Source organism: Tachyglossus aculeatus, chromosome X2, assembly GCF_015852505.1.
Source record: "Tachyglossus aculeatus isolate mTacAcu1 chromosome X2, mTacAcu1.pri, whole genome shotgun sequence".
Lineage (NCBI taxonomy): Eukaryota > Metazoa > Chordata > Mammalia > Monotremata > Tachyglossidae > Tachyglossus > Tachyglossus aculeatus.
The window spans coordinates 11,253,421-11,369,755 of record NC_052100.1 but is presented as its reverse complement, the minus strand read 5'-3'; the positions used below and the strand labels follow the sequence as shown (position 1 = coordinate 11,369,755).

Genomic DNA, 116,335 nt, shown 5'->3' with positions numbered 1-116,335 from the left:
TGGGGATTAAGACTGTGAGCCCCCTGTGGGGCATCCTGATCACCTTGTATCCCCCCCAGCGCTCAGAACAGTGCTTCGCACATAGTAAGCGCTTAACAAATGCCATTATTATTATTATTATTATGAAGGTAACTGAGGTGCAGAGAAGGGAGGTGACTTCACACAGCAGACAAGTGGCGGAGCTGGAATTAGAACCCCGGCCCTTCTGACTCCCTAGGCCTGGGTTCTATCCACTGGGCCATGCCGCTTCTCGCTTGCTCCAGGGCCTTTGGCTTTCACTCCGAGGTCATTTACGGAGTCTGGTGCAGTGTCGGAATAGTGAAACGTGGTGATAGAAGCCCTGGTGGAGGCAGGCTCGGTGCTACAAAAAACGAAAAGCAGATGTTAAAGCTGAAAACTGTCCATTGGCCACCCTAGGGGAGGGTCTAGAAGAAACATCTGGCGGTGCCTGGGCCTCCATCTCATCGCTCCCTCAGGGGACTCTTTGCTCTTGCCCTCTGTCCCGTGTGGCGCTCCCTCCCCCCTCGTATCCGACAGACCATCACTTCCCATCTTCAAGGCTCTAGTCCAATCGCCCCTCCTCCGGGAAGCCTTCCCTAAGGAAGCCGCGTGGCCTGGCGGACAGAGCCCGGGCCTGGGGGTCCGAAGGACCCGGGTTCTCCTCCCGGCCCCACTGCTCGTCCGCTGTGTGACCTTGGGCAACTCACTTGGCTTCTCCGGGCCTCGGTTCCCTCATCTGTAAAATGGGGAGTCCCATGTGGGGCAGGGACCGTGGCCAACCCGATGCACTGAGTCCTCTCACCACCCCTGCAGCACTCACGGGCTGGAAAATGGGGATGAAGACTCTGAGCCCCACGTGGGCCAACCTGATCACCTTGTATCCCCCCAGCGCTTAGAACAGTGCTTCACACATAGTAAGCGCTTAACAAATACCATCATCATCATTATTATTATTATCCCGTTGCCGATCCCAAGCGCTTGCTCAGCACACAGCGAGCGCTCGCTAGAAACGATCGAATGAAGGAACCCTGGCACTGGGGTCTCGCCTTGTGTGTCCCGCTCGGAGGGGCAGGATTGTGACCCCCCTCCGCTCCTCTGCCGCTAATCTCCTCACTGTCCCTCGTTCTCGCCTGTCCCGCCATCGACCCCCGGCCCACGTCATCCCCCGGGGCCTGGAATGCCCTCCCTCTGCCCATCCGTGGAGCTAGCTCTCTTCCTCCCTTCAAGGCCCTACTGAGAGCTCACCTCCTCCAGGAGGCCTTCCCAGACTGAGCCCCTTCCTTCCTCTCCCCCTCGTCCCCCTCTCCATCCCCCCCATCTTACCTCCTTTCCTTCCCCACAGCACCTGTATATATGTATATATGTTTGTACATATTTATTACTCTATTTATTTATTTTACTTGTACATATCTATTCTATGATTGATTGATTGAACAGTCACTCCCCCCAATGACCATTCCTGTATATATGTTTGTACATATCATCATCAATCGTATTTATTGAGCGCTTACTGTGTGCAGAGCACTGTACTAAGCGCTTGGGAAATACAAACTGGCAACACATAGAGACAGCCCCTACCCAACAGCGGGCTCACAGTCTAAAAGGGGGAGACAGAGAACAAAACCAAACATACCAACAAAACAAAATAAATAGAATAGATATGTACAAGTAAAATAATAAATAGAGTAATAAATATGTACAAACATATATACATATATACAGGTGCTGTGGGGAAGGGAAGGAGGTAAGATGGGGGGACGAGGGGGAGAGGAAGGAAGGGACTCAGTCTGGGAAGGCCTCCTGGAGGAGGTGAGCTCTCAGCAGGGCCATACATATATACATATACGTACACATATACATATATACATAAATAATACATATTTATTACTCTATTTATTTATTTTACTTGTCCATATCTATTCAATTTATTTGATTTTGTTAGTATGTTTGGTTTTGTTCTCTGTCTCCCCCTTTTAGAGTGTGAGCCCACTGTTAGGTAGGGACTGTCTCTATGTGTTGCCAACTTGGACTTCCCAAGCGCTTAGTCCAGTGCTCCGCACACAGTAAGCGCTCAATAAATACGATCAATGATGATGATGATTGTCCGGCCCCGGGCAGTCGGTCACAATGCTCCCGCCCGCAAGCGGCGCGCAGTCAACGGCCCCGCAACGAGGATGAGGAAAGGCTGAGGGGGGCCGCGGCGTCCCTTCCCGCCAGCAGGGGGCGCGGTGGGGCGGGGCGCCGCGGGGCCGTTAGGTGGCGCTGCGTTCGACCTCGGCCTCCGGGCGGAGCTGAAGCCTGGCGGCGGCGGCGGCGATTGGAGCCGGATCTAAGATGGCAGCGGCGGCGGCGGCGGCGGCGGCAGCAGCAGCGGCGGCGGCGGCGGCGGGGGGCTCGGGGCCGGCCGGCGGCGGCGCGGCGGCGGCCGTGTCCGTCTTCCCCGGCGCCCGGCTGCTCACCATCGGGGACGCCAACGGCGAGATCCAGAGGCACGCGGAGCAGCAGGCGCTGCGCCTCGAGGTCCGCACCGGCCAGGACGCCGCCTGCATCGCCCTCTACAGCCGTGAGTGCCGGGGACCCAGCCAGGGCCACGCCGAGCCGAGCCGAGCCGGGCCGGACAATAGGAGGGGACCCGACAGGCGGCCGGGCCCGGGGGGAAGATGGGGGCAAAAGAGGGGGAGCGGCCAAACAGGCTCGGGGTCGGGGGGACGGACTGCGAGCGGCTCTCACGAGGAGGCGAAACGTGCTACATGGGGGTGGAAAACGGAGATGGTTTGCGAGGAGGCCTACACCTCAAGGTGATTGGAGTTGAGGCAGAAAAGGGACTACTGTTTATACGGCCCGGGGGGGGGGGGGAGCGGTAGTAGACGGCCTTTCCGAGGTCACCGCACGAATATCGGAAATATTCGCCTTTCTAAAACCGGCCAACGCCGGGGCTCGGTTTGGAAGGGCGGCCGACTCTGCTGCGTGCTCACGGGTCCTTCCCTTTCGTTTTGGGAGTGTGAGTGGCTCCTTGCATCTTCGACTGCTCGAGGAGAATTTGGGGCTTGCATCAGGAGACTCTGATTGAGGCCCCCCGGGAACATTCGCTTTACCGCCCCCCCCCCCTCCAAGTTCATCATCATCAGTCGTATTTATTGAGCGCTTACTGGGTGCAGAGCTCCGGACTAAGCGCTTGGGAAGTCCAAGTTGGCAACATATAGAGACAGTCCCTACCCAACAGTGGGCTCACAGTCTAAAAGGGGGAGGTGGGGGAAAAATCGCAAAGGTTATTTTCAAATCCCCACATCTCTCTTTAGGTCCCTCATCCACTTTCCCCTTTTATTTTCCAGCCCTTTTATTAATTCCATCTGCACACAGATCTCTCTCCAACTTTTGTTCCTGTCTTTTTCTGTCGGTCCATTTTCCAAGGTTTTTTTTTTTTACTTTTGTTCCCGTCTTTTTCTTTCGGCCCATTTTCCAAGGTTTTTTTTTTCTTTTTAATCACTTCTGCCCCGAAACGCTAACGATGCCCTTAATGATCTGTGTTCTTTGTGATCCACTAACGCTTTTTAAAGACAGATTGTCGAGGCTTAAATTTTGAGGGCCGCTTCTGTCACCCAAGTTTCCTCCTCTATTCATCGCTTTCATTTGCTGCTTCACTTGAAAAGTTGTGCAGTTTCTCGGCTGTGTTAGGGGAGTGAATAGTGGTACCCGAGAGAGGACTTGAAAACGGGGAATTTGTGTTTGTGTGTGTGTGTGTGTGTGTGGTGTGTGGATGGAATTGGAGGACAGAGAGTGAGGGGAGTGGGAAGGGCCTCCTACTCCTCAGACTCAAGGTGAGGTTGAGAAGCATAATGTACACTTAAAAAGTTTTCTGATGGACAGGAATTGCTATAAATGACTGCTCTTAAATGTCTTAGTGATGCACATGTACCACTCTGGGTTGGCTAGAGCACAAGCTGCTTGGCTTTGGATGATTTCTCGCCTAGAACTCAAAATAACAACAATAATAATAAACCCCACCCCCACCCCATCCCATTAAATGCTAGAGCCATCTGAAGAAAATCACAGATACGCTGCTTCCCCATTTCCCTATGGTGGTTTGCTTTGGTACAAGTCAAGCACCACAGAGCCCTTTCTCAAAGTTGTTCTGGGTAGTCATCTGCCTTTGGGAGTGGACCCTGCTTTATTAGTCTTCGTGTATTATAGTTCCAAACCATGTCCAGTAGGATTTAGACATCTCACACCCTCATCATCAGTGGTATTTGTTGCGTGCCTACTGAGAGCAGAGCACTATATTAAGTGCTTGAGACAGTGTAACAGAAGCCAGACACGTGTTCTCTCCCCTCGAGGAGCTCACAACCTAATGGGGGAGATAGATACACCGAAATGATTTACCAACAGTAGGAGGAAGAATAATTGCAATTGTAGGATTTTAGACTGTGAGCCCACTATTGGGTAGGGACTGTCTCTATATGTTGCCAACTTGTACTTCCCAAGCGCTTAGTACAGTGCTCTGCACACAGTAAGCGCTCAATAAATACGGTTGTTGATGATGATGATGATTTGAGCGCTTTACTATGTGCCAGACACTGTACCAAGCGCTGGAGTAGATACAAGATCACCAGGCCCCCACACGGGGCTCCCAGCCTTAAGAAAGAAGGGGGACGGACAGGCATCGAATCCTCATTTTGCAGATGAGGGAACTGAGGCACCGAGAAGTGAAGTGACTTGCCCAAGGTCACACGGCAGACAAGTGGCGGAGCCGGGATTGCGGCCCAGGTCCTCCGTCTCCCAGGCCCTCGCTCCTTACACTAAGGCCACGCTGACAGTAGTACAAATATGTCAGGGTGAATTTAACTGAATAAATAATTGCATATACAATGCCCTACCTATGTGCATAAATGCTGTCGTGTTGCTGCTACTCCCCTGTTGTGAACGGATCGGGGAAGGTTTCTTGGAGGCGGTGGGGTTTTAGAAGGGGTTTGAAGATGGGGACAGCTGTGGTCCGGCAGATTAGGGGCGAGCGGTGAGAGCAGAGGGTCAGAGGCCAGAGAGTCCAGGCAGGTGTCATTGGGAGGAGTGAAGAGTGGGAGCCGGGGAGAAGTGGGTGAAGACACTTCTTCGGGTCGGGGGAGAACCAGTGGAGGGCCTTGAAGCCAATTGGAAGGAGGCTGATGTGGAGGGAAATGGGGAGCGGGCAGTTCCCCATGCAAAGCTACCCCTACGGGCCGCCCAGCAGCTGTAATTTGGGAGAATAAACCTCCTTCTTGCCTTTAAAGCAGGGGTCAGCCACCTTCTGGTGCTGAAGGCCAAACACAATGAAACCTCAGAGCAGTTGGTGTGCAAAAAGCCAGTCGTACGATTTAAGCACATTAATGTAGCTTAGCTGTGAGAATTTACGAGTTTTAACCCCCCACCTCTGCCTCGTCTCCCCCAGCTCGAGGTCCAAAGTGGGTTCCAAGAAGAGCCAGATATGGCTCCCGAGCCATGAGCTGTGGACCCCCACTTTCAAGTTTCCCAGCTAAAAAGAATTATGGACAAAAGGCACTCAGAGCAGGGAGGTTGATACTTAAGCACGGTGATGGCTGGCAAAAAAGGGAGCTCTCTGACTTGGTGAATGCTGCACATGGCCTTTATTAGACCCTATTTTGTGGAGGGAGGGACTTTCTACTGGGACACCTGAATTAATCTCTTTTGTATAATGGCCTCTCTTTTTTTTTTCATGTTGTGCCGAAGCCAGGCAGGGATTTTTTTTTTTCCTGATTGAAGCTGCTGTGGAAATATGCATGCCAGAGTTGCTATCTGCAATTTAGACAGGTTCATGCGAGACAAATGGTTGCTATGGTTAAAGGCAGGAGTCCCCTTGGTGGAGGGGAGGAAGTGACTTAGAATCTCTTAAATATGATCGACTGGAAATATTTGTGCTAACTTGGGTAAGGAATAATGAAGATCTCCATTTCATTCTGGAATTTCATCCAGTGTTTCCCCTGTGCTCTTGTTGACGAGAGAAATCTTGGAAAATGAGTAACGCAGGCAAAAGTAATGTGAGAGTCATGCCCTTACCTCGATTCTTTAATAACTTGGGAGGTGTTTTTGGGGGCGGTCTTGATTTTCGCTCATCATCTGGGTATTGACTCCGTCTTCCTGGCTTGGCTGAAGGATCTGCCGTTCTGTTCTTACCACACTAATGTAGTTTAGAAATGCAATTTTCCTGGTGCCTGGGATTCCTGTCACCTACCAAACTTCAGTAAAAGCTTAAACAGGGGCACCGGGGGCCTTTCTCATGTATTTTGTATAGGAGAAAGACAAGGGTGTTCAAAGCCTGTTGCTTTTGTTACCCAGCAATAGCAACAATGAAAACTGATCTGATTCTGGCCTTTTGAAATTGCAGCCGGACTTCCCCAGTAAATCAGCCAAGTGAAGTTTGCCATAATCAGGTCAGTCTTGCTTTGCAGAAGCTGAGGCTCTCTTGACTGGGAAAACTTTCCCCCAGTACATTTACTTTCCATGCTTTAAAAAAAAATGTCTGCATTAGCCTTGGAGTTGTTTGGAATTGTAATTAGGACGGTCACTGGGCTCTCCTCACTCTGAGAATGTTAGCCTCATTGAGTTGTGGAAAGAGGATTGGGATGGTGGGGGTTTTTTGTGTTTCTTTTTTTTTTAAAGGAGAGGTCAAGCAAAGGGAAACTTCCTTAATGTTCTGTTCTTGTAAGTGTTTGGGAGTGGGGGCGAGGGGGCTTTCTACTGTGAGGGGCTTTTTTTTGCCAATTTAAAGTTTTCTTCCATATAATCTAATCCTAACCCTCCCCTATTTAGGTACCAGCTATTCACTGGTATATGCGTCCGTACGATTGTGGACCTCATACTGTGCTTTTGTTTTACAGTTTCTTAAGCCTGAAACATTCCTGCCACAGATTACTGGGTAACTTTCTTTTCTCGCCCAGATTCACCAGTTTGGCCGATTTCTGGAACATTTCAAAAGTACTCTTCAGTGCCCTTTGCTAACAGGTGACCTGAAATGGCACCGCCTTTGGCAGTGCCATAACACATTGCCAAGGAGTCAGGGTCTGGAAATCCCAGAAAAAAACCTTTGTTTTCATTTAAAAAATCATCAGCCTGCTGTAAGGTTTTTGTAACAGAGAGACCGGTTTTGTTACTTGAATCGGCCTCATTAAGGATACAGGAATATTTGAGTCTCATTCTCTTAGATGTTATTTATTTGCAGTGGTATTTCCTTGGCAAATCAAAGGATCTCAAGTTACCACACCGAAAAGAAGGTAACACTTTTATCCACATTTTATAGGTGGGGAAAATTGAGGTCCAGCAGAAGTGACTTGAGAAGAAATTCAGCAAGGCAGACCCATTAATTTGCCCACGATAGAGATTCTTTTGAACTCATTTTTCCACCAGGCAATCGATCGATGGGCCGCTCATTTTTCCACCAGTCAATCGATCGATTGTCCCTTGAGTGCTTTCAGTGGGCCAAGCACTGTACTGAGTGCCTAGCATTGTACTAAGCACTCACCTTAGCTGTTACTTTCAACACTTTCTCTAGTGGTTGGTATTTGCTAAGTGCTTACTATGTAATAATAAATAATAATAATAATAATAATAATGGCATTTGTTAAGTGCTCACTATGTGCCAAGCACTGTTCTAAGCTCTGTGGGGGGTATAAGGTAATCAGGTTGTCCCACGTGGGGCTCACAGTCTTAATTCCCATTTTACAGATGAGGTAACAAGCACAGAGAAGTTAAGCGGCTTGCCCAAAGTCACACAGCTGACAATTGGCGGAGCTGGGATTAGAACCCATGACTTCTGACTCCCAAGCCCGTGCTCTTTCCACTGAGGTACGCTAAGCGCTGGGTTAGAAACAAAATAATCAGTTCCCACATGGGGCTCACAGTCTAAGTAGGAGGGAGAACCCCAATTTTACAGATCCCCATTTTACAGGTGAGGGAATTGAGGCAGAGAAGTGGAGTGACTGTGCCAAGGTCACATGGCAGACGAGTGGCAGAGCGGGGATTAGAATCCAGGTCCTCTGACTCCCGGGTCCGAGCTCTTTCCACTAGGCCATTTTGCTGATGCGAGAAAGGGAAAAGAAAGAGAGACTGTAATCTCCTTATAGCATAAAGGATAACAAATGAAAAGCAAATACCTCAAACCATTTGCCAACTTTAATCAAAACAAAGAATATCCACTTGCTCCCCTTTTTCTAGAAGAAATTGGGAATTCTGAATACGTTCTCTCTCCCAAAAATCGAAATTAGTTACCACAGAGAAAAGAACTGAAAACCGGTAAGAAGGGGATTTATAGATAGGTGAAAACCACCATAGAAATAGATTAGCTGATTTGTCGGCCTAATACGAGGGTTGCGTGCCTTCAAAATCCTGTGTTAAGGAAAACCTGCATTGTAGTTTTCACCCTCTCCGAACCCGCACCCATTTGTATAAACCGTTGCCCCCAACACCGTGTCACGCTGTATCTAAACCGTTCCCTAATTCCCTAACAAACAGCTGTCTAGCCAAAATGTATAATGATTGCAGAAGTTGTGGCAGAGCTGAGTGTAATTGAAAGCTTGGATATCTGAACAACAACGGGTTTGGTTATATCGGACATGCATGTATCCCATTTTATTATTTTTTAATGATCTGAGCTAACATGGTATCATAATAATAATAACTGTATTTATTAAGCGCTTACTGTGTACCAAGTACTGTACTAAGTGCTGGGGTAGGTACAAGATAATCAGGTCCCGCATGGGACTCACAGTCTCAGTTAGGAGGAAGAGCAGGTAATGAATCCTCATTTTTACAGTGGAGGAGACTGAAGCTCAGAGAGGTGAAGTGACTTGCCCAGGGTCACCCAGCAGACAAGTGGCGGAGCTGGGATTAGAGTCCAGGTCCTCTGACAGTGGGGCCCAGACTCCTTCCACTTGGCCATGCTGCTTCCCAAAGTATTGATCAACATAGTTCTCAACAAACTGATCATAAAACTATTGATCAGTTTGGCAACCGTTGCTCAAATAGTATATAACACATTCTCTCTCTCTCTCTTTAAATATAGTCTTATTCAAAGACAATACTTCTGATGATCAAGTTCCTCTAAGAGTGCCTGTGTGACTGAACAGGTCAGTGGAGGACCACAGCCCCAAGCACACCGTATGCACGAATACCTGTCCTTTGAGATGCTGTCATGTTGGGTGTTTTCACTAGTGTAACTTGGTGGATTGTGATATATTAGTGTCGTGAGTACTTTCCTACCATATTTAGGCCGAATATCACGTCAGCCTTTCTGATGGACTCATGGACGGACAGAAGCAGGTCGGCCTAGCGGTTAGAGGCACGGGCCTGGGATCTAATCCTGACTCTGCCACCCGTCTGCTGGGTGACCTTGGGCAAGTCACTGCACTTCTCTGTGCATCAGTTACCGCCTCTGTAAAATGGGAATTAAGACTGTGAGCCCCATGCGGGACCGGGACTGTGTCCAACCTGGCAACCTTGTATCTGCTCCAGTGCTGAGTAGAATGCCTGGCACATAGTAAGCACTTAACAAATACTATAAAAAAATTGGCAGCGAATGTCCAGGATATATGCTGTGCCAACCACCGCCCCCCCATCTTCCACCAAGCAGAACTCCTAACCATTGGCTTTAAAGCACTCATTCAGCTCTCTTATCCAGCTCTCCTACCTATCCACTCTCTCACTGAACCCCAGTTTGCACTTTTCCTCTCTAGCTAACCTACTCACCTTGTCTCATTCTCATCTTGCCTACCATCCACTTCTTGCCCATTCCCTCCTTCCTGCCATGAATTCCCTCTCCCTTCACATCTCACAGGCCATAACTCTCCCCATCTTCAAAGCCTTTCTGAAGAGACATCTCTTCCCCGATTAATTTCAAATCTCCCCACTTTATATTCCCCCAACTGCCATTTTCAGCATTTCCTGTGCCACCTAAGGACTGGGGTACTCACAACCCCTCCCATAGCGCATAGGTCTTGTCTTATGCTGTCAAGTCATCTCTGACCCGTAGTGAATCCATGGACACATATTCATTCATTCAATCGTATTTATTGAGCACTTACTGTGTGCAAAGCACTGTACTAAGCACTTGGAAGAGTACAGTATAACAGACACTTTCCCTACCCACACTGAGCTCACAGTCTAGAAGGGGAGACCGACATTAATGTGCATACATAAATAAATTGTAGATATATGCATATGTGCTGTGGGGATGGGAGGGAGGATGAATGAAGGGAGCAAGTCAGGGTGACGCAGAAGGGAGTGGGAGAAGAGGAGAGGAGGGCTTAGTCAGGGAAGGCTTCTTGGACAGGATGTGCTTTCAATAAAGCTTTGAAGTGGGGGAGAGCAATTATCTGTCTGATTCATTCAGTCGTATTTATTGAGCACTTACTGTGTGCAGAGCAGTGTACTAAGCGCTTGGGAAGTACAAGTTGGCAGCATATAGAGACGGTCCCTACCCGACAGCGGGCTCACAGTCTAGAAGGGGGAGACAGACAACAAAACAAAGCATATTAACAAAATGAAATAAATAGAATAAATATGTACAAGTAAAATAAATAGAGTAATAAATATGTACAAACATATATACAGGATATATATATGTCTGATATGAGGAGGGAGGGCGAGACCAGGCCAGAGGTAGGATGTGGGCAAGAGGTTGGCAGCAAAACAGATGAGTCTGAGGTACAGTTAGCATTGGAGGAATGAAGTGTGCCTGCTGCTTTGTAGTAGGAGAGTAGGGATGTGAGGTGGGGGGGCAAGGTGATTAGTGCTTTAAAGTCAATGGTGAGGAGTTTCTATTTGATGCGGAGGTAGATGGACAACCACTGGAGTTTCTTGAGGAGTGAGGAAACATGGTCTGAATGTTTTTGAAAAAAATGATCCAGGCAGCAGAATGGAGTATGGACTGGAGTGGGGAGAGACAGGAAGCAGGGAGGTCAGCAAGGAGGCTGATAAAATAATCAAGGCGGGATAGAATAAGTGCTTGCATTAATGTAGTAGCAGTTTGGATAGAGAGGAAGGGGCGGATTTTGGCGATGTTGTGGAGGTAGAACTGACAGGATTTAGTGATGGCTTGAATATGTGGGTTGAACAAGGAAGAGGAGTCAAGGATAATGCCAAGGTTATGGGCTTGTAAAACAGGAAGGGTGGTGGTGGTGCCGTCAACAGTGATGGGAAAGTGAGCTGGGGGACAGGGTTTGGGTGGGAAGATAAGAGGTTCAGTTTTAGCCCTATTACGTTTGAGGTGACCGGAGAACATCCAAGTAGAGAAGTCTTGAAGGCAGGAGGAAATGCGTGACTGCAGAGAGGGAGAGACATCAGGGCTGGAGATGTAGATTTGCGTGTCATCAGCATAGAGGTGATAGTTGGAGCCATGTGAGCGAATGAGTTTTCCAAGGGAATGGGTGTAGATGGAGAAAAGAAGGGGACCTAGAACTGAACCTTGAGGGACTCCCACAGTTAGGGGATGGGAGAGACAGAGGAGGAGCCCACGAAAGAGACTGAGAATGAGCGGCCAGAGAGGTAGGAGGAGAACCAGGAGAGGACAGTGTCAGTGAAGTCGAGGTTGGTTAACATTTCCAGGAGAAGGGAGCGGTTGACAGTGCCGAAGGCAGCCGAGTGGTCGAGGGGGATTAGGCCTTTGGATTCGGTAGAACGGAGATCATTTTTGACCTTTGAGATGGTGGTTTCTGTGGAGTGAAGGGGACGGAAGCCAGATTGGAGGGAGTCAAGGAGAGAATTGGAGAAGAGGAACTCGAGGCAGCGGGTTTAGACAGCTCGCTCAAAGATTTTGGAGAGAAAATGGTAGGAGGAAATGGGGTGATAACTGGAGGGAGCCATGGGATTAAGAGAAAGGGAGGGTTTTTTTAGGATTGGGAGATATGGGCATGTTTAAAAGCAGTAGGGAAGAAGCCATTGGAGAGCGAACAGTTGAAGATGGCAGTTAGGGAGGGAAGGAGGGAGGGGGCAAGTGCTTTGGTGAGGTGCGAAGGAGATGGTTTCAGATGCACAGATATGGGGTGGAGCTGGTGGGAGATTTTGAGAGAAGGCAGGAGATTTCCTCTAGAGATAGTGCTGGGAAAGATGGGAGAGTTGAAGAAGGGGCAGGAGAGGGGAGGGCCTGTAGAGGAGCAGGGGAGATTTTTGGGAGGTCACGCCTGGTACTGTCAATTTTGTTGATGAAGCATGTGGCCAGGTCACTGGGGGCAAGGGATGGGAGAGGCGGGAGGACAGGGGGGCCTGAGGAGGGAGTTAAATGTCTGGAACAATTGGCAAGGGCGATGGGCATGGGTGTTAATAAGGGTGGAGAAGTAGTTTTGCCAGGCAGCGGAGAGGGCAGAGTTGAAGCATATAAGGATAAATGTGAAATGGACAAAATCAGTCTATTTAGATTTCGGCCAGCAACGCACTGTGGCTCGTACACATCTCTCTCAGAATGCCCCACTCTCCTTTCGCAATCATTCTGGTAGTGTATCCGTAGAGTTTTCTTGGTAAAAATATGGAAGTGGTTTACCATTGCCTTCTTCCACACAGTAAACTTGAGTTTCCGCCCTCTACTCTCTCCCATGCCGCTGCTGTCCCAACACAGGTGAGTTTTCACGTGTAGCAGATTGCCTTCCACTGGTTAGCCACTGCCCAAGGTAGGAATGGAATGGGTATGCCTCTGCTTGACTCTCCTTCCCGTAGCCAGACCGGTAGAGTATTCGCCCTTTCCTCTCCATCCAAACCGCTACCATGTTAATACAGTCACTCATCCTATCCTGAGTGGATTACTGCATCAGCCTCCTTTCGGATCTCCCCAACTCCTGTCTCTCCCCACTTCGGTCCATACTTCACTCCGCTGCCCAGGTCATCTTTCTGCAGAAACGTTCAGGGCATGTCATCCCCCTCCTCAGAAATCTCCAGTGGTTGCCTATCAATCTCCATATTGAACAAAAACTCTTCACTATTGGCTTTAAAGCTCTCCTTCACCTTGCCCCTTCCTATCTCACCTCCCTTCTCTCCTTCTACAGCCCAGTCTGCACACTCCGCTACTCTGGTGCTAACCTTCTCACAGTGCCTCAGTCTCGCCTGTCATGCTGTCGATCCCTGGCCCACATCATCATCATCAATCGTATTTATTGAGCACTTACTGTGTGCAGAGCACTGTACTAAGCACTTGGGAAGTACAAGTTGGCAACATATAGAGACAGTCCCTACCCAACAGTGGGCTCACAGTCTAAAAGGGGGAGACAGAGAACAAAACCAAACATACCAACAAAATAAAATAAATAGAATAGATATGTACAAGTAAAATAAATAAATAAATAGAGTAATATTTATCCTCCCTCCTCAAATCCGCCAAACAATCACTCTTCTTCCCCCCCTCCTTCAAAGCCCTACTGAAGGCGCACCTATTCCAAGAGGTCTTTCCAGACTGAGCCCCCTTTTCCTCAGCTCCCCCTCTCTTCCGCGTCACCTCAACTCACTCGATGTTGAGTTGAACTCACAGCGAAGCAGCGTGGCTCAGTGGAAAGAGCCCAGGCTTGGGAGTCAGAGGTCATGGGTTCTAATCCCAGCTCCACCACTTGTCAGCTGTGTGACGTTGGGCAAGTCACTTAACTTCTCTGTGCCTCAGTTACCACATCTGTAAAATGGGGATTAAGACTGTGAGCCCTACGTGGGACAACTTGATCACCTTGTATCCCCCGCAGCGCTTAGAAAAGTGCTTTGCATGTAGTAAGCGCTTAACAAATACCACTATTATTGTTATTACCTCAACTCACTCCCTTTTCTCCCCCAGTCCCCGCCCCACAGCACTTCTGTATATATGTATATATCTATAATTCTATTTATATTGATTACTGTATACTTGTTTTGGTGTCTGTCTCCCCTCCCGGCCCTCCCCTGCCCCAAGACTGCAAGCCCGTTGTGGGAAGGGATTGTCTCTTGCTGTATTGTACTTTCCAAGTACTTAATACAGTCCTCTGCACGCAGTAAGCGCTCAATAAATACGAATGAATGAATAGAGGACTGGAAACTCTCCAGGTGTGATCCTGAGAGGGGAGCACATAAACTGCTACCACCTTAACAATAATGACGGTAATTAATGCAATTACTCATCCTATCCCACCTAGATTTCTGCATCAGCCTCCTTGCTGACCCTCCCAACCTCCTGCCTCTCCCGACTCCAGTCCATTCTTCGCTCCGCTGCCTGGATCATCTTTCTACAGAAACGTTCAGGACATGTCACCCCCCTCCTCAAAAATCTCCAGTGGTTGCCTGTCCACCTCCATATCAAACAAAAACTCCTCACCACTGGCTTTAAAGCACTCCATCACCTCGCTTCTCTCTTTCTACAACCCAGCCCCTACACTTCGCTCCTCTGTTGCTAACCTTCTCACTGTGCCTCCATCTTGCCTGTCTCAATCAATCAATCAATCGTATTTATTGAGCGCTTACTGTGTGCAGAGCACTGTACTAAGCGCTTGGGAAGTATAAGTTGGCAACATATAGAGACAGTCCCTACCCAACAGTGGGCTCACAGTCTAAAAGGGGGAGACAGAGAACAAAACCAAACATACTAACAAAATAAAATAAATAGATATGTACAAGTAAAATAAATAAATAAATAGAATAATAAATATGTACAAACATATATACAGGTGCTGTGGGGAAGGGAAGGAGGTAAGATGGGGGCCCCCTTGCCCACATCCTACCCCTGGCCCTCCCTCCTTCTCAAATCCACCAGACAATTACTCTCCCCCTCCTTCAAAGCCTTACTGAGGGCATATCTCCTCCAAGAGGCCTTCCCAGACTAAGCCCCACTTTTCCCCATCTCCCACTCCCTTCCACATCACCCTGACTTGCTCCCTTTGCTCTCCCCCCACCCACCTGCCCCACAGCATTTATGTATATATCTGTAATTTTATTTATTTATATTGATGTCTGTCTCCCTCTAGACTGTGAGCTTGTTATGGGCAGGGATTGTCACATTTTATTGCTATATTTTACTTTCCCAAGTGCTTAGTACAGTGCTCTGCGCACAGTAAGGGCTTAATACGATTGAATGAATGAATGAAAGGTACATACACTCGAACTAATAAATATTACTTTATTAGTAATAATAAATTTATTATTCATTATTACTAATAAATAATAAATTTATTGCTATATTAATTTACTATATTAATTTATATAAAGTAATAAATTTATTGCTTTATTAGTAATGAAGTAATATTTATTCTCTAATAATATTCTCTTTCCCTTGTTAGATTTTAAGATCCTTGAGGGCAGGGATCATAGCTTACTAATTCTGTTGTCCTCTCCCAAGTGCTTAGTACAGTGCTCAACACTTGGGAGGCACTTGATGAATGCTATCTCTTTGTTGGGTGCACGGCTCCTTAGTGATTGCAAGAGGAGGGCTACCCTTTGTTCAGAGTGCTTTTGAGTAGTTGAGTAGTTTGACGTCTCAGTAGATATGGCTTTTGTTCTCTAAGTACAGTTAAATGAGGTACACCCTGAGAGAGACACACTAGCTAATCCTCCCTCTGTCAGCAGACAAGCAGAGTGCTTCTCCACCTTTGGAGAACTAGTAATGGGAGTACTGGGAAGGTTAACATTCCTGTGGCCCATTGTCCCATCCTACCTTTGTCTCAGATAAATAGCAGACTTCTGATTACTTTCGGGGACTTGTCAAGTGACAAGATTTGTAGTAAATGGAATAGTGTGGGGGCTGCTAAAGTCCCTCAGAGATAGTGAGTGACAACTAGAAGAGCTGTGGCCCTTGGGATCATAAATTGGAATTCTTTTATTCGTTTCTCCCTACCTCTAGATTGGGGGCCGCAAGTAGGGCCGTGATTGCGTCTGAGGTGATTTTCTTTTATCTGTGGAGGGGATGGGGGTGGCTCTGCCCAGTACTTAGTCCAGTGCTTGGCACATAAGAACTTAGTAAATATTATCCTCCATATATCAGTCAATCAATCAGTGGTATTTATTGAGGGCTTACCGTGTGCAGAGCAGTGTACTGAGCGCTGTAATTTTATTTATTTGTACTGACATCTGTGTCCAGTCTACTCGCCCCCCCCCACCAGACTGTGAGCTCTTTGTGAGCAAGGATGGTCACTCTTTATTGTTGTATTGTACTTTCCCAAGCACTTAGTACAGTGCTCTGCACACAGTAAGTGCTTAATAAATACGATTGAATGAATGAATTAATGAACTGCCTCAGTGGAAAGACCACGGGCTTTGGAGTCAGGGGTCATGGGTTCAAATCCCGGCCCCGCTAATTGTCAGCTGTGTGGGCAAGTCACTTCGCTTCTCTGTGCCTCAGTTCCCTCATCTGTAAAATGGGGATTAAGACTGTGAGCCCCCTGTGGGGCATCCTGATCACCTTGTAACCTCCCCAGCGCTTAGAACAGTGCTTTGCACATAGCAAGTGCTTAATAAATGCCATTATAATAATAATAATAATTATTATTATTACAATTGTTCTCCCCCACTTCCAAGCCTTACTGAAGGCACATCTCCAAGAAGCTGTGGGGCTGAGGATGGGGGTGAAGAACAAGAGGTACAGATCCGAGTACATAGGCGACACAGAGGGGAGGGTGGGTAAGGGGAAATGAGGGCTTAGTCAGGGAAGGCCTCTTGGAGGAGATGTGATGTTAGGAAGGGCTTTGAAGCTGGGGAGAGCTTTGGGCTGTCAGGTGTGAGGGTGTAGGGAATTCCAGGCCAGGGGGAGCATGTGGGCAAGGGGTCGGCAGTGGGATAGGTGAGATTGAGTTCCAGGAAGTAGGTTGGCGAGTTGGAAATATGCTGGGTGGATTGTAGTAGGAGATCAGCGAGGTAAGGTGGGAGGGAGAGCTAAGTAATTAAATGCCTTAAAGTTGATGGTAAGGAGCTTCTGTTGGATGCAGAGGTAGATGAGCAACCACTGGAGGTTTTTGAGGAACTGGGGAGATGTGGTCTGAATGCCGAAAATGATTCGGGCAGCAGAGTGAAGTACGGATTGGAAAATGGAGAGGGGAGAGGCAGGAGGCTGGGAGGTCCATGGGAAGGCTGGTGCAGTAACCAAGGCAGAATATAAGTGTTTGGATCGTCATCATCAGTGGTATTTATTGAGTGCAGAGCTCTGTACTAACCCACAATGGGCTTAAAGCCAGGTGCCTCTCCCCACTGTAGTCCATACTTCACTCTGCTGCCCAGGTCATTTTTCTACAAAAACGTTCATTACGTAATAATAATAAAAACTCCAGTGGTTGCCCATGCACCTCCTCAACAAAACCCCTCACCGTTGGCTTTAAAGCACTCCATCACCTTGCCCTCTCCTACCTCACCTCGAAACATTCCCTGCTCACAAAGAGCTTTTACAGACTGGAGGCAGAGATAGACATTAATAGAAATAAATGTATTAGGGATATGCGCATAAGTGCTATGGGCCTGAGGGAGGAATGAATAAAGGGAGCAGATTGGGATTGTGCAGAAGGGAGTGGTAGAAGAGGAAATGGGGGCTAGTCAGGGAAGGCCTCTTGGAGGAGATGTGCCTTCAATAAGGCTTTGAAGGTGGGGAAAGAAATTGTCTGTTGGGTTTGAAGAAGGAGACTACATACAGTATAACAGAGTTGGAAGACATATTCTCTGGCCACAATGAGCTTGCAGTCTAGAGGGGGAGACAGACATTAATATAAATAAATATTACATTTCAAGACATAGTAACCTGTAGTGGTGTGGGGTGCTGGAACCACTGCTGCTCCTCCTTTTAGTGAGGATGTTGGATTATTCTTTGGCAAGTAACCATGCCAGCCCCAAAATGATCCCTCCAGATGCAGCCACGGCCATTGGTCATAAGACAAACTGTCATCCTCTCTAAAAGTTGTTGTCTTGAAATGGAATTGTGGCCACATCTGAGAACCACTAAATTATCTTCATGGGTCCTAAATATTTCTAATAATAAAGCTACTCTCCTACTGAAACGCAGCTCGCACACTTCACTCCTGTAATGCTAATCTTCTCTCTGTGCCTCAGACTCATCTTACCGCTGGTCCCTTGCCCATGTCCTGCCTCTGGCCTGGAATGCCCTCTCTCAAATCTGGCATACAATTGCTCTCCCCCCCCTTCAAAACCTTACTGAAGGCACATCTCCTCCAGGAGGCCTTCCCTGACTAAGCCCCCCTTTCATCTTCTCCCACTCCCTTCTCCACCCCCCACAACTTGCTCCCTTTGTTCTCCCCCCTCCCAGCCCCACTGCACTTATGTACATATCTGTAATTTATTTATATTAATGTCTGCCCCCCCCCCCCCCCACCACCAAGGCTGTAAGCTCATTGTGGCCAGGCAGGGAATGTGTCTGTTTATTGTTGTACTTCCTAAGCGCTTAGTAAAGTGCTCTGCACACAGTAAGCGCTCAATAAATATGCTCGGGAAGCAGCGTGGCTCAATGGAAAGAGCCTGGGCTTTGGAGTCAGAGGTCAGGGGTTCAAATCCCAGCTCCGCCAATTGTCAGTTGTGTGACTTTGGGCAAGTCACTTAACTTCTCTGTGCTTCAGTTACCTCATCTGTAAAATGGGGATTAAGACTGTGAGCCCCCCGTGGGACAACCTGATCACCTTGTTACCTCCCCAGCACTTAAAACAGTGCTTTGCACATAGTAAGTGCTTAATAAATGCCATCATTATTATCATTGATAAATATGATTGAAATGAATGAATGAGGGGGGTCAGCATGATAGCAATCTGGATGGAGAGGAAAGGGTGGATTCTAGATAGTCTAGAGATGTTGTGAAGGTATGGATTGGAAATACAGCAGCAGTGAAAGAATGGGCAAGAGTTTCTAACTTTTTTATGAATTGTTTTATGGTTTCTAAGAAGGGACAAGGCTCTGCCTCTCCCATTAGTGCCTCAAGCTGCTCCCGGGAGTGTTCAGATCCAAGCTTTGTCCAGTTACAGCTCCTTGGCACAGTGTGCATGGCTTAAGGTCAAGGGGATCCATCGCCTTGGATTTCTCTCCTAGAGTATGGAAGCTATACATTTGTTCCCAATAGAGACATTCTTGTAAATGAGTAAAGATTGGGTTAGGGTAAGAGCCCTTCACCTCTCTTAGATGGAAAAAGGTTCTTTTATTCTGTGTTTTATTGGCTGACTCTTGAAAAAGTTTCATTGCCTACAGCATCTGGCAAGTGATATAACCAGGCTGTTTTTCTTTAAGATTGTTGGCAGATTTTTTTCCAGCTAATTTTGTTCCTGTATCTGGTATTCATTTTAGATGGATTTGTTACATGTGGAATATTCGAGAGGTTTTTATGTTTGGAAATCCACCGATTGTATTTCTACAATTCTACTACAAAGCAGCATGACCTTGTTGGATAGAGCACGGACCTGGGTTCTAATCCCAGCCCCGCCACTTGTCTGCTGTGTGACCTTGGGCAAGTCACTTCACTTCTCTGGGCCTCAGTTCCCTCATCTGTAGAATGGGGATTGAGACTGTGAGCCCCACGTGGGACAGGGACTGTGTCCGACTTGATTTTGTGTCCACCCCAGCGCTTAGTACAGTTCCTGGCACATAGTAAGCACTTGCAAATACCGTTACCATTCTCATTATTACCTTGGATCTACCCCAGCGCTTAGTACAGAGCCTGGCACGTGATAAGCGCTTAACAAATTCCATTAAAAAAAGGAAAGAACAATCACCTTACTATGCCATAAGGGGAAGTACAAAAAAAGGTATTCTCCCTGCCCCTCCAGTTGACAAAAGTGCAAAGGGAGAGAAAACAACAGAAGTCAATTTAAATGATGAACTTAACTGTGGAGGGTCAGGAAAGTGGAGCCAACTAAGGGGGAAGGGGTAGTAAGGGGACTTAAATCCAGTGGGTTTCAAGCTGCCGTGTTCTTGTAGAGCTGGTGAGTTGGTTTGAAGATTGTGAGCCTCGTGTGGGACCTAATAATAATTGGACAAGCGGAGCGCGTGAGCTGGGAAGCAGTGGGAGGTGGAAGCAGTTCAGCATGAGGAAGCCATGGTGGACAGCCTGAAAGCCTCCAGTGAAGCTCATTTCTACCGATTCTATTGTATTGTCTTCTCCCAAGGACTTAGTGCAGTGCTCTGCACGCCATAAGCAGTCAATAAAAGGCAGTTGGTAAGTGAGTCAATGGACTTGAGGAGAGGAATAATGTGATCAAATTGATACTTGAGAAAGATGATTGTTTTTCCCCTTGTGGCATGAGCTGGGAGAGGTGAGAGAGGCAGGCAAGGAAGGAGGCAGTTAGTTTCATTCCAGACTTCCCGTGTCACACCAAACCAGTACTGAAGCCTCTTTGTACGTTAGACCCGTATCCTGTAAAACGGAGGTGCTCTAACCTCCCTTAGGAAACGTGAGGCTTTATGAATGTTTGTTAAGTATTCTTCATTTTCTTGGCTAATATTGGCTATACAAGTGCTGAGTAATTCGCCCAGCGCAGCTATCTCCTGTGGAAAACGAGAGGATTATGTAGTAGTTGCCGGCGTTTTCAAGAGCTAGGAAATCTGGCCATTCAGGTGGTTGCAACCGGCAGCCTAGTTTCGAACATTTCTGCGTCGTGGATGGGTCGAATTGAATGCAATTTCCATCCTTTACCGGGTTCCTATAGGAAAAACCTCTTCCAGTTTCATTACTCATTCCAATGTGATGTCAAGCAGAACTTAATCTAATAGGCTGCATCTGGAGTCACTGCTGACCAACAATAAGCACTTTATGAAACCAGGACTAGCCCAGCTGGAGCAGCAAAGAGGTCAGAATCGGGTCCCTTTGCACTGTTGTTTTTAACCAATGGGCAGCCACATAATTAGAACATTGTGTTGGATGTTGCCTGCTGGAGCTGTTCATCAGAATCGTTTGGTAGATGGCTAGGAGGGCCCGTCTGAAGGTTGGGTGATGGGGACAAAGAAGAGAGGGAGTCCAGTGAATAAATGGCCTTCATGTGAAGGCATCTGCCGCTAACCTCCTCCCTTTACCGTGTCCTCGCCTGTCCCGCCGTCGACCCCCGGCCCACATCCTCCCCCTGGCCTGGAATGCCCTCCCTCCACACATCTGCCAAGCTAGCTCTCTTCCTCTCTTCAAAGCCCTACTGAGAGCTCACCTCCTCCAGGAGGCCTTCCCAGACTGAGCCCCCTTTTTTCTCTCCTCTTCCCCATCCCCCCTGCCCTACCTCCTTCCCCTCCCCACAGCACCTGTATATATGTTTGTACAGATTTATTACTCTAGTTTACTTGTACATATTTACCATTCTATTTATTTTGTTTTTGATGTGCATTTAGCTTTAATTCTATTTGTTCTGACGACTTGACACCTGTTCCCATGTTGTGTTTTGTTGTCTGTCTCCCCCTTCTAGACTGTGAGCCCGTTGTTGGGTAAGGACCGTCTATATGTTGCCAACTTGAACTTCCCAAGTGCTTAGTACGGTGCCCTGCACACAGTAAGCGCTCAGTAAATGCAACTGCCTGACTGACTGAATGAATCGTGTTTCTCAACTGAACCTCTGGGCAGCAACTGCTTCCTTTCCGGGGCTAGGGTGTTGAAGTTATTTAGAAAATCCCCAATTTTGTCTTGGATCCTTCTGCCCTACTGGTCTCGAGAAGCTTGCCCCTTTCCTTCCCAGTGGTGCTGGAACCCAGACTCTGAGGAGTTTTAATTTTGTGGCGCAAAATGGGCATTTGTGCAAGGCCCTCAACAAATACTGCTACTCTTACTACTGCTGCTAGGGAGTTGAGAGGAAAAACTCTTACTACTGCTTTCACATGAGAAGTAGCATGGCCTAATGGAGAGAGCCCAGGCATGGGAGTCAGAGGATCTGGATTCTAATCCCGGCTCTGCCACTTGTCTGCAGTGTGACCTTGGACAAGTCACTTCACGTCTGTGCCTCAGTTACCTCATCTGTAAAATGGGGATTAAGACAGCGAGCCTCACGTGGGGCAGAGACCGTATTCCAACTGATTATGTTGTATTCATTCATGCAGTTGTATTTCTTAAAGTGCTTACTGTGTGCAGAATACTGTACTAAGTGCTTGGGAGAGTAAAATATAACAATAAACAGATGCATTCCTTGCCCACAATGAGCTTACAATCTAGATGGAGTGACAGACATTAATATAAAAATAAATTACAGATATGTATAATTGCTGTGGGGCTGGGCGGAGGATGAATAAAAGCAAGTCACGGCGTTGCAGAAGGGAGTGGGAGACAGGAAAGGAAGGCTTAGTCAGGGAAGGCGTCTTGGAGGAGATGTAACCTCATTAAGTCTTTAAAGGAGAGCAGAGTAATGGTCGTATATGAGGAGGGAAGGTGTTCCAGGCCAGAGGCAGGACACGGATGAGTGGTCGGTGATGAAAAAAGCCTCTGTTAGACTCTCATGAATGCTGAAGGAAAATGTCAGAAAGCAGTTATGAGCTACTTTCCTTCCAAGCTTTCTCCTACCTGTTTATGCTCTCGCAATCATTCTGTGGTATTTTTTGAGTGCTTACTGTCTGCAGAGCGCCTTACTAAGCGCTCAGGTGAGGACAATGCAGCAGAGTTAGTGGGCACATTTTCTGCCCACAAGGAGTTTTCCACTCCCAGCTCTGAGTACAGTGTTCTGCTCATCCTAAGTGCTTAATACTACTACTTCCTGGCAAGAGCCAAAGAGCCAGTCAAGTGACTCCTAGAGCAGGAGAGGAGTTAACATTCCCCTTTAATTTCTGTGTGGTTGCCACTGGTGCAGTTTCCCGGGTTTGGTTTTCCTCATACTGATTCTGGTATCAGTGTCAAGGAAAGTTATCTTGAGTTTTCCAGGGCTGACGGCATTCCAGAAGTACAGCATTCTCTACACACACGGAAGGCTGAATCCCAAGTAGAGGTAATTGAGGATTCATGGAAGCTTCTGCTGCCGGTGTCAGGTCTGCCGTGGCTAAGTTTTCCCAGGGTTCTCGTGTAGTCTCCTCCGTGGCACTTGTAGAAAGCGACTCCTTGAATTCTGGCCTGGGCTGCTTCAGAAGCTGGGGGTTGGGGGTGGAATTAAAGCCGCTCTCAGACCAGCACAGATGCTCTGCGTTTGGGGAGCGTTCTGACCTGATGTGGTCTGAAGAGGAGGAATTGGGAGGTGGTTGGAGGGGATGGGGCCACCCACACCTGCCCAACCAGTTCTTGGGTAGTGATCTCATTGAAATTCACGCCAACTCTCAGGAGCCCTTAATGGGCTATATTTTCCACACTTGGTCCCTGCTTGGGACTCCCCAGATTTCGAGTCCATCCTGGGCAAGCATGGGGGTGGGGACGCTCTGAGACTGGCCCAAACTCAGCTAGGTTTTACCTAGACCTAGCCCATGGGCCAGTCAAGCTCATGTTCCATGGGCTGACTCCTCCTTTAGGCTGACATTAGGAAATTGTGTGTGGAGAAGAAACTGAGTTCCCTGGAATTTCAGGAGAAGAATGACCAGAAAATGCTGTGTCTTGGAAGTTGGGGGATAGCCTGATGGCTGGCTGGATAAAGCCAGTCAGTTGTATTTATTGAGCGCTTACTGTGTGCAGAACATTCATTCAGCCGTATTTATTGAGCACTTACTGTGTGCAGAGCACTGTACTAAGCGCTTGGAAAGTACAGTTTAGCAACAGAGACAATCCCTACCCAACAACGGGCTCGCAGTCTAGAAAGAGTACAATATATCAAATTCCCTGCCCACAACAATCTTACAGTCTAGCATGTGAGGTACCTCCTTGGCTCAAATATAAAATGGAGGACTTGACCGCTCATTCATTCATTCAGTCGTATTTATTAAGCGCTTACTGTGTGAAGATCACTGTGGCTGTTCCAGGCCAGAGGCAGGACACGGGTCCTGGGAAAGCAATACAGATCAACAATCCCTGCTCACAACGAGCTCACAGTCTAGGGAGGTGGAGACAGACATCAATACTAATAAACAGACATCAGTATAAATATATAAAATGACAGATATATACATAAGTGCTGTGGGGCGGGGAGAGGGGGGAAGAGCAAAGGGAGTAAGAGCAGCACAGAAGGGGAGATGAGGAAAAGGGGGGCTTAGTCTGGGAAGGCCTCATTTTAATTTGAGGCCAACCAGGGAACTTTTTATGGCATCTAGTGCTCATTCCATCTCTCCCTGAAAACAGCCAATGGGATATTTACAGGCAGCCTTCGGACTTGCGATACAATTCGTTCCTGAAAATGGCATCTTCAGTGGAAATATTGTAAGTCAGAACTAACTGGGATAGTACAGTAAAGTTAGAAGATACAGTTTCTATCCTCAAGATTCTAGCAGTGGGGGTGGGAGAGGATTGACACAAAGTAATTCACATAAAGAAGCGGAGAAAGGAAAAATGATAGATGAGTAAGTGCTTAAGAAGTTGGGTGTGGAAGCCAGTAAGTACAAAAGTGCTATGGGTGGGTGTGAGTCCGCAAGTGTGCAATTAGTGCAGAAGCACTGTGAAGGTAGGTTTTTTTTTAAATGGTGTTTGTTAAGCAGTTCTGTGCCGGGAACTGTACTAAGTATTGGGGTAGATGCAAGGTAATTAGGTTGGACACAGACCACGTTCTACATAGGGCTCACAGTCCCCTTGTACAGATGAGGTAATTGAGGCACAGAGAAGTTAAATGATTTGCCCAAGGTCACACGGCAGGCAAGTGACGGAGCTGGGATTAGAACCCAGGTCCTCTGACTAATAGGCCCAGGTTGCTTCATTCATTCAGTCAGTTATAGTTATTGAACGCTTAGTGTATGCAGAGCACTGTACTAAGCGCTTGGGAGAATACAATACAACAATAAACAGACTCATTCCCTGCCCACAGTGCGTTTACAGTCTAGAGGAGGGGAGCCAGGTATTAACAAAAATAAATTACAGATGTGTACATAAGCGCTGTGGGTTTGGGAGGGGGAAAAACAAAAGGAACAAGTCTGGGTGATGCAGAAGGGAGTGGGAGAAGAGGAAAGTGTGTGCGTGTGTGTGTGGGGGGCTTAGTCAGGGAAGGCCTCCTGGAGGAGATGGGCCTTCAGTAAGGCTTTGGAGGGGACTTGACTCAGGGAGGTAAAAAATGAAATCCCAGAGGAGATTTGATTTCCAAAGGGCTTTGAAGATGGGATTGGTTTCTTGGACTAAGGTCAGATCCACTCTATTTCCCAAAACCAGAATTGTGTACTCAGTCAATTCTAGATGGGTAATATAGCTTGAATCAGAGAGGGTATACTTTTACTTGATTGGAGGTGGCCTAGTGGATAGAGCACCGGGAGTCAGAAGGTTGCGGGTTCTAATCCCGGCTCCGCCACAAGTCTCCTGTGTGACCATGACCATGGGCAAGTCACTCTACTTCTGTGCCTGAGTTACCTCATCTGTAAAATGGGGATAAACGTGTGAGCCCTATTTGGGACAGGAACTGTGTCCTAACTGATTAACTTTGTACCTGCCCCAGCTCTTAGAACAGTGCTTGGCACATAGTAAGCATGTGGCTCAGTGGAAAGAGCACAGGCTTGGGAGCCAGAGGTCGTGGGTTCCAATTCTGGCTCCACCACTTGTCTGCTGTGTGATTTTGGGCAAGTCACTTCACTTTTCTGGGCCTCAGTTACCTCATCTGTAAAATGGGGATTGACTGTAAGCCCCACATGGGACAACCTGATGACCTTGTATTCCCCCCAGCGCGTAGAACACATAGTAAGCGCTTAATGAATGCCATCATCATTATTATTATTAAGTACCCTAATTATTAAATGGGAGTGCAGACCCTCCGAGGGGTCTCTTCCTAAGGACCAAGTAACCCCTGTCATCCCCCCAGCCTTTGCCTCCCCCCTTCCCACCTACACCCCCAAGCTGAGTGCCTTAGAGGAAGCTAGTATTGTCAGGGCCGAAACAGCATACATTAATTCATTCATTCATTCAGTCATATTTATTGAGCGCTTACTGTGTGCAGAGCACTGCACTAAGCGCTTGGGAAGTACAAGTTGGCAACATATAGAGACGGTCCCTACCCAACAATGGGCTCACAGTCTAGAAGACGGGCTCACAGTCTAGAGACAAGAGTGACACTCGTCTTAACTCGAAATGTCTTAAGTCAAAGTTGCCCGTTTACAGATCGAGTGAATTCCTCCGTAATGCGTGCTTCGCTCTGGATAATAAAACACCATGGAAGAATTAGGGAGTATTCTTCCCCAGTAGCTCATGTCTCCCAGCGCTTAGAACAGTGCTTTGCACATAGTAAGCGCTTAACTAATACCATCATCATTATTGTTATCTGGAGAGAACATGGTTCGGATGTTGGAAAAAGCAGTGGAGCGCTTGCCTGCAGTGACGTTTTTCCCAACGGGCAGGGTTCTTTCAAGAAAACAATCTCCTCGGCATTGTAGAACTGACTATTGTGGCCCAGAAATGATCCGAGGGAGTGGCATTTCAGCTGTAAATGGGTATTTCCCTATCTGTGGCCTATACACTTTGGGGCAATGTCAGAGAGCCTCAGGGAACTTTTGAGCCCCCGATAGGTCCAGAGATATCCATGGTGTTGCATTCTGTCCTGGTAGATATGGTGGCAGGGCAGAGAGTTTGTGCATCCCAGGCTCACAAAGAAAGTCCTTTAGTCTGGCTTAGGTACTGTAACCTTCAGCTTTTTCAAAGCAGTTAGGTGGTGGTTTTTTTTTCTCTCTGACCCAACTACAGAAAGAAATAAACCCTCCAGTTTCCCCCCTCCTCCCCGCCCCGCTTTTTGAAATGCCTTTGTGAATGTGGAAGGGTGAGGCTAGTGTGCGTTTGGCGGGGGAGGGGTTGTGTCAGGAGGAGGGAGTGGAGAGGTGGTAACCTCCACCCGTAGGAGAAAATACAAGACTGGGGTATGATATAGAATTGGGTCTGAGTGGTGTGTGTGTGTGTGTGTGTGTGTGTTTGGTTTCTCTGTCAATTATTTGCCAAGCTTTCCCTTCATTCAGTATCTGTGGAACTGCATAGCACATCTGCCATCCTTTTGTCACTCACAAAGAACTCAGAGGCCCAGCTTGACAGACTGACTAACATGGATGGGGGAAATTTGCATTTAATAGCTCTCCAAAGCAGCACCTTGAGTCTGAGAAGCCATGTGGGCTCTTTTATTTGGTGATTGAATTGTGTGCTCTTTCAAGTAACTAATGCTTTTATTTTTTTTTCATCCATTCTTTTCTTTCTTTCAACCCTTCTTCTGAGAAACCCAAATTTAAAACTATTCAAGCCCCCAGAGATAGGCTGCAAGAGGCCCTGAAGCAGCCTGGTGTGTTTAGCCTTGTGTGTAAAGCTTTGGACTTTTGCCCCCCTCAGTTCTTTATTTTCTGTACCAGGGTCTTTGCAGACATCGCTTATGCTTAATTCCCTCCCACTCAGGTCTTTGGCTGCCTGGAACCTGTAGATAAAAATTTAGGTTTCAGAAATGCAAATTGTATAATCGTTCCTGTCCTACTGATGTTGAACATCGTGGCAAACTAGTGTTGGCCACACACAGGATGGTTAAATAGTCAACCTGTTTTCTACGTTGGCTAGAAAATTTCGTACTGGTTGATTCAGCCACTCTTCATTTTTGCCTCTTCCAAAAGAAGTTAGGCCCTGTGTACCTAGGGACGTAATTGTGTATATGTGTTTAGGCTGTTCGTATTTCATCAGCGTTACTAGAAGCACAATTAAAAATAAGATCTGTCCTGTAAACGTTCTTTTAAGCGATTTAGTAACTAATCTTGGCTATTTATGATCAGACTGTTAGTACTATGGTATATGTTAAGCGCTTACTCTGTGTCAAGGACTGTTCTAAGCCCTGGGGTAGATATGAGTTAATCAGGTTGGACACAGTAGGGGAGAGAACAGACATTGAATCCCCATTTATGGAAGAGGAAAGGGAGGCATGGAGAAGTGAAGTGACCTGCCCAAGTTCACCCAGCAGACGAGTGGGGGAAGGCAGAATTAGAACCCAGGTCCTTTGACTCCCAGGCCTGTATTCTTTCCACTAGGCATCCTGGCTATTCATTTGAAACCAGAGACTACTGCAGAGCTAGTTTTTCATTGTGCTCTCTGATTAAGTAGTTGTAATTAATTGCATCCCACATTTTGTGCTTTAAACAAGCAGGAACCTGGATCCCTAGACTTTTTTTGGAGGCAGTCCTGAAGTGTTACACTGCTACTCCCCTTTAAAAAAAAAAAAGTGACTTTAGCACTACTACAGATGGAAAAGTGCCAAGTTGCATTCTGAAGGTGGATGTCCTGAGGTTTTCTAGCACAGGTATGTATAGCTGCTGGCAGAGCCGGGGAGATCCTACCTTAAAAAAGTTGAGGCTACTTGCTTCAATCAATCAGTGGTACTTATTAAGCGCGTACTGTGTGCAGAGCATTGTACTAACCATTGTTCATAATGGATAGGGCACAGGCTTGGGAGTCAGAGGACCTGGGTTCTTATCCCGGCTCCATCCCGGCTCCTTCACTTGTCTGCTGTGGGACCTTGGGCAAGTCACTTCACTTCTCTGTGTCTCAGTTACCTCATCTGTGAAATGGGGATTAAGGCTGATTAACTTGTATTTACACCGGTGCTTAGTACAGTGCCTGGCACAGAGTAAGCACTCAACAAATACCATTTTAAAAAAAGCAGTACAAAAAATACAATAGACACGATTCCTGCCCACCAGGAGCTTATAGTCTAAAAGGGGAGACAGACATTAAAATAAATTACATATAGGGGAAATGACGAGATGTAAGGATATGTATATAAGTGCTGTGGGGCAGAAAGTGGGGTGAATATCAAATGCATAAGGGGTACAGCTCCAAGTGCATAGGTGACCCAGGAGGGAGGGCAAATAAGATATATGAGGGCTTAGTTAGGGAAGGTCTCTTGGAGGAGAGGTGATTTTTAGGAGGGCTTCGAAGGTGGGGAAGAGTAGTCGTCTGTCAGATATGAAGGGGAGGGAGTTCCAGGCCCGGAGGGACAATGTGGGCAAGGGGTCAGCAGCAAGCTAACCTTTAAAGCAAATTTGCCTCATACCACCAACATCATACACCACTTCCTCAGCGTACTGTGGTTCAGTAAACTACCCAGTGTTTCCAGAGGCTCTGTAGTTTGTGGAAGTCACCAGCCCATCAAGCCGCCAGGAAGTCTCTACAAAGGAGCAGCTCTGGATCCTTGAGGAAACTGCCAAGTCATCTTTCCGGGCTCAGTGTGGAGGGGGTGTTCATCTTTAAATGAAAAAGGAGGTGGAAGACTAGTGATAATGGTTTATCAAGCAACTTACTACCAAATAATTATGGTACTTGTTAAGCGCTTACTATGTACTGGGGTGATACAAGTTAACCAGGTTGGACACAGTATCTGTCCCACAGGGGCCTCACACTCTTAATCCCCATTTTGCAGAGTGCCTGAGGCCCAGAGAAGTTAAGTGACTTGCCCAAGGTCATAGAGCAGACATATGGCGGAATCCGGGATTAGAACCCAGGACCAAGAGCTGGGGTAACTACAAGATTAGATGTCCCTGTCCCACATGGAGCTCACAGCCTAAGAGGGAGGAGAACAGATCTGTTCCCCAGGTGAGGAAACTGAGGCCCAAAGAGGTTAAGTGGCCGGCCCCAAGGTCGCACGGTAGTGGTGGTAGTAGTAGTAGTAAGACTATCTATTAAGTATTGATTACTGTGTGCAGAGCACTGTATTAAGCACCTGGAAGGAATACACAGTTGGGAATTAGACACAGTCCCTGGCCCTCAAGGAGTTCTCAATCTAGTATAAAAGTGGGGAGAGGAGACTGGTGACAGACACATACGGTGTGATGAGAAAGTAAAATACTATAAAACAGCACAAGACAAGGACAAATATGCAAAGTAAAAACCAGCAGGGAGGTGGCCGAGCTAGAACTAGATCCCAGGTCTTGTGACTCCTGGGCCTGGGCTCCACTCAGCCATGTTGCCTCCCTAGAAGACGGAACACTCCATAAGTTTGCACCGAGCCACGCTAATCTCCACTTTGTTCCATTTTCGTGTATGTGTCGCCGCAACAAACTCATAGGATCGTCTCCCGCGCGAGGGGAAACAGGCACCAGTGCAGGGCAGGGCAGTGGATGGCGAGTTGGAGCAAGGGGAAACTGCCACTAGTGTAGAAAGTAGCATAGTAACTGGATGCAGGATTGCGGAGTTCCAAGTAGTGAGGGTTTTTTTTTTTTTAGGCCATTTGTAAAGTGTATTCATTCCCATTTGTGTTTTGCTGTACCGTGGTCGCCCAAATCTGGGGATATTAATACTACTGCACTTGCAAAGCTGCAGTGAAAAACATCTCCTCACCACCAGATATTGTTTTCCAGCTTGGGTGTGGAGTGGCAAGTTTTCTGTCAAGGTCAGATGCTGTCCATTCTTACCTAGCTAGAGAAGACGAACATTTACTGCACAGTCCTCTAGACTGTAAGCTCACTGTGGGTAGGGAACGTGTCTACCGACTCTGTTGAATTGTAGTCTCCCAAGCGCTTAGCGCAGTGCTCTACAACGTGTCAGTCGGTGCTTCAAAATTGCTTCTCGACGGTGTCTTCATTTTGTTGTACGAGGCCTGTCTGACTAATAACCAGGGACTCGGTGGCCCTTTTTGGACACCAGGGTAAACTAGGTACCCTAGGCAGCATTCAGTACTACAGAGCGAGAAAGACGGTTCGTTAGATGTGGCAGGGCCAGGCTCAACTGTATCTGATGCGCTGATTCTATCCACTTGTCAGCTGGGTGACTTTGGGCAAGTCACTTGGTTTCCCTGTGCCTCAGTTGCCTCATCTGTAAAAGGGGGATTGGGACTGTGAGCCCCATGTGGGACAACCTGGTAACCTTGTATCTACCCCAGTGGTTGGAACAGTGCTTGGCACATAGTAAGTGCTTAACAAATAGGCCTCCCCAGACTAAGCCCACATTTCCTCAGCTCCTCTTCCCTTCTGCGTCACCTCGACTCACTTCCTCTGCTCTCCCCCCCTCACCTGCCCCACAGCACTTATGTATGTATGTATATACCTATACTTTTATTTATTTATATTGATGCCTGTTTACCTGTTTTGATGTCTGTCTCCACTCCTCTAGACTGTAAGCCCGTTGTAGGCAGGGATTGTCTCTATTGCTGAATTGTACTTTCCAAGCGCTTAAGTGCTCAATAAATACGATTGAATGAACGAATGAAATCTTCCCCGCCACATAGAGCAGTGCTTGACATGTAGTAAGCACTTGACAAATACCACAGTTGCCTTTATTGTTAAGGCTTTGGTTAGAGAAGCCAGAGCCATTTGAGGCAAGGGATGGAAAGAGTTCCTTGATTGTTGAAGTAATAGGATGCTATAGAGCCTATCCCAAAGATCTGTCTTCTCGTCTCCTCTGTCCCTTAAAGAATTCTTAGCCCAGTCACGCTGGCTGCCTGGAACCTTCCACATAGTAAGGAGTATGACCTTTAGGAGGACCAAGTACTAAAATGCTCTCCAGCAGGCAGGCTCGGCCCTGTCTTGTGGCTCTTCTCCTGGACAGGCGGCAGCGGGTTCTCCGGGCAAACACCCTTTAAATGGCAACTGGAGGATAGGAGGTCAAAGAGAAGGCACAATTGGTGGCCTAGGGAGGAGAAACCGGTTTTATCACTCCAGCATCATAAAAGGTCCTATGATTCAGTGACTAGGATCAAGGTCGTTTTGGTCACACAAAGCAGCCAAAGAGCTTTGAAGTTGCTTCAGATGAGGTACATGGTTTCTGCCCCTCCTTCTTGAGGGCACTCCTGGGGACCATTGAAGCAGTCTCAAGGAGCAGAGTGGATAGAGCACTGGCTTGGGAGTCAGAAGGACCTGGGTTCTAATCCTGACCCTGCCACTTGTCTGCTGTGTGACCTTGAGCAAGTCTGTGCCTTGATGACCTCATCTGTAAAATGGGGATTAACACTGTGAGCCCCACGTGGGACATGGACTGTGTCGTTCGTTCAGTCGTGTTTATTTTGCAATGTGCAGAGCACTGTACTAAGCGCTTGGGAATCCATGGCCTCGTGGATAGAGCACGGTCCTGGGGGTCAGAAGGGCCTGGGTTCTAATCCCTGCTCTGCCACATGTCTGCTGTGTGACCTTAGGCAAGTCACTTCACTTCTCTGGGCCTCAGGTCCCTCATCTGTAAAATGGGGATTAAAACTGTGAGCCCCATGTGGGACAGGACTGTGTCCAACCTGATTACCTTATATCTACCCCAGTGCTTTGAACAGTGCTCTGCACACAGTAAGTGCTCAGTAAATACGATTGAATGAATACAACAATAAACAGTGATATTCCTTGCCCCACAAGAAGTCCCACGTGGAACAACCTGATTACCTTCTGTCTACCCCAGTGCTTAGAACAGTGCTTGGCACATAATAAGTGCTTAACAAATGCCATCATTATTGTTATTACTATTATTATTAAGGGGTTGGCGGTGAGATAGACGAGATTGAGTGTATGTCCTGGGTTGTGGTAGATCAGTGAGGTAAGGTAGGAGTTTGAGCACCTTAACGCCAGTGAATAAGGAGTTTATCTGATGCAGAGGTGGATGGACAACCATTGAGGTTTTTTTGAGGAGTGGGGAGATATGGACTGAGCTTTTTTTTTTTTTTAGAAAAATGACCCGGACAGCAGGATGAAGTGAAGACTGGAGAGGGGAGAGAAAGGAGGCTGATGCAGTAAAAGTGGTGCATGATACTTGGATCAGCGTGTTAGCAGTTTGAATGGAGGGATTGGATTCTAGAGATGCCGTGAAGGAAATAACAGGATTTGGTGACCCCCTGAATATGAGGATTGAATGAGAGAAATGAGTCGATAATAATGCCAAGGTTATGGGCTTGTGAGACCACTTAACTGCTGTGTGACCTTGGGCAAGTCACTTAACTTGTCTGTGCCTCAGTTTCTTCATCTGCAAAGTAGGGATTCAGTATCTGTTCTCCCTCATACTTAGACTGTGAGCCCAAGTGGGACCCGATCATTTTCTATCTGCCCTAGCACTTAGTACAGTGCTTGGCATAGTAAGCACTTACCAAACACCACAGTTACCATTAGCATTGTTTTTATGGTGTTGTCTAGAGTAATGGGAAAGTCAAGGGGAGGATAGGGTTTTGGGTGGGAAGATGAGTTCTGTTTTAAATATGTTAAGTCCGAATATATTGAAATGTATTAAAAGACGGCATGGGATTCACTATTTTCTGTCCTAGCAGAGTGTAGAATTGCAGGAAATGGGTTTACATTTCAGCAAGAAGGAATCAAGTTATAACTTGCTAGCCATTAGGATGAAAGACACAAAGGCGGTTGTAGACTCTTCTTTCCTGGAGATTGTTAAAAAAGACTGCAGGTGAAGTATAGTTGTTCTTGGAGGCAAGGAGAGGGGTAAGATAGGCCTGTGAGATTCCTTTCTGCAGAAATTTTAGAGTGATAACTTCCAATTTAAATGGCAGTTGAGAGACAAGGTCATGAAGTAAGTTAGGACTACAACCCTGATCTCCCACCAGTTTCCCACCTAGCCTCTAGGTCATGTGATGTCTCTGTTGCGTTCTTTCCAATGTTTACTCCGGAAAGGGCCACCAAAGCTGATCAAGAACTTACACACCAGCACAACTAAGGTTCTGGCTCCTCTACACTTTCCAAGGCCACAAATCTCTGAATTTCCCAATGGAAGAGACAGCTAGCTAGCCAATACTGCTATGTTAATGACTCCCAAATCAGTCTCACTAGCCCCAATCTGTCAATCAATCATATTTATTGAGCGCTCACTATGTGCAAAGCACTGTACTAAGTGCTTGGAAGAGCACAGCACAACAGTGTAACAGATAGTGCTTGTCTACAGGGACTTACAGTTTAGAGAGGGGGGACAGATGCTAATATAAATAAATTATGGATATGTCCATAAGTACTGTGGGGCTGGGCGTGGTGGTGGTGAATAAAGGGAGCAAGCGAGTCGGGGCAACACAGAAAGGAGTGGGAAAAGGAAATGAGGACTAAGTCAGGGAAGGCCTCTTGGAGGAGAGGCCTTCAATAAAGCTTTGAAGGTGGGGAGGATAATTGTTGGATATGAAAAGGGAGAGCGTTCCAGACCAGAGGCAGGATGTGGGTGTAGATGGAGACTAGAAGGGGAGCCAGAACGAAACCTTGAGAGACCCCCACAGTTGGGGAGGCAGAGGAGGAGCCTGTGAAAGAGACTGAGAATGAGTGGCCAGAGAGATAGGAGGAGAACCAGGAGAGGATACCTCATGCAATCTTGCATTTCCTCTTGCCTCCAGGACACCGCATGTATGTCCCCCTCGAGTTCAGTAAGTCTAAAACTGAACTCATCTTCCTTCCTAAATCCACTCCTGTGCCCAAACGTGCCCATCACTGTTGACAATAGCACCACCCTCCCTCTCTCTCTCAAGCCCCCTGATCTTGGCATTATCCATGACTCCTTTTCATTCATTCAGTCGTATTTATTGAGTGCTTACTGTGTGCAGAGCACTGTACTAAGCGCTTGGGAAGTACAAGTTTTAATGGTCACGTGCAGTCTGGGCTAAATCCCGTCAGATTTTCCTCCAGTTCCCAGCCGCGTCCCTTCCTCTCTGTCCAGACGGCCACCGTCCTTGTCCAAGGGTCCATCATTTCCCAAGCATAGGACTTCCTGCCTTCATTCTCTTCCTTCTTCAGTCCATATTTCATCCTGCTGCCTGGATCATTTTTGTAGTGTCATACTGCCCAAGCCTTCCTACTCCTCGAAAACCTCCAATGGTTACCCAGTCTTCTCCGCATCAAGCAGAAACTCCTGATGACTGAGTCAAAGGGACTTCATCCGTTCTCTTCCTCTTATTTACCCACTCTCCTCCCACTACAACCCAGCTTGCACTCTTCATTCCTCACCAGTTAACTTACTCTGCTGCCTCCTTGTCTCCAGCCACTTACTCCTGCCTTTCCTCCTATCACTCAATCCAGTCATATTTATTGAATGCTTACTGTGTGCAGGGCACTGTACTTAGCACTTGGGAGAGTACCACACAACACTGAGGCATGTTCCTTGCCCGCAATGAGTTTATAGTCTAGAGGGAGAGACAGGCATCAATATAAATAAATTACGCATATGTGCGGCTGGGGGTGGTGGTGATGGTGAAGGTGAATAAAGGAGGCAAGTTGGGGCGATGCGGAAGGGAGCGGGAAAAGAAGAAATGAGCGCTTAGGGAAGGCTTCTTGGAGGAGATGGGCCTTCAATAAGGCTGTGAAGGTGGGGAGAGTAATTGATGTGAAAAGGGAGGGCTGTTCCAGGCCAGAGGAAGGATGTGGGTGAGAAGTCGGCAGCGAGATAGACATGGTCAAGATCCAGTGAGGAGATTAGCATTAGAGGAGCGAAGTGTGCGGGCTGGGTTGCAGTAGGAGAGCAGTGAGGTGAGGTAGGAAGGGGGCAAGGTGATTTAAAGGCGACGGTAAGGAGCTTCTGTTTGATGCGGAGGGGGATGGGCAGCCACTGGAGGTTCTTGAAGAGTGGGGAAACCTGAACTCAGTGTTTTTGTAGAAAAATAATCCCGGCAGCCGAGTGAAGTATGGATTGGAGTGGGGAGAAACAGGAGGCAGGGAGGTCAGCAAGGAGGCTGATGCAGTAATCAAGGCGGGATAGGATAAGTGCTTGGATTAACTGCGTAGAACTAACTCCCCCTTCATATCTACCGGACTCTCTCCCTATTCAAAGTCCTTCTGAAATCCCACTGCCTTCAGGAGGCCTTCCTTGATGATTTTTTCCTGTATCCCCAACTGCCTCCTCTGCCCTTTTTGCAGGACCTTTGCACTTACGCACTCACAGTCACCTGTAGTCCTTCTGTATGTATCGATTTACGTTGTCTATTATTTAAGCACCTGGGCATCCACGTATCCATTTTACCACTCTCTTCTTTTTGCCTGTCTCCCCTTCTAGTTTGTAAGCTCCTTCAAGGCAAGGATTGTGTCTTCTACCTCTGTTGTACTCTCCCAAATGTTTAGTACGGTGCTCTGAGCACAGTAGGTGCTCAGTAAATACTGTTGGTGCTTTTGACTTGCTTGAGCTAGCTTGGCCAAAGCTGGTGGTCAGTTGCTAAGGAGTAGAGAAAGAAGAGTGGTGGGAAGCAGTGTGGGCGGCTTAATGGAAAGAGCACAGGCATGGGAATCGGAGGACCTGGGTTCTAATCCCAGCTCTGCCGACTGTTCACTGTGTGACTGTGGGCAAGTCACTTAACTTCTCTGTGCCTGAGTTTCCTCAACTGTAAAATGGGGATCAAATCCTACTCCCTCCTCCTTAGACTGTGAGCCCCATGTGGGACAGGGGCTGTATCCAACCTAATAAACACATATCTACCCCAATGCTTAGAATAATACATGACACATAGTAAGTGCTTAATAAATACCATTTTTTAAAAAGGGTGCCAATAAGCCAGGTGTCTACAACCTATGGCTCTGGCTCTTTTTGGAGCCAAATGGGGCTCTTGAGCAGGGCCTCTACCTAAGTGGGGACTGCCACCAAACGGGTCCCTGCAACACTTGGTGCCGCTCCCATAATCAATCAATCAATCGTATTTATTGAGTGCTTACTGTGTGCAGAGCACTGTACTAAGCACTTGGGAAGTACAAGTTGGCAACATAGAGAGACGGTCCCTACCCAACAGTGGGCTCACAGTCTAGAAGGGGGAGACAGAGAACAAAACAAAACATATTAACGAAATAAAATAAATAGAATAAATATGTACAAGTAAAATAAATAGAGTAATAAATGCGTGCAAGCATATATACATATATACAGGTTCTGTGGGGAAGGGAAGGAGGTAAGGGATGGAGGGGGGAGAGGAAGGAGGGGGCTCAGTCTGGGAAGGCCTCCTGGAGGAGGTGAGCTCTCAGTAGGGCCTTGAAGGGAGGAAGAGAGCTAGCTTGGTGGATATGGGGAGGGAGGGCATTCCAGGCCAGGGGGATGACATGGGCCGGGGGTTGATGGCGGGACAGGCGAGAATGAGGCACGGTGAGGAGATTAGCGGCAGAGGAGCGAAGGGTGCAGGCTGGGCTGGAGAAGGAGAGAAGGGAGGAGAGGTAGGAGGGGGTGAGGTGATGGAGAGCCTTGAAGCCGAGGGTGAGGAGTTTCTGCCTGATGCATAGGTTGATTGGTAGCCACTGGAGATTTTTGAGGAGGGGAGTAATGTGCCCAGAGCGTTTCTGGACAAAGACAGTCCGGGCAGTGGCGTGAAGTGTGGATTGAAGTGGGGAGAGACAAGAGGATGGGAGATCGGAGAGGAGGCTGATACAGTAATACAGATGGGATAGGATGAGAGCTTGAACGAGCAGAGTAGCGGTTTGGATGGAGAGGAAAGGGCAGATCTTGGCAATGTTGTGGAGCTGAGACCGGCAGGTTTTGGTGACAGCTTGGATTTGAGGGGTGAACGAGAGAGCGGAATCGAGGATGACACCAAGGTTGCGGGCTTGTGAGATGGGAAGGATGGTAGTGCCGTCAACAGTGATGGGAAAGTCAGGGAGAGGGCAGGGTTTGGGAGGGAAGACAAGGAGTTCAGTCTTGGACATGTTGAGTTTTAGGTGGCGTACAGACATCCAGATGGAGATGTCCTGAAGGCAGGAGGAGATGTGAGTCTGGAAGGAGGGGGAGAGAGCAGGGGCAGAGATGTAGATTTGGGTGTCATCAGCGTAGAGATGATAGTTGAAGCCGTGGGAGCGAATGAGGTCACCAAGGGAGTGAGTGTAGATCGAGAACAGAAGGGGACCAAGAACTGAACCTTGAGGAACCCCCACAGTAAGGGGATGGGAGGGGGAGGAGGAGCCTGCAAAAGAGACTGAGAATGAACGACTGGAGAGATAAGAGGAGAACCAGGAGAGGACGGAGTCAGTGAAGCCAAGGTTGGATAGCGTGTTGAGGAGAAGGGGGTGGCCTCACTGTGGCCACTTAAAAGCCTACTTAAAAGTGTGGCACAAGGTGTGGAGCTGCTGGGCTCCATCTAGTCCTCCGTTGCTTTTGGATAGGGGATGGAGGGAGGCAGGGGGAGTCAGCTCCGCTCCCTTCTTCCCTCCTTTCCTCCCTTCCCTTTCTTCCCTTCCCTCCCTCCCTCCCATCCCCACTGCCAGCCACAGCTGTTGCTATGAAGCAAGCACACAGGGCAGTGACATTATCACATTGTACAGCGTGATGTAGTGATGTCACAATGGGGAGCTATAAATTGTCCGGCTCTTTGTGCAGCAATTGCTCCAAGGTTTCATTTTGTTTGCAAAGCAAAGGTTGCCCACCCCCTGCTATAAGCAGATGAAAAACTTTCAGTGACACATTTCCAGCCCCCCCCACCCCAAAGTGAAAGACACTTAGCTGGAAAAGCGCAAATGGGGTTTAACGAATTGCAGGGTCACGGCTTACCCCCTGTACCTGAGTGAGACTGTTGTCAGTTTCATACTTGGGAATGTTTCTGGAGAAAACTTTCCAAAGTGGCTTTGACTTTTTAATAACTATTTGATGCCTTCATTTTTCCTTTCTTCCCATCCCCCTTGCTAGAGAAAATTTTCTTCTGGATTGTTACAGCTTGAATTTCTTTTTCCCTGCTGGTAGAAAACTTAATAAAACACTTCAAATTTGGGTGTTTCTTTTTTCCACCCTTAAGTCTGTGGCAATAAATAGTTTTAATTCTATTTCTTTATGGTTTCTGTAGATTTTTTTGCTGCCATAGAGCTGTGTGCCTGAAACCTGGCTTTTAGAGTTGGTGACTTGTCTTCCTCCTGCCTCTCCCCACCCACCTGGCAGATAACATCATTTCTTCCTTAGGTTGAACATGTTTTTGGACAAGAGAGTATTCAACCTCAGTAATTTTTAGACCTCCTGGTTCCCTAAACCTATTTGGATTTCAGGCATCGTGGTTTTCTGCAGTTTCCACATCCGGCATCTACGGATCGGTCCAGCAAGCTAAGGGTTACAATTCCCCACTAAGGACCAGAGGTCCCGAGGTCTAGAATTTCCAACTTTGAACACAGCTTGCCGTAAAACCATGAGCCTGAAGCCAGGAAGAGCCTGCTGGGGTGGTAGAGTCTCTCCCCCCCACCCGACACCACCCCCAGCTATTAGTAATGCTGGTTCTTCTCCAGTTACTGATCCTTTCTACACAGAAGCTACTTTGTGCTGCTCTTAAAGAAAGCTCCAGGACTACTCCTGCTTTTGCTTATGGATAGTGACGGGTTTGGAGGGACAGGGGAGGTCATCAATATCATGATGGAGTAGTTAGCCCACTTCCACTTTTCCCCCCTTCCCCTCGTTATTCATTCATTCTGGAGAATTAAAACCTTGGAGTCTTGAAAATCCAAACAGGCAAAGGATTCATTCAGTCAGGTGGCAGTTAACTCCCGGCAAAGCACCTGGTGTGGAGTCCTGGAAATTGTGCTGAAAGAAATTGTCATATGGGGGTTCAACACTTTTCACCAAGCAAGTTTGGGAAGAGAAAGTGTGAGGTGTCTGGTCTTACAAATGGAGTTTAATTTTTTTGTTTTGTTTTGTTTTTCTTTAAAGAAAGAAATGCAGTTTAGCATTTACCTAGTTGTCGGACTCTGAATGTTTCTGTCAGTCCTCAGATGTTTCCATCATCTATCATGAATTCCTTTGCGTTCCATGGGCTTGCTGAACAGACTTTCTTCAGTACAACCACTGTTGTGCTTGGAAAAGCTCTAGTCTCAAGTTCACTTTTAAGAGCTGGGCAGAAATATTTGCCTCAGTTTTTTTCCTTTTTTTTTTGGGTGCAGGGGACATGGAAGGAAGGCCCTCCTTCCATTTTTCCTTCCCCCTTCAAGGGGCTTCTCTCTGAAACACCTCAATAAATACCACTGATTGATTAATACCACTTGGTCTCTCACTTTTTCACGAGAGAGGTGCCAAAATACCATTTGGTTTGGGGATTGCCTTTTGCAGAGGACCACTGTTATTGCTTGCGGGGGGTGGCAGGATAGTCCTAGTGTGCTGTGTGTGTCAAAGCAGAATCCTAAGCAGTGGAAATGTGTCTGAAAGAGCCTCTTTCTTCTCCATAAGGAACTTGGCTACCCATCACAAAACTGTGCGGTTCTGGCTTTCAATTCCGGAAAGGCTAGAAATAAAAGGGTAGCGGGGGTGAGGGAGGCGGTGCCTTAGTGGAGTGGCTGTCGAGATCTGGAATGGCAGAGGTGACTGCAGGTTGAGAGGTGCCTTCAGAAGAGCCTCCTGGATAAGGTCGTCATTTCAGGAGCACACAATACACATGGGTCTGTGTAGACGGTGTGGTGTATTCTTGACTGCATTGTTTCTCATTATATTCTCGAGTCATTTTAGGATCACTTGTCTTCAGTTCTCTTTGGCTATTTGATTAAACAGGGATTGTTTAGTCTAGCCTGAAGGAGACAAGTAAAAGATTGAACAGACTCCTGAGTTTAGGTTATGAGCCCCCTGGGCGTCAGAAACCGGGCCCGATCATTTTCCCTCAGATCCACCCCAGTGCCTAGCACAGTGCTTGTCGCCTAGTAAGCACTTATTCAATGCCATTGCTATGTAACTGAGCTGCAAAACATGTTAATGCCGTAGAGTGCACATCTAGTAAAGTTATCTTTAGCAAGTCCCTCTGGCCAGTTGATAAGGCACTAACACTCACTCCCCAGAGAACAGTCGGAGTTTTAATGCCATGTAGGCTTTTCTGGGCCAGTGAATTTCGTCCAAAAGATGGAAAAACCCAACCAACAACAAAATGTCAGTCCTTGGCAGCACTTCATGGTGCATCAAAGATGCGAGCTTAATGTAAGTGCGGGTTCACTTTTTGAGCATCCTCACCATTTTGGAGGGTTGGAATGAGCCAAAGCCCCAAGGAAATCGCTCTTCAATAATGCTACTTATTGAGCACGCACTGTGCGCAGAGCACTGCACCGAGCACTTGGGAAAGTACAGCAGAGTTGATAGACACGATCTTGCCTTTTGTTCTTTCCCTCTCTGTGCCTAATTGGAGCCCTTGGAAGAGGAAGCATTTGAGAACCGGAGTTGGGGGGCGGGGGGAGGAGGGGAAGGGACGCATAGTGGGTGGGTGGTGGGGGTCACTTATCCTCACAGGCATCATCAGTTCCTCTTAACCCTTCAAAACAAAAAGGATGCGTTTCCCTGCTCACATTGGTTACAGCCTGGGAGTTGGCTCCTAAAGCTCAGTAATAATAATGCCATCATGGTAATTAATAGTTACCTTGCGTTTTTCTGGTGCCGTTCATTCAAATGAATGCATTGGGCCAGCTCACCAGATTGGTTGTAAACTAGTCTACACTTATCTTTGACAAGCAGGTAATAACTGATGTATCCTCAAGGCTGTCCCGGGAGGGAGGAGGGAATCCTTGCTTCCTTATTGAGGAGGGGAAGCTGAAGTCCAGACAAAGGCCCAGGGCTGCACAGTGAACCAGTGAATTAGATTCAACTCCCATCTAATTGTTGTGGGCCTGTTGCCATTCCCTCCTCTTGAGTGGCCTAGTGGATAGAGCTCGGGCCTGAGAGTCGGAAGGACTTGGTTTCTAATACCAGCCCTGCCACTTGTCTGCTGGGAGACCTTGGGCAAGTCACTTCACTTCTCTCTGCCTCAGTTACCTCATCTGTAAAGTGGGATTAAGACTGTGAGCCCCCCATGTGGGACATGGACTGCCCAACCTGATTTGCTTGTTTCCACCCCAGTGCTTAGTAGTGTCTGACACGTAGTAAGCGCTTAACAAATACCACATTTATTATTGTTATTACTACTGCTACTACTAATAAAACACAGGAGCCGTGGTCACCCACCTTGGAGTGAAATGCTAACATCTTGTTTCCCTTCCTTTTTCAAGATGAAGAAGTGTGTGTATTTAAGTGCTCCGTATCCAGAGAGACCGAATGCAGCCGAGTTGGGAAACAATCCTTTATCATCACCCTGGGGTGTAATAGTGTCCTTATACAGTTTGCAACGCCGAATGGTATGTCCCTTAACATCTTTTCCCGGGGAGGAGTTTGGGCTGGGGCTGGCTTATTGTTCTTTCATTCATTCAGTCGTATTTATTGAGCACTTACTGTGTGCAGAGCACTGTACTAAGCGCTTGCCTGCCCCTCTGACTTTAGCCTCATCCCCCTGCAGAGAACCTGTGTAGTGGGAAGAGATTCATTCATTCATTCAGTCGTGTTTATTGAGCACTTACTGTGTACCCAGTGCTTGGAAAGTACAATTCAGCAAGAGATCGATCACTAAGCCCGTTTTCTTGGATATGGGATCTAATGGGGGGAACCGTCTCTGACTTAAGCTTCCCTCCCGCCGTTCTGAGGACAGTGGCTCAGGGGCTCATAGAGGACTGCTTTGGTCACTGTGTTCCTACTAAGAGTGAATGGGGCAGTCACTTAATATAATTATTTTAGCAAAAAAGTTTTGGAAAAAAATTATCGTGGCCGAAAAGCAACGGTTCCAAGTATGAAATGGAACGGCCAGCTTCTTCCTACGTGTACTTTTTTTAACGTCGCAATTGGAGGGGCTTAATCTATAGTTTGGATTACCTCATATTTGAAGTGACGCGAGTTCACATCACTTCCCCTCGCCACAGAGCGAGCGAGGAAAGCTTTCTTTCTTCGCTCGACAGGAACCCTGTGGCCGATCAAGACGCTGAACCTTCACGTTGCTTTGGTTTGCTCTTTTCCCATGGATCTGCTCTTCTGCTTTCAGATTTCTGTTCCTTTTATAATATCCTGAAAAATTGTCGAGGTCACAACCTAGAACGGTCTGTCTTCAGCGAGCGTACGGAGGAATCCTCTGCTGTGCAGTACTTCCAGGTAGGTCTCGTGGCTCCTTCCTTGGCAAGGGAGGTTAGGCGTACGAGTGACTACCATTTTGCTCAGAAAGGGTCCCTGGCCCGGGGATGAGGTTTAGGCCCCTGGAACCTCCACGGGGGAAGGCTGGGGATCTTTGGAGAAACTCGGCAGCAGCCCTTCGTACGTAGCCCAGGACCACGTGAATTGTTAACAAATCTTGGTTTCCAGGAATGGGCGATGGTTTTTCTGATGGTGGGAGTCAGAATGCCCACAGGTGCTCAGAGGCTGAACTTGGAACTTTTCAAGGAGGTGGACTAGCCAGTGAGGACTTATCTCCTTGTTTGAAGGACTCCGTTTTCACCATTCCTTGGGTTCTCAGGGTGAGTCTTGGGATCCCTGGATCCCCTGCACACCGAGCAACCTTGGTCATTTGGACACTCGGAGCCAAGCTTGGAATATGAAGAATTCCTTTTTTCTACTAGGAACTTCAGGGCTTTGGACCGGGTAAGGGGCCCCGGTAGACATTAACGAGGCCATCTGTACTGTTGCCGGTGGTTGCCAGTGACTGCCAGTTGAGCACAAACTGTGTGCAGAACACTGTACTAAGCGCTGGGGAGAGTACAATACGACGGAATTGGTGGACACGTTCCCTGCCCACAAAGAGCTCACGGTCTAGGGGGAAGACAGACATTAATATAAATAAACAAATGACGACTTTGTACGTAAGTGCTGTGGGGCAGATAAAGGGTGCACATTCAAGGAGATACTCCCTCGTCAGTATCTCCAATTAGCCAGCACCCGCTAGGCTTGTATTGGAATTTTTCTCCAGGTCGATAGGGGCAGCGATAGTAAGGAGGAAGAAGAGGAGTTAGTGAGATCCAAGTTATCTCTGAGATCAAAGGAGATGGCAGCCTGGCCATAGGCCTGTTTCAGAGCTTCTACTCCCAGCTCCGGCAAATGGTAGTTGAATTTTACTTCCTTTCTTCTCGGCCCTGAAGAAGCCTTACCCTGGAAAAGGCCCCCCTCGGGTCCAACACAGTCTTTGCTCGGTGCCTTCCCTTTCTACACTCACCGGGCCTTTGTTGCCATTGTTGCCCTACTGGGCCGAATGCGGCCGAACCGCTCGTGGACCGATTCCAGGCTGAACCGGCAGACCGACAACCAGGGCTTGAGACAGGCTTAATCTGGGTCAGGGGGCTCACTCGAGGCCCTTGAGGGTATGGCCACTTCCAACACCACCTGGCTTGTAAGGCTGAGGAACTTTAAATGCTTAGTAGCATCCTTGCACGTGCTTGGTAATCTCTTGGGTATGAATTGTTAGGGGCACCCTGTCACTCGTCGCCCGGGGACGGGCTTGTTCAGTAATCGGCGTGGCGAGAGAGAGAGAGAGGCCGGGGACAGAAAGCCTGAGTTTTATATAAAATTTATTCCGCGGGGTGACTTGAATTATTTAATGGTCTAGGCACAATGAATTGAAATTCCCTTTTGGAAGGAATGTGATTAATTAGTAATATTAGAGCTTTTCTAATGGGAGGAACACAGTCATACGTAAGTCGCACGTGGGTGAGTTGGCTAGCTCTCACCCATGTGCACTTCTCACTCGGGAAGAATCCACATGCTTTCTCACTCGGGAATAATCTGTGTGCTTTCCCACACAGGAAGAATCCACTTACTTTCCCACATGAGAGGAATGCACTTAATTTCCCTCACGGGAGGAGTCCACTTATAACAATAATAATCATAATAATAGTGGCATTTATTAAGTGCTTACTGTGTGCAAAGCACTGTTCTAAGCTCTGGGGAGGTTACAGGGTGATCAGGTTGTCCCATGGGGGGCTCACAGTCTTAATCCCCATTTTACAGATGAGGGAACTGAGGCCCAGAGAAGTGAAGTGACTTGCCCAAAGTCACGCAGCGGACAATTGGCGGAGCCGGGATTTGAACCCATGACCTCTGACTCCAAAGCCCGAGCTCTTTCCACTGAGTCATGCTGCTTCTCACTTATGTTGCCCGTCCGCAGCGGGGCACCCGGCTCCCACCCACGAACGTTTGGCGAGACACTCACCCGTCCCGCAGCCCTTTCCTCAGTGTGTTGGTCCTAGTTGCAGAACGGGCGTCTGGCCTTCTGGGCAGAGAAAGACACTTGGGCTGCTGCGGCTGCTGCTGCTGCGTGTCTCGGTGTTCTGCCACGCAGAAGGTCAGAGGCGACGGGTATTTATCACCTGTGCTCCTAGGCCTTTCCAGCTTCTGGCCTCAGTTTATCCAATCTCTGCCCTCCCCCCTCCTCCGTACCTAATTTGATTGGCACGGAGGCGAGGGATACCTTCTGTAGTCCCGGCTTGGCCGTAGCAGTTTTGGTTGTGTCGGCGGTATCCCACCCTCATTTCCGAGTTCCACCTGATGGCTCAGGTGGTCACGAGATAGCGTTTGACAAGATGGCCTGTAACCCAGGTTCACCTTGGGACACACCCACTAAGGCTACCAGACACGGGCAAAGCGATGCCCACGTACGTCTGAGTCCTGAGCATTGGCAGTCAGGTTGGACTCAGACACAAGTCCAAAAGAAAAACCCATGTAAAGACCGGCACGATCCTACACTCTCGGTACCCGGCCCCGGCTGGGACCCAGAATCTCGGCCCCCACGGCTCTCAAATGCCGGCAAGGAGCAGTGCCGCTGAGCTGCCACCCTGGCCTTCTGATGTGGGAGAAAGTGGGGCAGATGGGTGGTGGAGGTGGTAGGGATATAATGCTCTTTATTTTGAAGGGCTGATTCGAAGTGGGCCAAATGCATATACACATGTATTGACAGTTGTGCGTTGTGCGTTGTGTGTTGTAGTTTTATGGCTACCTGTCACAGCAACAGAACATGATGCAAGATTACGTTCGGACGGGGACTTACCAACGGGCGATCTTACAGAACCACAGTGATTTCAAAGACAAGGTGAGAATCGGGGCAGAAACCGCCCCACCTCGTCTCGGGGCCCAGAGCCGCAGTTGTAATTTAGGAGGAGCCCGGGAAGCTATGCCAGGATGAGGGAATGGAAAGGCCGACGAGCTCGTGGATGAGGGAGACTTTAATGTCCGAGGAAGCTGTTGGGAGGGAGGGGGGCGGTGAATGGGGGAAGCGTGCTTGGGCAAGAACAGGGTGATAATGTTACTTCCAAGAAGTTTCTTCCATCTGTCCCTTTTTGTCTTTCATTCAGTGGACGTCAGCTACAGGGAGGCTTTCACTCACTCTTCTTCCCATTCAGTGTGGTACAGAGCACCTGCTCTGGTTTGTATTGAAAACCAGCATGAGACCTGAAAAAACTAAGGCTAACCCAACAAGTCAGGCCCCTCCGGTGTTTGTGTTGGATTTTAATTGACACCCAGACCCTAACCAGCGAGAGGTAGCTAAACCAAATAGCGGATATTTCCGTTGTCCCTCATCCAAGAACCCTCGGGGGTTTTCTTTTTTCTTTCCTTTTTTTTTTTTTTTTCAAGTTCTCATTCTTTTAAACTGGCTCCGCTCAGTACTTGAATATCAGAATCGGCATTTTTTTTTTTTTTGAGAGCCTGCCGGGTGCAAAACACTGTACTGAGGGCTTGGGAACAGACAAAAGAAATAAAAGACTGCAGGACTAATTAGACTTTCAGTCTAATACTATGGGGGCAGGGACACAGAAGATGTACATTGACACAAACCAAGCTCGCTTTCTGAAATGCTGAGCATTGGCTCTAAGCATGTGATTTCTAAAAACGATGTTTGTTACAGGCAGTGGCAGTAAGCTATAATTGCAGTAAGGTGGCATTACTGATTTGATCTTGGCTCATGTTTGATGATAAACACGGTGTGGAGCAACTAATGGAACATCCTGAGTTGTGTGTTAATTGAAAACGAACATTGCTCTCCAGCAGCTGCAAGACTCTTCGCCCTCCAACAATTTTCAAGTGTGTTTAAGGGAGATGGGAGTTCAGTCTCACTGGCCCTCTTTTCAAATTGTCCCGGGTTCTTTACTGACCTCATTGGCGTGACATTGATTCGTTAGGCTCACATGTACAACACGCATAAGAGAGAAGCAGCGTGGCTCAGTGGAAACAGCACGGGCTTGGGAGCCAGAGGTTATGGGTTCTAATCCCGGCTCTGCCACTTATCAGCTGTGTGACTTTGGGCAAGTCACTTAACTTCTCTGTGCCTCACTTACCTTATCTGGAAAATGGGGATTAAGACTGTGAGCCCCATGTGGGACAACCTGATTACCTTATATATCCCCCAGTGCTTAGAACAGTGCTTGGCACATAGTAAGCGCTTAACAAATACCAAAGTTATTATTATTATTATTATTAAGGCCAGTATGTTGAATGCCAAAGCAAAACAGGATGATCCTGAATAAGAAAAGAAAATCCAAATAATTTCCCTGCAGTGTGGGTAAGTCACCTGGGCTCTTGGTTGGTGATCTCAGATCCTCAATGGGAACCAGCTACTGTCTATCCATCAATCTGTTGTATTTATTGAGCGCTCACTGTGTGCAGAGTGCTGTACTAAGCGCTTGGGAGAGTACAGTATAACAGAGTGGGTAGACACGTTTCCTTCCCACCATGAGTTTACAGTCTGGAGGGGGAGACAGACATTAAGTAAATAAATTACGGATATATACCCAAGTAAATGGGGCTGAGGGAGGAGTGAATAAAGGGAGCAAATCCAAGCGCAAGGGTGACAGAAAAGGGAGTGAGAGAAGAGGAAATGAGGGCTTAGTCAGGGAAGGCCTCTTGGAGGAGACGAGTCTTCAATAAGACTTTGAAGATGGGGAGAGTAATTGTCTGTTGGCTATGAAGATGGAGGGCATTCGAGGCCAGAGGCAGGACGTGGGCAACAGATCGGCAGCGAGATAGATGAGATCAAGGTACAGTGAGGTGCAGGCCATCAAAGGGAACCTCCTGCTCAGGTATCCAACAGAATGGAATAGAAGCAGTATAGTCTAGTGGATAAAGCACAAGCCTGGGAATCAGAAGGGCCTGGGTTGTAATCCTGGCTTTGCCACTTGTCTGACGTGTGACCTTGGGCAAGTCACTTAGCTTCTCTGTGCCTCAATTACCTCACCTGGAAAATGGGGATTAAAACCGTGAGCCCCATGTGGGATAGAGATTGTGCCCAACCTGATTAGAGCCTATTTACCCCAGCGCTTAGAACACTGACTGGCACATAGTAAGTACTTAATAACTACCACTTAAAAAAAATGGAATGGGGACCTCACCTACTACCATACGGTAGTTGGACTCTTTCTGCTTCTATGTCCCAGAGCCGGCTGAGGTTTGAGCTGGGGCTCACCCTTCTGCAACGAACTTGGTTTCTTCCTGCCACCCATCGTACTTTTCTGAGCCACTGTGACTTCGACGGGCAGTGAATTGCGAATGAATCATCATACACTTGTTTTCTAGAAGGACCTCTTGCGGGATGAATGTGTGTGTGTGTGTGTGTTTGTGTAGTGTGTAGTGTGGGGGGTCCTGTGATGATCCCAGATCATTGTTTAAGGTGAATTAGCATCCTCATAATCCTGGTGCCAGGAGCTGGGTTTGTCTTGATAGTTTGTCATCATAATTTCAAACGCTGTAATAGCCATGAGAGAAAGACGACACTGGCAGTGTGCTTGGCTGTCTTCGTGAACCTTTTTCTTGGCAGCATAAAGCAGGATTTATTTCAGTACTATATTTTTGAATCTGCTGTAGTAGAGTCATGTATTCCTTTGACGCCATAAGAACAGGGGTGTGAAAAGGGAAAACAAAACTTAAATGTGGGGCGTAAAGCCCTGCTTTACCTACCACCCAGCAGAATTTGGTGTTTCTTAAGTTGTATGGTGATCGAGGTTTGATTGGTCTACCCTGATGTGGGAAGAGCCGTGACCCTCAGGTAGGAAGTTCAAAATCATTCTCCTCATCAGTCGTATTTATTGAGCGCTTACTGTGTGCAGAGCACTGTACTAAGCGCTTGGGAAGTACAAATTGGCAACATATAGAGACAGTCCCTACCCAACAGTGGGCTCACAGTCTAAATTCTCCTGTCACTAACCAAAGGGTAGGACCTAAGCCAACAGATTGATTTAGGCTTTCCCCTCGTGGAATATGGATTAGAGGTCCAAGGAGTAGCAAGGAATTTCTGGGTCCTTTGGGGATTCTCAGTCGTCAGAAATAGCAGAAAAGCAGTGTCTCCTAGACAGAGCAGGGACATAGGAGTCAGAGGACCCGGGTTCTAATCCCACACCACCACTTACCTGCTAAGTGACCTCGGGCAAGACACTTCACTTCTCTGGGCCTTACTTTCCTCATCTGTTCTCCCTCCTAGTTAGATGTGAGCACCGTGGTCAGGGGCAGGAACCGGGTCCAACCTGTTTGTATTGTATTGTGTCTATCCCAGTGCTTAGTTCAGTGCTTGGCACATAGAATGCGCCTAACAACTACCGCAGTTATTGTTAATAGAGGCAGTGACGAGCTTCTCCCATCCTGACCCACTCCGGGACAGAACCTGGGCAGTCCCTTTCACCCTCCCTTGTGACTTCTTTCACTCAATCCGTGGTATTGTGTGCAGGACACTATACTAAACGCCTGGAAAAAATAATAGTACAGTAGAATTGGTAGACTCGATCCCTGCCCACAGGGAGTTTACAATCTACAAAGGGGAGACAGACATGAAAAGAAATTACAGATGGGGGAAGTAGTAGGGTATCAGTGTGGTTTAGTGGAAAGAGTCTGGGCTTGGGAGTCAGAGGTCGTAGGTTCTAATCCCGGCTCCGCCAATTGTCATCTGTGGGACTTTGGGCAAGTCACTTAACTTCTCTGTGCCTCAGTTACCTCATCTGGAAAATGGAGATTGAGACTGTGAGCCCCACGTGGGACAGCCTGATTACCTTGTACCAGCCCCAGCTCTTTGAACAGTGCCTGGTACACAGTAAGCACTTAACAAGTACCATTCATTATTATAGGAACATTTTAGAAGTCCTGTGGGGCTGGGATGAGTATCCAAGTGCTTACAGGGTACATAATGACGACTCTTTGAGCTTGTCCAATCGGCGGATCAAGACAGTCAGGAATTAGACTCGTTCTGCAGCCTGTGGGTTTTGCAGACAGTGGAATCTTTCAGTTGCTGCAGTCTCGGGAGCAGGCATTTGCTGGCCATGTCCAGCAGTCAATAGTATTTACTGAGCACCTCATGTGGGCAAAGCACTAGACTGAACACTTGGCAGAGTACAATAGAGTTAGTTTGGCGTGATCCCTGCCATCAAGGACCTTTTAACGTAGCAGGAGAGACGGCCACTAAAATAATTTGCGGATAGGAGGAGGAAGGAGAAGGGAATATGGATTTAAGTGAGTGCTGAAGTAAAAGGGTGGGTAAAATAGGTCCGGAAATGCTGAGATTAGGAGTTGGGTGGGCGGTAGCCCAGGGCGGACAGAAATTAATCGGGGAAGGCCTCCCAGAGGCAATGGTTTCAGAAGGGCTTTGATGCGATGGTAACGATAATAATAATTGTTGTATGTGTTCAACAATTACTACGTTCCGAGCACTGTGCTAAGAGTTGGGGTAGATATAGAATAATGAGATTGGACACAGTCCCTGGCCCAGCGAGGCTCACAGTCTAAGGGGGAGGGAGAACAGGTATTTCAGCTCCATTTCAAGGATGAGGAAACTGAGGCCCAGGGAAGTGAAGGGACGTGCCCAAAGTCACCCAGCAGGCTAGTGGGGGAGTGAGGATTAGGACCCAGGTCTCCTGGCTCCCAGGCTCGTGCACTGTCCACTAGGCCAGTTGTCTGCCGGACGTGAAGAGGGAGGGAGGACATGAGCAAGGGATCAGGGACAGGAGAAACGAGAAGGAGGCCCAGGGAGCAAGTTAGCTGGAGAGGGAGGAAGGAAGGAAGGAACAAAGAGGTGTGAGCTGGGCTAGAATGGAAGAAGAGTGGGAATGAGTCAGAGGGAGAAAGCTGCCATAATGCTCTAAAGCACACGGGCAGGAGTTTCTGCTTCTTGCGGAGAGGAACGGCATCCCATGGAGGTTTTTGAGGAGTAGGGAGACGGGTGCAGGACCCCAGTTTAGCAAAGTGATCAGAGCAAGCAGAATGAAGTATGGACCAGAGAGGGGAGCAGTTGGAGGCAGGAGGACCGGTGAGGAGGCCGATGAGGGGAATTAAGCCGGGATAGGACAAGGGCCTGGACCGGTGTGAGAGTCTGGCTATTTGGATGGAAAGGACGGGGTGGATCCTGGAAATGTTGTGGAGGAAAAACATGACAGGATTTAGTGACAGACCAAATATGGGGCCTTGAGAGAGTGGGAGGAGTGCCGGAAAATGCCATAGTTGCCGGTTTCAGAGACAGGGCTGGTGATGGTGGTTTCAATTGTGATGGGAAGGAAAGTTAGGTGGAAGAGAGAATTTGAGAGGGAAGATGAGTAGTTCAGCTCTTTCTGTGTTATGCATTACCTTCGTTTCAGACCCGTTCTGGGTGCATTAAGGCAGGTTAACGTTATTTCTTTACACTTAGCCATTGCTTTTCCTTGGCTGCATACAACAGCGTCATCCTTTTGTCCAACAGAGATATCACTTTCCCTCTGCCCAAAGAATTTCTCTTGGAAATACTTGCCTTCAGTAGGGGGCATGCTTACTTGCCTTTAGGAAATTCAGTATAATTGAAGTTTTGTCCCTCAGTGACTGACTACCTTTTGTGGTAAGGCTTTTGCATCGCTTGGTCAGAACCGTAGCAATGTTTGCTGACTGGGCTCTGCCTTTGGGGGGAAGCAGCTTCTTCCTTTGGCACCTTTCCCCACCAGCCCTTCAAAGAAAATGGTTCAGATTCCCAGATTTTTTTTCCATTGGCAATCGAGCTGAGGGGCAGGGGGAGGACGAGGGCGAGGTGTCAAGCGCTTAGTACAGTGCTCTGCACACAGTAAGCGCTCAATAAATACGATCGAATGAATGAATGACTGAGACTGTCCGCTTCAGGCATTTCTCTTTTAAGTAGTTAGGCTCAGAGGGCTGGATTTCCTGACCCCCCAACAGGAAGTGAAAATTGGGCCACAGTGGGAAATCCTATTTCCTAAATTCCACGGGAGCTAATTATCTGGGGTAAATTGATTTGTATGGTTGGTTGGAAGCCAAAACCAGATTCTTGCCAGCACAAGCATTGTCCCGTTCCTCAAAATATTGTAATAGAGAAGCTAGAAGGAGGGGACTGCTGAGGCAGATTTCTACCTAGTGCCACTTTAGCTCTTTTATTTTTGTGGCACCAGTATCGGTCTCTGGCATAAAAATCAGCCTGAGCCTCTGACTATCACAGGCAAACAGCTCTGGGCTCCTCTACCGTCTTCCTAATTAGAGCAACCAAATGCTGCTCAGTTGAAGGAGTAGTAACTCTCGACCACACTGAAGTCTGCTCGCTTTCCTCCTTTTCGTCGGGCATAGCCGAAATTAGTCCAGCCTGCTCAGTGTCCAAATGGCAGGCACAACGTCCCTTCCATTATCTTTCCTCCTAAAGGATCCTAATGCACTTAAACAATCTCTTCCCCACTGCAGTGCAGCTACATCCAGGGCGCAGTAGGGCATCTTGCTCCCTGGATGGGATTGGTAAAGCACTGAGACATTATTGGATAAAAGGCAGCGAGGTTGGGGGACGTTTTGGCCAAGTTCCCCGTCGAGTCTCAGTGAAAAGAAAGCTGCCTTTTGGTCTCAGTCCAAAGTGGTCACACAGAAAAGTGCCCTGGGCAGTGTTCTGTCTTGAGGTAGGAAGGAGCAGAACTGTGGTGCGGAGTGTTTATCAGTTGCTTTTGATCGGGTCATAAAAAGAGCGGAAGTTTTCAACCTTATGTCTTCGGCCAACTGAACAGGTGAGAAAGGGAGAAGGAAGATCTGGAGGTATGCGGCAGTAGTCGGAGCATTGATTGACCACCCGTTGGGTGCGATCGATGACACTAAGCACTTGGGAAGCACAAAAGAAGCAAGTGACACATTCCTAACCCTCCAGGTGCTTCCCCTCTAATGGGAGAAGCAGACATGAGAAATATTTACAAATGGAGTAATGGAAGAAAGTAATAGAGTAGCCAATGCCCAGAAATGCTCAGGATGGATATAGTTTAGGGCACAAGTGGGTTTGTATGACTTGGTGCCGGAAAGTAATCGGGGAAGGCTTGTTGGAGGAGGTGGGATTTTAGGAGGGCTTTAAATGTGGGGAGAGCTGTGGTCTGTCAGATGTGGGGAGACACAGCGTTGGGCGAGGGGATGGGGGGGCGGGAGAGTTGAGAGAGAGGTCCAGCTAGAAAGGAGCTCGAGAGGAGCAGAGAGAACGGGCTGGGGAGTAGCAGTAAAGCGAGCAGATGTGTGAGATGGGGCGAATTCGGTTGCGGACCTTGAAGCTGAGAATGGGGAGTTTGTGTTGGAGGATTGCACGGAAATTTTGTTCACTTCTCCGACCGCGAGTGTTTTCAGTTCCCACTTTGGATAGAAGACTGAGGGCGTCCTCCTAACCGTGTGCCTCTCTAGAGAAAACGGGGTGCCGTGTCAGAGAAAAGGCTGTGCCCGGGCGCGGGGTGTCACTCGAGCCACGCATACTGTAACGCAAGTTTTCCTTATCCAGGGGCTCACCAAGAACGTAGCCTCCACCTTGGGGGAGAAGTAAGTGTGAAACTGGGCTCCAGTGCTTTGTACTGCGCTCTGCAGCCAGTAAGCGTTCAATAACACTTCTAGACCGTGAGCCCATTGTTGGGTAGGGACCGTCTCTTTCTGTTGCCGATTTGTACTTCCCAAGCGCTTGGTACAGTGCTCTGCACACAGTAAGTGCTCAATAAATACAATTGACTGATTGAATGAACCTCTCTGATGGACTGATTATGACTTCCAGTAACTCTTTTCCCCTCTTTCTCAGATCGTACTAGACGTTGGCTGCGGCTCTGGTATCCTGTCGTTTTTTGCGGCTCAGGCTGGAGCTAGGAAAATCTATGCAGTGGAGGCAAGCACCATGGCTCAACACGCAGAGGTCAGTGGGTCGGCCGAAGCGCCCCGGGAAACTCGGGTGGGGCTCTTGAGGCCTGGTAGCCTTGAAGGGAGCAAGAGGGGCTTTCTGGGGGATTGATGAGAGAGATTGATATCACGTATACCGCGTATTCCCTCTTCTTTGACCGAAAAGCAGTCGAGGTGGGACGTTCTGGCCATTGGTTTGAATCCCAGTGTTGACTGGGCTGGATGCTTGGAGCTCTGCCCTTAAATTGTACGGCCCCGGGCTCTCTGGCGACAAGGGCTTCCATGTGTAGGAGGTGGCTTTTCACCTCTCCTCGGCGTGCACGTGGATTTCAAATCACCAGTCTCTCCCTGTCTCCCGTAAGGGGTCTGGGACCGGACAGTCAGAACTCCCCACCTGTCCGGTCAAGAAACTTAGCCTCAGTTCTTCGTTAAGGTGTGTTTTCTTGTATGTGTTTTGGCTAGAACATGGTTAAGGAATTGGGGGAATGTTTTTTCTGACCGCGTCAGTCAGAATAAGATGGCAGAGGGATCGGTTGCGTGCGTGCCTGCAGCATCGGTCGAGGCGCGCGAACTGTAACTCAAGATTTCCTTAACAGAGGGTTCCTCAAGAACATAATGGCTGCGTTGTAGAAAAACTGACTGTAGTAGGCTAAAGGGAATTGCAGCTTTTTGTTGCTGGGCTGAGAGTTTCTGTTTTTGATAAGGACCAAATCAGCAGGGGTTTGGCAGAACTCACGTTTCAACCTCCGAGCTGGTTGGTCCAAGTGGATGTTTCACCCTAAGGTTGTCATTCCCTGATTTTTTTTTTTTCTTCCCCTATCCTCCCCACCCTCCACTTCCCGATAATAGGTTTTAGTAAAGAGTAACAATCTTACAGACCGAATTGTGGTCATTCCTGGAAAGGTGGAAGAGATCTCACTTCCTGAACAGGTGGACATAATCATCTCTGAGCCAATGGGGTACATGCTTTTCAATGAACGCATGTTGGAGAGTTATCTGCATGCCAAGAAATACCTGAAGCCCAGTGGTAAGTCTGCCATTTCGGGGTTTGATGTACTCATGGAAATTGCCCCAAGCTTCCTTCCCTCCTTCGGGAACAGGGCAGTGCAAGAGCAACTCCGTTAGGGATTCAGTCGAAGGCTGCGTGACTCTCCATTTCAACGAGGTCATTTGAAATTCCTTTTTACAAGCTTAAAAATGCCATCGTTTGCTGTCTGAAGCGTTATCTATGCTGTGATCATTTTGTTTCTTCTCCGCTGTGGGTTTGGGAGTGGGGAGTGGTCCGGAGGATTGATGGAAAACTCGGGGTCTTGGCATGAGAGATTTGCATTTTGGGGTGCCCTGGAGCCAATCTGATGCATCTCCAGTTGATGGTGGATGTTTTCCTTGTATAAGGGTATTGCACCCACCTTGGCAGGTCTGTAGGACAGTGGGGCCAGCTGCCGATTTGGTTCCTAACCTAGGAAATGTGATCCCTTCTTAAACCGCTACAAGTGATTGTTTTGTTGGTGGGGCCAGGGATAGGAAGGTTCCTTTGTGATGTTTGGGTATGTTGGCTTCCTTGGTTTTTTTTCGGTAGTCTGATTTAGCTTTCCAACCCCCCCCCCCCCCTTTTTTACCAACTAAGTCCTCCTCCACTGACCCCACGAGTCCCATCAGCAGTTGGAACAGAGGAGGCAACAAAGTGGAGTTTGCTCAGGGAGCATTGCCTCCTCGAGGCCAGCCTTCTAAGGAAAAGCCACAGCGGCCTCAACTAGTCCCATTTTATACCAGTTGGCGCAACCTTTTTGCCCATTGGAAAGTTCCCAAAGACGGGCCCTCTGTGGGCTTCGCCCCAAGTTGACATCAGGGTTTGTTAATCCTTTTCGTTCAGCTGTCCCAAATGAAAAAGCCTACTGAAGCCCATGGGGGCGAGGAGGGAACATTCAGTGCACTGTTTTCTGAGTTAGAGACCTTTCCCCGCCCCCCCTGACCTTTTCTTTAACTCTAGAAGCAGTAGGTGAAGGGGCCTGGCAGACCAGCCCGAGTTCCCCAGCAGTGGCCCCGGGGTCCATAGTCCCAACCCTGGTGAATTTGTGAAATTCACAGAGCAGTGTCACTTTGGAGTTCAGGTGAGCGCAGGCACCTGAAACTCATTCTGTCGCCCACATTTGAGGGACAGTAGCAGCGCCTCGGAAATTCAAGATGAGTTTGCCTATCCAGGGAGGGAAGATTGGTCTGGGAAGGGAAGCCTGATTCCGTTTGATCAATCTCCACTTCAGTCAATCAGTCGGTTGTATTTATTGAACACATACTGTGCAGAGCACTGTACTGAGCACTTGGGAGAGTACAATATAGCAGAGTTGATACACATTCCCTGTGCACAGCAACTTTACAGTCTTGGGGGACTTCAAGACGGTTAAGCTGATGGATTAAACGCCCCAGTGAATGTCATCGTCCCCGTTCCTACCGTATCGTTGGCCCAGTACAACAGAAGCCAAAGACACGATTCCTGCTTCCAAGGGGCTTACGGTCTAACGGGGAAATAGACACAAAATTCTGTACAAATAGTTGGGAGCAAGGGGAAAAAAATAGCGACAGAGTTGGTAATAGCCATAATATGGAAAAACAAATAAATAAGTAAACAAATAAAAGAATAACTGGGTTGCTAGAAGCCTAAGTGGGGAAGCAGTGTTTTCTGGCCCCTTGCCCTCAGTGATTAAGAGGGGAAAGGTACTGCCAGTAGAATGTGTGCTTAAGTTGTTTTTGCAGCCATGGGGCTGTTTTGTGCTGAGCCATCCACACTCTCTTACCTCAGAGTCCGAGTTGCCAGAGGGTTTCTTCCATTTTCTTGCGAATACCAGCGGGGAGGAAACCAAACCCGAAAAAACCACGAGTGAAAAATAAACACACAGTTGTCCTCCACAACTAAAACCAGAGCTGAGTCAGGAAATAGGAACAACAGAGCAGGACACAGGCAGGCAAGGGCAGTGCAGCGTTCCCGGACTAACTAAAGGCCGATTTGGAGGGCCTGATCCCCCCCAATTGTCCGACTGGGAAGACAATTCTCCCTTCTCCCCGCTCCCCCCAGCTATCGCTCCGATGAGGAAAGACCTCTACGAAACGAGGCGCATCTCCGTGAGCCCTGGAAAGCTTGTGCTGTAGTACTCACCTGCTGTGACGTTGCACTCACGCATAGAAGCCATTCCTTCCGGCACGGCAATGCCCTCTGTGTCACCGACCAGGCTTGTGCCGTTGGATGAACGGAGAGAGAGCCCCCGGGGTGGTGCTGGGGGCTGGCGGCGGGGTGGGGAGCTGGAGGGGGAAAGAAAGAGAGAGAGAAACCAACAAGTCCAGAGGGACAGCAGCAGTGGAAAACAGTAAGTAGATCACTGGCCTTGGAGTGGCACATTGTGAAACCACTCCCCAACTGCACCTCATCGTTCGCTCTATTCTGTCTTAATTCTCTGCCAGCAGTCCGGTTATGCTAATTTCCGTTACCTAAAGAAAAACGGGTTGATCATTATCTCCAATATAAATAATAGGCCCTAAAAACGATCATTACGCTATTGAGTAATGTTAGTTTCTTACATCAGTAGTTCCTGGGTTCAATAGAAAACTGGCAGAGTGGAATCTGGTGTCTTTCCCCCTCAGATTCTCATACTGGAAGGTAAGGAAATGGTTATGGTAGTTTTTCGGTGTGTGTTTAGAATCTCAAGGCTGAAATTTTCAGCCGCACCTAGTCAAGTTCAGTTCAGACCAACACTGGTAGAGTCTGCTCTTAAAATACGGATTAGAACTAGGAAGATCCAGGAGATTCCTGAAGCAGCCACTTCCCGCTGTGGGTTCAGGACCACTTAAATGAGTAGCAATATGGCTGATATGCACGTGCTGCGGGAAATGACTAGGGAAGATGGGACCCGGCATTCCAAGTAGGAAACACGTGTAGTCTCTTCCACCGAAGCAGCGGCTGCTACTTCCGTGGGCTGCCGGCTTCAGGGACGAGAGCGGGAGGGTTTAGCTGGGCCGGGCCAGGGGAATCGGTGAAATAGCGTGAGGCAGTCAGCTAACTGAGTCCTCCTTCAGGTCAGATCCCAAGCCCTAGTTAATTTTATCTCGTGTAATTGAACTGTGGGTCCCTCCTCTCACTCCCTTGCCCTTCCACCCCTCACTCTTGTCAGCCCCCCTCCTCCCCGCCTTCCCCACTGCTTCTCTGGCTTTAAATATAACCCCGTAGCGGCATATGTACCCAAGCTTTTGCAGGCTGAGCAATGGCTTCTCTCAATGTGCTCCCAAAGGCTCTTGGACTGACTTGTAGGGCCCTCTCCTGGCAGCAGCTCAGAGCAAATCCGAATCTTCCACAAAAACCGACCATTTGGCTGAGAAGAAGGAGCTCCCTGCCATCCTCTTCGGGCAGATTTGGCATATGGCCCGCGTAGGAGCCCAGTACCACCGAGCGTTCCTCGTCTCCAGATAAATCTGGCCCACCTGAGGAGATATCGGCTATAACTTTTCTGTTCTTCACAGGCATCCTCTTTGAAGGAGGACCTTGGACTCTCAGTCAGATAGAATCCTATCTGCCCCAGAATAGTTCGGCCTCTAACGATCTTGTTGCAGACATTGACGCGGGAACAAAATGGTGGTTCGCAGCGCAGCGATTTTAAATATGATTAAATTGCGTTCCAGCCCGTCTCCCCGGGAATCTTGAGACATTTGCACCTCCCCTCCAATGCAGCGGTCCTTTTCCTGCGGCTGTGGTGCGCTCCCTGCGATCCATACAGTCAGTCCAGGGAAGTAACTAGCAAATGGGAGGGGCGGGTGGTTGTGAGAGGACTTATCTGTGTGGAAGGATTGGAAATTAAACAGAAGCCATTTTGTCAGCACAGGCAGTCTTGAAATTTGTGTTGCTTTGATTATAAGCAAAGTGACTTGTGTGGTCTCGGGGACATTTTAAATTGCCCTGCGGGTGAAACGGTTCCAAAATCTTCCATGGTGGAAGCAGCTAACTGCTCTGTTGAATTCTGTTAATCTACCTCCTCACCCCCATAGGTGTAGCTCGTGATTCGTTAGCACCATCTGTGTCTATTCTAGAACCAGCAAGCAGCTGGTTCATTGGTGAATTGCATGACTAGTCAGGTTGACTAGGAGACTAGTTCCTTGCTAGGAAAGCTACATTATAAGGCCGCTGCCAGTCTCCTTTTTCATGGCCCACCCTCCCGCCCAAGAGTCTTGAAAGATGACCGTCTGCAGTTGCCTACCTTAATTTGGGACTGGGCTGTAGACTGCATGAAACCTGATCCTCCACATTTGAAGTGGAGGAAAAATTCTGAATTTTGCTATTTGGAGACAGTTTTCCTTTGCCCCTGCCAATGTACTTGTCTCTGGTTCAGTTTAACCGTTTTGCAGCCACTGCCAATCATGACCCCTGAACTCTGGAATTCACGTTTTCCCAATTCTCCTCAAGGTACTTGGTTTCAGACATCCCTAGATTTGGTGTCATTTTGGGCTGGCGGGGTAAAGGCCGGGTCCCTTTATCTGTGCTTGCTGCCCCCACCCTATGTGAACGGACCCCCATTATAAGGTAGTGGGTTGAGGCTTGCTTTAATTGAAGACACATGCCTGCTCCTCCATGCACTCCTGAAGAGGTGGGATAAAAGCTGCACACAAAGACTCTAAGGGAGCAGTTCAGCCTCAGAGCCCCCAAGCACCAGGGAGTGATGTTCATTTTCCAGCTCTGCCCTGGGGCTTGCATTAGCCCCTTTCCTCATTTCCCCACGTGACACAGTGGGGAAAAGGACCCGGCCTCTGAAGAAGCCCATTAGTTACTATAAGAGAAGCTCTAGCGAGGGCACCAACCAATTCCCCTTGCTTTTCCAACTGTAGGCTGCGTAGCCCAGAGATGGCTTGTATTCTGGTGGTTTGGGAGGAGCAAGAGAACGCACCAGGAAATTCCCTCCTTTTCCTGGTGGCACTGAGTTTGTGTGACCACTGTGTTTTTTGGGAGTCGTATGGAGTGGTGGGGAAGGAGCTCCCCCGGGCCTGATTTTAATTCCCCTCATTCATTCCTGCCAGCAGCAGCTGAGTGGCGAGCGGGCCTTTGCCCTCCGTCGCCGTTGTTCGTTAGGGTCCCGACTCTTGTCCTTTGGTGGTGACGAGGGCTTTAGGGCTGCCCTTTCATATTACATCTGAAACCGGATCAGAGAGGGTTGATGCCGAGGCATTGATTTCACCAGCTGTTTCCCCTTGAAGCGGTCACTTTGAAAGCAGAGGAAATGGATGCACATCTGTTTGTAGTCGTGGAGGAAATTAATGACCCAGATTTCCCCCCCTCCAAGTCCCCTAACAGCTCAGGCTGTGCCCAAGGTGTTATTTCACTGACCCGTATGGGGGCAGGGGGGCGGGGGAAAGGAAGCTGGCGGGAGAGGAGGTGGACGGGTCAGAAGAGGAATGTTTGCTGAAAATCCTGTGCCTTGATAGGGCTTTGATTTCAAAGCAGAAGCAGTGTGGCCTAGTGGATAGAGCCCAGGCCTGGGAGTCAGAAGGACTTGGGTTCTAATCCCGGCTCTGCCACTCATCTGCTGTGTGACCTTGGGCAAGTCACTTCTCTGGGCCTCAGTTCCCTCATCTGTAAAATGGGGGTTCAGACTGTGAGCCCTAGGTGGGACCGGGACTTTGTCCAACCTGATCAACTTGTATCTATCCCGGGGCTTAGTACAGTGCCTGGTGCTTAGTAAGCACTTACCAAATACCATTAAAAAAAAAAAAGTGGGGCAGGGTGAATAACGAACCTGAAGCCTTGTCCCTAAGGGGGCCAGTTCTCAATCAGACCCACGCCCACGGGATGTGACACTTTGTCCTCCAACCAGGTTTGTGGGTGAACGGGGGAGTGCAGTTCATTAGGGTGGGTGGGATGTAGTGTCCAGGCACATAAGAGGCTGAGTTTCACCTAGAAATGGACTCTGCTGAGGAAATCGATCAGTGGTATTTGTTGAGCACTTATTGTGTGCACAGCACTGTCTTAGTGCTCAAGAGAGTGCGATATAACAGAGCCAGTAACAGTCTAGAGGAGGAAACAGACACTGAAGTAACAGACTGGTATGTACGTTAAGTGCTGTGGGGCTGAGAGTGGGGTGAACATCAAGTGCTTAAAGGGGACAGATCCAAGTGCAGAGGCGAAAGCCTAAGAGGATGCTTTCGGGCTTCTAGCTGGGTTAGCTCCTTCACCGTGAAATTTCCCCCTGGCCTGCTTCAGGGAACTCCCCGACTAGCGCTGGGCCTGAGAGCTCAAGAAACAGGGCGAGACCATACCGTGTCTTTGCTCATATGCCACACAAAGAAAAGCAGTGAATTGCCAAAGGAAGGCACAGTAAGAACCTCATTTTTATGTCACTGATAGGGCTTTGGGAATGACAGCGGGTGTCATATTGACGAATCCCACCCGAAAGTAGTCCGTCCCGAGGCTAAAACCCTCCTGTAGAAGCTTGCCCCTACCGATCGATCGTTCTGAGTCGAGAGACGAGATCCCTCGGACTCCGAGAGGCCCCAGACCTACCCGCTCATGGAGCCGGAGCCTCCGGGTTAACATCTGGAGGCCAGTTGAGAGATAACTTCCTGTAAACACAAGGGCCATTTGTTTATTGAGTTAGTACACACATGCATTCCTGTGGGGCTTGGTATGTGTTCCGTATATCCTGAGTGTTCCAGGTGGCTTGTGGTTTAATGAAAGCCAAAGAAGCAAGACAGGGGTTCAAGTGGACCAGTCCCCCCAAACCCCAAAGCTGTTTTTATGTTCTTTAACTGGGGTTTTGTTGGCTCTCTAATCTCGGGCTTGTAGGATTGCACTCATCTACAGTTTGCACAGTTTGTAGGTCCCACCCCTCCGCTGGGCGGTGGCTCCTGAAATCTGTGAAGTTAGCCGCTTCACCTCTCACAGGTGACTTTGGCGTTCTGCTTCTGCTAGGGCAGATAACCCCCCAAAAGGACACAAACTAGAGGAAAGACAGTAGCCCCCCCCCGTCCCCCCCATTTAACCAGCACTGTTTTCCGCCAAGAGTTTGTCCCTCAGGGGGATGAACCCACCTATGCAACTCAAGGTAGCAACCAAGCCACTTCCTAGTCACCAGTGTCTGTCCGCCCGCCAGATCACATGATGAACTGGTGGATAGCCGATGTACCCCGAGCGGGCAGAGGTCGGGGGGCGGGGGAAGAGGACAGAGTGGGCAGGAGAGCTCTCCTTGTATGCCCAAGTGAAACATCGCTGGGGAAATGATGGCCAGGCAGGTCTAGACAGTCCACTGTGTCTGAGCTAGAGACCAACCCCGCTCTCCGGGCAGCTTGCCCACTTCCTCCAGGACAAGGAGCTGTCGCTTTTAGCACTGTAACTTTTTACTCTCCCTCCCTCGAAGAGGTAGGTGCCGGCTCGTTGGATACCATTCTGAGCTGGCCGAATGCCACGCTCACTTTCTCCGCCTCCTCCAGCATTTCCCTCTGCTGGCTCTCCATCTGCTCCAGCGCTCTAGATTAAGCTCCAGGCCCGTGTGCTGCCCAAACGTCTTGTTCTGGTTGCATTCAACACTAGCACTTTGGGTGGCGACTGTTCATTGAAGAACGAGCAGGGATAGTTAGGGTGAATGCGGCTGGTGCTTCCTCGAAGAGAATCAGTGCCATCACGTTTTCTTGTTGTCCACCTCCTGGCGAGTAGAAAGAAGGAAACCGTCGGGGTGTCATTGGCACCAAGGGGTGCACCAAGGGCCAGGCGTCCCACCCTGCACGTGTGTGGAGGTTGTCACGTGCTGGCCAGGTTTCCCCTTTCCACTGGGGCATTTAGAAGGCAAATCACCTTCGGTACGGCCGGGGCCGTCCTTCAGTAGTGGGCAGTCTTTGGTGCCCCACGACGTCCCCGATCCGCGTTGGCACGAGCCTTGGAGCCTACAGACGTGAGGGGCTGCTGCCACCAAGTCCGACCGAGGCTCTGTCGGAGCAGCAGGAAGCAGGTACTCATAATGCTCCAGGGGAAGAAGAGGCCAGGCGTCGGAGACGCCCGTGCACTCTGATTCCGCTGCTTGCAGCCTGGCCGGCCAGTCCGGACTGGCTCGTGTCACTGGTGTCACCCATGCTGGCGTTCTGGTGCAGTTGATGCCCTTGGCACATTCCTCAGCGAGCTCGCTCCGTTAAGGAAGCCGGTTGGAGTAGCTGGGGAAAAACGCCTCCCCAGCCCTTTGCTACACGCTTCCGAGAGGTAAATGCCTCCGCTTCCGAGTCCAGGTGCGTTCCAGGACGCCCCGATAGCAGGGTTTGCCCGTGCCACGCGTTCCAGTCACATCTCTGTGTAAAATGCAGCTGGCATGCAGGTTGAGTGCTGGAAGGGCAGGGAAAGGAAAGGGGGTTAACTCTGAACCCTGAGAATCCTGGGCACCGATACAAAAAAAAAAATCCATGTCTGAGGAATTTCTTCCCCTGGGGTATTGGCAAAGCTGTCCTAACGTAAGATTCTCTCCTTGTCCCCCTCTTCCACCTCCTCCCCCCATCTCCTTCCATCCCAGGCAATATGTTTCCAACCATCGGGGATGTTCACCTTGCTCCATTCACAGATGAGCAGCTCTACATGGAACAATTCACTAAGGCAAATTTCTGGTAAGTCCCTCTTCTGCCCTAAAGCAGCGTGGCTGCCAGCTTTCCCAAAGAGTGTTGGGCCACTGGGTTCCGAGAGGCTGAGGGTTGGAGATTTACTGTGGAAAACATTCGGCTCCTTGGATGTGTTTGAGAGTTCTTGCCACAACTGGCTCGGGTTTTCAAGCCTGCAACTAGGTTCTCCGAGCCCACTGCTCTTCAGCCACTTCCTTACGTTGCCACTCAAACCCCTTCGCTTTTGTCTCTCTCTGTCTCTGTCTCTCCCCCCTCCACCGCCCACTCCATTCAAAGCAAAGTCCGAAATGTTTTTAGAGCGAAGCTAATTACCGCTCCCCTTTCGGGCGGCGACGGGACCGGAGACGAGACTCACCTGGGATCAGAGTTTCGTGGGCATGGAGCTCCCTCGATCCTCCCTGTCCCTCATGAGAGAGCCTCCGTGCTCAGCCAGAGTTCTGGGAGCGAAGACCCTAAGCATTTTGCGAGCTACCTTTTTATACCTCTCTTGCCTCTGCCAGCGTCCCCTTCTACTCCCACCCAACTGTGCCGCCCCCACGGAATTGGTACAGTTGACTTTGTCTCCCAGCTCCACCTGGGCCACATTACTCTAGGTGAAATCCAGTCAACGGTCCCTCTGTCTAGCTTTTCTTCTGGCTCATCGTCCGTCCTCAAGGGCTTCTTGCTCTTCCTTTATCAGCAGTTCTGCCTTGTCAGCTGGGAGTTTTGGTCTTAGAACCTCCCCTCCCGCAATGAGGTGGCTCCTCCTTCCGGCGTTATCCTCTCCCCCCATATTTCTTGTCTTCCAAAGAATGGAACAACCGTGCATAAATACGATTACCACTGCTGTAAGTTTATTCATTTGGTCTTTCCCGTGAGCCCACTTCTGCCACACCCGTAACGCTACCCATCAAGTTTAAGAGAGTTTAAGCAGCAGCGACCTAATTCATTGTATTCCTTCTTCACGTTCCTTAATCAAGGACCTCCATCCTCCCCCCGATGCCTAAATGTGGACTAGTTCTGGAACCAAATGCTCGGTTTGATCCTGCAACGTTTTGCCACTTCTTCTGCTGGTCTTCCTATCCCAGGAAACCAGCATTTGCTTTACAGGGGATTTTCAGCTTTGGCGTGTCAAATTTGCATCGGTTTATGCCTGGCATCCTGACTGAACCTTTATCCAAATGGTTTCTTTCAAGTGTCTGTGACCCAGTGGGGAGTTTCTAGAGCAGCCATCCTCCCCGCTCAGTTCTGAGCTCTGCTATCTATTGATTATGTTCCAGCCTTATTCTCAGCGGTCCCCCGCTTTTGTAATCCAGCAATGGTATTTCTGGAGAGCTTACTGTGTGCAGAGCACTGTACTGAGCGCTTGGGAAAGTACGATACAGTGGAGTTGGTGTGTTCCATCCCTACCCACGGGGAGCTTACAGGTGGAGTTGACAAGTCTGCAGGGAGAGTTTATGGTCTACAGTAGTCTGGGCAATCCGACCCTGAGGGTTTCTCACCCCACCCCTATACTTCCTCCCAATCCTAAAATGGCCACCTGGGCCTCAGGATGAGGGTCAGAATTACTGCCTGTGGCACTGTCGGATGAGATCTGGACAGGGGCTGGTTCCAGTGCTGAAGATGTCCAGTGCTGAAGATCACCTTGATCACCTTGTAACCTGTGCTTTGAACAGTGCTTTGCACATAGTAAGCGCTTAATAAATGCCATCATTATTACCTTGCCCCCGGGGTCTCAGTCCTGAAGCCAGTTAGCACAACAATAGAGGTTTGGCTGCCAAACCTTCCCCAGCAATCCTTAGTGGGGCAAGTAGCACCCCAGTAGTTAAAGAACATCAACCAGTTCACAATGAGCCAGGGCAAAAAGGGGGCCTGCGGTCACTCAGTCCTTTTTATTGAGCACCTGCCGAGTGCTGAGCACTGAACTCGAACTCGGGACTTGGGAGAGTACAACAGAATTGGTGGGCGTGGTCCACTGGCCTTCAGGAGCTTGCAGTCCAGCAGGGGTGGCAACCGCTAAAGTAAATTAGAGCTGGGAGGAAGTCATAGAGTGTAAAGATATGTACATAAGTGGTACCAGGTAGTGAATTTCCAAGTGCTTTAGTGGTGCGGAATGGCTGAGGTGGCAGCTGGGGAAAGAAAGTGGGGAGATTGGAGCTTAATTGGGAAAGGTCTCCTGGAGGAGAGGTGATCTCAGACCACACCATGTTCTGTGAATTTGAGTTCCCCCCCTATACGTTCAAGTCCTTGCACTTGCAGGACATTTTACACAAGATGTGCACAAATAAGCACCGTCTATATATCCCTGCTCACATTCCACCCATACATTCAACTCCAGAGTTCCCAAATATAGGATGAAAGAGCCCCACAGAAAATGAAACATCTCATTAAACCAATTCAAGACGAAGCGCCGTCCTTGATTTTTACAAAATATATCATCAACCGTAATTGAAAACTTTATTCATCTCCTTAACTAACTTGATTGGCCAAATTCCAAACATTAGGAATAGAGCTCATCCTGAACAATTTAATCCCCTCCCTGTCTCAGGCATTCCTGGCCAGGGAACTTTACTGCAATTCTCCTCTCTCCTTGCCTCCCCCGTTAACCCTTGTGTCCCCACCATCGTCCATGGTGAGGCAAATTTTCATGCTTAGTTTTTCCAAATGGTGAGGTCTGTGCTCCTAATAAAACTTTGCATTTTGCCATTCCAGCAGGATATTTACACCTCCTATACTCCTTACATCTATTTCGATTCAAAAGCTATGAAGAAAACCAAACTTAACTCCATTTCCATATCTCCCCCCCACTAAGCTCCATTTTTTCTGGTCACCTCAGTGAATAGTCTCGTAAGGCCAAGCACTTGCCCCGTTGCGTGCCTTCCCAAATATATTTTTCCTTACACAGGCGTGCCTTTAAGTGTTCTGAGAAGCACACCGCTGCTGAGAGAAATGAGGCAGAGTAGAAATATTAAAAAAAAAACAAGTCAACATAATGAAGTGAATTATTTAAAGCCATTTGGGCTTTGAGCCCATAATTTGACCCCATCCTCTTATTTAAGAGAATCAAGCACCGGTAGACTATAGGGCTGTGAAGCCACCCCAACATAATCCAGGGCTTCTCTTCGTAGAGAGCACATTTTCATCACTCAGGCCACTTCATTCCAACATAAACCACACCATACACACTCACGACCCGTTAACACTAAAGAAACTCCGCTCTACTGGAGCATAGTCACGCGGTCTTCTGGGTATCTTTACCGTGAACCTAGAGACTCATTTGTTCCAAACTGGCAACCTGATGTCAAGTTACAGTTTAGATTGTCTCTCTTGGACAGGCACATAGTTACTATGGTGAGAGGCTGCTGCCCAGAGACCTTCCGAGTGTCCTTTAGGTGTCTGCTAGAAGCCTGAAATTCCAAGCCAACGGTGATGTTAGCTGACGTATCCCAAACAAAAAGGTGGTAGTGTCTGGGCTAGTTACGTGACCTGCTTTCCTTCTTCTTATTCTTACAGACCCCTCAGTCTTCATCCAGCTCTTCCCCACTTCCTTTCTGCTACATCCAGATTCCCTGCTGTACCCAAATTTGCCAGCATAAGAGCTCCTTAGGGACCCCCCCCACCAGCCTTTCCCAACTCCTTCTCTCCCATCTTTTTTTGTACAGCAGACTGTCTTTTCCAAATTCCCACCCCATCCAAATTCGTACACATGCATATACCTTCCAAGTAGGTATCCCCGAGTTATCCACATACAGAGGTCCTCTTTCCTGATTTTTTTCTGCTTGAATCTCCACTGTTGTCCCCCGCCCCAAGAATAAGAATTATGGTATTTAAGCGCTCTGTGCCAAGCACTGTACAGTCAGATTAGTCACACAGTCCCTTGACTATCAATCGCTGGTATTTAAGGAGCGCATACTGTGTGGAGAGCATTGTGCTAAGCTCCTGCACCACCTAAGCCTGAGTTCCATTCGCTAAGGCCCCGGGGTGCTCTCTGTTCATTCATGTAATTCGGGCTGTCTTCACCACCACCCCCATCCATCGAATGGCCACGATTTAACCGAGAACGTGCTTGGATTAATTTTTCTGTGTGGTTTCTAATCTCTGAAATTTCAACTGTGTTGCACAACAAATTTGTGGGAAACAAATTGAAAAGAGAAGTTATCCATACACAAGATACAATACAAAACCCCCAGTTAATTTGGCTGATTCGAACACGGGGAATTGGGCTCAGTGGAAAGAGCCCGGGCTTTGGAGTCAGAGGTCATGGGTTCAAATCCCAGCGCCGCCAATTGTCAGCTGTGTGACTTTGGGCAAGTCACTTCACTTCTCTGGGCCTCAGTTACCTCATCTGTAAAATGGGGGTTAAGACTGTGAGCCCCCCGTGGGACAACCTGATCACCTTGTAAATTCCCCAGTGCTTAGAACAGTGCTTGGCACATAGTAAGCGCTTAATAAATGCCATTATTATTATTAATTATTTCGTTGGCTCTGGCCAATGTAAAAATGATATTCTCCTTCTCTAGATGGCATTTTTTTTTATCAAACCTAAATTGTTTCAATACATGCTAATCAAATTAACATTCTGTATTTCGGTACTCATCAGTTCTCACAACTGATTTGTTTCAGTCTAGGGTTATTCCTTATGCTAAGCAACTACATTTCTCATTTATTTGCAGCTGTGTCCTTATCACCGAAGCCCAAGGCTGTTGGTTATGCAAAGTTTCTCTGCCAACTTTTTCCAGGTTAACCCATAACATAACATAGAAATCACAGACATCCTAAAACCCTAAACTCGCTTAAACTGCCGACTGCTTGAACCCAAAGATCATGCTGGTTTCTTAAACCATAAAATTCCTTCCAGAATAATGAGACAGGTGATCATTTGGAGGAAGAGGAGGGTACCACTGACCACCCAAATGATGCCTTGAAATGAAACAGATCTGCTTTTGTTTTATTCATTTTCAGAGTGCTAGTTTCCCAGTGGACTGTGAGCCCACTGTTGGGTAGGGACTGTCTCTATATGTTGCCAGCTTGTACTTCCCAAGCGCTTAGTACAGTGCTCTGCACACAGTAAGCGCTCAATAAATCCGATTGAATGAACGAATGAATGAATGGTGTTTCCAGGATAAGCTAACTTTTATTCTTTCGCTGACCTATGTAGAAGGAAAAAACCCACGACCTGTCGTTGGCTCCTCCATGACTGTAGGTCTTAGGGCCCTGTCTTAGAGTTGTCCTTCTCCTCCTCCCCATTCCTCCTCATCCTCTCTTCCTGGGTCTCCCTCCTCAGCCCTTCCCTGGTCTACTGCTTCCCCGTGTATCCATCCCCACCCGCCTCTTTGTATTGGTTGATGTCAGCTGATCACGATGGAGGACTGGACCAGCTTTCTTTGCTGTTCGTTCAACATCCCCCAGCCCACAAATCTGGGCCCTTAGTTCCTAGATCCTTTGCTAGAGATCCCGTGTTTCCCCCACCTATGCCAGTATAACAATCCCCTTTAGCCTCTTCTCTCTTGCATTTACCTTTGGGATCCCAGATTCCCTCCACCCATCTTGACTGACCTCTTCCTAGCGTTTCTGTACTTCTAGGATGACTGAACTAGTAATGACCTTTGTTCCATCATTTCTTCCACACCCCAGACAGGGCCGTGGGTCGGGTCAATCACTTCTTTCCACAAATCCTGTACCCCACCCCACCCCAGATTAGTGCTTGTAAAACGAGTCTTTTAATCTCATCCACCAAATCACCTAGTGACCAGGAATGGGATGGTCCTCCTTCCTGGGCTATCAAAGCCGTTGCTGCTTGACCTCAGCTTCCGGGACATTCCTGTTTGATGCAGCCACTGCGTTGAGCAGCTTCTTAGCCAGGTTGGAGGACAGGAAGGTACTCTCTGAGCTCAGACCCAGGTCATGGCCGAATTTCTAATTGGACTCAGGTATGGCTGTCCTGGGCCAAGGTAGCCTGCATCTTGCTTGAGCCCCGTTGCCCTTCCTTCCCACCCCTGGAGATAGTTGGACAAAATGTAAACGGTCCTCACCTTGCATGGGGTGGTTTAAGCGGTCACTTGGCATGCAAATGATAAAAGACCCTTCCAGCTCTCGATTCTGTGATTCCCTGGAGCACTGGAAATTGGATTCAATATGGCTTCTCTCTTCCCCTCCCCCCCCCCCCCTTTTTTTTTCAGGTATCAGCCATCCTTTCACGGAGTTGACTTGTCAGCACTTAGAGGGGCGGCTGTAGATGAGTATTTTAGACAACCTGTCGTGGTAAGTGGCTTGGGTCTCGTGGATTTAGCTAGAGATAGAGAAAGGCCTTAATTTCTTGCTCTGCAGAGGGAAAGGTTTGGTCAGCAGTTCACACACTTGGGAGCCACAGGGTTGCAAGATTCCGGATTGCTGGACGGGGTGGCCTGCTCTCTCGGAGCTCTGGCTCAAGATGACCGCCTTGCTTCGTTTGGGGGGGGGCAAGGGGGAGATAAGCTTATGCCACAGCTTGGTTGATTTAATTTCCTCCAGCTCAGTTAGTGACCCATCTGGGAATGAGAGGAAGCGAGTGTGGGGCTAGTCTTCCTGTGGAGACTTGGAGTGGAAACGATTTAGGCTACTTTGGTTCTGAGTGACTTTTCGGGATGGGGGTTGCAGGGGGCTCTGGGTGGTTTTGGCCCTTGGCCACAGGGGCGGAGTGGTTTCAGCTACACTTTTCAGTGACACTTGACCTCTCTTTTGGTCTCTTGCTCATGTAGCTGTTGCTCCAGTGCCGCAGTGGCTGTTCTGGGTCCTTACCCTGCTCCCCCAGCCCCCATCACCTCTGCAGGAAAGATCCCACGTTCAGCCGAGGTTGGGAATGCCCCTCCTCTCACTAGTTTACTTGAGGAGCTTCGGGTTTCTGCCCTCCAAAGACTGATATTATTACTAAGCTCCCATCACCAAGCAGGCCCCACGGAAGATTTTGTGCTAGGCACCTTGCCACTGCCATTTGTGCCTGTCTACATGTTTTGTTGCCCGTCTCCCCCTTCTAGACTGTGAGCCCGTTGTTGGGTCGGGACCGTCTCTGGATGTTGCCGACTTGTACTTCCCAAGCGCTTAGTACAGTGCTCTTCACACAGTAAGCGCTCAGTAAATACGATCAAATGAATGAATGCCTCCAGTAAGGTGGTAGCCAACCCTACCATTGTCTGTCGGACCCTCGGGAGAAATGAATGCCTCCGGAAACCAGGGGATGAAGCGGGTTTCTGCTGGTGGCCTTAGACGTGTGGTCTTGACCCCACCAGCTGCTTCCCGGATAGTGGAGCTGGATCTATCGGAGAGCCAGAACATCATTTCTCTGCCTCTCTCCGTGGCCTCACCCTTCCCATTTCTCTCCTAGGATACCTTCGATATCAGGATTTTAATGGCCAAGTCGGTTAAATATACAGTGAACTTTTTAGACGCCAAAGAAGGCGATTTACACAGGTAACTCTTTGTACTTTTTTTCTCAGTAGCAGTAGGGTGACAAATTTGAGGGGTTTTGCCAACCTCGGCAACAATTACCAAGCACCTCTTGTGTGCAGAACTCTAAACTAGGTGCCTGGGGAATCGTACAGAAGAAGTAGCAGCTGTGGGATCCCAGTCCATGAGGTTATAATGGGGGAGGAGACCGGCATAAATTGCTGAACCTAATATAGATTGCGAGAAGACAGATATACACAATAGACATAAGCTCGTGAGCATAAACACGTGACTTCCGAGGTAACTACTGGGATGCTATGACCGGAAAGGGAATTAATCAAGGAATGCCTCCTGAAGAGGGGAGTTTTTAGGAGGGCTTTGAAAGAGGAGAGGGATGGAGCTAGACCAGAAAGGGTGGGGGTTCCAGGCGGGGGAAGAGGCTTGAGCAGTGGCTGGAGTTTGCTTGCGGCGGGGACTCGGGGGAGGACAAGAGCTAGGGTGCAGCCAGAGGAGAAAGCGGGAAAAAAGAGGGAGCCAGCCTGGAAGCTGATGACCCGCTTGACTTGCATCTACTCCAGCTTTTAGAACAGTGCTTGACCCAAGGTAGGCGGTTCACAGATGCAATAACGATGACGATGACGGTCAGGAGATTTCTTTTCCATGTGAGAATCAGTGGGGAGATTTTGTGAAGGGGAGTGATGAGCTCCAGAGGGTGTATTAAGAAGGTGGTTCGTGCAGGCATATTGAAGCTGGGATTTAGAGTGTGGCTTTGAGGAAAGAGGATGAGTTGGAACCAGGGAAAGGCGATGTTTGACTCTTAGGAAAGACTGAGATCCTTTAGAACCGTTACCGAGCAGCAGCGGTTGTGGGGCACGTATGTCTTTCCCAGATTCAACTGCCAGGCTGCCAGCAGTTGTCTTGCCCTGCCAGATGTACTTCTGGTTGCTCCAGAGTCTCCTGCAGCAGCTTGGTGCCGGCTGACACGTTTTCCCAATGCCTGTTCCCTAACGTCTTCTTGTGGCCCTTTAGCCGGAATCCCGCTGCTAGCTTAGCTGGGGCCTGAAATTTTCCCCAGTTTAAGGACTATCCAGGGCTCTCACCTCCAACCCCGGACAGTTTAAAGACTATCCAGGGCTCTCACCTCCAACCCCGGGCTTTGACATTAGGCATTAATGAGCCCAAGGACACAGAGTAAGGCAAGGCTGCAGTGTAGCCTCCCGAGTAGCCTTCATTTTGGGCCCCTCCATTTATCTGATCCCAATCTTTTTATCATTGATTCTACTTCCTCTTACTGTTGCCTCTCCTCCCGATCCCCCTCCCCTTATATTAGTTAGTGAGAAAACGTCATCCATGGCAGTAGCAGAGCTTAATGATGACAGTGGGCTGGGGGAGCTTTTTCAGGGGGCGGGCTTTCTACATGGAGAAGAGAGCCGGGCCTTTGTTGTCCCCTAGCCTGTCCTGTCCCCCTCTCCCCCACCGGGGTAATTGTTGGTTCGAGGTAACTGGTGCCACGTTCTGGGATTTTAACAGAGATGCTAAGTGGGTTTTTACAATTCCCAGGGAGGAGAAATGTGGCTGTTAAGGGGTCAGTAGTAGTAATAGTATTTATTGAGGGCCCGTGTACTTTCAGGAGCTTGGGAAGTACAGAATAATAAAGAGGTGTGTTCCTCGCCCACAAGGAGCTTATATTCTAACTGGGGAGACCCATATAAAAATTAAGTGGATGTATATACACGCGTGCTAAAGGCGGTGTAAATAAATTCATTCGGTCGTACTTATTGAGCTCTTACTGTGTGCAAAGCACTGTACTAAGCGCTTGGGAGAGTACAGTAAAACAACAGACACATTCCTGCCCACAACGAGCCCACAGTCTAGAGAGGGAGGCCGACATTAATATAAATAAATAACAGATATGCAGATATATGCAGACGTGCTGTGGGGGTGGGAGGAAGGGTGAATGAAGGAGCAAGTAAGAGCAGTGCAGAAGGGAGTGGGAGAAGAGGAGAGGAGGGCTTAATTAGGGAAGGCTTCTTGGAGAAGATGTGCCTTCAATAAGGTTTCGAAGTCGGGGAGAGCGATTATCTGTCTGATATGAGGATGGAGGGTGTTCCAGGCCAGAGGTAGGATGTGGGTGAGAAGTCGGCGGGGAGGTAGACAAGCTCCTAAGTGCTAGAGTTGGCAGAAGGGATGATATGGCTCAGGGAGCTGGGAAATTCACCAGGGAAAGCTTGTCGGAGGAGCTGGGATTTTAGGAGGGATTGGAATGTGTGGAGAGCCAAGGTCTGTCTGATGTGGGAAGGGAGGAAGTTCCAAGCTGGGGGAACAGTGTGAGTGAGGGAATGGACCCCACCAGAAAGCCTCTCTTAATTTGTCTCCCACATGGACAGAACAAGAGAGCAGTCAAAGGCAGAGAAGGTGAAGTCAGTTTTGCCTGTTCTCTCTGAGTTGGGTGCCCCCCATCTCCCAGCCTCTGCCCTGGGGCAGGAAACAAAGCGGCATGAGAGGATCGATCGATAGATCGATCAGTCAGTTGTATTTATTGAGCTCTTACTGTGTGCAGAGCACTGTACTAAGCTCTTGGGAGAGTACAGTATAACAGAGTTGGTAGACATGTACCTTTCCTACAGGGAGCGTACAGTCTAGTTGGGGTGGGGGGGATGACAGACATTAATATAAATAATTAAATTATGGGTGTGTGCATAAGGGCTGAGGGAGGGCTGCATAAAGGGAGCAAATCCAAATGCAAGGGCGACACAGAAGGGAGTGGGAGAAGTGAAAATGAGAGCTTAGGGAGGGTCTCTTGGAGGAAACGTCTTCAGTAAAGCTCTGAAGATGGGGAGAGTGATTGTCGGATAGGAAGAGGGAAGGGCATTCCAGACCAGAGGCGGGAAGTGGGTGAGAGGTCGGCGGCGAGATAGACGAGATGGAGGTACAGTGAGTAAGCTGGCATTAGAGGAGCAAAGTATGCGGGCCGGGTTGTAGTTAGGAGAGCAGCGAGGTAAGATAGGACGGGGCAAGGTGATCGAGCGCCTTAAAGCCGACAGTAAGGGATTTCTGTTTGCTGCAGAGTTGGATGGGCAACCACTGGAGGTTCTTGAGGAGTGGGGAAACATGGGCTGTATGGCTTCTGTAGCAAAATGAGAGGGCCTCTGTCCCATCCCCAAACAGGGGAAAGGCATGGCCATGCTCCTGTGGAGAACTTGTTAGCCAGAGCTGCGGGAGAACTTTGAGGCCCCTGGATTTCAAAACTACCTCCACCCCGCTCCCGGCCAGGTCTCGAGCCCGCCTTTCTGCTGCTAACCATTTGACTCTTCCTTTCAGGATAGAAATTCCATTCAAGTTCCACATGCTGCATTCAGGCCTAGTCCACGGCTTGGCTTTCTGGTTTGATGTAGCCTTCATTGGTTCAATGTAAGTGGTGGAGAAAGCATGCAGAGACTTCTTTCCTCCCAGCAGAGCTTGGGTTTTGTAAAACAAATAGCTGGCTCTGAGCTCCTAGTCTACATTGCAGTAAACTGGCAAGTTCAAATTAAGTTACCTTTTCACTTGTGTGTATAGCTGACCATATCGCTTTTGCCTCACCCCTCGACACTATGACCATTTCTCACATCAGATGAGGCGGGAAAAGAGAAATGCCATCTTCCCTGGCCCGAGGCCATGGGGGTCATCACAAGTCAGCTGGCACTCTTATGCCCCTTCCCCTGCTCCCTCCCCCCTACCCCCCCCCCCCCCCCCCCCCCCGACCTCCCAATTAGTCTCGGAGTCCCCAAGCAGAATCCCTTTGCAGAATGTGAGTTGTGTGTGGTGGTCTTAACCTGCCTGGGTGGCCCGGCCTAATGTGACGACCCTGATCTGCTTAAGTAAAGTTGGATTTGCCAACATCTGTCCCGCTGTTTCAGATCTCCCCCGGGACCGATTTTCCCGGTTTTCTCATCGGGAATTTGCGCCTGCCCCTATGGCTGGCTGTAACTGGGTGGGGTGCACTCCTCTGTGGCCTTGAGGGGACCTACTGAGGTTGGCCATCCCTTCCATTGCCACTCAACCCAAGTCCCTTCTCTCTCTGCCCCTTCACACGACTATTGGTTTCCCTTTGCCGGGACCGGGGTGTCTGACCGTTCCCTGGGGCGGGCGCCTGGGGACCTGGTGTCCGAGGAACGTGGGGAAAGCAGGCGGATCCAGATATGGACCTGCTTGTGGCTGAGAGACCCACCCTCTCCCTGGGGGGGAGCCCCAAAAGGAAGCGGGCAAGAGGCAGGCACAGCTCCTGCAAAGTTGGCGGGCAGACGATAACCTTGCCCTCTGGGAGTTCCCTGGGCCCACTCGGTTTCTAACCTCACCTCCTCTTGTTTCCCTGTCTTGGGCCAGAATGACCGTGTGGCTGTCGACGGCACCCACAGAGCCCCTGACTCACTGGTACCAAGTGCGATGCTTGTTTCAGTCACCGCTCTTTGCGAAGGCCGGGGATACACTCTCAGGGACGTGTCTGCTCATTGCCAACAAGAGGTAAGTCGTCTGGGGGCGGGGAGAGATCACTCCCCTTGCCATGGGAAGAAAACCCTTCAGGACTGTTCAGTGGACTCCATTAAACCTCTTGGGATCGGTCAGGCAGTGGTAGTTATTGAGCGCTTACTGTGTGCAGAGCACTGTACTGAGCGCTTGGGAGAGGACGATGCAACAAAGTTGGCACGTTCCCTGCCCGCAGCGAGCTTACGGTCTGGAGGCGGGCCAGACAGATAGGGGAAGTGGCAGAGTACAAGGATCTGGACAGAAGTGCTGTGGGGCTGGGAGAGGGGTGAGGATCAGAGGGCTTAAAGGGAACAGGTCCTCGTGCACAGGTGAAGTGGGAATGAGCAAAGACAGGGGACATGGTAAATCTCAAGTTTTTTTGGCCTGTGGACGGCCAGACTCCTGAAAGCTCACTGAGGCTCCCGAGAGTGAGGGATGGCCAAGGAGTGGCCTTGCTGGGTCCCAAGGAGGACCTTGACCTAACGGGAGTCTCAAGTGAGGGGTCTGAAAGTAGAGTTCATGCTGCACTTGGCAGAGGAAGGACTCCAAACAGAATAGTTCCAGATTAAACCTAGCGGATAGACCGCAGGCCTGGGAATCATAAGGACATGGGTTCTAAGCGCTTCTCTGTGCTTGTTGATCGTCTGTAAAATGGGGATTAAAACTGTGAGCCCCAGTGCTTAGAGCAGTGCCTGGCACACGGTAACCGCGTAACAAATACCATTAAAAGAAAGAAAAAGACTGCTTCTCTTCGGAAGTCCAGGAACCCGCTCGCTTAAGCGATCTGTTCCGACTTCCAGCTGTCGCTCATTCCCCGATGGTTTTCGTAGCAGCTCAGGAAGGGGTCCTGGTTCAGAAGCAGCGGGGCCTAGTGGATAGAGCCTGCCTGGGAGTCAGAGGGACCTGGGTTTCAATCCTGGCTCTGCCGCTTGTCTGCTGGGTGACCTTGGGCAAGTCACTTCGTCTCTGGGCCTCAGTTCTTTCACCTATAAAATGGGGATTTAAGACTGTGAGCCTGATGTGGAATGTGGACTGTGTCCAACCTGAATAACTTGCTCCTGGTACAGGGCTTGGCACATAGCATGTAACAAGTACCGTAAAAGGGAAAGAAAGAAAAAAGGGGGAAATCGGAAGCATTTATTAACCACCCCCAAAGCACCTTTCTAAGCGTTGCGGCCCCAGATCCAGGCAAAGTCCCTGGTCTTCAGGGGGCTCACAGTCTGTGGGCAAGGCTTCTGTTACAATGAGCCAAAACGGGGAAGGCAGCTATAATCAAAAAGTTATAAGAGCCAAAGTGTAGCAAAACTATCCAGTCCTCGGGCAACTCAGTGCCCCGAGCAAATACTCGGGGGTGAAATACTGCTAAATGGGGCAAGGGGGATCCCGGAAGCCCTGATGTCAGAGGAGCTCCGGGCTGTGTGATGCCTGTGTGATGAGTGCCTCTCGGCCTCCCTCTGCTCCAGTGAAGGAGTTGGAAAAGCGGGGCGTCTCCTTGGACCGGATGCCGAGAAGGAATGGGGAAGCCTGTTCCCTTCTTCCTGAGAGTCCCTCTTACCGGTGGAGCAGTAGAAAACGGCTCCTCCCCTCACTCCACCCAAGGAGAGGAGCCGAGGCATCCATCTCGAGCCCGGCCAGGATCAAAAATCTCTCTCCCACCAGTGACCTCTGCCTTCCCCGTGGAGGTTTTGAGGGCGAAAAGGCTGTGGGGTTTGGGGAAACTGCTGGGCCCAGGGATCTCTATGGCAGCTCGTATCTGGGCAGTCCAAAAGTGGCTTCGGGTGGACTGCCGCCCTAGCCATCTTGTGGGTCGGGTTGTCGTTTTGAGGCTTGAGGTTGGAGATTTGCTTTGTAATGGGAGGAATTTTAAATATCTAGTATCCCTAATAATAATAACTGTGGTATTTGTTAAGCACTTACTCTGTGCCAAGCACTGTACTAAGCGCTGGGGTGGATTCGAGCAAATCGGGTTGGACACAGTTCCTGTCCCTCCCGGGGCTCACGGTCTTCATCCCCATATTACAGACGAGGTAACTGAGGCCCTGAGAAGTTAAGTGACCTGCCCCAGGCCACACAGCAGAGGTGGTGGAGCTGGGATTAGAATTCATGACCTGGCTCCCAGGCCCATACTCTATGCGCTATGTCCGGAGGGAAAGATGGGTGTTACACGTCAAGCCCGAGTTGGCGTGGCAGCAATCAATCAATCAATCAGTGGTATTTAGTGCTTACTGTGTGCAGAGCACTGTACTAAGCGCATGGGAAGTACGAGCTGGCAACATAGAATGACAGTCCCTACCCAACAGTGGGCTCTAGAAGGGGGAGACAGAGAACAAAACCAAACATACTAACAAAATAAGATAAATAGAATAGATATGGACAAGTAAAATAAATAAATAGAGTAATAAATATGTCTGCTGTGTGACCTGGGGCAAGTACCTTCCCTTCTCTGTGCCTCAGTTACCTCATCCGTAAAATAAAATAGAATAGATATGTACAAGCAAAATAAATAGAGTAATAAATATGTACAAACATATATACAAGCAGTGGTGGGGCAGCTAGAAACGGAGCAGAGGGTAGGGGTGCCCAGCCAGCTGATGGGATGGAGTTGGCTAAGAGGTTCTCCAGTGCCCCCAGTCCCCCGGCCCTGCTCTCCCTTCTGAAGGCACACTGGCCTTGGGTGGCTTAAAATCCCGAAGGAGGCGCTCCCCCCAAACCTCAAGGCCTGCTCTGACCTCTCCTCTCTCTTTCTCTCTCCTTGCAGACAGAGTTACGACATCAGTATTGTGGCCCAAGTGGATCAGACGGGTTCCAAGTCCAGTAATCTCCTGGACCTGAAAAATCCCTTTTTTAGGTAGGTCCCTGCTCCCTCCCGGCCCTGCCCCACTCCAGTTCCAATGATTCAGGACCTGCCCGCTCCTAAACAGGACTTCGGCATCTACTGGCCTCCCCAGGCCCTGGACTGCCAGCTCCCGTCTGAGCCGGCTCAATCTCCGCTGCCTTTGCCAGCCTTGGCTCCCTCTCCCCGAGACCCCATGTGCCCGTCCCCGTCTCGACCACTGAGAACCAGTTGTCTCTGTTTTAGATACACAGGTACGACTCCTTCGCCTCCACCCGGCTCCCACTACACATCTCCCTCGGAGAACATGTGGAATACGGGTGGCGCCTACAGCATGAGCACCGGGATGGCCGTGGCCGGTACAGTACCCTCCTCTTCCTCTTGACACTCCCGGGCCAGGCTGGTGGGCGACTTGACGTGCCCTCTCACACGTCCCCCTCCTCCCAAAGCTCGCTGGGGCCGTTTGAAGTATAAACCCACCGCTGGGCTCCATCAACTGATCTCCTTTGTCACCATAAACGGCAGGGGATGTCATGGGAACCCAGAGCCAGGCATCTCCCCTTGGTCGCCCGTCAGGCCAAGACACGTGGTGGGTGCCCAAGAGAATGATGTCAGCAGCACCCTGGGGCAACAGGACGGGGGGTGCCAACTGGCCTGGCTCTTTAGGAGCCGTGGTTCCGATCCTTGAGGCGTGGTGGGGCGGGGAGGTCCCCTGCCTTCGCCCACCTCTGGGGCAGCAGAAGCTGCAGCTGCTGCTGGGAACGGGTTATCTTGAGGGAAATACGGCGGGACGGGCCCGCTGCGACCGATTCCCGCCCCAGCTTCCTTTCTTCTGCTGGGGCTGTCCGGACCCCACCTTCGAATGCCGCTCCCTGACCTTGGCTCATGGGGCCCAAGGACCTGTGCCAAAGGAGGCTCCTGTCTCCTATCTTTGGGCATTTCTCTTGTGGGGCTGGCTGTTGGGAGACCCTTGGCTGTGGGGACTAGAGAGTGGAAGGAAGGGAGAGCGGGGCCCGAGCACGTGAACGCTCCCAGGATCCGGCTCTCGGCTGTAGGTTCCAGATAGTTGCGGGAACTCTTTGAGCCCCGTGGGGATGTGGCTTGGACAACCCTGAAGGTGGAGTTGGCTCAGTGGGGGGCTTCCCAAAAAGAGGCTGAGCCCTGGGAGCCGCCAAATAGAGCCCTCCCCGGTTTACCACCGGCCCGAGTAGAGATCCTGTCCGAGGCTTGACTTCCCTTCTCGAGCTCGCTCCTCTCTCTCCCCACAATGGCGCTGAGGAGCAACGTGCTGCCTTTGTCCCCGCCCCTGCTTTGCTGTATGTTCCTGTTGCGACTTACTGGGTCCTCTCCCTCTCTCTCCCCCCTTTCTCTCTCCTGGGTGCAGGGATGCCAACAGCCTATGACCTCAGCAGTGTTATCGCTGGTGGATCCAGTGTCAGCCACAACAACCTTATTCCTTTAGGTGAGTGATGGGGTTAAGGAGGGGGACCCCAGGGCAGGGTGCCCGGATATGGGTCCGGGGCTCGGGCCGGGAGGAGGAGGGTCAGAGCAGGCCCCCAAGGGCGTAACCTCAGTAGGAGCTAGGTCTCGGGGAAGGGGGGTAGGGGAGCCTGTCGCCCGCATCTCCTCTTCCTCTGCGGATTGCCCTCTGGGCCCCGGCACCCGCAGCTCTCTGCTCTGCCATCTCCTGCGTTGTCACCAGCTTCTTTGTCTCCTTCGTAGACTAGCCTGAGCAGAGTGTGCGTGTGTGTGTGTGTAACAAACACTCTCCTCGGCCTGGAGTGGAGACAGGCGCGGCTGTGGGCAGGGGGTCCCTTGCAGGCATAATCCCACTCCAGCGCTGACTTCCCGGGCTCGCCTTTCGCACGCAAGCCTAGGGGCCCGCAAGCGCAGAGCTCGGCCCCCCCCCGGGGCGAAGTCCTCTGCCGGCCGGCGCGCCCGCGGCCCCGTCCGGCAACCGAGCCACACCTCTGGCGGTTGACCGCCCGGCCTCCGTGTGTCGAGGCCAACGGGAGCCCCTCGTGGGGTCGCGGGGGGGACGGGGCGGGGGAGAGCGGGGCGGAGCCGGGTGGGGAACCCCGCAGGCCAGAGTCAGGGAACCCGAACGAAGGGTCCGAGTGAGGAGTGGTGGCATTCCCACTTGGCTCTCCCTTCCCCCTCTCACCCCCCCACCAGGAGCTCTGGCCGGGTCAGGCCAGGTGGGGCGGCGACGGCAGCAGGTGCTGTTAAAGCATTTCCCTTTCCTTCTCCCCGCGCAGCCAACACTGGGATTGTCAATCACACCCACTCCAGGATGGGATCCATTATGAGCACAGGGATTGTCCAAGGTAAAGTGTCAGCGGCTGAGGCAGCGAGTGTGCGTACGTGCGTGCGCGCACGTGAGTGTGTGCGTGTGTGTCCGTGGCCTCGGCAGGGGCTCTGCTCTGTGTCCTTAGCCAGTCAATGCTTAGCTCTGTCTTCGCGGGCAGACCCGTGGGCCAGCCCTTTCCCTCTATCGCTCTGTCCTCGGTGCCCTTGCTCTGAGACCGGATCGGGGGGGGGCGGCGGTGGAGGTAGTCCCGGACTTGCGAGCCGGGGGTTCCCGGTCACACACACACACGCACACACACACGACCCCCGCCCCCAGTCTCCAAGATCTCTCCTCACAGCTTCTCTCAGCGAGAGAGAGCGGTGCAGCAGACCGGAGCCCGTCCTCCCCGAGCTAACGGTGCCCCGCAGCTGCCCCTCGCCCACCTCTGAGAGCAGTTCCGGCTGGTCCCCCTCGTGGGGAGTCTCCTGGGGCGGTCTGGTCTGGTCGCCGGCCTGTCCCAGGCACCTTCTGGGTGCCCGCGGTCCCGTCCTGCCTTCCCCCAGACCTCCCCACTGGGAGGAGGAAGCGATGCTAGGAGGCAGGATCGGAGGGTGGGCGGCCGGCCGGCAGGACGACCGTGGTGGCGTCGCGGTCGGGCCTCCGGGCCATCAGGCAGCGAGCTTCGCCCCGAGCCGGGGCCGCGTCACCTACGTTGGGTTGTCGTGCCCGCTTTGGGAAAATGGGAATCGCATTTGGAACCGAACCGACTGGCCCCGGGGTGTGCTGCACATCCCCTGGGGCGGGGGGCGAGGTGGCTGGAGGGGGACGGGGAGCAGGCAGGCTTTGGGGCAAGGGTGAGGCGGTAACCCGGCCCTCCTCTTCTCTCCTGTCCAGGCTCATCTAGTGGCCAGAGTGGAGGCGGCTCCAGCACTCACTACCCAGTCAACAGCCAGTTCACCATGGGGGGTCCCGCCATCTCCATGGCCTCGCCCATGTCCATCACCACCAACACAATGCATTACGGGAGCTAAGAGTCCGTCACCTCTAATCTGAACTGACAGCGCCAGGAAACCAAATGAAGACTTCCCTCCCCCCTTCTCCACACCTCAATGAGAAAACTGTCTGAACTCCCCCTCGGCTGCCTCCCTGCCCGCAGGCGGCCAAGAGGGAGATTTTTACCGATGTACAATAGCCAAGGAAAGCATCGAGTCAACCATTCTCTTTGATATTGGACTTGTACGATTTTTTTATGAAATGGAGTTTCAGCATCTCAGCCCCCTCCGGGTCCCCCAGCTGAGCTGTATTTTACAAGAGGGCTCATCAGATCAGTTTGGAGTCCTCAGTTTGGAATCTTCCATAACAGATTAATGGGTTGGTGGGGGGGGGTGGGGGGGGCTGGCGAACGGACCCGCAGGTGGCAGCGGGCAGGCGTAGAGTAGCAGAGTATTCAACACGCGATTGAATCGGAGCGACCAGCGTTGCTTTGACGGGAAGTCTCCACTGACCTAGCAGAGGCCACTCTGTAGCAAACCGGGAACTCCGCACCGAAAGGGTGGAGTGGGGAGCCAGATCTGGCAGAGAGCTGGTGACTTGGAGGACTCTTAGTTGACTTTTCGTTCCTTTGGTCAGGATCAGTGTGACGTGCTGCGTTTTTTTTTTTTCCTCTCTCTCTCTCGTTAACGAACATAATCAGTGTCAATTCATAGGCTCCAGCGGGCTCAGGACAGCCCCCAAGCCACCTCTGTCTCTCCCTCTCTGCAAGTAAGTGGACAGGAGTCGGTGTGGGCTTGAGAGGAGGGGCCTGGTCTCTCTCCACAGCAGGGTTATCTTTTGAACTCCGTTATAGCTTTTAACACCTGGAACTACAGCAGCCTCTGGACTTTGGTGGGCTCTTTCATCCCCCAAGGGCAGTCGACCCGCGTTGCTGTAGTAAAAACAAACCCTCGGCATTTAGCACCGGGGGAACCCGGGTCCCCGGCCCCAGAGGGTTCACCTCAGACTTTTAGACTTGAATGTACAAAACACGAAGTGGCTGCCAGAGACTGAAACGTCTTCCCCAGCTGGCATGAGGAACCTGTCAAAACCATACCTTGCTGCTGTCCCGTCACCCCGTGGCCCAGGCGCCCGTGTCCGGTTTTCCTTCTCACTGCCCCCTCCCCCCGCCCACCCTCTTTTAAAATGGGAAAAAGAAACCAAAACGTGATCTCAAAGCAAGTGGCTGTTGCCTCCTGGCTCCAATTGAACTCCTGGTCCTCCCACCGTGAGCTGTAGGGGTGGCTTTAGACTTTCAGCCAGTACCTATCCACCACCTGGGCCAACTCAGCAACCGACAGCTTCTGGGGCTATTGTAGTTCAGATAGTTCTGGCAAAAAAAAACCCTGAAATTGGAGTATCTGTTATGGAAGAAAATGTTTCTCTTGGTAGTTAACATTAGGACTGTGTATTCACTGTTTATTAGTGTACTCGCTAACCATTTATAGCGTGTAATTTTGTTTTCCCCCCTTCCCGAAAAGGCCATAAAAGGGTGTTTTGGGAAAGGATTTTGCAGGGACATCTTCTCCCTCCCCCCCCCCCGCCCCCCACCCCCACCCCGAGGAAAAAATAAAAGATGAAATGAGTGTTGCATCACAAGCAGTTTTCTTCAACCCTCCAACCTTCAGGCCCCGTGGGGGCTCCTGCACTAGCCTGGTTGGGGGGGTGGAAGCATGAGTTTGGCCTTGCCCCACAGTGTGCTCCAGGAGTCTTGCTATTCTCAAGCACAGGAGGAGGCTTTGAGATATCTCTCCCTCCCCCCCACCCCGACTTTTCATTTTCCTGCTCTCCCTCCCCCCCCCCCATTTCAATATGTAAGAATAAATCAATTTTATCCAGTACTGCTTTTCTGTTCAGTGGTGTTTCAGCCTACAGAAGCGAGAGAGGATGCGGCGAGGAAGGATTGAAAGCGGGAGGAGCGGGCCATGGGCCTTCCGGCGTCTTGAAGTTGTCCTTGGGAGATGGAGGTAGGGTGGCCATTTGGCTGATTTCACACCGGGCAGTTTGGCGTTCAACTCATCGGCCCCTGTCTGGTGTGGACATACCAGAGGCCTAAGGGTCCAAGTATTTTTCTAGCAAAGCAGCCCGGCTTAGTGGAAACAGCACAGGCCTGGGCGTCAGAGGGACCTGGGTTCTAATTCTGCCACTTGTCTGCTGTGTGACCTTGGGCAAGTCACCTCACTTCTCTGGGCCTCAGTTCTCTCATCTGTAATTTGGGAATTAAGACTGAACCCCAGGTGGGACAGAGACTGTGTCCACCTTGTATCTACGCCGGGGCTTAAAACAGTGCCTAGTGAGTGCTTAACAAGTACCGTTATTATTAAGCTTCCAACTTCCAGGTTGCAGGGCTCAGGCCTGAGCTGTGTTCAGGGGATCCGGTCGGGGAGTACGAAAAAATCCCGGAGGCAGGGGGAGGGTCAGGATCTTCCCAGAGGAGGGTTTCTAGGTTTGGGCTTCCCCAAACTGTTCCCTGGCGCCGTCAGGCCCGGTGTCACTTGCATCCCGGTGCCCGAGACCTGGGAGTGCCACTGCTGGCTGCGCTCCGCAATCAGTCTTTGATGCTCTATTGTTGGGCGTTACCGTCTGTCTCCCTCCCTCCCTGGGCTCACACAGGCCGGCCTCTCCCTGCTCGAAGAAGGCTGCCCCAGAGGGCCACGCCAGAAGCCCCCCGTCTTTTATGCAGTTCCCCTTTCCCGCAGGAGTCTCACATGTCCCACTGGGCAGGAGGCTCTGGCTCTTTTGCCCCGGTAAATGAAAACACTCAGGGGTTGGATAAACTCCCATTTTATAAAACCACTCAAAATCACTCGCGCCTATGAGACGTCAAATTTTGATTCGACACAGACCAAAATCTTGAAGCCGGGAAAGTTGACACCGTCCAGCCCCGCGAGACCCCACTCCCTCTCCTGCCCCTGGCATGGAGAGTCAGATTAGGGGTGCTAGAACTGGGGGGATCAGAGGCCAAAGCTGTCATGAGAGCCGGGCAGGCTGGCTCCCTCCAAAATTGGAACTCAGCCCGGACTGCCCCTTAGAGAGAAACCGGGTCCTCAGAGAGAAAGGAGTGTTGGACAGCTAATTGCTGAAGTGCTGAATCGAAACCTGGAGGCAGAGAAAGAAAGAAAGAAAACCACGTAAAAGTGGAACTGTGCCAGTCTCCCAATAACTACCTCTGGAGTGGATCTAGAGGGGGCAAGGGGAACCTAGCCCGAGCCCAGGGCTGTTGGAACAGCAAGGGAAAAACTCCAGCAGGCAAGCTGTTCACTGACAAAAATTTCTCAGATCCTTGCTGCTATAGGCCAATTTCCTGGGGAAGAAGTGTGGACTCAATCACCAGAGCTTCCCAGCTCTGGGAAGGGGGAAGATTCCTTACTCACCAGCCAATCTGCTCCTCTAAGGGTGTAATGTCCCTGAGGGGGTAGGCAAAGAGGTCTTCAGCAACGGGGATGGAGTGGACGAGGAGAGAGACCCCGGGCTGAGGTGGGGCAGGGTCTGAAAAAAATATAACTGGAGAGAGAATCAGTCAGTGGCCGCATTCAGGCCAGTGTCAACTTTCTGGGGCTCCTGCCTGACCCGAGGCAGCGATGCATCCCTAGGGCGAGAGACTCGGGAAGAAGCTGTTCCTACCTTACAAGCAATAGCCAGGAGGACGTGGAGGGCAATCATGCCTGTCAGTAGTGCGGTGGCTGCCATCTTGGTGTCAGAGCGGACAAGGGGCCAGAAAGTGAACACGAGCATGGAGCCTGAGGGAACCAGGACCAGGGCGACCAGGAGCCACTGCAGCCACACCACGGGGATCATCCACAGGACCTGCCCGGACAGACGGAGACGGTTGGTCCCCACATCCCGAACCCCTGCCCCGGGAGCTCTGTCCCCCCCGCCCCCGCCACCTACGGTTCACGACTCACTGTCCACCCAAGCTTCACTGCTCCATATCCCACCGCCCCAGGGCTGCCCCCTTACCTTTCAGAATTAGCATGGTTTTCGTTGAGGGTGCACTGCACCCTACTAAGCGCTTGGGCACAGACAAGAGGGCCACAAGACACGTTTTCGGCCCACGAGGAGCCTACTTACACTCTAAGGGCGGGGGGGTGGGGGGTGGGGACGACAAAAATATTGAAAGATATTTTCCTAAGAATAATTGAGTCAACAATGATTATATGTGCATACATGTGCTGAGGATGTGTCTAAATACCAAAGTATCAGAGGCTTGGCTTTAAGGCACTTAGCTCTCTCTCTCATCCATGCTCACAATCTTCGTTCCTCTCAAGCTAACCTATTTGCTTGTGCCTCTTCCTCTGCATGCTCCCCGAGGGCAGGGATCGGGTCCCCTTAGTCGACTACTCTCCCAAGCGCTCGGCCCGGCGCTCCCCAAACAGCAAGCGCTCGATAAACACTGCCGATTGATGCGAGGTGGATACTGGGTTGACGCATTGGATTACATGGTCTTGCTAGGTCGAGTCTCTATGTTGCCGACTTATACTTCCCAAGCGCTTAGTACAGTGCTCTGCACACAGTAAGCGCTCAATAAATACGACTGAATGAACGAATGAGAGGCTTCTCCCTACTACTGCTACCAATACCTAGTTTATTTTATCAGTCTATCAGTGTTACTTGAGCGCTTAGGGTGGGCAGAGCCCTGTACTAAGTGCTTGGGAGAGGAGAATGGAGTGAGAAATGGAGTGAGAAATGATCCCCGCCCTCAGGGAGTTTGTTAAAATAAAGTCCTGGGGGTAGAAGCGACCAAACAGGGCAGGAAGAGGCAGGCCTTCCTGCCAGTCAGCTCCACTCCTCATAATGGGAGATCCCTGGGCAGACAGAGCCCCCCACCACTCACCACAGTGGGAATGTAGACAAAGAGGGAGTAGCCATAGACGCACACAGTCTCCAGGAAGGTGTAGGAGTCGACGCTTTCACTGACCCCCTTCCTCCACTTCAGAAAACACCAGAGGCCCAGGGGGACCAGCCACGCATAGCAGTAGATCAAGATGCCTGCGATGGTCACTGGGGGAGAGAAGCGAGTTTCCATCATCAGCAATCAATCGCAACTCTACCCACTGCTATCCTGAAGAAATCGGGGTGTCGGGGGAGAGAGGGTTCCCAAGCCGAGCCCAGGAGCCCCATCTCGGGGACTGGTTGCCACTGAGCACCCCGATGAGTCCGTTCAGCCCCACCGCAGCTATGTCCACCTGAGACGGCGGCACCTTGGGTTCGCTGCAGAGCTGGGCTCTCACCTTTGTGGAACTGAGGGCTGTAATGAAAGGTGGGGTCCTCCCTCTTCTGCATCACAATCGCCAGGTTGCTGGTGATGGCGAGCAGGAAGGCCAGGGTGGCACAGATCCAGAAAGGCCCTGGGGAGGAAAAGGCAGAGCTGTGGCACAGCTTGGGAGAAGGGCGCTCTCCGAAGGCCCGGGAGATGGGGGAAATCTGCCAAGCTGGGCCGGCAAAGACGGCAGATGCACGGTGACTCGGACCGCAATCCTCCAGGTGGGGAAGAGCGGCTGCTGACGCTAATCCTAAACCAGCGACTGGCTCACCTCTGACCTCACTGGCTTCCCAAAGCAAGAAATGGGAAGTTAAGACCCTGGAATGGAACTGTCCCTCTGGCCCTTCCGGAAACCTGCCTCCTTTTCTCCTCTGCCTCTCCCCAGGGTGGCTGAAACTGCAACTGGCCCTCGCCCTCTGGTGCCAGCCCCGCTCCAAATCCTGCTACAGGCCCAGGAAGGGAGGGAGGACAGATGGACCATGCTCACCATACAGGTCAGGATGATCCCGGAGATAGTACTTCACAAAGTTCCTGCTGGGCAGGGGCAGCAGTGAGCCCTTGATCCTGTCCAGAACCTGAAAGAAGGGAACCCCAGGGTGTGCTCTGTTGCCGGACTTCCTTGACTGCCCCTGGCTCAGAGGAAGAGGAGCCACTGGGCACTTTTAACAGCAAGTTTGGTTTCACGAGTGAAATCTAGTGACTGTGGCGAATTCCAAATCATTCTTCAAAATTGAAGCCCAACCATCAAGGCCTCGTGACGTTGGCTCTGGAGAGTCTCGGGGCAACCGAAACAAAGGGCATCTCGACTTAGTCCCGCCCTCCCCGCACCCCCTCCACAATCTACCTTGCAAGAAGATGCCCTTACCTGGTAGGTGTCGACATCAAAGAAACTCTGGTAGTAGCCGAATGTCCAGAAGCTAGGCGGTTCCTTCTCTCCCCGCAGCAACTGCAGAAAACGAACACAGGCTGGTCACGACCTGTGCAAGGGGCTTTCCCAACTCCAAACTGACTGGCTTGGCCATTCCTCAGAGGGACCGATAACGTGTCTACCGTCCCCCTCAAAATGTCCCGGAGCCCGATCCGGCCATTATTCCGAGTTCCGGTGAGTCACCGATCCACTTCGCAACCTGGAATCTGAGGGAAACTCACCTGGATATTATCACTCTCTTCTCCTGGCTCTTCGCCCTCATCATCCTCACTGCTGGTGCCCACCGTGAGAGTTACGTGTTTCGGCTGCCTGCTGATGCTGGTGGTGGCGGCGGCGTTAGGAGTCACAGCCAATAAGTCAGCAGCCTCATCGAATTCTGAAGACAAAATATGCTACGGTTCTGAGGGTTTGGAGAGATTCGGGTCCCCGGCATTGAGGGAGTAGTAGTGGTGGTGGTAGTGGTAGTATTTTCTGAGCACCTACTGCTTGCAGTGCACAAAACTAAACCCAGAGAAAGTTCAAAAAGAGGTAACACTTTCCCTGTCTACAAGGAATTTACACTAATGGAGGAGACAGACATAAAAATATCGACAAATAGAAGTCATCTGAGTAACTAATTGAAGTGCAATTGAATAGCATATCATGAAAGTGTTCAGAAGGAGTATGAAGAAGTGAAAAAGTGCTGGAGATGGATGGTGTGTTTGTACAACTTGGGGTGCTGGGAACTAAGAAGGGAAGGCTTCTTGGAGGTGAGATTTTAGGAGGGTTTTGAATGTGGGGAGCATTGTCAACGTGTCATATTAGGGAGAAAGTTCCAGGTCAGGGGAACTGCGTGGGTGAGGGGACAGAGCCAGGTACAGTAAGACGCTGAGCTTGAGAGGAGCAAAGAGAATGGTCTGGAGAGTAGTGGGCGAAGAGAGCAGATATGTACGATTAGGCAAGATGGTTGAGAACCTTAAAGCCAAGTGTGAGTTTTTGTTTGATGCAGAGAGAGAAGCCAGTGGAGCATTTGGGGGGGAAGGGAGAGGGGAGAAGAAAGAGGAGAGATGTGGGTTGAGCGTTGCTTCAAGAAGATGATCAGTGCAGTGTAGACTGGAGTGGAGAGAGACTAGAGGCAGGGAGACAATCAATCAATCAATCGTATTTATTGAGCGCTTACGGTGTGCAGAGCACTGTACTAAGCGCTTGGGAAGTACAAGAGAGGAAGTTGATGCAATAGCCTAAGTGTGATATGACTAGAGCTTGGAGCAGGGTGGCAGCTGTTTGGGTTGGGAGGTAGGGGAGGACCTGAAAAATTTTATGTAGGAAGAACAAGCAGGATTTAGTGATAGACCGAATGTGAGCTCCAGAATCCTGACAAAATCAGTGTTACTCTGAGCTCACATTCAATCTTTCGCCAAATCCTGCTTGTAAGAGTAGGGGATGCTTTGTATTTGACTACAAGGTCATTGGTGTCCTTAGAGAGGGCAGTCTCAGTGGAGTAAAAGGGCAAAAGCCTGACTACAGTAGATTGAAGAAAGAAGTGGTGGAGAGGAAATGAAGGCAGCAGGTATATAGGGCCCATTTTCAAAGTCTGGATGGGAAAGGAAGCAAGGTGATAGAGCCATAGCTGTAATATGGAGTGGGATCCAGAGAATGGTTTCTCTGGACAAAGTACGGAAATTGGAGCGTGTTTGATGGGCAGAAGGGCAGGAGGCAGCGGAGAATGAGAGGCTGAAAATGGCAGTGAGGTAGGTGAAGTGAAGTAGCAAGTGATTTTAGAAGATGGGGGGAGTAGATTTAGAGGATTTTGATGCTATTGATGCCTGTCTACTTGTTTTGTTGACTGTGACCCCTTTGTTGGGTAGGGACTGTTTCTATCTGTTGCCGAATTGTACTTTCCAAGTGCTTAGTACAGTGCTCTGCCCACAGTAAGTGCTCAATATGAATGAATGAGAACAGGTGGGAGACTTCCTCTTGAGAAACAGCCTCAAAGCAGAAGAATGACAAGGAGGCAGCAAATGGAGTATGGAGAGTTCACATCTGATTGTCTCTATATGTTGCCAATTTGTACTTCCCAAGCGCTTAGTACAGTGCTCTGCACATAGTAAGCGCTCAATAAATACGATTGATGATGATCAAGGGCTTAGGGTAGAGAGGCAGCGGGGGCGCTGGGAGCTTCAGGTGGGAGGTGAAGAGTTGGAAAAGGTGGACAGAGATGTGAGTTTCCCCCTGCTTCCCTCTGAGCTCCAAGACACCTCTAGGCCATTAGGGTAGGCAAGCCATGTTTGAGCTCGCTCTCCTCAGCATTAACCCATTTTCCTATTTCACGGCATCAGAAATGTGGCCAATCCCAGCATCACCTCAATTCAACTCAACTGTATTTATTGAGTGCTTACTGTGTGCAGAGCACTGCACTAAATGCTTGGGTGAGTACACTATAACAATAAACACATTCTGTGCCCACAACGAGCTTACAGTCTAAAAGGGGAGACTGACGTTAATATAAACAAATAAATTACAGCTATGTAGATTCATTCAATTGTATTTATTGAGCGCTTAACTGTGTGCAAAGCACTGTACTGTGAGCTTGGGAGACTACACATTCCTGCCCAAAACGAGCTCACAGTCTAGAGGGGGAGATGATAAATGCTGCGGGGCTGAGAAGGGGGATGAATAAAGGGAGCTAGTCAGGGCGATGCTGAAGGGAGTGGGGGAAAAGGAAAGGAGGGTCTAGTCAGGGAACGCTTCTTGGAGGAGGTGTGCCTTCCGTAAGGCTGTCAAGGGGAGGAGAGTAACTGTCAGATATGAAGAGGGAGGGCATTCCAGGCCAAAGACAGGACATGGATGAGAGATAGACGGGATCGAGGTACAGTGCGTAGGTTGGCATCAGAGTAGGAAAGTAGTGAAGTAAGGTAGGAGGGGGCCAGATGATGGAGTGCTCTGAAGTCTGTGGTGAGGAATTTCTGTTTGATGCGGAGGTGGATGGGCAATCACTGGAGGTTCTTGGGGGGCGGGGGAGGTAACATGTCCTGAATGTTTTTGCAGAAAAGTGATCCGGGCAGCAGAGTGAAGTATAGACTGGAGGTCAGCAAGGAGGCTGATACAGTAATCAAGGCGGGATAGGATAAAAGATTAAATTAGCGTGGGGGTAGTCGAAGCCATGGAAGCGAATGACTTCTCGAAGGGAGAAGGTATAGACGCAGGATTGAAGGAGCCCCCAAACTGTGCGTTGAGGTGCTCCCACAGTTAGAGGGAGGCAAGGCAGGCTGTTGGGCTGTGGGAGAGTCAACGGGCTGCCGGCCCCACCCAGGAAAAGTACACTTGGAGCAGTGAGGGAGTGCGCAAAGAGGCGGCGGCGGGGGGGCGGGTAAGTGATTCGGTACCAGAGTCGCCCGCTCACCGTGAAACTTTAGCTCGTTGGTCGCAGCCATGGTCGGGGCTCACAGCATCTCCGGGGGATCTGTCTGTGGAGAGAACAAACCAGGCTTCAGGGGAAGGCCTCCCCCCGACTAAACGCAGCCTGTTGGCCCACTGTGGCGACTTCTAGACTGTAAGGTTGCTGTTGAGTAGGGGACCGTCTCTAGATGTTGCCAACTTGGACTTCCCAGTGCTCTGCACACAGTAAGCGCTCAATAAATACGATTGAGTGAATGACCCCGGGGGGGGGGGGGGGACTCACCGTACCTCACACACCCACTTGCCGCGTCACTCATCGGGCGGCCTGCCCCCCGCCCCCCCCCTTTCCCGCGCGGCCCCAATCCGGGCCAAGCCCACTTGGCCGCTCGGGGGGACGGGAGGAACCGTTTGAAAATCCATCTTCTCTCCACCAGCCTCTTTCGGATGGGGCCCAACCAAGTGCTCTCCAGCGACTCTTGGAATTCCTCCCGGCAATCCCGGTGGGATGATCCCAGGCGGAGGGATGAGCTCAGGCGGAGGGACGCGCCCTCTCCCCCCCCCCGGCTCGACCACGAATGGTATCGCCCAACGCCGGTGCGCGGCTTATTCCCTTCCGAGGGAAAAGCGTGTCTGTGGTGTAGACAGACATGGCGGCCACGGTGCTGTGGAGGAGGGCTTGGGCCAGCGGGAAAGCCGAGCTGGTGGCCAAACGGAGCTGGTGGGGACGCCTCAGAGGCAGCCGGGTGGGTGAGTGGCGGGATGCTTTTTGCGTGTTACTTGTTGAGCGCTTACTAAGCACTGTACTAAGCGCGGGGGGGGGGGGGGGGGAGAGCCCAGCTCACTTCACTGGGCCTCAGTTCTCTCGTCTGGAAAACGGCCCCGTGCGGGGCAGGGACCGGGGCTGGGAGTCAGAGGTCGTGGGTTCTAATCCCGGCTCCTCCCCCCCGTCTGCCGCGTGACCTTGGGCAAGTCACTTCTCTGCGCCTCAGTCGCCTCATCTGGAAAATAGGGGTGACGGTTGTGAGCCCCACATGGGACAACCTGATCACCTTGTAGGCCCCCAGTGCTTCGCACAGAGTAAGCGCTTAATAAATGCCACCCTTATTTACTCAGTCAGTCGTATTTATTGAGCGCTTACTGTGTGCAGAGCACTGGACTAAGCGCTTGGGAAGTACAAGTTGGCAAAATATAGAGACGGTCCCTACCCCACAGTGGGCTCACAGTCTAAAAGGGGGAGACTTAACCTGACGATTTGGTTGGCACAGGGGCCAGGGGCACGTAGTAAACGCTTAACGGTTGCCACACTGATTATTATTATCCGGTTGGCCCCAGGCCCTGGCCCACGTGGGGTTCCTCATCTGGCCCACGTGGGGTTCCCCGATGAGGAAAGCGAGGGCCAGCGCGGTGAAGTGACTTGGCCAAGGTCACCTAGCAGCTCTCTTCCTCCCTTCAAGGCCCTGCTGAGAGCTCACCTCCTCCAGGAGGCCTTCCCAGACTGAGCCCCTTCCTTCCTCTCCCCTTCGTCCCCCTCTCCATCCCCCCATCTTACCTCCCTCCCTTCCCCACAGCACCTGTATATATGTATATATGTTTGTACAGATTTTTTTAACTCTATTTATTTATTTAATTTATTTGTACATATCTATTCTATTTATTTTATTTTGTTAGTATGTTTGGTTTTGTTCTCTGTCTCCCCCTTTTAGACTGTGAGCCCACTGTTGGGTAGGGACTGTCTCTATATGTTGCCAATTTGTACTTCCCAAGCGCTTAGTGCAGCGCTCTGCACATAGTAAGCGCTCAATAAATACGATTGATGATGATGATGATGATCGGAACGCAGGTCCTTGGGCCGGCGGGACTGAGCGCGTCTCCTCTTGTCCGTCCCTTGCAGGTGTGTGGTGCCGGGACCTGCTGCTGGACTACGCCGAGGCCTGTCGGGACATGGCGAAGGCGGCGAGGGAGCGGCCCGGGCGGGCAGGGGTGTATGCCACCCTGGTGGGCGGCGCCGCCCTCTGTTCCCTGCAGGCCCCCAGCGAATCGTCCTTCGAGGTGGCCCTGCTGGATGCGTCGGGCACCCTTCTCGTGCTGTCCCCGATGACCCGCAACAAGGCGGCCGAGGACCACGTGCAGCGGCTGCTGTGGCTGCGGAACCGCGGCCAGTGGCGTTACCTCAACCTGGTCTTCTGCTCCCTGCTGTACGAGGCCCCGTTCGCCCGGGAGGCCCAACTCTACCAGGCCCAGTGTGACCACCTGGCACCCAGGTGGCTGGAGTTCCCCGGCCGCCTTCTGGACGTGGGCTTTCTGGGCCGCTGGTGGACTCTGGACGCCAAGATGAAGGACTTCGACATCAACGAGGAGGAGTTCCGGCATCTGCCCGCTCACCTCAGGGAAATCAGCCCCCGGCAGCTGCGGGCCGAGGCGAACGAGAGACTGTACGACGAGAAGTACAAGCCCGTGATCCTCACGGACGATCAGATCAGCCAGGCGCTGTGGGAGGATCGGGTCTCGCGGAAGAAGTAAAAAGCCAGAGGGAGGAGGAGGAGGAGGAACGAAACCCGCCGTCTACAAGGTCCACCCCGCTGGGATCAGGCGGGGGTCGGAAACCAGAATCCCTTCCCCTGCAAAGGAAAAGAAAGCGCAAATTCTCCATCGGCGCCCTTCAGACCAAATCTTTGCAAATTCAGTGGTGTGTCCGTAGTGTGCTGTGTCCTTGGGAGAGATCCACTGAAATAAACTTCATGGGTCGTTATGGTTGTTCTGTTTTCACTAGGCTGCTGCAGTGAGCCCCCCATTCATTAAATTAGAGGGGTTTTCCACTCCAAGGGTGCCATTCAGATTTCAGGATGGAAAGGAACACACCAGAGAGGTGCAGCAGGAAACGATGTTGGTAAATCAAGGCTAAAAGAGTATTTGTTAGTCTTGTTGCTTAGCAGAGAGCGCCGGGTTAATCTCAATTTCAGAAGGGAGGAGAGTCAGTTGCTCGAGATCTAGCGATCGGTATTTACTGAGTGCTTACTAAGCACGGAGCACTGTAGTAAGTGCTTGGGAGAGTACAAGAAAATTAGCAGACACATTTCTTGCTCACAACAAGTTTACAGTGCAGAGGGGGAGGTGGACATTAAAATAAACTATGGAAATATACAGAAGTGCTGTGAGGGAGGTGAATAGCAAGCATTTCAGTGGTACAGGTCCATGGGCACAGGTGACACGGAAGAGAGAGGGAGTAGGGAAAATTAGGGCTTACGTGGGGAAGGCCACTTGGAGGAGGTGTGGTTTTTTTTTTTTTTTTAAGGAGGGTTTTGAATGTGGGGAGAGTGGTAGGGGCTACGAATGGGGAGGGAGTTTCGGGCCAAAGGCAGGATGTGGGCAAGGGGTCGCTGGCAAGCTAGATGAGATCTTAGAGGAGCGAGGTGGGTTGTAATAAGAGGGGCAAAGTGATTGAGTGCTTTAAAACCAGTGGTAAGGAGATCCTGTTCGATGCGAAGGTGGGTGGGCAACTGCTGGGGACCGGGGTCCTCCCTAGGGCCCAGGTACTGGCCTTGACTCCTTACCCTAAAGGGTGGGGAGGTGGCTTGGCTTGTTCCTGTCACTTTCCTCTGACCCATCTGGCCTGCTCGGATGTGCCCAAGGTCCCTCGGGATCTTCAGCGCCCTTTTGGGTCACCCACTCCCCCACGCCGGCTGGCGGAGTCTCTGTGGGCTGCGGCGAATGGCTCTGGGCTTGTCGGCTCCTTGGGACCAGTGCAGTCGCCAGTCTCTGTGATGACGGGCCTCGCTACCGCTGGGGTAAGACGGAGGGAGTTGTGCGGGTGGGGGGCGAGGGGAAGAGGTCAGGAAAGTCACTAGGAATGGGAAGGGATGGGGATCCGGGAGCAGGGAGGGGTATGTGATATAACTTGTCTGGCTCTGCCAGCGTGTCCAGGTCAAATCTGGAATGAAACCTAAATTAACTACCCGGGAACGTAACCCACTGCATTGTGGAATATGCCTGAATTCAGCTTCTTAGTTCACACAAATAACCCATCTCCAGTCGATCATATTTATTCAGCACTTTATTGCTCCTCTAATGCCAGCCTAATCATTGTTCCTTAATCTCATCTATTTCGCCGCCGGCCTCTTGCCCACGTCCTGCCTCTGACCTGGAACGCCCCCCCTTCTTCATATCCGAAAGGTAATTACTCTCCCCACCTTCAAAGCCTTATAGAAGACACATCACCAAGAGGCCTTCCCCAGCTAAACCCTTCTTTCATCTTCTCCCACCCTCTTCTGTGTCACCTTCGCACTTGGGTTTGCCCCTTTTATTCATCCCTCCCTCAGCCCCACAGCACTTATGTACGTATTTATAATAATATCTGTCGTCTCTAAATGGTGGGCAGGGAACGTTTCTACCAATTCTGTTGTCTTCGCCCAAGCGCTTAGTATAGTGCTCTACATACAGTGCTCAATAAATACAGTTTGATTGATTGAACACTTACCGTGCTGTATATAACTGTGTAGTCTAAGTGCTGTGGAGCTGAAAAGTGATTTGAATGAGCACAGGGCTCCCTGCCTCCTGTTTCCACCTCTTACTCCTAGACAATGAAAAAAATAGCCACTTCCCTACCGTTCCCCCTCCAGTGTCTTAAGGGAAGGCATTTTGGGCCCCCTTCGCTCTGAGAGCCCTGTATGGGGGCAAGGACTGTGTCTGATCTGATTGCCTTGTATCTACCCCAGGCCTTAGTACATAGTAAGTGATTACAAAATAACACCAGAAAGCTCATCTGATCCTCTGGCTTCAGCTACACCCTCTAGACAAATGACTCCCCAAATCTACCTCTCCAGCCCCCATCTCTCTTCTGCTATACAATCTCACATTTCCTCTTGCCTCCAGAACCTCTCTTCGCTGGCAGATGCCCCTGCTGGCATCTCAACTTGACATTTCTGAAACTGAACTTCTCACCTTCCCCATTAAATCTACTATCTTTCCTGTCTCTGTTTAGAACACCACAGACCCCCCTGTTCCAGCAGCCTGCAACCGTGGCATATTTCAATCAGTCTTATTCATTGAGCCCTTACCGTGTGCAGAGCTCTGGACTAAGTGCTTGGGAGAGAGTCGGTAACAAGAGTCGGTAGACATCCCACAGTGAACATACAGTCTAGAGGGGGAGACAGACAATATAAATAAATTACAGATACATATAAAAATCCCATGGGGGTGAACAAAGGGTGCAAATCCAAGTGCAAGGATGATGAAGAAGGGAGTAGTTGGGAAGAAAGAGATGACAGGAATTGGTGACTGACGATGCTCAATAAATACGATTGATGATGATGCTGGTTCAGTGAGAGAGGTGAGTCAAAGAGATTGCCAAGTTCATGAGCTTGTGAGGTAGAAGAGATGGTGGAATGATCAGTGGTGATGGGAAAGTCAGGGTAGGAGAGGGTTTGGGAGGAAATAAGTTCATTTTGGGACATGTTTAGTTTGTGGAGTAGCGATGTCCTGAAGGGAGGAGAAAGGTCAGGGCGGAAGAGGTAGATATGGGAGTCATCCAGGTAGTTGACGCTGTGGGGCCAATGAGCTCACGGTCTTAATCCCTGCTTTACAGATGAGGGAATTGAGGCCCAGAGAAGCAAAGTGACTTGCCCAAGGTCACACAGCAGACACCTGGAGGAGCCGGGATTAGAACCCAGGTCCTCCTGACTTCCAGGAACCGGGCTCTTTCCGCTAGGCCACACTGGTTGCATTCCGGTGTCTGAGACTAAACCTAGTTATGCGAAGACAGGAAGCTTAAAAATCTGCTCCTGTTTCAACCAGGTATGGCATCCAGCAGTAGACAATGGCCCCTTGTTTCTACTCCACGTGTGTTTGCAGAAGCAACTGAAAACGGGGGATGCGGTGAGGAGCGAGAGCGAGCAGTGTTGAATCTAAGGATCTACTCAGCGGCTACAGCTAGTATTGCATGAGCATCAGGCAGCTCGCCAACTTGTACTTCCCAAGCGCTTAGTACAGTGCTCTGCACACAGTAAGTGCTCAATAAATACGATTGATTGATTTCCCTAATGTTGTACCTGTGAAAACCTTTGAAGGCATGAGAGCCCTCTCTGCCTTGGAAGAAATATTAGGGCAGCAATTCTGTGGTAACCCTTTTTTGAGCTGGCCAACGGTCCCAGGCACTGGTTAAGGCGAGCAATGGCTGCTGGATAAATGAATATTGGGACTTGTTTTTTAGTAACACACCATTACTGTACAGTACCTCATGTCCTCGCCCTGACTTTCCCGTCTCACAAGCCCGCAACCTTGGTGTCATCCTTGACTCCGCCCTCTCATTCACCCCACACATCCAATCCGTCACCCAAACCTGCCGGTCTCACATGCACAACATCGCCAAGATATCCGCCCTGTCCTCTCCATCCAAACCGCTAGCTACCTTGTTAGTACAATCACTCACCATATCCCGACTGGATTACTGCATCAGCATCCCTTCTGATCTCCCAACCTCCTGTCTCTCCTCACTTCGGTCTATATACTTCACTCTGCTGCTCGGATTATCTTTCTATAGAAACGCCCTGGGTATGTCATGTCCTTCCTCAAAAATCTCCAGTGGTTGCCTATCAACCTCCATATGAAGCAAAAACTCCTCACTATTGGCTCCAAAGCTCTTCATCACCTTGCCCCCTCCTACCTCACCTCCCTTCTCTCCTTCTACAGTCCAGCCCGCACTCTCTACTCCTCTGCCGCTAACCTCCTCTTTGTGTCTCGGTCTCGCCTGTCCCGCCGTCGACCCCTGGCCCACGTCCTGCCTCTGGCCTGGAATGCCCTCCCTCCTCACATCTGCCAAACTAGCCCACTTCCCCACTGAGGGCTCACCTCCTTCATGAGTCCTTCCCTGAATAAGCCCCCCTTCTCCTCTGATCCTTCTCCCCTCCCCATCGCCCCTACTCCCTCCCTCTGCTCTATCCCCTTCCCCGCCCCACAGCACTTGTGTATATTTGTACATATTTATTATTCTATTTATTTTATTAATGATGTGTATATATATATCTATCATTCTATTTATTCCAATGCTATTGATGCCTGCCTACTTGTTTTGTTGTCTGGGCCCTTTAGTCCAGAGCAAAAAGCCATGCCTCAGGCCAGGTGGGTGTGTTGGGGGGCAATTAAGGGTGGGGAGAGTGGTCTCCTCCGCTTGTCTCTCCTTCCACTTTCCAGTTGCCAGCCGGGCTGCACCGGGCCACATGCTTGATATGCTTCCTTTAAAACAGAAGGTAGTCGGGAAGTCTGGAGTTACTAAGTGGCAGGAAATCTGTCCCCCAACTCTTGTGTCCTGCTCTCCCAAGTGCCCTGCATACAATAAGCACTCAAATACCTCTAGATTGATTAATTGAAGTCAGCTGTCTTTTGGCTCAGCTTGGAGGGCCGAGGGCTTGAGGGATTTCGGATGAGGGGATCTCTGGAAAAGACTCATGGTGGCAGAGAGCAGGGTAGGCTGAATCAGTCTGGTGACTCACCAAATCCTGCTGGTTTTTAACACACAACAAACACCTCCCTCCTTTCCATTTAAACCGCCATCACACTGGCCCCAGCATTTGTCAGATCCCAACTCAACTATTAAATCAGCCGCTTTGTTGCCTTCCTGCCCCCACAGTCTCCGCTCTCCAGTCCATACCTCACTCTGCTTGCCCGGATGATTTTTCTGAAACGCCATTCTGCGCACATCTCCCTACTCCTCAAAAACCTCCGGTGGTTGCCCATACCTCTCTTCATCTAGCAGAAACTGCAGATTATAGGCTTGAAGGCACTCCACCAGTTCCCTCCCTCATACTTATCCTCGCTCTTCTCCCATTCCACTCCGGCTCCCAGGCTTCGCCCCTCTGAAAGCAACCTTCTGACTGCGCTTCGTCTCGCCTCTCTCACCGCTGACCTCTCCTCACACCCTCCCTTCTGCCTGGAGCTCCTTCAACCTTCGCATCTGGCAGACCACACTGCTCTCCCCATTTTCAAGGCCCTTCTGAAATCACATCTTCCGCGGAAAGCCTTCCCCGATTGATCTCTCATCTCCCCACGGCTGCCACTTACCAACTCCTGGAGGGCCAGGGACAACTTGAAATTCCCAGGTTTCAGTACAGTGCTCAGCACATGGTAAGCCCTTAACAAATGCTATTAAATACTAAAATAATAGTACTACTACTACTATTTCAACACTTCCACATCACCTAAGCACCTGGATGCTCACACATCCATATTGCACTAATGTAGTTATTTTTATACTCTATTGCTTCTCCCTTCCTGTAATTTATTTGAGTGTCTGCCTCCCCCACTAGATTGTAAATTCCTTGACAGCAGGGATCATGTCTTCTAACTCTATTGTATTGAACTCTCCCAAGAGCTTGGTACAGTGCTCTGCACACAGTAAGTGCTCAATAAATACGATTGAATGAATGCACCCAGTAAATGCTCCATAAATGCCATTGAATGATTGATTGATTGACAGTCATTAAAATAAATTACAGAGTGGGGAAGCAGCAGAGTTTAAAGATACGTACATAAGCGATGTGGGGGTGGAGATGGGATGAGCATCAGAGTGCTTAGGGGGTACAGACCCAAGCACATGTATGACACAGAAGGGAGGGAAAATAGGGTGGGGAGATGAGGTGATAGTCAGGGAAAGCTTCTTGGAGGAGATCTGATTTTAGTAGGGGTTTGAAGATGGGGAGAGTGGTTGGTGGGCTGTTAGATGTGAAGGGGGAAGGAGTTCCAGGCAGAAGGGAGGGCGAGAGCAAGGAGTCGACGGCAAGAGAGACGAGATCGAGGTACAGCGAGCCAGTTGTTAAAGGAGCAAAGCGTGTGGGCTGGGTTCTAATGGGAGAGGAGTGAAATTAGGTAGGACTGGACAGCTGATTTAATACCTTAAAGCCGATGGTCAGGAGTTTCTGTTTGATGTGGAGATGTGTGGGCATCCCCTGGAGGTTTTTGAAGAGTGGGGAGATGTGTGCAGAGTGATTTTTTAGAAAACTGATCCGGGCAGCAGAGTGAAGTATGAACTGGAGAGGGGAGAGGCCGGAAGCAGGGAGGTGAATGAGGAGGCTGATCCGGTAATGGAGATGGGATATGAAAACTGCTTGGGTAAGCATAGTATGGAGTGAATGGAGACTCTTAGCGGTGTTGTGAAAGTAGAACCAACAGGATTTCATGATAAATTGAATGTGTGGGTTCAATAACAGAGGAGTCAAGAAGGAGGCTTCTAAGACAGGGAGAATAGCGGGGTTGTCTACTGTGATGGGAAAGTCAGGGGAGGACAGGGTTTGGGTTTGAGAAGCAGCATGGCTCAGTGGAAAACAGCACGGGCTTTGGAGTCAGAGGTCATGGGTTCAAATCTCCACTCCACCAATTGTCAGCTGTGTGACTTTGGGCAAGTCACTTAACTTCTCTGTGCCTCAGCTACCTCATCTGTAAAATGGGGATTAAGACTGTGAGCCCCCCGTGGGACAACCTGATCACCTAGTAACCTCCCCAGCGCTTAGAACAGTGTTTTGCACATAGTAAGCGCTTAATAAATGCCATTATTATTATTATTATTTGGGTATGAAGATGAGGAGTTCTGTTTAGGACGTGTTAAGTTTTAGGAGTTGACAGGACATCTGAGTAGAGATGTCCTGAAGGCAGGAGGAAATGCGAGCTTGTAGAGAAACAGGATACCGGCTCTGCCACTTGTCTGCTGTGTGACCCTGGGTGAGCCACCTAATTTCTCTGTGCCTCAGTTTCCTCATCTATAAAATGGCGATTAAGACTGCGAGCCCCATGTGAGACGGGTACTATGTCTAACCTGATTAGCTTGTATCTGCACCAGTGCTTAATACAGTGCCTGGCACGTTGTAAGTACTTAACAAATACCATTAAAAAAAGAGAGGGAGAGAGAAAAGCTAAGGCTGGAGAGGAAGATATGGGGATCATCTGCATAGAAGCGGTAGTAGGTAGTGTGGGAGTGGATGAATTCTCTCAGGGAGTGGCTGTGGGTAGAAGGAGATCCAGAATTGAGCCTTGAGGAAGCCCCACAATTAGAGGGTGGGAGGCAGAGGAAGCAAAAGGGAATAAGAAGGAGCAGCCAGAGAGGTAGGAGAACCAGGAGAAGATAGTATGAGTGAAACCAAGATTAGATACTGTTTCCAGGAGAAGTGGGTAGTATACTGCATCAAAGGCAGGTGAGAGATTTAGGAGGATTTGGATGGCGTACAGTTTGTTGGATTTGACAAGAAGGAGTTCATTGGTAACCTTGGAGAGAGCAGTTGAAGTGGAGTGCAGGAGGTTGCCGGGGTCAAGTAGAGACTCAGAGGGAGAGGAATTGGAAGTAGCAGGTGTGAACAACTCATTTGAAGAGTTTAGAAGGAATGGTAGGAGGGAGACGGGGCAATCACTGGAGGATGCAGTGGGGTGAAGAGCGAAATTTTTTAGGGTAGGGGATACTTGGGAGTGTTTGAAAGCACAGGGGAAAGAGCCACTGGAGAGTGAGGAGTTGAATAATAATAATAATAATGGCATTTAAGCATTTACTATGTGCAAAGCACTGTTCTAAGCACTGGGGAGGATACAAGGTGATGAGGTTGTCCCACATGGGGCTCACAGTCTTAATCCCCATTTTACAGATGAGGGAACTGAGGCACAGAGAAGTGAAGTGACTTGCCCAAAGTCACATAGCTGACAGGTGGTGGAGTGAGGATTTGAACCCATGACCTCTGACTCCCAAGCCCGTGCTCTTTCCATTGAGCCACGCTGCTTCTCTAGTTGAAGTTGAAGATGGTGTTTTGTGAGGGAAGGGAGGGGGAAAGTGTTTTAATAACGTGTGAAAGGATGGGGTCAGAGGAGGAGGGGACAGATTTCCGAAGGAGGTGGAAGATTTCTTGAGCGATGACTAAGAAGGATAAGAGTCAATGGGGGAGGGAGGGAGTGGGATTGGGGAGGTGCGGGAGTGATTTTGGAGAGATCATGCCTGACGGTTTCCATTTTGTTGCTAAAGTAGATGAAGTCCGTAGGGGCAGGAGATGGATAGGCAGGAGGACAGGGGGCTTAATGAAAGAGTCTGAAACAGCTGTTGAGGGAAGTGGGCACGGGAGCCACTAAGGGTGCAGAAGTATTGTTTCTGGGTGGAGGAGGGGGCAGAGTTAAAGCAGGTGAAGTTTGGGATGGATGAGGTCATTCTGGTGTCTGGATTTCCACCAGCAGCGCTCTGTAGCTCGTGCCCAAAAGTGGAGGAAATGTACCCTATCTCTAATCCTAATTATTTTTTTCTCCCCTCCGGGGCTGTAGGTTGGTGTTTCAAGATCAACGGAGGGATAGGGGAGCAAGAGAATTCAGTGGAGACGGCGCTATTGAGGACATCAATGTGTGCGTCAAGAGAAGGTAGGTTGGGTAGGAATACCAAATGGAGCATGATGACTTGGGATAACTAGAGGGGATAGAGAGACTGGAGGTCTCTGTGGGTCTCTGAGGGGGAAGATGACAGTTTCGGAGGGGTGAGGGTGGTGTGTGGCAGAAGGCAGGTAAGGAGATTGTGGTTGGAGAGGGGGATTTCAAGGTTGGTGAGATTAAAAACTGTACAGTGACTAGAGGTAATGGGATCTAATGTGTGTCCAAGGTGGTGAGTGCGTGAGGTGGAATGGGGCAGGTGGTGGGAGGACTTGAAGAGGGAAAGGAAGTAGACAACTGGGAGGTCGTTGGGAACATCCATGTGGGTAGTGAAGTCCCCGAGAATCACTGCAAGGAAGGAGGAGCACACGAATGGGAAGAAGGCAACAAAGCGCATAGTATGCAGCATGGCATAGTGGACAGAGAACAAGCCTGGGAGTCAGAAGGTCATGGATTCTAATTCCGGCTCCGCCACTTGTCTGCTGTGTGACCTTGGACAAGTCGCTTCACTTCTCTGGGCCTCACTTACCTCATCTGTAAAATGGGGATTAAGACTGAACCTCACGAGGGACAGGGACTGTGTCCAACCCAATGTGCTTGTATCCACCCCAGCGCTTAGTACAGTGGCTGGCACTGTTGGGGGTGGGGTGAGAATCTAAATGCTTAGCGGACACAGATCCAAGTGTAAATGCAATGCAGAGGGGAGAACAGGATGGGGAGGTGAGAGGATAAGTCATAGAAAGGCTTCCTGGAGATGTGATTTTAATACAGCTTTGAAGATGAGGAGAGTGGTGGTTTCCCGGATGGGAAGGGAGAGGGATTTCCAGGCAGGCGGGAGGGTCAGCGGCAAGAGAGACATGAGAGTGAAGCTTCACAGGCGTCACAGTGAATAGCTTGATGTCTGCTATTAGAAGAGTGAAATGTGCAGGCTGGGTTGTAGTGAGAAAAAGAGTGAAGATAGGTAGTGGGGAGAGAGCTGATTGAGGGCCTTAAAGCCGACAGTCAGGAGTTTCTGTTCGATGCGGTGGTGAATGGGCAACCACTGGAGGTTTTTTGAAGGGCTGGGAGATGCACATAATGCTTTTTTTTTTTTTTTTTTTTTTTTAGAAAAATGATCTGGGCAGCAGAATGAAGTATGGACTGGAGAGGAGGGAGGCTGGAGGCAAGGAAATCAGCGAGGAGGATGACGCAGTAGCCGAGGTGAGCTACGACGAGCGTGTGGACCAGCGTGGTAGCACTTTGGAGAGGAAGGGGCAGATTCTAGAGATGTTAGGGTAGAACCGGACTGTTTTGGTGACACGCGGATTGAATGAGAGAGATGAGTTGAGGATAATGTCAAAGTTATGGGCTTGTGAGCCCGGGAAGATGGACTTGGGAGGGGAAAATGAGTTCTGTTTTAGGCTGCCAGAAGAAAACCAAGGCTGCTGGTGGGCAGCGGCAAAGGCTCTGGGCTTGCTAGTCACTGTGCCACCCGAAACAAGACAACTCACTGATTCCGTCCTTGCCCTTTCTACCATTTAGATAAGTCATTTAGATGGCAGGGTGGTTTGAATAGGACTCACATTTGCCAACAGGTGGCACTGGGAACCTTGTCCTGTGGGCAAGTTCTGCTACTGGAGGAACCACATGATGCTAAACTAAACACTCCCAGCTGGATATACATGTGCTGGCACCAGCTGAGCAGCATTTGATTCCATTCCCGGGGTGGGCAGTTTAGTTACCGCACAGAAGACGATCAGGACGTGCTTACTCTGTCCTATTTCTGAGCCCAGTTTTTTTTTTTTTGGCGGGGTGGGGGGGTTGGTTTGGTTTTTAATGTTGTAAATTTAAAAAACCCCAAAATACTCTGCATTAACAAACGTTTGGACTGGGATTTGCCACTCTTTCCTGACTGATATGAAGTCTCTCAACAAGGGGATCGGCAAGAAATCTTCCTGGAAAAGGCAGTGTACTGCCAAACCTAGAATGAATCAAGAAAGAAAAAATAAATACGGGAGGAAGATGGAAAAAAGGGGAGGGAAGCACAAGTGCTAATTCCCCAAACAAAACAAGGTGTCGATCAGAGGGAAAACCAGGAGATTAGGACTTAGGAAAAGGAAGCATCAGAAGAGCAAGAAATATGTAGGAAGCTGAAAGATCTGGGAGATTTCATGGATTGTTAAGTGAAAGAGAGTGGGCTGGAAACATCGACCTACTCTGTTGTACTCTCCCAAGTGCTTAGTACAGTGCTCTGCACCCAGTAAGTGCTCAATAATAATACTTGTGGTATTTGTTAAGCGCTTACTGTGTGTCAAGCACTGTACTAAGCGCTGGGAGAGATACGAGACAGAGCTAGAGGGAGGAGGGCCACTCTCACCGGGGGAGACAATCTGAGTCTTCCCAGCTTCTGCACTCAATCAGACTGAGGCCGACCTGGCCTTCCCAGGTGTCCTGGGTGTGATTAGCCGCATGGCTGAAGCAAAATCAGAGCAATGCAGAGGGGAGAACAGGATTGAGAGGTGAAAGGCTTCATGGAGATGTGATTTTAATATAGCTTTGAAGATGGGGAGAATGGTGGTCTCCCAGATGGGAAGGGAGGGGGAGTTCTAGGCAGGTGGGAGGGTCAGTGGCAAGAGTGACAGGAGAATGAAGCTTCACAGTGCTGGGTCATAGTGGGAGAAGAGTGAAGACAGGTAGTGGGGAGAGATGTGCGCTGGGCCGAAGCTCCGCGAGCCATCCCTCAAGGTGAATTTTTGTTGATTGAAGAGCCACATGTGGCTTTCATACCCTTTCGGTTTGGTTGTTTCCACAATTGGGTATTGTTCATTTGGCTTGCAGAGATGCCTGTCTTGTTCTGTGTGTGTCAGAAGTCCACCTGGTGAGGATTTTCTCTTCTGACAGGCTTACTGTCATAGTAATGATAATAATAATTGTGGTATTTGTTAAACATTTACTTTGTGCCGATCAGATCCGGCATAGTCCCTAACCTACATGGGGCTCACAGTCTAAGGGGAGTGGAAGAACAGGTATTTTATCCTCATTTTATAGATGAGGAAAGTGAGGCATGGAAAAGTTCATTCATTTGCATTTATTGAGCGCTTTCTGTGTTCAGAGCACTGTACTAAGCGCTTGGGAGAGTACAATATACCCAAAACAGACACATTCCCTGCCCACAACGAGCTTACAATCTAGAGGGGGAGACAGACATTAATAGAGATAAATAAATTTCAGATATGTACATAAGCGCTGTGGGGCTGGAAGGGGGGATGAATAAAGGGATTCAGGAAGTCAGGGTGTTGCAGAAGGGAGTTGGAGAAGAAGAAAGGAGGGCTTAGTCAGGGAAGGCCTCTCGGAGGAGATGTACCTTCAATAAGGCTTTGAAGCGGGGGAGAGTAACTGTCAGATTTGAGAAGGGAGAACATTCCCCAACTTGTACTTCCCAAGTGCTTAGTACAGTGCTCTGCACACAGTAAGCGCTCAATAAATACGATTGAATGAATTCCAAGCCAGAGGCAGGAAGTGGGCGAGAGGTCGGTGACAGAGACTGTAAGTTTGCTGCGGGCAGGGAATGTCCGTTGATTGTTGTGTTGTACTCTCCTAAGCACTTAGTACAGTGTTCTGCACAAAGTAAGCGCTCAAATACGATTGAATAATTGGATGAATGAGATAGATGAGACGGAGGGAGAGTGAGAAGGTTAGCATTAGAGGAGCTATGTGTGCGGGCTATCGGTTGTAGAAGAACAGTAGCCAGGTGAGGTAGGAGGGGGCAAGGTGACTGCTCTAAAACCAATGATGAGGAGTTTTTGGCTTGCCCAAGGTCACAAAGTAGGCTGGTGGCAGAGCCAGGATTAGAACCCTGGTCTCTTGATTCCCAGTCCTGTGCGCTTTCCACTAGGTCACACTGCTTCTTGGTCTGGGAGTACAGCTTTTAGTTCAAATTAGGTACCTCTGGACAGATCTGACCAAATTGGATCTGTAAAATTCATTTTCGATTGTATTTATGGAGTGCTTACTGTGTGCAGAGCACTGTACGAAGCACTTGGAAAGCACAATCAGCAATAAAGAGAGACGGTCCCTGCCCACACGGATTCAATCCCTGTTCTCCCTTCCCCTTAGACTCTGGGCTCCTTGAGGAACAGAGACTGTCCAACCTGGTTATCTTGTATCCACCCCATTGCTTGGCACACAGTAAACACTCAACAAATACCCTCATCATCATCCAGTTTGGTCACGTGGTCCAGTGGGAAGAGCCCAGGCCTGGGATCAATCAATCGTATTGATTGATTGGGAGTTAGAAGGACCAGGTTTCTAATCCCAGCCCCACCAGTTGTCTTCTGTGTGACCTTGGCTAAGTCACCTCACTTCTCAGTGCCTCAGTTACCTCCATTTTACGGATGTAAAATGGGGATTAAGACTGCGAGCCACATACGAAATAGGGACTGGGTTCAACCTCACTAGCGTGTATCTACCCCAGCGCTTAGCATAGTGCCTGGCACATGGTATGCGCTTAACAAATACCATTTAAAAAAAAAAAAACAATTCAGTGAGGAAGGCTACCTGGAGAGCAGTCAGTGAGGGTCATATCAAAACAAGTCTTAATTCTTGATGTGTAAAGTTCAATATGAAACTATGTTGTTTTTAGCCTTAAAATTTTGTTAATCTCTTCAAAGAGCACTTGGCACTTCTGAAATAATAGTAATAATACCGACAATGGTATCTATTAAGAACTTACTATATGCTAAGCCATGAGGTAGATATAGGATAATCAGATAATCAGGCACAGTTCCTGTTCTCAGGCCCTGCTGAGAGCTCACCTCCTCCAGGAGGCCTTCCCAGACTGAGCCCCTTCCTTCCTCTCCCCCTCGTCCCCCTCTCCATCCCCTCCATCTTACCTCCTTCCCTTCCCCACAGCACCTGTATATATGTATATATGTTTGTACATATTTATTACTCTATTTTATTTGTCCATATCTATTCTATTTATTTTATTTTGTTAGTATGTTTGGTTTTGTTCTCTGTCTCCCCCTTTTAGACTGTGAGCCCCCTGTTGGGTAGGGACTGTCTCTATATGTTGCCAGTTTGTACTTCCCAAGCGCTTAGTACAGTGCTCTGCACATAGTAAGCACTCAATAAATATGATTGATGATGATGATGTTCTATCTAAGGCTCCCAATCTAAAAGGCAGAGCAGGTATCTTATTCCCATTTTACCTATGAGGAAACAGACCCAAAGAGATGGTGACTTGCCCAGATTCACACGGCAGACCATGGCAGGGCTGAGATTAGAACCAGGGTCTCATGCTATTTCCACTCAGTCACTCTATTTCAAATGTCGCGCAGTCATTCGGAAGATGAGAAGAGGAGGGTCATACCATCTTGCAGCACGATGTCCCTGATTCAAGTTCTGAGCAGTGTGGCCTAATGAAAACAGCATAGCCTCAGGAGTCGGGAGGATTGAGGTTTTAATCCCCGCTCCCCCGTTTCATCATCATCAATCGTATTTATTGAGCGCTTACTGTGTGCAGAGCACTGTACCAAGCGCTTGGGAAGTCCAAGTTGGCAACATCTAGAGACAGTCCCCACCCAACAGTGGGCTCACAGTCTAAAAGGGGGAGACAGAGAACAAAACCAAACAGACTAACAAAATAAAATAAATAGAATAGATATGTACAAGTACAATAAATAAATAAATAGAGTAATAAAAAAGTCTGCTGTGTGACCTGGGGCAAGTACCTTCCCTTCTCTGTGCCTCAGTTACCTCATCCGTAAAGCGGGGATTACAACTGTGAGCCTCATGTGGGACAGGGACTGTGTCCAACCTGATCAGCTTGTATCTACCCTAGTCCTTAGTAAGGTGCCTGGCGCAAAGGAAACACACAACTTTAACAACGACAAAAAAACTAGGTTTACGCCTGCATCCACCACTGAATGCACTGCCAAAGCCAGCTGTGTTGCTCTAGAGGATAAAGTACCAAAAAGTCACTGTCCTGGGGTGCTCAAGCCCCAGCCCAGCCTGCTGCAGAAAGTCTGTTGTCGCCAGCCGCACTGTCCCGGGAGGAAGAGACTTGTGTCAAGCTATAGACCTCCAAGCCCCCCAAGACCACCCTGGCTACCCAAGGGACCAGAGTTCTGTTGCACCTTCTTGGCCTCGTGGAAAGAGCCCGGGCCCAGGAGTCAGAGGACTTGGGTTCTAATCCCGGCTCTGCCCACTGCCTGCCGGGTGACCTTGGACAAGTCGCTTCACTCCTCTGTGCCTGTTACCTCATCTGTAAAATGGGGATTAAGGCTGTGAGCCCCATGTAGACGTGGGCTGTGTCCAACCTGATTAGTTCATTCATTCGATCATAGCTATTGAGCTCTTACGGTGAGCAGAGCGCTGTACTAAGCACTTGGGAAAGCACAACACAACAATAAACAGTGACATTCCCGGCCCACGGTGAGCTTACAGTCTAGAGGTGGGGAGACAGACATCAATACAATCAGACATCTTTTATTAGAGAAGCAGCGTGGCTCAGTGGAAAGAGCCCGGGCTTTGGTATCAGAGGTTATGGGTTCAAATCCTGGCTCTGCCAATCAGCTGTGTGACTTTGGGCAGGTCACTTAACTTCTCTGTGCCTCAGTTCCCTCATCCGTAAAATGGGGATGAAGACTGTGAGCCCCACGTTGGACAACCTGATCACCTTGTATTCCCCCAGCGCTTAGAACAGTGCTTTGCACATAGTAAGCGCTTAATACCATAAAAAATACAAATAAATAAAATTACAGATAAGTACGTAAATGCTGTGGGGCTGGGAGGGGGGAAGAGAAAAGGGAGCAAGTCAGGGTGATGCAGAAGGGAGTGGGAGATGAGGGAAAGTGGGGCTTAGTCTGGGAAGGCCTCTTGGAGGAGATGTGCCTTCAATAAGGCTTTGAAGCGGGGGGGTGTAGTTGTCTGCCGGATTTGAGGAGGGAGGGCATTCCAGGCCAGAGGCAGGATGTGGGTTAGGAGTCAGTGGCGAGACAGACGAGATTGAGGCACATTGAGAAGGTTAACACTAGAGCAGCGAAGTATGCGGGTTGGGTTGTAGAAGTAGAGAAGGGAGGTGAAGTAGGAGGGGGCAAGGTGATGGAGTGCTTTAAAGCCAATGGCGAAGAGTTTTTGTTTGATATGGAGGTGGATGGGCAACCACTGGAGATTTTTGAGGAGGGGAGTGATGTGTCCTAAACGTTTTTGTAGAAAAATGATCCGGGCAGCAGAGTGAAGTATGGACTGGAGTGGGGAGAGACAGGAAACTGGGAGGCCAGCAAGGAGGCTGATGCAGTAATCCAGGTGGGATATAGGATGAGTGGTTGATATTAACGTGGTAGCAGTTTGGATGGAGAGGTAAGGGCGGATTTTAAAGACGTTGTAAAGGTGGGACCGACATGATCTGGTGACGGGGATTGAATATGTGGTTTGAATGACAGCAGTCAAGGATAATGCCAAGGTTATGGGCTCGTGAGACAGGAAGGATGGTGGTGCCATCTGCAGTGATGGGAAAGTCAGGGGGAGGACAGGGTTTGGGTGGAAAGATATATGTTTTGGACATGTTAAGTTTGAGGTGGCGGGAGGACACCCAAGGAGAGATGTCTTGAAGACAGGAGAGAATGCGAGACCAGAGAGAGGGAGAGAGATCAGGGCTGGTTGTGTGGAGGGAGCTGAAGTTGAGAGTACCACAAGGGTTCAGTGTGGATTGCCTGCAGAGGAGCTGGGGCAACAACGGGTTGTGTTAGTGTGTGCCCGTCCAAAAGCCAAACGACCAAGTCCTCCACTTGTGAGGATTCTGTCCTTCTTCCTGCATTCATATTAGAGGAATGCCAGCCCCTGGAATTTACAAATGGCTTTAAAAATCATCCATATTTTCACAACAGATTTCTCTCTATTGTGGTCCCTAAATGCCAGGGTTTTTTTCCCCCCCCGAAAGAAAGCATGTTTCTCCCCATCTTTTCTGATCCTGTCATTGCCAGATAATGGCAGTGATTTTAGACAGTATGTGAATCTGCCATCTGGGGAGAATTCTGTTTTCTCTCCTTTATGCAAATGCTGTGTAAAAATACCTCTCTGGTTTCTTCTTGTAGGGTTAGTGCAGGGTAATTGGACGTTTGTACACAGTTCATTAGATACGATGGTGCCAGCTTGCTTCCTGCCTTCCAGAGACTTTTTAAATGGGTTGTCTGTGGGGTCCGGTTTGCTCTGAACGGGGTCAAAAAGGAACCGGAAGCAGACAGGTCAGGGAAATGGTTGGAAAAAAATTGGGGCACTTAAGTTTTTTCTTTTCCCCCATTTTAAATTAACATTGATGTTACCATCCAAGAGATGGCCCTTAACTCTGACATCTTTAGGGAAGAGGTAATGTAGGGTTCTCCTTCACATAACTTCCTATTAGTATGTGTCACGCCGACTGGGTCCCAGAACCCCAAAACTCAGGTGGAGAAGTGATGAATGGCAAGCTAAACAGAACGCAAAACTGATTTAGTGAATATCCTTTAGTGACATCTCCATCTGGATGTCTGCCTACCACCTAAAACTCAATATGTCCAAGACTGAGCTCCTTATCTTCCCCCCCAAACCCTGTCCTCTCCCTGACTTTCCCATCACTGTAGATGGCACTACCATCCCTCCAGTCTCACAAGCTCGCAACCTTGGTGTCATCCTTGACTCCGCTCTCTCTCAATCACCCCACACATCCAATCCGCCACCAAAACCTGCTGGTCTCACCTCCACAACATCACCAAGATCCACCCTTTCCTCTCCATCCAAACCACTACCTTGCTGGTTCAATCTCTCATCCTTTCCCGAGTGGATTACTGCATCAGCCCCCTCTCTGATCTCCCTTCCTCCTGTCTCTCCCCACTTCAGTCTATACTTCACTCTGCTGCCCGGATTATCTTTGTACAGAAATGCTCTCGGCATGTCATTCCCCTCACTTTACTTCTGTGCCTCAACTACCTCATCTGTAAAATGGAGATTGAGACTGTGAGCCCCATGTGGGACAGGGACTGTGTCCAACCCAATTTGCTTGTACCCACCCCAGCGCTTATTACAGTGCCTGGCACATAGTAAACACTTAACATATACCGTGGTAACTATGCCTCCGATTTTGCAAAAGGGAAATCTTTTTGGTCAGGAAGTGTAACAGTGTTCTTGCTCAGAAGACTTTGCCATTACTTAGGACAGGGAATAGGGTGAGGGTGCATAAAGCAAGGAGAGTGGAAATGGGGAGAGGGAGGAGAGAAGGGAAAGGGGGATAAGGGCTATGTAGGGCTTCCATCCCTAGTCACAGGTGTTACTCAGTAACAAGGAAGGCCAAGTGTAAGCAGTTTAATCAAGAAGTGAATTTTACCAGCTTGTTATGGAGCTCTTTGGGTAACAGGTGGAATCAATTGAAAGCATTAGGAGGGCCAAACAAAGCTAAGGTGGGACTCCGCCCAAGCACTTGATACAGTGCTCTGCACACAGTAAGTGCTCAATATATATGATTGATTGATTCTATCATTATTATCAAGTGTCGTCGAGTTGTTTCCAATTCATAGTGACTTTATGGATATACTTTCTCCAGAACATCCTGTCTTCCACCATAATCTGTAAACTTTCTAATGGTTCTTCCATTATTGTCATTGTGGTCTCTATCCATCTAGCTGCTGGTCTGCCTCTTCCACGTTTTCCCTGGATTTTTCCTAGCATTAGCGTCTTCTCCGGAGAATTAGTCCTCCTGATTACGTGTCCAAAATAGGCTAATCTAAGTCGAGTCATTTGGCCTTCCAAAGACCACTTTGGTTTCATTAGCTCCAAAATCTTTTTGTTTGCTTTTTGGTCAGTCCGTGGTATTCGCAAATCCCAGTCCATGGGATACTATTGACTCTATAGTAGGTGGAAAAGGAGGTCTCCTCCACCAAATTGGGAAAGACAAAGGAGCAGGAGGGAGAGACACTGTGACTTTGGCTACACCCACGGCCGATCCCTGTGAAAAGGTTGCCCAGGCCCCGGTGAATTGCAGGTCTAATCCCCAGAAGGCCCCTACTCCCTCCCTCTGCTATACCCCCTTCCCTGCCCCACAGCACTTGTGTATATTTGTACATATTTATTACTCTATTTTATTAACTATGTGTATATATCTATAATTCTATTTGCTGCTATCGATGCCTGTCTACTTAATAATAATAATGATGATGGTTTTTAAGCGCTTACTCTGTGCCACGCACTGTTCTAAGTGCTGGGGGAGATACAAGGTCATCAGGTTGTCCCACCTGGGGCTCACAGTCTTCATCCCCATTTTACAGATGAGGGAACTGAGGCCCAGAGAAGTGAAGTGACTGGCCCAAAGTCCCACAGCTGACAAGTGGCAGGGACGGGATTAGAACCTACGACCTCCAACTTCCACTCAGCCGCACAGCTTCTCGTTTTCTTTTGTTGTCTGTCTCCCCCTTCTAGACTGTGCGCCCGTTGTTGGGTAGGGATCCTCTCTATCTGTTGCCGAATTGTACTTTCCAAGCGCTTAGTACAGGGCTCTGCGCACAGTAAGCGCTCAATAAATACGAATGAATGAATGAGTGAGTGAATGAGTGAATGAATGAGGTGAGTTCTGGCAACTGTGATCTGAAACGGTGCCATCTGGCGGAAGAGGCCTGCAACTGCAGCCCCAAGCCCAGGCCAATCAATCAATTAATCGTATTTATTGAGCGCTTACTGTGTGCAGAGCACTGTACTAAGCGCTTGGGAAGTACAAGTTGGCAACATATAGAGACAGTCCCTACCCAATAGTGGGCTCACAGTCTAAAAGGCCACTGTTGGCAAACTTCAAAGCAGCTGCAACCTCTCACTGATACTGCCTTGGGAGACTCGGACGGTTAGGGGATGAGAAGAGGACACAGAGAAGGGGCAATTGGAGGGGCAGATAAAGAACCAGGTGAGTAGTGAGTCAGCAAGACGAAGATCTGCAAGAGAAGCAGCATGGCTTAGTGGAAAGAGCCCGGGGTTGGGAGTCAGAGGTCCTGGGTTCTAATCCTAGTTCCGCCACTAGTCAGCCGTGTGACTTCGGGCAACTCACTTGGCTTCTCTGGGCCTCATCTGGAAAGGGATGAAGACTGTGAGCCCCACATGGGACAACCTGATAACCTTGTATCTCCCCCAGAGCTTAGAACAGCGCTTGGCACATAGGAAGCACTTAACAAATACCATTATTATTATTCTAAGGAGAAGGGGTCAGTCCAGTGTTGGAGGAAGAACGATGAGAAGGATTAGGTCAGAGTAGAGCCCACTGGAGTTGGCTAGGCGGAAGTCATTGGTGACTTTGGAGTGAAGGGTGAAAAACCTGACTGTGGTGGGTCAAGAAGAGAGTTTGTGGAGAGAAAGTAAAGGTAGCTTAGTTTTGACAGGAAGGGGAGGAGGGAGATGGGGTAATAACTGGAGAAAACTGGAATCCAGAAAGGTGGTTTGATTTTTTTTTTTTTTTAGAATAGGGAACCACTCCCTCCCCTTCACATACAACAGACTACCACTTTCCCCATTTTCAAAGCCTGATTAATAGCACATCCCCAAAAAGCCATTCCCAACCAAGCCCTCATTTCCCCTACACGCTCTCTCTTCAGTATTGCCTATGCTAGTGGATCTGTAACCTTTAATCAATTAATCCTACTGATCACCATGCCCCCGCCTACCTTACCTCCCTGATTTCCTACTACAGCCCAGCACCCATACTTCACTCCTCTAAGGCCAACATTATTCACTGTACCTCAATCTTGTCTATCTCACCGCCAACCTCTCGCGCTCATCCAGCCTCTGGCCTGGAACGCCCTCCCTCCTCATATCTGACAGACGATCACTCTCCCCACCTTCCAAGCCTTATTGAAGACACATCTCCTCCAAGAAGCCTTCCCTGATTAGGCCCTCATTTCCTCTTCTCCCACTCCCTTCTGTGTCGTCGCTGCAGTTGAATTTGCACCCTTTGTTCACCTCAACCCCACAGCACTTATGTACATATCTGTGATTTATTTATTTATATTAATATCTGTTTCCCCCCTCTAAACTGTAAGTGCCTTATGGACAGGGAATGTGTCTACCTGTTGTATAGTAGTCTCTCAAGTGCTTAGTACAGTGCTCTGCACGTAAGTGCTCAATGATTGATTGTTTGAGCATACATTATAGTAGGTAACATGATCTCCAACTGCAAAGAGCTTACAGACTAAACGGGGAGACTGATATTAAAATAAACTGCAGATAGAAATGTACATAAGTGTTGTGGGAATGGGGCGAAAATCAAGGTGCTTAGGGGATGCAGCCCCAAATGCACAGGCGAAAGAGAAGGGAGGATAAAGTGAGGGCTTAGGGAAGGCCTCTTGGAGGAGATAGGATTTTAGCAGGGCTTTGAAGGTGGGGTGAGTGGCAGTCTGTCAAATAAGAAGATGGAGGGAGCGGGCAAGGGAGCATTACCAAAAGAGATGAGATCGAGGCCCAGTGAGTAGGTTGGCATTACAGGAGTGTAGCGTGTGGGTTGGGTTGTAGCAGATCAACGAAATATGGTAGGAGGGGGAGAGCTGAAGAAGTGCTTTAAAGCTAGTGGTAAGGAATTTCTGCATGATGTGGAGAAGGAGGTTTTTGAGGAGTGGGGAGCCATGGACTGAGCGGTTTTTGTAGATAAATGATCCGGGCAGCAGAGTGAAGCATGGACTGTGGTAAGGAGAGACGGGAGGCAGGCGGTCAGCGAGGAGGCTGACGCAGTATTAAAAGAATGCAAAAGGGGAAAAAGGAGAGGAGGAAAGAAAAAGAGAGGCAGTGAGAGGATATTTACCCTCCACCGCCGAGCTGTGTTCTCCTCTGCTGCAGCCGCCATGGCTGTCATCAACCGTTCAGCAGCAAGCTGCAATACCAGCCCAGGAAAAGCCAGCCCGAGTTAGAACCACTGCTGCTCTGGTGATGGTGGCGCCGGTAGGTGGTCCGGGCGAGAAAACAGAATGGTGACTGTGTGACGCCAGGGGGTTTACACTGCTGCTGCCGTGACCCCAGAGCCCAGACACCTACCTTGTCCCGGGGTAACCTGCAGATTGTCTGGGCGCACTGGGGGCCAGGAGGTTTAGGGTTCATCTTCGCTGAGCTCCGGGTCAGGCCCTGGAGCCTAGTGAAGGGGAGAGGAACGCCAGAGCGGCTGGTGCTGGGCAGGGAATTGCAATCTGTCAGTAGCAGGGTAATAAAAAGATCTGCATGGCGGCCCCCCCTCCGGGCTCCAAGGGGCGGGCAGCACTGGCTAATGCAGAAAGCAGTGTAGCCTAGTGGAAAGAGCACGGGCCTAGGAGTAGAAAACCTGGGTTGTAAACCTGGCAGCTGAAAGGTCCAGGAGGATTAGGATGGAGTAGAGGCCACTGGGTTAGGCAAGAAGGAGAACCTTGGTAACCTTTAAGGGGGTGGTTTCTGTGGAGTGGGGGGGAGTGAAGCCAGATTGGAGGGAGTCAAGGAGAGGAAATTGAGGCAGAGGGTGTAGGCAGCTCGCTCAAGGAGTTTGGAGAGGAATGGTAGGAGGGAGATGGGGTCAAGGGAGGGTTTTTTTAGGATAGGAGTGATATGAACATGTTTAAGAGCAATGGGGAAGAAGCCTTTGGAGAGTGAACAGTTGAAGATGGCAGTTACGGAGGGAAGAAGGGGTAGGGGCAAGTGTCTTGATGAGGTGTGAAGGAAAGGGGTCGGATGCACAGGTGGAGTGGGTGGATTTTGAGAGAAATAGTCCACAATTATTACTGTTCATGGCTACCCACCTTGTCCAAAAATTTAGAGGTCAAGGATAATTGCTTCCCCAACTTGGGTGCTAATCCCATGGAGAGAATGATCTCCCTTCATCTCCTACGGAGCTCCCGGTCACTTGGGTTTATGCGCTGCTTTTTCTACGTATGAGGGAAAAGAGTCTCTCTCCCACACCCAGAGAAACCCATGAATTACTACTGCTACTAATAATAATAATGGCATTTATTAAGCGCTTATTATGTGCAAGGCACTGTTCTAAGCGCTGTAATGAAAGGTGATGGGAATCTCCA

General features: G+C 49.7%; 3 protein-coding genes across 5 annotated transcripts; 2 read left to right on the top strand and 1 right to left on the bottom strand.

The window, feature by feature from the left end:
* Positions 1 to 2,373: 2,373 nt before the first annotated feature.
* On the top strand, positions 2,374 to 82,903 carry CARM1 (coactivator associated arginine methyltransferase 1; the record flags this gene model as incomplete). Its single annotated transcript, XM_038770711.1, has 16 exons — positions 2,374 to 2,563; positions 41,767 to 41,892; positions 42,627 to 42,733; positions 45,549 to 45,653; positions 53,592 to 53,702; positions 54,536 to 54,713; positions 63,208 to 63,298; positions 69,469 to 69,550; positions 70,650 to 70,735; positions 74,033 to 74,122; positions 75,077 to 75,214; positions 77,976 to 78,065; positions 78,297 to 78,409; positions 79,435 to 79,512; positions 80,309 to 80,377; positions 81,235 to 82,903. Coding segments are annotated over 16 exons (1,791 nt in total), but the record flags the coding sequence as incomplete, so codon positions are not given.
* Positions 82,904 to 84,140: 1,237 nt separating this feature from the next.
* On the bottom strand, positions 84,141 to 91,273 carry YIPF2 (Yip1 domain family member 2). 3 transcript variants are annotated; one of them, XM_038771039.1, is made up of 10 exons: positions 91,230 to 91,273; positions 90,946 to 91,009; positions 87,785 to 87,939; positions 87,501 to 87,581; positions 87,123 to 87,210; positions 86,604 to 86,720; positions 86,207 to 86,373; positions 84,997 to 85,179; positions 84,747 to 84,861; positions 84,141 to 84,471 (listed from the first exon to the last, which is right to left on the bottom strand). In XM_038771039.1, the coding sequence occupies exons 2-9, from the start codon at positions 90,974 to 90,976 to the stop codon at positions 84,763 to 84,765; spliced, it is 921 nt and encodes a 306-aa protein (XP_038626967.1). In that variant the 5' UTR covers positions 90,977 to 91,009; positions 91,230 to 91,273; the 3' UTR covers positions 84,141 to 84,471; positions 84,747 to 84,762. The 3 variants fall into 3 exon arrangements, with proteins under 3 accessions (XP_038626967.1, XP_038626966.1, XP_038626968.1); XM_038771038.1 differs by having other exon boundaries at positions 84,747 to 84,876; positions 91,230 to 91,272; XM_038771040.1 differs by lacking the exon at positions 84,747 to 84,861.
* Positions 91,274 to 91,588: 315 nt separating this feature from the next.
* TIMM29 (translocase of inner mitochondrial membrane 29) lies at positions 91,589 to 93,690 on the top strand. The gene is made up of 2 exons (XM_038770710.1): positions 91,589 to 91,688; positions 92,833 to 93,690. Exons 1-2 carry the CDS (start codon positions 91,589 to 91,591, stop codon positions 93,459 to 93,461), a joined length of 729 nt encoding a protein of 242 aa, XP_038626638.1. The 3' UTR covers positions 93,462 to 93,690.
* Positions 93,691 to 116,335: the final 22,645 nt, after the last annotated feature.

What these genes read in the sequence shown, in the direction of transcription:
- YIPF2 (XM_038771038.1), bottom strand. Translation starts at nt 90,976, where the DNA reads ATGGCTGCGACCAACGAGCTAAAGTTTCACG. An exon ending in TTGATGTCGACACCTACCAG is followed by an intron (nt 87,211 to 87,500) that starts GTAAGGGCATCT and finishes CCCTTCTTTCAG; the next exon opens with GTTCTGGACAGGATCAAGGG. An exon ending in GGATCATCCTGACCTGTATG is followed by an intron (nt 86,721 to 87,122) that starts GTGAGCATGGTC and finishes TTTCCTCCCCAG; the next exon opens with GGCCTTTCTGGATCTGTGCC.
- TIMM29 (XM_038770710.1), top strand. Translation starts at nt 91,589, where the DNA reads ATGGCGGCCACGGTGCTGTGGAGGAGGGCTTGGGCCAGCGGGAAAGCC. An exon ending in CCTCAGAGGCAGCCGGGTGG is followed by an intron (nt 91,689 to 92,832) that starts GTGAGTGGCGGG and finishes CGTCCCTTGCAG; the next exon opens with GTGTGTGGTGCCGGGACCTG.